The 129668-nt window shown below is 38.1% G+C and overlaps 3 protein-coding genes across 5 annotated transcripts; 1 reads left to right on the top strand and 2 right to left on the bottom strand.

The window, feature by feature from the left end:
* The first annotated feature begins 8360 nt into the window (after positions 1-8360).
* Positions 8361-25775, top strand: ASIC5 (acid sensing ion channel subunit family member 5). The gene is made up of 10 exons (XM_048302884.1): positions 8361-8400; positions 11941-12247; positions 14161-14392; positions 15549-15668; positions 16589-16738; positions 17298-17445; positions 18913-18969; positions 21026-21194; positions 24864-24955; positions 25576-25775. Exons 1-10 carry the CDS (start codon positions 8361-8363, stop codon positions 25773-25775), a joined length of 1515 nt encoding a protein of 504 aa, XP_048158841.1.
* A 15713-nt stretch (positions 25776-41488) lies between these two features.
* On the bottom strand, positions 41489-84020 carry GUCY1B1 (guanylate cyclase 1 soluble subunit beta 1). 2 transcript variants are annotated; one of them, XM_048303685.1, is made up of 14 exons: positions 83929-84020; positions 83607-83680; positions 67944-68044; positions 66808-66926; positions 62162-62359; positions 53305-53535; positions 52677-52793; positions 51710-51843; positions 50709-50906; positions 48814-49051; positions 47853-47993; positions 46551-46705; positions 46108-46234; positions 41489-42810 (listed from the first exon to the last, which is right to left on the bottom strand). In XM_048303685.1, exons 1-14 carry the CDS (start codon positions 83929-83931, stop codon positions 42787-42789), a joined length of 1860 nt encoding a protein of 619 aa, XP_048159642.1. In that variant the 5' UTR covers positions 83932-84020; the 3' UTR covers positions 41489-42786. The 2 variants fall into 2 exon arrangements, with proteins under 2 accessions (XP_048159642.1, XP_048159643.1); XM_048303686.1 differs by lacking the exon at positions 83929-84020 and adding an exon at positions 80864-80937 and having other exon boundaries at positions 83607-83686.
* A 6884-nt stretch (positions 84021-90904) lies between these two features.
* On the bottom strand, positions 90905-126886 carry GUCY1A1 (guanylate cyclase 1 soluble subunit alpha 1). 2 transcript variants are annotated; one of them, XM_048304136.1, is made up of 9 exons: positions 126788-126886; positions 104726-105141; positions 101702-101763; positions 100023-100081; positions 98501-99210; positions 96560-97045; positions 95908-96051; positions 93904-94058; positions 90905-91938 (listed from the first exon to the last, which is right to left on the bottom strand). In XM_048304136.1, the coding sequence occupies exons 2-9, from the start codon at positions 104972-104974 to the stop codon at positions 91737-91739; spliced, it is 2067 nt and encodes a 688-aa protein (XP_048160093.1). In that variant the 5' UTR covers positions 104975-105141; positions 126788-126886; the 3' UTR covers positions 90905-91736. The 2 variants fall into 2 exon arrangements, with proteins under 2 accessions (XP_048160093.1, XP_048160094.1); XM_048304137.1 differs by lacking the exon at positions 126788-126886 and adding an exon at positions 126328-126349.
* Between the last annotated feature and the right edge of the window lie 2782 nt (positions 126887-129668).

Below are 129668 nucleotides of genomic sequence, written 5' to 3'. Positions count from 1 at the left end.
AATACACAATGAAGTAACATGTAACTAGCATCCACTTCTTTTCTGCCTGCCAGCCCTTTCTGAAAAAAAAAAGTTAATGCTCAATTTCACTGCAAACAAAACCACAGGACCTCTGTGACCCTGGATCATTTGCTCTCTGCAAGATTTATTCTGCTTAGTGGTCTCTGTGTGGTGGTCTCAGCTGTTCCAGTCACTTAAGAGTAGTTTGCTCATTAAGAAATGCATATGTAGGATGTGTGGGTGATGGGATGGATACCCTGTTCATCAGCCTGATGTCATTTGTCAGGCTTTAGACATATCAGCTTAAAATTAAGTTTAGCCACAAGAAAAGGAGGACTGCACTGAAGCAAGCCACCAAGCAAGGTCAAAGAGCTCTTCATGATGTAAAACCTGACAGAGGAAAATAATCTTCTCCTCACACACACCTACACGTGCTCAGTGATGCAGACAACTAGAGATGAAAGCAAAGACACCAGGAATTAGATATTGAAAACTGCTTTTCACATATTTGCACTCAAACAGCTTGATTTACAAATGTAGAAATCTTGCACATCCATAGATCTCAAAGGCATGGAAAAGGGAGGTTTATATTGTCATTCCTGTATATATTCACCCAAAACATCCAGACTGAGCCTACATAATGAAATCAAGCTCTCTGTTATCTTTTCTCATGGCAGAAACAAAGAAAGAGTGTGAAACTAGTAAAAATAAGGACAGTTGGAAAATACTGAATATTTAACCTCACAAAATATGTTAATGTGTGTTTCCTTGTTCAGTTTTATTTTCTTCTGTGGAAAACAGAGAATAATAAACTTCCAGTGCAATGATCTCTGACTGGCAACCTTTACATTGCCTACCCAGTAGGCAAAGGACTTTGAAGTTTCAGAGCCCTTTTACACTCTGTGTTTAACAAAACATTAACTCCTTATTTAGGAAGTAATAGTACCATAAGTTCATTCAGGGTTAGCAAACTCACTTGAAATCTAGCTGGGGATACTGTCTTACCAAGACCTAGACAAACTCCTGTCTTGGGGTGACTTTTTGATGTGTATCCCATATCGCTGCCCCATGCCCAGGAATTCATTTTGTGCCTTTCTATGCCTTTAAACTGAGCCCGAGAGAGAGAAGGAAAAACTGAGCAAAACTTTTTCAAAGCAGTTTGCAGCTTGTTCAAGGTCACACAGAGAGAGAGAGGTTTTTTTTTCAGCTGCGGCAGGGGAGTGGGAGAGAGGGGAAGCACCCGGCTTTTTTTTTCTTTCCAGCCAGCTTTCGGAGTTTTTTTTTCCTCAGCTCCTTTTCCTTCAGAGAGTTGAACTTTTGTTTTCCTGGGACTTCGCTTTTTCTTTTCTCTGCTGGACTGCTTCAACATCAGAATACATTGAGAGGACTTTCCACCGAGGCCTTGGCCCTGGAGGTAGGGCCACCACCCCATCCCAGCTCCAAGGAGGGGGAGAGAGATCTATGGAAGGACTCTGAAATTTCCCCAGGTTTCTCTCAGCAGATTGAGAGGTTTCATTATTTAGCATCATTATCCCTTTTCCTGTGTGTTTGTTAAATAAATAGTTTTTATCTCTTTCACTTTCCTTCTAGGAAAATTTCTTTTTCCCCGAACCTGGTGGGGGAGGGGTGGTTATAGCCTGCCTTCTCTCAGAGGATGTATTTCTAAATTTGACCAAACCGGCACAACTCCCGATTCAGCAACAGAAAGCTTCAGTCAGTCAAATAAATTGGTAAGACAAGAGCAATTTAGAAAGTTTCTTCCAGTGTTTCCAACATTTCAAATTCCTTGTTTAAGGACCTCATAGCTGATTGGTCCCAAAGCTGTAAAAGACCAATTCCTGAACAACCGGGTAATATTATGGATAATATTTGCAACCATTCATTTAAGAAAGTTTAATCTCTCACTACCTGAATTCAGATCTCTAACCGTTGCAACTACAACACATTTCAAACTCTCTAAGATCAGTGGAAAAGATGTCTTAATGAGGACTTGAAAACCCCTGAAATAAAACCATAGACAATACAGATCATTCATTCACCTTACTGGCTGCCTTCATCTGATCTCAGTAAGGCTCCAAAGTGTGTAATGAGCTTGGTAGCAAAATAATTTTTTTAAGTGACTTGTATGACCTGATTATGAAACTGTCTGTTGGCAGTGTAGATGATAGCACAGGTTACAAGAGCCCTCAGGTTTGGATCAGCTCAGAGCCTTGAACTTTGACATGGCTGCAGATACCCTTAGAAACAAATGTGCTTCTGCCATGCTGCTCAAATTTGGGGCTCTCAGTAGGGACTTCATTTTTATTTGAGCAGCCTTCATATCCTAACAGAGATTTTATAGCCACTTTGTCATCTCTCTCTACTAGCGTAATCATAAACAAGTCTTGATGAAAAAAGCTCTCCAATGTGAATATATCTGAAAGCAAAACATAACCTTAATTTTAAATGATGGTATTGCTTTTTTTCTCAAAATGTACCTTCATTTCCCTTTTTCATGTTGAACACTCAGAACCACAAAGAAGCAGATCTAACCACACACATAACTTGCTGTTCATGCTGCAAATGACTGAGCAAGGCTGTGAAAACCAAGAGTATATGTGCCCTTGAGCTTTTATTTAGTTATTTATTTACTTTTAACACTTGAAAGTCAGATAAAAGGCCTTCTTTTCATCACAGAGGACTCTAACCTTCAGCAGACAGTGAGAATGTTCTATTTTGTGACTGGGCTGAACACAAGACAAACAGTTACATACAGCAGAAAAAAAAAACCCCACAGCTTCCCAGAACTGCTCTTTGTGGCCTTCGAATGAACTGTCACAGCCTTCGTGACCAAGCATGGGAATTGTTAAGCACCCTTCTTAATCCACCCTTGCCCCACTTCTGCTTACCTCCCCTTCCCCAGGTGGATGTAGGGTGGCTGGCTGGCTGCAATAGAGTTGCAGAGCAGAGACAAACTGAACTTACTTGGACTGAGAGAAGTGTTTCACATGGGCAAAAAAGGAGCCTCTCTCTAGCCTGGCCAAGGGGAGGTTTGATGTAAGGCAGAGGTGGCCTGCAGCATGATTTACGGATACAGCCAGAGCCAAGGGTCTGCATGTTCTCACTGTGGGGCTCTGTCTGAAACATTATGTTCTGATGAGGACAGGTAAGCAAGATTGACCTCCTATGTACTGTCATGAATCCAACCAAAGTGTGAATTGGAAATGACCTGTTCACCCAAGCCAAATCTCAAGTTTTCCTACATGAAATCACTTACGGAGAAGAAAAAATGCACACACAAGTGGTTTGGACAGTGTTACCCATTCTACTAATCAAACTCTCATTCTGATTACAAAATCATCACAGATCAATTTGTTTGTCTAGTGTTTGTTAACTTGAAGAGCTCAGAGAACTTCTGACTACAAATGACGTTTGAAACTTCCCAACACTCTTGTCCAACAATTGCAGACTAGGAGCCACCCCGCACACATGGTTTCTACCTATGTAACAATGCCTGCAGTGAGTCAAAGATCCAAGTAGGTCATGCCATGCTGAAAAGTTTCAGATAGAAAGTAAAGGATGTCTTGGGAAGAGCTATTAGAACAAAAGAAACAAACATGAAAAAACAAAACAAAACACCATCAACAAAAAAACCCCAAAACAAGCAAAAAACCCTTTGAAAAACTAAAAAGGAAGCTTACCATGCAATAATTTCCCCAGCATATTCATCTAACTTTCCAAAGTTGATAGCCCAGGACTTCCCAAGAGGCTTGAGTCCTTACACTTAATAACCTTTTTGTGGATTCTGTGAATCCACAGCCTGCAGCAATGACTTCTATAACTGAAGCATGTATCATGTGAAAGAATATTTCCCTGTACAAGTTTCAAACTTCCTGCCAAATAATCAAGTAATTTTCATTTCTGTTTATTACTAAGTCATGGCTAATGAGAAATGGGTGCATTAGAACTTCGTAGTCCCAGTCACCCTGTTCTGCACTTGTGCAGATTCTACTGTGATCTTTGTAAGATGAAATACTCAAAACAAAAATATATTTTCTATGTATAGATGTTGCATTGTTAATTTCATAAAATTACAGTGATGAAATAATTTGGACAGCCAACACAGAACTGTAATAGTATATAATATATAATAGTATATAAAATATAATAACTGCAATACAGCTGCTACAGTTTTGGTTGACAAGGTGCAACTCAAATTGCAGATGCGAAGCCCCCAGCGTCCTAAGCCAGAACTTCACTGTTTTGGCTACTCTGCCAGCACTGAACAAAAATCACTTCCTCATCCAATTTAATAACAAAACAAGAGATAGACAGGTGAATAAAGACGCATGAAAGGAAGGTGAAGAGCAGAAGATAAACTTGGCACCAAAATGTGTCCTCTGCTGAAATTAGTGTTTCGTGATTTTCAAAACTGGACTTGTTATCTAACTAGCATTTGAAATTAACAGTTGGTTTTAAGAAAACTAAAATTGGGTGACTCCAGGCTAAAACAAACAAGCCTAAAGTTGATGCAATATTAATAATCCAATCAGACATTTGTACCTGGGGGAGGAACAGAGCTCAAGGTCTTGCAAACTACAAACAAAGAGATGAGATAGTGCTGGAAAGATTATTTTTTTTCTTTTTAAATATTGCATTTGTTCAAATTCTTAAACACAAAGAACTGTATCATCACTTCCCAGCATACTTTTAACTTCCATCTGTGTTTCACACATCCCAGCACAACCTTTCCCCTTCTCTCTCTCATTTGTGGCTCAGCAGAATGCAGCAGTATTTCTTTCACATGCTGACAATTTCTGACTGATAGTTATTCCCTGAGTATGGAGAAAATGTTCTTTCACTTCTATTGTCCAAACACCCTCTTTCAATCAATGTAAATGTATCAATGCCAGCCAGAACTATAAACTTAGGAGAAACAACATACCTTGAACACATACCACAGCATTGTCCCAAGGCAAACCTACCCTCTATTAATGCCTTGCAGCCAAACATTGCAGGGTGCAATTCTTTAGTACAGGAAGGCTGTTGTTCTTCCCCTCCTGAACATTCCAGTCCTGGTTACCTGTCAGATCCAGTGAAGCACAAACCTGGAACCATAAGATACTCCTATGCCTCCACGTGGCTCAGTTCATGCTGCTGTTTAGTCCATGGTACAGCTGTCTGGCAAGTGCAAAGGGCTGGTTTAGGACAAATGTTGATAAAAATCTCCTAATCTTGTCCTATTCAGTATTACCTTTAATGGCTGGGGTGATGGAATAGGTTGTACACTTCTTAAACTGACAAATCAGAACAGCCTGGAAGGTCTAATAGCATGCTGGCAGATGGGAGCTAGAATTCAAAATTACCTTGATGCACTGAGATCAATAATATGCAGCTTCTGTGATGCAAAGAGCAGTACTTTTGAACTTCAGCTGTGATAACCAAACTAGCAAATAAGAAATTCTTTAGAGCAAATCTTATACTGGAATTTTTAAACAGAAACTTTATACATGGCATGGAATCCGTCCTTTCCATCCAGCATCAGAAATAATTCATCCATTATATTATGTCCTGGACACCACTCTTCAAGACAGATGAAGACAATGTGGAAAGGGCTCAGAAGAGGATGGCAAGAACAATGAATGTTCGATGTAGAAAATATGGCCCTTAAGAAAGATGGAAAGAATTTCACTGTATAACTAAGAGAAGATTTTGGGGGAAAAGTGAGAAATATCTTCCTTTCAAAAGGAAGAGCAATAAGCAACTTCCAATATACCAGAGCATGGGAAAAGGAGTAACTAGTTTAAATTATGGCAAGGTAACTCAGACATAAGAAAACAATAAGTAAGGAAATATTAGTATCTGTAAGCACGAGAAAACAATGAGAGCTCATAATTTCTCCAGTTATAGCTGATTCCTCCTCAAGGTAGAGAGAGACTCAATCAGTCCTCAAACTCTCCTTGAGCACCTTCTGCTGCAGCCCCTTCTACCCTGCTGTCCCCCATTGCTGAATCCAGTGGCAGTACATGCTTGAAGGAAGGAGTAAGACAGATGCTTGCATATACCATTAGTTACCAGCCTTCCATGGAATGGCAATGACAACACATTATAACAATCCAGATGGTGATCACTCCATTGTTTTTTCCTCTCTTTTCCCTTTTTGCTACTATTTTTGTATGAATTGAGTAAAAGTATTTGTAGTCTGCTATATTAGCAAATGCATTACTTCTGTCTTAAAAGTAGATAATATTTGAGATGTTTCTATTAAAAAAAGAAAGCAAAGCCAAACATCAGTAGCATTAATGTCAAGAAAGCACTTACAGAGTGTCATGCAATGTAACAAGCATTGGAAAGAAACATTTTAACAGATTTTAAAAAATACAAAATTGCCTAATGAAGCTAAATATACACCAAATACATACTTGTGTATGCATGTATTTTATCTCAGCAACACATAAGAATTCTCAGAAGACATTTTGCTGCAACTAGGCTATAAAGAATTAACTTTATCAGAAACATTTCTATCTATTTGCCTCAGGAAATAGCTATGTAGTTACACTGGCTGCAGCACTATTTTTTAATTTAGCACCATAACATAAGAACTGAACAGCACTTAAGACTGACTTCAAATAACAATTTGAGTACAAAATTTGCATTATGTATGAATGCAAAAAGTGGTGACCACCTCTGTCAGCAGTTGGTTTTCCTAATCTTTACGGCATTAAGTATTAGGGAATGGTTTAAATAACCAGATACAAATGCTAGGAGTGAGCGGACAGAGCAAGCTGCCTGTGACCAATTTACAACCTGGAAACTGTTTGTCCAAGCCATTTGGGAAGGATGAACAAACATAAGATGGGTGGTCCTCGCCCCTTAGTGTTTGCTTAAGAATTAATATAAAACAACCATAAAAGAAAGAAATTTTTCAAAATCAGTTTCTTATGTAAAACACAGTGGGACAACAACAGCCTTGTTCATCTAAAGTATTACATAAGCATAACAACTCTTTTTAAGGCAGCAACACAAAAAAAAAAAGTTGAATCATTTGCTGTATAGAGAGCAAGTAACTTACAGTTTGTACTTCCTAATTCTATGCACATAACAGTATAAAAGATTGACATAATTCGTTTTATGAGCTCAAGCAACTTGGTCAAGAGGTGGTGTCTGGGTTCTGTGAATTACAGCGGTTAGCATCAATAGGACTCAATGGATCTGCAGCGCTCAGCAACTGCTCGGCAGAGCATCAGTTGGGGTCAAGTTACAAACAGATCTTGAAAAACTGCTTGAGTCAACACAAGTGCTGTGCAAAGCTTGCCCTGGCAGAGAGCCCCACCAGTGAGGCAACACTGACAAATGGAGCTGGGAATTCCAAGAAGTAGAGTACAGAATCTTGTCAGCCAGGAACAACTAAATGGAGTTCAGTGCTTTACCTTGTTGCATGTAGCATTAAAAGGACAACCAGAAAATGGCAAACAACCAGGCAGTGAGACACCAAGGAGCCAAGCTAATACACCTGATAACCCAAGAACACTGTAGGTGATCACCTGGACAATTACTAACAGAGAGAAACAAAAACACAGCTCAGAAAGAGAATGCGAGGGGGGCTTTTTCCTTATATTTTCCTAAAGCGTTAATCAAGTACATCCCACATTTGAATTTTCTAGTCTTTTTATTCACTTTTATTAGATGTTCAGTTCTTTTCTTGAAATAAATTTCAAGCAAGATAATATCGCACATTAACACAAAAGCAGCCTCTGTCCTTTTGCGTAAGGCCTTGCTGGAATGATTAACCCTGCATGTATATTCATCCTTGCTTACAGGGTGGGTTCTTATGAGTATCAGCTCATTTTTGCTGAAGTCCACAAGAATATGAAATCTGGAGCTGGTCATGAAGACAGCTGTTCAAAGTGTGACTGGACTGCATCTTGTTCCTGATGGGAACCTAGTGAGAGACATTTATTACCCTCCAGACCAAGAAGGAGCTCCTTATCTATTTCAAGAGAAGCTATTCAGTTCTGAACAGCACAGAATTTCTGTGAAGATAACTGGCCTTTCTAAAACAAAAGGAAAAAATACGAAAGAAATTTGCAAGGTGATGCAATGCACAGGTGCACTTGTACTACTATTAGCATAATATGTAATTGAAATTTATATAAATGCATACATCTGATCCTGTAATAAAAATAATCTTCTCTTTTACATTGAGGACCATGTTAATGAAAGGCAAAACATAGCAACCCTGGCAGGTAAATTACCCGGTCCCATGTGTCATCGAGTATCACCTCCCATTTAGTGTTCTATAAAAGCCATTACCCAGCAGTGACCACAGTGGTAAGGCAGCTTTCTATCCATCCCTTCCTTACTGAAATAAGCACGGCCTCATGGAGCAGCTTGGGAGATTCATTCAATCAGATGCCAAAGGTACGTGACTAGGTATATTAGAGTACTTTAGAGCTTTGTTGTCATCCTGTCCAAAAGTAGCAGTAGTGTACCTTTTCAAGATACAAAGAAGAAGGGAGAGCTCAAAAAAGCTTGTAGAAAATAATTTGTATGCTTACTTAAGAAAATAAAAAAGTCTTTAGCTATTGGTCCTCTGTGTATTTAGAATAAAGCTAATACAGTTTTAACTAGGCAATTCCTTCTCTGAATAATACCACACTTGAATGATCTTTAGATTAAGGCAAAGAGGAAATCAGAAATCTATCTAGACTAACTAACCCTAGCAGAGAGGCCATACAACCTTCCCAAAATAACTTCTTTCAGGTAAGAGCTCTGGATGAAGACAAGTGATCTTTTAAAAAGCCATTTTTTAAAGTGTATTAGTGAAAATCCAATCACAATTAAACATCAGGACTACAAAAACAAAAGTGTTGTACCTTATTTCCCCTACGGCTTAGCTTCCAGTTCTTCCCACTCAGTCCTGTTATATCTTTTTCTCCACTAGATCAAGGAGCCTATTCTTATTATCTATCAGTTACTGTGCAAGCAGTTATAGATGGTTACCAGTTGCCTGCTGGCTGAAGTGAAAAAACCCTTTAAATCCAATTTATAACATTAACATTAAAGACACTGTGAATTTATGAAGAGATAATTTCTGAATGTCCCTATTACTATGTGAATTTCTATTTTAATTTCTGTAAGCCCATAACAGTATGCCCATGTATCCCTGGTTATACATGCAGGGAAGTAATTTCTTCTTTAACAACATTTACTGGGAAATTAGGTTTATCTGTCTAACCTTGATGGCTCTCAGGGCTTTTCCAGTAATCAATGTTTCCTGAGGCAAAGCACCTGCAGCCCATCCTGAACATACAAGCTACAGTACTAGTTCTTACATGCAGGTCCTATATTTGGTTCCTAATATGTCATTTGCTCCTGAAGCTGGATTCCTCTAAGTCCTTACTTTTTTACTTATCCATTCTCTACTCTCCGAATCTGCTATAAAAATTTGATTTATTGATATGTTTGACTGGTTTTTTTTTTCAAGTAGCTACATTAAATGTACTTTGTATTGCTACTAAAAGAACATTGTGCTCTAAAGCACTTACTGTCTTATGTGTCTAAGTCCTTACAAGGCCTTACTGTCTATCTAGCAGCAACTTGGATACTCTAACTCTCTTACAGCTAGTTCGGCTATGTTGGTTACACAACCTTAGGCCAGGTATACACAGCCTAAGTGTTGCACAGCATAGGATGTGACAACTCATCCTTAAAGGGAAGGAAGGATTAATCATTTATGATCTCATGCCCATCCATTATTGTGGTGTATTATTTTACTATTTGCTAGCTAAGACCTGGAATAACCATTCTATTACTAATAATACATCACTGGAATGTATCTATTCCTCATAAACAGAGCAAATCACAAATCAATGGCTATTCCCAATTTACATATTTGATACTATTTTCCAATGTACCCCATGTGAGCAATTTCACACCAGAAGTTTACCATTTCACCCCTACTTGGCGTAACTAACAATAGTTTTTCTTAATTTTTTTTTTTTAAATAATAGCATTTTCTAAACAAATCGGGAAGTAGGGTGAGGATTCCTTAAGACACTGACAAAGTGGTGCTAATTCCTCTGGTGAGAAACCAGAATAATTAAAGCAGCAACATGCTGTTGTTAGATAATCTTAAGCATTAAAAGCAAAACTTTTGCAATCAGGTGAAACATCATTTCTACTTCCTACTATTTACTGTACTAGCTATGCACAAGAGCTGAAATAGGTTTAGTTACATGTTTGCATAGATTCAAAGTTGCACTTCTGCTGATTAAGGTAACCAGTGTTTTATGATGGCACTGGAGTTTTATGTAGGGACATGCTATCATTCTTGTACCTAGCACAGTGCATACAGGAGAAATAAACACACATGGCACTATGCTTGGAGAAAAGGATCTGACCTGCCTGTGGTCTCTTGTTGGAGTCTATAGGCAGCAGATGCAGACATGTTAGAAATGTACTTCTCTCTGCTCCTTTTTGGGGAACATGCAAAGAATTCGCCCCACTGCCCATGTGCTGGTGAGAGAGAAAATCAGAAATCCACTCCATTCCAGCATGATGTACAAAACCACACACGGCTGAACAGATTTGCAGTGGGCTCCAATAGTCACTAGAGCTAGGAGAGAAACTTTTGAACAGTTTTGTAGCGGAAAACTGATGATAAAACAGATTCATAGTAAATTATGTAATAGTGATCAAAGTTCTTACACAGACCTTAAAAGAACAACATAAAGTAAATTCTTTCCCTTCAGAAACATTTTGAAACCCGGCACCATCCGGGATTTCATTATCATGGTCCAGAGACTGTGGACCAAAGAAACACCCCTGAGTACTGATTTGGTCCCAATGTGGCTTTGGCAGATGACTCTTACATCCCTTTGTTCCTTTGCCTGACTGTAATAGCCTCAAGTAAGTCAGTCTTTAAAAGGCTATATTGTCTTCCTACTACACTATCAAACCTAATTTTTGGTTAAAAAAAGAAGGGAAGCATTTAATTGATGTTAAACACTGATTTAAATAATATATTTTTAGATATTAATAACTGTCTCACATACTTTCTTTGATTTACTGTTCTTATGGATTTACTTAATGTCAAAATAAAGTAGCGGATAGCGATCCGTAAAAGAAGCACTTTGCAAAGAGAGTGACCCAATTATGACAAGGTACAAAAAAGGTCTCATGAAGCTTCCCTCATTTGGGTATTTTGGGAGAGAAAATGTTTTTAAATCCATGTCCAAAAGATTATTCAGCATAAAGCATAAGAATGTTCCAGGTACTGATAACATTCATTACTGTTATAGCCCTTAAACTTAGATTTAAAAACTGTTTGGCTTGGTTTATTTTAATATCCGTTTATAGAAAACATGAGGCAAATGAAAACTAAACCCATCCCGTTTCAAAGGTATGGAATCAGACAAGTATGAACCTAAGAAAATGAGATTAGATATTCTTTGGAACCTGTAACCTTCCAAGTCTTATTCTGAAATTTTTAATAGTGAAAGAGTGAAATTCCCTTTTATAGCATTCACATAATTCATTTTTAACCTTGTTTGTCAGAGCATGTGTGAAGGACCAGTCCTTTATTGGGTTGTTACTGCAAAAATGAGATGTTTAATTTTTCACATTAGGTTCACAGCAACATATGGGTTTAGATCCCTGAGGTATGTCAAAATCCAGTTTTTCCCCCAGAAGTGGAACTACTCTTTTAAATTAAAGTGCTTAAACATTTGTGGGCTTGAAATACTGCAAGATATAGTTTGTACTCAGGGCAGCACTGAGCTCATCTCTTAGCACACAACTCTTCCATCCTCAGAAACAAGTTCTCCACTTAAAGAGAGAATTTACAATTAAAGGGAAATTTTACATCTGCTTTTCAGCATCAGAATTATGTGGATTCCTTTCTTAAGTGACGGTTAAATGGTGTTTTTTAAAAATGTTTTCCCTTTGTTCCATATTCAGGAATATTGGAAAAGATACGGTTGTGTTTAATAAAGAAACTGCTGCCACATTCGGAAGACAGAAGGAGGTATCATGAGGAGTTTGTCTCATCCACTTCATTTCATGGCGTGCATAACGTTGTCCACACGCAGAGCAAGGCTCGCAGAGTGCTGTGGCTGCTGATAGTTGCAGGCTGCCTTGCCACTGTCATTTGGCAGATCTGCAGTCGCTTCATCTACTACTTCAGCTGGCCAACCACAAGTACAGTGGTGGTTCAGTACGTGGAAAACATCAAGTTCCCCTCTGTGACCTTTTGCAACTTGAACAGGTAAAAATGAGGTCTGTTGTTTGCTCTTGAGCCACAACACATCTTTATCTGAAAGCAGTCGGGTTCCACAGCTTGTTTGGACAAATCACATAAACCAAGGGAAACATGGCTATGAGGGGCATGTCTTCCACACCACCACATGATACTTAAATGAAGATGAGAATATGAGAATAAAGAAAGGGAGGTTGCTTTTATAATCTTCCCCTTCATTCAGATGACAGGATTTTTAAGTTTCACAACAGAAGTTGGAATAGAAAAACTCCTCTGGTGGTAGTGTTCTATGTAGAAGTGTTGCTTTTACAGTGTAACTAAGGGACAGTCATCAGCCACACCCAAGTTAAAAATAAAAGACAAGATTAGCTGATGATTTTAAATGGAAACCTCATGCAAAGGTAAAAATCTTAGGTAAAACAGATACTCTTTTTTCAGAGGTGCTCAACCTTTACAGCTCCAGCTGATGTCTGTGGTTTCTGCAGGAGGAAAGCATTTGGATTGTTTGGAAGTCATGTGTCTAAGCAAGAACTTCACTCCAGATTTCTACATTTGAAGACAGTGGCCAACTGCCAATTCAGTGCAGCCACTTCAAAAATAACGTAGTAAAACCACAGCCTGATTTTTAGAGCAAATACGTAATTCAGGAACAGTTTTAGAAGCACAGAAAGTTTATCCACCTATTTTTTTCCTCAAAAAATAGTAAGTTTTCTTAGTTTCTACCTTTTGCTGGCAGAATTAGCCAGAAGTCCAAGTCATTCTGCCTCCCTATGCCACCTTCCCATTACCTGCATAAAGCCACCCTGTGTTATACCTCACAATATGCACTGCAGATGGAAGTACCTCTGGTTGCAGTGGGCTGGCTGTTACAAATGTGCCTTGCTTCTTGTAACCATAGCAGCAGCACATTGTAAGGAGTCAGCTACTGAGCATGGCTTTTTTCCATCTTTGTAAAAATTTCCTGCTATATCCATCTGCCATTCATGCTGTGCTTATCCTCCCCTCCAGTTTTTAGTAAGTAGGAGTTTTTTGTTAGCATGACAAAGAGGCACAGAACTCCCTCTGTCTTTATTTTTTGACTCAAATTCAGTTGTGAAGAGCTGATCCTATTAATCTTCCTTAAACTGGGGCATTAGAGCTACTACACAAATACATTATATTAATACATTTTTTAAAATAAGATAAAATGTCAATGCTAAAGAACATGGCATAGTTTCATTTGTGCTTATTCTCTTTTCAAAGTTATAATTTCTGTAAAGCCTTACTTTACTTCAATAAAGAACTTCAATGCTGTGCACAAGGAAAGCACCACCAAAGTCTCATCACGTTTTTGAGACTTTTCTAGTGGATTCAAAGAGTAAGGCTCACGCTTGATTTAAGCCACTGTGCCACCAGCTCATGGGAAGGTAGACTGTCTCTACACTGGGGTGTAGTGCCTTAGTAAAGCAGGTACATAGATTATTGCAGATGCACTTAAGAGTTCAATTTTCCAAATTAATTAAGACAGCTTTTTTTGAAAGAGATAGGTCCTCTCAGCTAGTTTCCCACTTATAAATGCAATTGTTCAGCTTGTCATGAGTTCTACAAATCTGCTTGTTGGCTTATGTGAATTGTTAATCTATGCAGGGGATTTGGTTTTTAATTTTGAATACCACATACAACATAAATGTTTCCTGTATGACTGACCAGAATAACCATTGGAAGATGTCCATTTCGTTTCCAGGTATGGAAGATACATTCCTAGAGATAGACACTATATTGTTTATCCATGTTCTAGGAATCAAACTGCAACCTGCTGGGCAAGAATCACTTATAGTTTGCGAGCAGACAAAAAATTGTGTCACAGTTTTGTCAAGAGCAGCCTTGAGATCAGTCCTATAACTGCAGAATTCCAAGCAATTCTTTCTCCTTCTCACTGACAGGTTTCAAGCTCATGCAGTGAGCAACCTGAAAGTAATTTTTTTAGTTTGGAACATTGTATCTGCAATACTCAAAAAATTTGCTATGGAAGATAAATATTCCCAGGAGTTAAATGATTTCCTTCTTGGGAACCAGAACTTCAGCATCAAAGAGTTTACAAGGAAAAATGGGTTTTATCTGAACAGCAGCACATTGCTAGAATGTGATTTTTTTGGAAAGCCATGTTACCCACAGGTAAATATGTTTATTTCATTAAAACAGTAGCATGGAGAGGAAGGGGATATATTCTTACACTCAACATAAGACATCTAGTTCTTCCAGCTACTCCCCCTTTGTTCCCTTATAGTCAGACAATAGAGAACAAAAGTCCTACTCTAAATTACCCCGAGGGCCTCGATTCTCCCACTGACTGCACAGGCAGCCTGCTGGACTCTCTGAGCTCTAAGATGGGATTTCAGTTTAAATTGCTCTCTGCCTAATGCCACTTCTGCACAGACAGCAGCCTTTGAAAGCTGTCATACCTCCAGGCTGTATCTAACAACCTTTCCCATCAGTGGCCTGTAATGAAGGACAGTTTGAACAAAGTTTTTTCATAGCTTTGCTCTTGAGGTCAAGAATATAGATAGCCAGGGTAACTATATGCAGAGTCCACAGGAATTTTAAATATCGCAATGAAAATACCCCATCTTTGGGAATTTTGGACAACAGCCAAAAAATATGATCATCCCATTCTTATGTTGATTCTTCCGTAAAGGAATTTCCAACTTAAACAGAAAATGTGAACCAAAAAGTTAGTTCTATATTCTTTCAGTTTAATCTAACCTTTAGATATGCTGTAGTTTCTAAAATCAGACATTAGAGTCTGAAATTAGGCATCAGAGACTTCTCTTAACTGGAAGACACTAGCGCTAATAACTAAACCTAAAGCAATGAGACGCAGTCATATTAAATTATGAGGCGTTTTCAGGAAAAAATGCAAATATTGTATTTTCATATGTAACATGACAATTAGTTTTGAAACAGTCTTCACTAAGCAGCTAATGGAAAAAATTAAAAAGTTATTTTTGAATATATAATTTCTACATAATGTAACAGGTATAGAAATAACACAGGACCTCATTAAATTATTCTGAGCAGCTCATAAGTATTAATAAAAAATGCAAAATTTCTCCTTTAAACTTTACTTTCTATAGAAAGGACTGAAATACTTTTGAATATTTCCATTAATTACCACTTTTCTGATTGTAATATTGAGCACTTTGTGGGGGGGAAAATAAAACAACCAAAATAATCCAACAACCCTAGTAGTTCCTCTCTTGCATTGTAATTATTAAGGAAACTTCAATGCTCTTTGTTTCATTTCACTCTTCCCTGTTTTCCTTTATTGAAGGATTTTGAACATGTTTTCACCGAATATGGAAACTGCTTTACTTTTAATCACAATGATCTCTCCGCAAAAAGAGTGAGTTTGTCTGGAAGAGGCTTACATTTGCTTTTTGATGTCCAGCAGGTACAGCTATCCTCAGGATTATAACAAAAAATCATGTAGTAACTTATAAATTAGTGGAGGCGTTTTTTTCTTTGGTTTGGGATTTTTGTTTGATTGGGTTTACCCAGACCTTCAGAATTTCATGCACAAAATTCTAAATCAAGACTATTTCCAAGTGAGAGAGTATTTTAAAGGAAGGACCCAAACAGAGATTTAAAAAACCAGAATTATTATTGACTCTGTCCCCAGCTAAGGGGTGGGGGGAAGGTTGTGAGTGAGCATATACATGCACTGTCCACCTACAACTGAAACACGTCATCAGAAGAGTGATTTAATTTTATACAAGCAGTTCATTTAATAAAAGGCCCAGTAGCAAAGGTCACCTGGTGCCACTTTCTAAGTAGCACTAAATTTTAGTTACAGCAGCTGCAGCAGCTCAATGCCAGCCAAGACCTGGTCTTTGAACTGTAAATTATTTCTCACATTGTCTTCGACCAACAAAAAGCAGAAAACAGGGAATATCACCTTGTGAGAACAGGAAAGAAAACTAAAGATAAACAACTTAGACATTTGCTTTTGTTCTCTGGAATTATGAGTCAGTAGTGAAAGGTTCTGAAGAGAATAATGGAAAGTTTGCTAAAATGTGATGGGTAGTTGCAAGTAAAAGGAACAAATATCCAAGTTATGAGTAAATGCTCATTTATGATTTCTTGCTTTTAAAATTGGGGGATGCCAAAAGGAATAAAAAGGTTAAAAGTTTATAGCAACTGGAAGGAAACCCACAGAGGGGAACAAAGGAAATTCAAGTCAGTTTGCTGCTGTACTTTCCTGTAAATTGCCAAAAATATTACTAAATAGCATAGTACCACATTAAAAATATAGCTAAAGCTTCAGATCATAAGCAAAGCCAAAACTACCTTAAACAATTCTTTTTGTATTAGGACAAATTCACTGATGAACCTACTCTTGGTTATACTGATGCTGGAGTAACTTTTATTATCCATTCACCCCAAGAGCTTCCACGCTTTGATGGTTTAGGTTTATTGACACCAGTGGGGATGCATGCACGGGTCGCAATCCACCAGCTGAAGGTAAGGATTTTGTCCATGACCTGGAAGTAGTGTTTTTTACTGTCTCTAATTCTCTTCTGAAGCACTGACAATGAATTAGACATTTTGGAATGCATAATATTTATTATGCCTTAGAGACTCCAAAAAATAACATTTCCTCCAGACACAAACAAAATTACTGCTCTTTTGGGGAGGATATCACTGGTTTGCCTAATTTGTCTCTATCAAGGCAGCCTTTCTTTCCTGTAACTTTACAGCCTCATTGACAGACAACGATAAAAGGACACCACAGCATTTCCCTATCAACATATTCTGCTACCATTAAGGGGGTCTCAGATTCCTAGTGGAATCCAAGCAGAGTGGAGTACCATTTTGCACTAGGCTTTCTGATCAGGCCCTACTTTTGCTGAGAGAGAGATGAATTTTTAATCCCAAGAGCACAAACTGTAATTAAATCACAATGTTACAGCTTATGTCTTCAACAGGCTTTCTTCAGCAATTTAAAATGTGAAAAAGCAATACCTACATTTAAAACAGAGACCAAAAATTGATTATATCTTTTGTTATTATTACCCTACAGTCAATTATCCAAGAATACCCATGGGGAGAGTGCAAGCCTGATATAAAGCTTCAGTACCACAAGATTTATAGTACTAATGGATGTTTGTTGGAATGCAAAGCCCGGTACATACAGGACTGGTGTGGCTGTTTGCCATTCATTCTTCCAGGTATTTCTCAGGAGCATCATCATACCACACACTGATCATCTTCCTGGAAGACCTCACATGCAGATAGAGCACATATATGAGGGATATCTCCAGCTGAGATTAATTAAAATTCCAAGAAAACAAACGAGATATTTGGTCAAGCCTAGACCTAGCATCTGGGTCATTGTCTCTTCTTAGGATACAGTCCAAAATATGGAAAGAAACAGTTATGCCTTAGGCATGCAAGACAGGTCTGCAGTCTTCAACCTACATTCCTAAGGAGCTGGAACTAAACCTTTAAGAAGGCATATATTTTCACATGTACCCCAGACAACTTACTTTGCAAACAGGTATTCAGCAGAAGAGCTTGCTTGAAGACAGAATCTGAGGTCCCCCACATGAGCCAATGAAAGATCCCAGCAGCAGCAAAGGCTCTACAAAAGCCAAAAAGCTCTATGGAGCCTTCTAATCAGCCTCAAATGTGGAGCACCAGGTGCATGCTGTAATAATCCCCTCAAATATCCAAGCTTCTTAATCACTCTAGAAATGTAAAGCAGTAACACCGAGCCCTCACACCTTTTCAGCATTAAATGTAACAAAAGTATTGTCACCTAAAGCAAGAGCTGGAACCCAAATCTCTGGCTTTTGCACCTCTTTTTTCACAACTACTGGGCAAGAAAGCCTGCACTTTCTGACTCATTGTATTTTTTAAATATGTTCAAGCAAGGTAGAATGTTCTTGATAAAGCAGACCCATTAATGTGTAAGCTCTAGCCTGTTTGTTTCAGACCCCCTGGGAAAGGAGGTTGGCAGTCTTCTGCAAACTGCCAGGGAAAGGGGGTTGCCAAGGCAATTAAGTCTGGGTCCTCCATGCCTGGGGTGACAGTTTTATACAAGGACAGTTAGCTGAAGGAGGGCAATGCCTTCTGGAATTAAGTGTTCTAAACTGCTACATAACATTTCCATGTGAGGGAAAAAAAATTTAAAAATGGGATGAAACTGAGGCCATCTGAAATCTGAAAATTTTGCTCTACCTCAGGATACTATCTTACCCCTTAGATCTCCAAACAACTCTTGCATGAAGTTCAAAATTTCTGCAGAAACACATGGGATGTAATCATATATCAAATTTACCTTACTTTGGTTTTTTTTTTTTTATCATTTCCACTAGGAAAAGCAGAAAATCCTGTCTTTAGCAAGCTAACACAAAGAGTGAGCCACAAGCTTAAAGGCAGTTCGGCCTGGTACACATCATGAAGATGCTTGCTCCAACAGCAGCCTCCTGGCTTGGTCTGTTGTGTCTCTTCACTCTGTACCACTTCTGGTGTTTGCAACTGCACTGTGCCCAACTGAATTGATTTCTCAGTTGTGTAATCATTAACGTGGAGTTGTGAGCAGGCTTTGACGACATTACATTTCAGTTTAGTACAAACAGAGCTAAGGGTTAGATGGTTAATTTAGGGTCCTAAACCTTTTTATTTATTTTTAGGAAATGGAACAGAATGTGACTTGCTGAAGTTTTACAAATGTGTTTATCCAGCAGTCTGTAAGTAATAACTTCATATTCATGTTTTCTAAACTGGTTCCAAACAGTAGACAAAAATAAACCAAAATACTGAAAGTAATCTGAAATGGAGTACATCCCAGTTCATTTAATATTCTGAAGACAGAGTCCAGACAGAGCATGAAATATATGTCCAATAAAAAACAAAGAAACAAACCACACAAAAAAATACTCCAAAAAATAAGTGTGTGTGTATATATATATATATATATATATATATATATAAATATATATATACATATAAACTAATAGAAGAATTCATTTTAGCAATCAGAAATGGTTTAAAGTGGAAGAATATTCAACTAATCTGTTTTCAGTTACCAAGCCTCTGGCTAGCATTTTCACATCTTCATGGTATCATCCTTCTAGATCCAATGTTGTATTCTCTGTGCAAAGAAGGGTGAACAGCACAGTAATAACAGGTTTGTTAACTGGTAAAAATATAATTCACTGGACTTTAAGGTTTTATCTTTTTAAAAGTAAAGTTAATTATAAATTTTGAAAGCACTCCAAATGCAATTCTTTTCCATAAATAAATAATCTGCACACAGTGGATATGTGTCACTTACAACAGACTTTCTGGAAAATACTTTAAAAGGTAATCTGAGAAGTAACTTTTCATGAACTTCAGAAAGTTTTCTTTTTAATTGCTTGGTTTCTATTGTGTAATGTGACTCTCTCTGAGTGATTAGTAGACTCAGAAGTTGGTGGTGGGGGACTGTTTTGATTAGGTGTGTGCAACATTCAAGCCAGATCTACTACTGTGAACATTTCCTATTTTTTTTCCTGTGGCTATTTTGAAATGGATTCTACTAAGTTCACATTCTTATCTAACCACAATCTTTGAAAGCCTGTCATCAGGGAAGATGTATATTATTTTACTTAATAGATATTCAGAGACTGAATTTCAAAGAAACCACAGAGCACTAAGCAAAAATGACCCTAAAGTCCTATGAAGGATGGATAGGATTCAGAGCTGGACCCCAGAAGGTCTGTAGGTATATGGTCCCCAGGATCCCATGTTAGGGGCTGACTCTCCTCTGACAGTGTACGAGAGGTAAGTCATCTGATAACAAAATCTCAAGTAAGAGCACATTTATCCAATATCTGCAGGACCTACTAAGAGCATTTATTTTAGGAACTCTAAAGGCTGTCAATCCAGAATTAAATCCACAACCCCAGCACCCCTGAAGAATATTTCAAATCATCAGCTAACAAGCTGAGATATCTCCTCCTCTGTGCTTTGCAAAAGTGACAAGCCCGCAAGCAGAATGAACAGACACATCCTCTGCCACCACACAAACAGGACAAATAGAGCATCACAAGCAGGACATTACAGTACTCATCTCAGAGTGATGGCTTATGATTTAGGAAACATTTATGCCTTACAATTTTTCATCTACATTGTTTTTCTCTAGCTTTCTCAGATTTCTGTAATGATTACTTTCTGTTAGAGCCTTGTTAGGGGAATGGCTCCCCACTTTCACGAGCACCCAGACCTGAAGAATTTTATGGCTTCTCTTTGGTATTCGAAGAGACAAAGCTTTCCCTAAGCCTTCTTAGCTGTCCTGAGCCCAATTACCAAAGGGAAGGCAGGGATTAAGGTAGAGTGAACTTAGTTTACCAAGGTCTTTATATAGTTATCAGATGATAGCAAATTAGAATTGGAATTGCTCTGAAAGATGTTTAAGATAGCACAGAACATGGAAAGTCTTTTGTTGTTCTTTTGCTTAACAGTGGGTGAGAAATAATAAGCACATAAAGCCCCAATGAATGCAGAAAGACTTAGAGGTGCTATATTTCTTTGGAAAAAGTGAGAAAAATATCTCAATCCTTATTATCGTGAACCAGTTTCCCAAAGGACAATTGCAAATACTTCTTTGCTCCTTCAAAACTGACTAAGTATCCACTTTTTTGGGGATAATTAACCCACACATTAAAGACAGTTAAAAGTAGTTTATAAAGTATTTTTTAAAAAGTTTTTAAACTGTGTGCGTTTTTAGAAATATTATATAAATTATTTCTTCTGAAATTTCAGATGATATAGAGATAAAAGGATTATGTACAGTAGGAACACACAATTCCACTTGCCCTGCCCCATGTGAAGAAACAGATTATCCTACCACTGTCACCTATTCAAACTTGGGAGGAGAAAAAGCCATAAAATATTTTTCTACAAAACTGAAGAAAAGCCCAGAATACATCAGGTAATCTTGCTTAACACCTTGTCTAACAAAGAAATTATCAATTCCTTATAATGGTGCTAGCAGAGCGTATGATGAAAAGATGACCTTAAAAAATATTCTTACGTGCAGTATTAATACCATTGTCTGTGAGATAACATAATCTCTTGGACAAAATTGGTTAAGATTTATACAAATGCATATATATATAGATGTATGTATGTATTAGACATATAGGTACATATATGTATATAATACACTTAGATGCATCTAAGACTGTGGATAACAAATATTAGATAATGCAATTAAAAAGTAATATTCTCAATTACCTTCTCTGTCACTGATCTCCTATAACAAAGCTTTTTGATCGCTGCTTCAATTAAGACTAAAGAAAAAGCAGGGTTATCAAACCTATTCACAGTCCATGTGAGCCATCCATTCAAGAGAGAAGAAATCTTCACACTTCCACAAATAAGGGCAATGAGTAACACAAATAGATGCTATATAAAGTTTTTTTCCTTTCAGCTTATTCCCAAAGGAAGCTTGGTAAGCACTGAAGACCTAGGTTTTACTGTATTGGCAATGCCACAAATTTAATAATATTTTCCACTGTTAGTAGAGTTCCCTAAGACCATTTATATTATAAAAGATATTTAGAAAATCTTTGGTACAATATTAATTCTCATGAGGTAGCAGAAGAGTGAAAGGGGATGGTTGTGTGTGATTGAAAGCACTACACAGCAAAGGAAGGTAGTTCTCCACCCAATAGAAGATACCTTCTAGTGTGAAAACATCTCAACACTACTGACTACATCTTCTACCCAAGAAAAGGGGACAGGATTTACGTTATGCATAGAGCTGTGCTGCTCAGTATGCAGACTGCACTGACCTAATCTGCATACTTTTAAATTCAGTGATGCCATATATCCTTATGCTTTAATAGACCATACGTGCCTTACTGTTATGATATAATGAATTGATGCCAAACTTCCTTGCAAACACAAGCATTATATAACAAAAAACTGAATTATTGCCAGATTTTTTTTGCTAGAAAGAAATGATCTAGTTGTCAAAGAAAATTTAATACAGTTTCATACAGTGAATTGCCTCTTTCTCATAGCCAGAGATATCAGCAGTACAAATAAGTATTAAGGCAGGTGCTACCTGAACTCATAGTATATAGAACATCAAAGTATGTTTATAAACAAATGTAGAAAATTTGGTTCTTGAAGTATATGAGTTTCATTGTCTCAGTAACTTCAGTTTTCTCGCTTTTGAAGCCATCAGTCTGCAGTGCTTGCATATGTTTATACATGAACAGGAACTATACAAATCAGAATAGTTGGGTTGGATGGGACCTTTAATGGTCAATTAGTCCAACTCCCCTGCAATGAGCAGGGATGTCTTCAACTACATCAGGTTCCTCAGGGCCCAACCTGACCTTGAACATTTCCAGACATGGGTCATTCACCACCTCTTGGGGCAACTTGTTCCAGTGTTTCACCACTCCTGCTGTAAAAAATGCCTTCCTTGTACCTAGTCTGAATCTACCCTCTCTTAGTTTTCAACCATTACCTCTTGTCCTACGTCTACAGGCCCTATTAAAAAGTCTGTTCCCAATGAACATTATGAAAATTAAACCTGTTGTTATATGCAAACTATATTAATCCCTTGAAGACATTTTATCTTTGTTGATTATTTTACGGTCTGTAAACATCATGCGCAACTCAGTAATTACTCAATTAAGCAAGGGAACATACAGGACATTCCCCTGTTACTGGGCCTTAACCAATAGGAATCCTGCCAACACATTAATGAGTACATATTCCAAACTATAAAACATAGAGATGTATTTATTTCTGATGATGGAAGGAGGAAAAAGTTAAATATTTATTGGATAGTTCTGCCATGACAAGGGCAGGAGCCTTACTAAGAGAAGCTAGGAAAAAAAGATTATTTTTATAAATTACTGCTGAGTTTTAGAATTATCACCCAAAGAAAGAGAAGGGATGATTTTGTATAGAAAGTACTTTATTTTCATGAAAATGGTAAATGACCTCATTGTCACGGTCAAACCAAAAACCTGTAGCTGTTAACACTTCTGAAGAATCATAGAATGCTTTGGATGGAAGGGACATTAAAGGTCATCTAGTTCCCATCCTTGTGGGCAGGGATAGCACCCTCTAGATTGGGTTGCTCAAAGCCCCTTCCAATTTGGCCTTGAACACTGCCAGGGATGGGGCATCCCCAACTTCTCTGGACAGCCTGTTACAGTGCCTCACTACCCTCACAGTGAAGACTTTCTTCCCAATATCTAATCTAAACCTACCCTCTATTCAGTTTAAAGCCATTCCCCCTTGTCCTGTCCCTATATGTCCTTGTAAAAAGTCTCTCTCCATTTTTTTTGTAAGCCCCCGTTAGGTAATGGAAGGCTGCTATAATTTCACTCCAGAGGCTTCTCTTCTCCAGGCTGAACAGCCACAGGTCTCTCAGCCTGCCCTCAAAGGTGAGGTGCTCCAGCCCTCTGACCATGTTCATGGCCTCCTCTGGATTTGCTCCACATCCTTCTTATGATGGGGGCCCCAGAGCTGGATGCAGCACGCCAGGTGGAGTCTCACAAGAGTGGAGTAGAGGGGCAGAATCACCTCCCTTAACCTCCTGGTCACTCTCCCTTCGATGCTGTCCAGGCTAACTCTGAGGGCTGCAGGTGCACAGTGCTCATTCATGTTGAGCTTCTCATCAATGAACATCCAAGTCCCTCCACTTAGGGCTGCTCTCATTCTATTCTCCATCCATCCCATGTTTGTGCTTGTGCTTGCCCTGACCTAGATTCAGTACTTTGCACCTGGCCTTGTTGAACTACACGAGGTTTGCACAGGCTCACCTCTCAAGCCTGTCCAGGTCCTTGTGAATGGCATCCCTTCCCTGCAGCATGTCAGTCACACCACACAGCCTGGTGTCACTGACAAACTTGCTGAAGCTGCACTCAGTGGCACAGTCTATGTCACTAAAAAAGATGTTAAACAGCACTGGTCCAAATACTCTACTTGGACATCGACACATTGACATTAGCTGTGCAATCAGGTTTTGTGTCTGTTTTCTTCCAAAACCATTATTTTTATATTCAGTCTAGGACTTAAGCACAATCTTTCTCTAGGCAATATATAATAAAGAGGAGCTCTACACTCAATCATTACACAGGTCTTGCTCCAACTGAGATTTACCTACTCTTCCACTTTGGCAGCAGGCAAGAATATAATTAGGGAAGTGAGCCTACTAGCAGAGGGTAGAACTGAACATTCAAGTTTAGGACAAGCACTGCTCTGCACAAACATGCCCATTGAAATAAGCACAATTAAATAGTATGTAATCCAGAGTGGTAGACTATACTTTGCTTGACATTTCCACTCAAGTTTCTATCAATGACCCTTAAAAAGTATGAGTCTATCCCACAGTACAGATCTAGAGCTACTTTTTCAACACAGCATGAAGATCTACTCCTGACAAAGTGCTGTTATTATTAGGACTTTGGGTTTTTTCCTTCTCTGATGTAACCGATTTTGATAACACTCATCTAATTTTTCATTAAAAGACACCATCACTCTCCCTGAACTCAGACCATGCTGACAGATGTTGGTAAAAATGAACTGCACTCCCAACTGTCTCAAGTAAACTCTATGTATTTGTCATTAGGCAAAACCTTGTGCGCATTGAGATTAAATATCATGATTTGAGCTACAAAATAACACAGCAGCAGAAAGCCTTGACTGTCTCTGAGTTGCTTTGTAAGTGAATGTTTACTATTTATTTATTATTGATTAATAATTAATCTAAAAATAATAATTTTTTTAAACCCTCTTTTTATAATTGTCTCTCCTCCTAAACCAAAACCTATGTGGGCTTCTGAACAAGAAGCCATAATTTTTATATTATAACAGTAATAATAATGTCTGTCTCATGGTCATTTTTGATACTGTCTCCTGTCATTCCATTAAAGAACCTGGGATACGGACAGCAGCTGAGAGTAAGAATTAAGTCTGGCACTAGTTTATGGCTGTATCACAGGCAGGACTGTAAGAATAGTGATGTTTTGGGGATTTGGAGAGGAGAGGGACACCACGGGGATGAGAAGCAAGGGAACAGTTAAAAAGACATAGAAGTAGTAAATATTTTAAGTATCTCTTTCACAGTAGGATATCTTGTGTTGTACTTGCTTTATTTAGAATTTTCAGAAACACATTACTCTTCTTCAGTAAACATTCTTAAGAATATTAATTCTGTTTTCTTAAAGTGATGGATTATGTGTATTGAATTTATTTAACACTTGAGTCTGGCAGGGTTTTGTTTGCTTGCTAGACTAAACCAGATGCTTTGGATGACATATGTTTATTTTCTTCTATTACAGCTGAAGTAGGTGGCCAGCTTGGATTGTTTTGTGGTGCCAGTATGATTACAATCATAGAACTGCTAGAGTATATTTTTACTAACTTCTGTTGGATGTGCATCTTTCTTCTTTTGAAAGCTCCTGAAATGCCTCAGTGGAACAATCCATCCCAGAACCAACCAACACATAAGGAAAAAAAGAGGGGAATACAAGAATGTTAGTGGATTGTAGAAGTTCAGAACTAATTGGTTTTGCAAATTCCCTTTCCTCTTAAGATACAAAGGAGACAGTAATATTTTACACTGCTCCCTTGTCTGCACTCCTTATTCTCCCTTTTATTCCCTAGAACTATTTAACTGTACTAAATAAATTTAAAGAGTGCATTTCACAGTCTCGCTTTCCTTCTCATGTAAAGAAAAAATGTAATCTTTAACTAAAATTTTACTTTAATAAATTAATCTTTTAAATAGCTTAACAAGTGATGCTGACATACAATATAATTTAGCATTCATGACCCAGTTTTTATCTTCTGTATTTTGAGTGATGAGAAATAATACACATGCCAAATTATCTCACAGAAGTTTCTTGACCACCATAAACATGGAGCATTGCTATTCTTAAAAAGCAAGTTGCTTATTAACAATTCTTCTAGTAGGTTATCACTGTAACATATTCCAGTGAAGAATATGGTAGCTTCATCTAGAACAATTAGGAATGTGCCTAATAGCAATAAAATTTACAGTACTAGCTGTCTCAAACACATCAAAAAAATCTCATCAGCCTGCCAGCTACTCTAGAGAACCATAGGGCATCTGAGTGGATGGCAAGTGGGCAAACATGAGTCAAGCTCAGTGTTTAATGTCATGAAAGACAATAATAAAGACTAAAGGCTTCATCTAAGTCTTACTAAATATGAGTCAGTGTAAGGACTTTGTGGCTTTGGTGCTGATTCAGGCTTCCTGAATGTTTCTTTCTTTAAAAGTGTTCAGAAAAGCTTCTGTGATTTCCTGCATGTTTGGGCCTACAGAGCAGTAGCAGTTTAGTCTTATGTTTTTTTAAGAAGACTCTGGTGATTAAATAATAAGTGTATTTACTAAAGAGCCAAGTCCTTAAGGTCAGATATAAAGTAATGAAAATGCTACCAATTGGCCATCATTGGCAATAGCTTCCCTTCAACATAAGCCCTAGGATACGCAATTCAGGAAATACAGGGAATATTTTTGCTTCGTAGAAAGAGATGCTTTGATTTTTGTCCTCTTAAGCATAACTTAAAGATTTTGTTCTCAATTCTATTTTATTGGTCACTCCACTTCTGCTGGGACTTTTCCCCCTCACATGGCCACATCTGGCTCAGCAGCCCTACAAAAAGGTCATTCTAACCCCACTGTCCAAGGTGTGTATTAGGCAACACAGAGGAAGAATAGAAAGAACAGAGCAAACATACTGCAATATTTCTCTAAAGACTTCTCCCAGCCTCAAACAGTTTGTAACTGTGGAATTCTTAAGCCAAAAGAAATTATAGGTTTGGAAGTAGAAATCAGGTATTATCTGAAAAGCACTGTAAAGTTTAAACATAGTAATCTAGCACACCTTGTATTTCAGAGATCAAAGCATTTTGTAGCTATCAATCACAATTATTTGGTTTGTTTTGTTTGCTTCTACTAATAAGGGCTAAATAAAAGAACATTAGTATTGTAAGGACGAAACAAAACAAAACTGGTATTGTTTCTGTCCAAAGGTTCAAGTGAAATGAAGCACAGAACATGCTAAAAAACTCACCAATCCTCAGAAAGGGAAGGTACTGAAATCTTTGCTTTGTTTAACAAGAATAAAACAACTTTTGCTTACTCCACTGACTTTGGACAAGGACAGATGAAATCACTGCTTGGTTACAGAATCTTTTAACATACATGGCAGAAAGAGCTCTGAAGGAAGCACAAAGGCTTGTTTTGCCCAAGGTCAAGTGACAGACTTGGATGTTTTTTTCCCAGCAATGGCTTGTGATAAGATTATATAAAGCAATTGATTCCCTAGCACAGCTAAATTTAGCAAGTGTGCTGTGCAGCAAAGCAGAAGTAAGGGTGCTTTTGTATTTTGATGTATGACTACTCCTCCATTATGGCAATAGAATTTTTAAAAGTGTTAAGGAAATGTCTGGCTTTACTGGATGGGTGACAATGTCGTATCTGTAAGGACAGCAGAAGCAAGGTATTTTACCTGTTCAAACAGATCTCCTAGCTTAGCATTACTTTGCTGCTTATTTATTCCGTTTTCCTTTTCACAAGTGCACATCCATGCTCCGAGTAAACATATTGGCAAGCTTTTCCCATAGCAATTGGTTCTAAAATGGTAGTCCTAACAATGGAATTAGTTGACATGATCAGGAAAGCCCCCTTGGACTCTTCCCGAGTCCTTGTCTAATATGCAAAAAGAGATGCAACATAGAATTTTGTAAAAATAATTTTAAAAATAAATTTTTAAATGCATTCTGCAGAGGTCATTAAACTTTATTTAATGCTGTAGAGAATCTCATGCAGTTGCATACATTTTCTGAAGAACAGAGGGAGGCACTTTAGTTGTGTGGATAATGACCTGCGTTTGGGAGCTCTGGATTTTATAGAGTATTGTTGTATTCCTTTATGCATTGTATTCATTTTAAACCCCTGGGCAGCTGGTCAGAGTGTTAGAACCCCTGTACAAGGAAGCCAGACTTAATAAACTATCGGAGAACTTGCCATAAGAGACTCGGGTGGGGGAATGTTGGAGATAGCTAAAGACATGAATCACATGTTTTTACAAGTTTCTTTAGCTCATTTCTCTTCTTCTTCTGTCTCACAAGACTCCTATTGCAATGTACATGGCAGACATCTCTAAAGGAGTGCCAGAAAGTAAGGAATTATGCAAAAAGAAACTGTAATTCTTTCCAAAGAGTTCAGGAAACAGGTCTGACATTTGCTTATTTGGCAAAGGAAAATGTAGACAGAATGGCCTGTACAGAAGAAGGATTTGGAGCAGACTTCCATGGAGTAGGTGAATTCACTACATTTCACCAGTAGATGCCCCACTTACCTTAGGCTGCTGTTCACAAGGCTTCTCATGCACAGTTGATTTCTCAGCACCTATTATAGAATTACTATAACTGAAGTCAGGTTGTTTCCCTCTTGTTAATGATGTATCAGCTGGGGAAATATTTCAAAGGAGCTGCTGGCAAACCTGCCATTACTTAGACTGAACTGAGACATCATCTTTGCAGCACAATGTTTAGATTGATTTCTGAGGAAAACAAACAAAAGTATACAGCCATCCCCACTCTGCATCAAAATAAGCTGATCAAAGCATTTCTTAAGGAGCTTATACAAGCCAGCTGATCTAATGTTGCGTAAGAAAGCGTTGGTTAAGGTAAAATAATTACCCTCACCAATTCTTTATGCTGAAACTATGCAGGGGGGTGTGGGGGGAAAAGTATTTCCCTAATCACTCAAGTTTGAAGGTAGTTAGCTGTGCCTACACCCTAGCCCAAATACAAGTGTTTGCACTGTGTGTGAATCTGGTGCTGGCAAAACCTCAAAAAAGAACTCTTCCCCACCTGAGTAGTACCCCATGGCAGCATGAGACAGACAAGTTTTTTACAGATAAACTTTGCCTTCCAGTTGCTCAGTATTTTGGAAATCCAAGCATCATCATGCAATTCTAAAAACTCCCAGACCAACATAAACCATAGTGTTTCACTAATACTGTCTCTCAAGTACAAAGTGTTTCCAGCACTTCATACTTCTGTACACTGGAGTGAATATCCCTTATTAGGTTATAAACATTAGTACATCTTGTCACACTAACTGTATCCAGAGTTAAACACATTTTTGTGTTGGCAGTTGGTGTGCTTAATGAACTCAGGATACAGGAAATATCTCCAAGTTCATACCATATAAATTATATGGCAGGGTTATAAATTATAAATTCTATATGGGGAGGATACTGCTGCAGATCAAGGGTTAGCATCACATCTCATTCATGTTGCTTATGGCCAGCCTGCACTGTTAACCCTCTTGCACTCTAAGTCCCTTTATCCACCAGGAGATGCTCACCTCTGCTGACTCCTCACTACAAGCAGTCACCACGAGAAGGAAAGCTTCTTTAGAACACATAAACTTCCAAATGGCTCTTCCCACTACACACACAACTGATGTCCAGATAGGGAATCCCCAACTACCTCGTGTCTCAGGACAGAAATGCTCAAGGTGGTGGGGTGGGGATTGTCTTGTTTGGTTTGGTTATTTTTTAGCATCTTTTGGGATCAGGACTGCTTTTACAAAACTAGGAAGAGAGGGAGGTTCATACATGTAGCTATTCTTTCCTGAGTGAAATACTAAGACCCTTCTATCTCCAGAAAAGCATGTTATTTTGCAACGGGAAGACTGGTTAAGTGTGTATCTAGTTTTGCCTTGCTGATTGTTGGGGGTTACTTTCAAAGAAATAACCCTGAGCCTTAGAAAATTTAGCAATACTTCCAGTACATTTCGAGGTTTTAATGAAAAGGTTGATAGTCCCCATTATAATTGTTAGCATTTCTGCCTACTTTGCTACGCTTTCAAAGCCACTCTCAACTTAGCCAGTCATTTTGAATTAAAGAGATGAACACTGAATAAACACAGGTTGTGTCCCTTGTGGGTCTCAATCTGAGCACAGCATTGGGTTTCCTTATCTACATCTACCTATTTAAGACTTGGCAAATAGCTGTGCAAGGCAGGATTGGTGATTCCACACTTGGTCATTCCTGATGTATCCCTCCCATACTGTCAATCAGCTGAAGGTAAGAAATAGGAACAGTTACTGTCTTGGTTTGAAAGACAGATGTCTGCTAAGGAAGGCAGGAGCCTTCCTTGGAGTGGAAAATGTAACCCACTTCCCTCCAAATTATTAAAATTTTGAAATTAAGGGGCTTTCAGGCAAAGATATGAGAAATAGAAATAACAGTTCTTTACTAATATATATAACAAGGCAATAATACAGAAACACTGGCTTACTTAACCTGACAGAGTCAGGACATGACCTGACACCCTGCTGGGCAGGGTGTGGTAGCAGTCCAGTTAAGCAGTGGCTGCAGTCCTCTCTGAAGTGATAGATGTGGTTCTGTCAAAGCAGTGATCCTGTAGAAGGGTCTGGTCTTCCTCTGAGGGTCCAGTGGTGGTTATGTAGCTCTTGTCCTCTGGGAATCCAGTAAGTAATGGCTACCTGTGGTGTTCCAAGCCTCAGATTATATCCAGGCAGGAATGCTTGGTTCCTCCCCCTGGGCGGAGCATCTCACAATGGGATGATGTAATTTTATGAGTCATGCAGTGGGGCTGAATGGCCCATTAACAGAAGACATCCCTCTGGAGGGAGTTATCAGGGATGTGTGTGGAAGAGATAAAGAACACTGCCTCACCTGGTTTTAACAGCTGGTGATAGAATACATACTTTTGGTTACATCTTATATTGTAACCTAAGTCAGTTACAACAAGGAATACTTTCATGCACAAGCTGTAAACAACATGGGCTTGGCAGGGCTGCACACATACCACAGAACATGCAAAAACTGTTCATCGAAAATGAAGGTTTGCTTCTGGTGTTTTTAAACTAAACCCATAGGCCTTCCACAACAATGGCTCAATTCTTATGCAGTTTCCAAAGCTGATACTCCCAAAAATTTTAGCCAAGAATTACAATGTAACCCCTTTGCCTGTGGTAAGCATAATTCCAAATTTATGGGAAGTTAGAGTCAGGGTTAGGGTAAGAGTAAGGGTAAGGGTTAGGGTTCAGTTAGGCAGAGTTAGGTTAGGGTTGTGTTAGGGTTAGGGTGCGGTTTTGGGTTGGGTTAGGGTTAAAGTAAATGTTAGGGTAAGGGTTAGGTTTAGGGTTAGGTTTAGAGAAAGGGATAGGGTTAGGGTTAGGTTTGGGGTGATCTTTAGGATTAGGATTAGGGTTCAGATAGAGTTAGGGGTAGGGGTAGGGTTAGGGCTAGGGTTTGGGTTAGGGTTTGGGTAAGGGTTAGGTTTGGGGTAAGGGTTTGGGTTAGGGTTAGGTTTAGGATTTCCATTAGGGGTAGTGTTAGGGTCAGTGTTAGTGTACGGTTTTGAGTTAGGGTTAGGGTTTGGGTTAAAGATATGGATAGGGTTGGGATTAGGCTTAGTGTTAGGGTAAGGGCTTTGGTTTGTTACTGGGTTAGGTTTAGTGTTAGTGCTAGTATTAGTGTTAGGGTTAGGTAAGGGTTAGTTTTAGGATGAGGGCTTGGGCTAGGGTTTCTTCAGGGTTCGGGTTAGGTTTAGTGCTTGGGTTAGGGTTAGTTTTCTGGGTCAGGGGTAGGTTTGGGGTCAGGTTTAGGCTTAGGGTTATGTTTCGGGTTAGGGTTAGGCAGAGGGTGTTTTGTGGTTAGCATCAGGCTTTGGTCTAGGGTTAGGGTTAGGGTTTGAGTAGTTTTTGGATTAGGGTTATGTTAGTTTCCGGGTTTTGGTTAGGTTTAGTGTAGCAATGGGGAATGGAGCTGACAGACTCCCTTGTACGTCCAAGGAAGATTTGTTTACTGTCATAAATCTTCCCCCTTTCTTCCCCTAATTTCCTCCAGACACAGCTGACACCAGTCTGAAACTTTACAGAATTTCTCCTAAGAAGGGCACCCATTGGCTGGCTCAGCTGCGCTGCTGCTGTCCGCCCATCCTATCACCCAATCAGCTTCCTGTTCACACGCTGCCCAAGCATTCCTCCAGCCAATCACAGTCTCACTGCCAGCTGTCACTCAACCGACTCTCTCCTCACTCACAGCTGCCTCTCACCCCCCAACCAACTTCCAACCGAGCAACTGTGCCTCTCCCACAGGGCCTTCTGGTGAGCATGAGGTTTAACAATATTAACAAAGATAATCCCATAGCCTACATCTTCCCCTTCTTTTGTTTAAGCAATGAAAACCTACTAAGAAAAACCAAAACAACTCCTACGACATCACTAACAGTAACAACGATAATAACTTTTCAAAAACTAGCATATGCCTATAACTTAGCAACTATATACACATGGAAGCACGATGGTGCAACAAAAGGTCGCACACACCTTGATGGAACCCACTCTGTGTAGCAACCTGTGGCAACGCAGGTATAACCCCTGCCCCACGTTAGTGAGTCCAGGGGTCCTTTCCATTGGCCAGTTAGTAAGTCCTTCACCATTACTGGAGGTCTTAGACGAGCCTTTGTGTCAGAGGAGTACTGTCTCTCGCACACACTCAACCGACTCTTTCCTCACTCGTAACTGCCTCTCACCCCTCCACCGTCTTCCAACTGACCAGCCTGTAACTGTGCCTTTCCCACAGGACTTTCTGGTGAGCATAAATTTAACAATACTAACAAAGACAATCCCATAGCCTACAGTTTCGGGTTTTGGTTTGGGTTAGGGTTAGGGTGTAGGTTTAGGGTTAGGTGTTAGGGCTAGTGTTCATGTCTAGTGTTCCACACAGAATCGGATTTTAGAGAATCCTTTTGTCATGAAGCATAAGTTGCTTATTGTTCTTTATTTTGCAATATGCCAGTTCAGAGAAGTGTTGTTTGAAGTACCTCACAAAATGCAGACCTTTTAGAACACTAAGGCAGCTTTTTTGCTCCTTATCTCAAAGCACCTGAGGGTTTGGGTTGCTCATTTACATGGTGAGATAAGAAAGTGTGCTTAGGTATGCAATGGCAAGTACCGTTTCTCCCATTCTTACTGCTTGCAGAGAAAGTTTAGATGTCTCAAAACAGATGGCCTTAATAGTAAGCAGAGAACAGCAACAGCACTGTCATGTGATGGATGTGACTATTCCTGAGCCTCCCTTGTGAAGGCAAACATGTTTTGCACCTGGTGTAGGAAGCAGGGTGGAGAAGCAATGGTTTCGAATTATGCGGACAACCCAGCTTCCTGTCACCCAGTTGTTTTGATGGCATCTTTGGGTTTGCTCCAGCAAATACTCACCCACATAAGCTCTGCTGGTGACACTAGCAAGTACTGCATTATGAGGTTTACATCTAAATTTGGAGACAATCTTTTTATTCTTTATTGCTGACACACAACTGAATTCTCAAGGGTTGGCACTGCCAGTTTCTGCAGACTCCATGGGAGGTTTCAGTACAATAAGCCAATAAGAAACTTTCATCAGAAAACTCTGTCTGAAAATCAAGGACATTATTAGCAAGTTAGTAACTGTATTCAATTCCAAAGTTACATCCAAAGGTGAAAAACAGCTCTTTGGGGAAGAGGAAGGGGTAGTTTTCAACTGAAGAAGAGAGTATTTCTTGTGATGGGATGGTTCATATCTCTGAGGAAAATCAGGAGGGCCAAGGATCCAAACAGTTCCTGCGCTAATGGAAACACTAGACTTTTGCCTTCTTTCTTAACCTCTGTGTCTTTCATAATGCCAAACATGAAATAAACCTTCTAAAGGTGTAATCTTCTACCGAGTTTGGACCCAGCAATGGAATTCAGCTCTTCAGCTCTATTAATTAACCCTTACATAAAACACTCATCACATTCTCACAGTGTAAAATCAACAAATACAGTTCTGAATTCAACTGTGTAATTCTCACATTTTTGCCTTAATAAAGAATTGTGGCAGGGCATATCACCCCTCTCCCCACCACAGGTGGCCGGTGTGGATAGGAGAGATAATCCAGGTGGGCAAGGCCCAGCGGGTGTCATCTCCTGGCACCAAAAGGTCTGCCAGCTTAACCAAGAATCAACATCTTGATATGGAGAACAGATGTGGGAAGAGACAAAAGAAAAACATAGGTGACCCAAAGCCCTGCTTTACCCTATGTAAAATACTACAGATTATCACGGAGGCAGAAGTCTCCTACACACACCCTGAGAAGCCTTCTACCCACACGCCCTGAAAGTGTGTGAGGCAGCTCTCCGGAGCCTGGATGCAGGTTCTGTGGTTACTTTCCTGGGAATTGAGGGAAAGGGTTTCAATGTGTGCTCCATCAGGAATTGGATGGTAAGAAACACTGGATTCTAAGTTATATTGTTTCTTCACTAGCTGTAAAATTAATGGTACCTTTAACCCTGTGTGTATAATACTAGTAGTATATAAATAGTCTGTTTTAAGTCTTATGTCTGTTAGTTTTGTGTCTATTAAATAAGTAATTCATTCTATAATAGGCTGAATCAGCCATTATTACAGAACTTGCAGACAAGAGTGGGTTTTGGGGTGCTGGTCATCCCTATAAAGCTACCGCCTGCTGCCAGAGGCCTGGGCAAAAAGCAGAGACTTATTGAAATCCACATCATCCATTCATAACAAGAATATAAACAAACTTCATAACAAGAATAAATCCACAAACTGATCAGCAATTTATTAAGTAATGATGTTAAGACCAGACCTAGGATGGCCTGTAAGGAAAATATGCAACAGCTACTTACCAATGTGAGTGTTATTAACAACAAACTCTATGCAATAGTGCTTAAAGCTAGCAAAATTCTGGAGGGTTACAGCAAGGACAAAGTTTGACTCCTTTTTTTTTCAGTCTGCCTGTCTTGATTTATAAATGCTATGTCCCTCAAAAGCTTTCTACCTTCAAATAATCAGCAGAAAGAGGTTGAGGGTTAATTTTTGAGACTGTTCAGCAATCAGGCTCTCCTGCTGAGAAAGCTACAGGCAGAATGGATTTCTATAACGTATTCTGAATGCATGCATTTGGCTTTGTATTACTAAGAGCAGATTAATTAAATAAAGCATATACAGGACTTGATAATTAAAATGAATGCACAGTTCACATGCATCAATAGATGAGTATTTGCCCTAAGGAGATGAAGGACAGTAGAACAGAAAACAGATGGCAGGCAGCTCTCAGATCCACAACCAAAACAGTTCTTTTTGGCCATGCTTACAGAATTTGTTGTGCTCGAATTCTGTCCCTCTTTTTCTTGTTAAAAGTGAAAAAGCAGCAACATTGTTCAGCACTGTTTCTTTGGGTGCTGATGGAAGAAAATCCTCAGCAGGGACCTGAGCGTCCAGCACCTTGCCCAGGTCCCCTGCATCCACAGAGCCACACTGCCTCTGCTACAGGGCAGGTGCATCTCAAATGCCGCTACTTTTGCCAGTGTCTAGACAATGAGAGGAGCTCAAATGAAGCCTGGTGCTCAGGAAGCAACAAGTCTTTTTTTCTTTGCCCTCCTGATTATCTGTTCCACCTGTCCCTGCAGGGAGGAAGTTGAAAAAGGCGTAGTTGAAAAAGCCATGGCAGTACTTAAAAGTTACTGCCTAACTAAGCCGTGTGCTGGTGAGTGGGGACTATTCCTTTCATAGACTAATTTCCCACTCAGAATCCTGTTCCACCAATCGCTACTAAATTTTTTTGCACCAAGCTGTGCACTGACAGAATTTACCCACTTGCACATCAGCCAGAATAAAGCTGCTTTTTTTGGTTTTTCCACAAGCAGGGAGCTTTCCAGCGTATGTTTTTTGTTTAGGAGCAGGAGATGTTCCAACGTGGCCTAGTGACTGCAGTTAGTAACTCTAATGGATGCTTTCAAGTAGACTGAGAAATTAAAAAAGTTCTGACAAATGCAACTCAAAGTTCAAATCTGCATTATTGACATGCACAGAAGGGAAAGGGAATTGTTACAGAAACAGATGAGAGAAAGAAGCAAAGATTCTTTAACATCAGACCCTCCAGTTCATCCACATCCTCACAATTAACAATGGAAGTACTTTGAAGGCTGCAAAACTGCAGAACAGAATAGAAGCTGATGCAGGGAATTTTGGCATACTCCAGGTATGAGCAACAGCCTGTATATTAGTTTTTCCTTTTTTACAAGTATTCGTAATTCCTGTCTTCAATTCAGAGACACTTTCTGTAACACTTGTCTTAATAGAACTTTTCCTGTATATTTACCAGAGCCGTAGAAGAAATGAACATAAGGTACAGAAAGATAAGTGCAAAATGGGCTACTTTGCATCAGGAATGATACTGTTGGTCAGCAGAAACTCCTAGCAGAAAAGTGAGCACTCTACAACACAAGCCACTTCTGAAGTGCTGACAAGCTCTTTCCAACAATTAATTCCATTAACAGACCAGATAAATTTTCTTGCAGCACTGTTACACTTGCCACAGGCCTCCACATTCATGGGGGCAATAAAATCAGTCACTATGCAAGCAGAAATGACCCAAAACTCCTTGTATGAGTAATTACACATGAATGATGAATTTGAATGTTTAGAAAGACCTGTCAGTGTAGCATCTTTGGCTTGTAATTATTAAATGGCTAAAACAAACTATCTCTTCAAATTGGAATAAATTTTGGTTACTTCTAGGATGCATTCCTCCTAAGAGCCTCCTGTAAATGTAGCTATAGGAATGCTGGGTGCACCTTGGGAAAAGCTGAACTCATTTTCTTGAACTGAAATAACAACCCTGTTGTTACATAATCCTTACCAAAATGTTACCAAAGATCCATGCCATTGTAACCATGTCTTATGTAGATGTTGGAATATTTTATCTTTATTTAAAATGGCAGCTTATGTTACATACTTTTACACGAGAGATGTTACAATACAAACTACTGACACATCCATCAGACACAAAACACCTGATTTGTGTATTCCTGAACTAAAATGTAATGAAATACATGATGGTTTTTGGATAGCATCCATAGCACCAGTATTAGATCAAACGACCACAAATACGGCACTGACATGTGAATTCCAAAGCTGAGTTAGGAGTCAAGAAGGGAAAGGCTTTTCATTTTCTTCAGGGTGCCAGGGGCTGCCAATGGCAAGGTGAGAATTTAGCACTTAGTAAAAACAAAACCAATGAACCAAAGGGATGGGCAGTGTTCCTCAGCAGGTACGCAGCATGGTTTGGAAAATAAGGTTCAAGTGAAAACTGAGGTTGCGTCTCTCATAGATAGAAATGTTATCATTAACCCAGCACTTTTGTCCAGATAGCCTCTCCTTTCAGACTTATAAAATGAGCAATGGAAGGAAGCTATTGCTTTCAAAACTACGTATTTATCTGTATAAACAAAATTGATCTTTCTTTTCTTCCAGTGACCAAAGAAAAGTAGTTATTTTCAGTGTCTTCCATCAGAGGAGAATTGAGTACCTCAAGAAAGCAAGTTCTTCCAACAGCTGCTGACTTTAGATTTTGCAGTCTTATGCCATTCATGCTACTCTATGCAAGAGTGCGCAGCACTCAAATGTGCATGTGTGTGTATGTGTGTGTATATATATATATACACATGTACATGCATTTATAAAGCCTGAAGGGTAGGATGATGTGGGAAAGGCTGTGTGAAAAGGCATGGATCCTTATTTAGAGGGCAAGTTTCTTATCCTCTAGATAATTACAAAATTGCCCACAAACACATCTATAATGTGGCAGAAAGCAAAGCTTTGATTTCTTGTACAGAGCTGAAGCTCTGAATGCTTCACTATGCCCTCTGTGGAAAAAGGATACTTACTCTTCAACATCCTTATACAGGTTTTTTTTGATATTAGGTTATTTCTGAACACTTCGTGTAGGAAAGCTTACATTTCTCAAGTCTGAAAATAACAAGGCGTAACAGGCTGCCTTTTCTTTCCAGGAACCCTATACACAGTGTTTAGGACTTGCAAGAAATAGATGTGCATTTCTTCCCACTTAATACACTGCATATTTCAGTGTGATTTATGAAGGTGGTTTATTTGTCACACACTTCATTAGAGCACTACACCCATACTGACATAGGGGCTGAAGGCAGCAATACTGAACTCAGAGTTTTATTTCTCATCTGAAAACTATGGCCATGTAGTTCCTGTGGGGGTTTTTGTTTGTTTTTATTTTTAAACAAAGGCTCAAGGACTATTGGCTTAATTGGTCTCTAACACCAGCTAGGAACTGTGAACATTTTCAGCCTTTTGTCAGGACTCATCAGATAAGTTCTGTCATTTTAATCACAGGTCAGTTGTTTGAACACTTAGACAGGACAGCACATTTATCAAAGTGTAAAATCAGTTTTGAAAGGCTAGAATGACCCTGAGAACCTGAAATATAAAAAGGCACACAGATTTCCTGCCAGAGGTGTCCAGCACATGAACAGATAGATCCTCAGCACACAAAATTGCTGCCCTTGAAAGCACAGTTGTTCTGTGATGTTGAATCTGTACTAGGAGCATAATCATCTCTGGAAAAAAACAGTAACAATGCTGATCTGAACACTGGATATGGGGAATAGTCTGGAACAAAACCTTTATAACAGAGATCACATCTTCATCCCAGAACAATAATCACAATATTGTTTTCACATTCCACTGTTGTCATTATCTCCAAAACAGTTATATTGGCAAAAAGACCCCTTGATGATGATGAAAGTGAACATTATTACCCTTTTCCTGTTAATAACAAAGAATGAATTGCTGGAGACAGCATGTATTGTTGCAGTTTTTCCAAACTGCCACCCAAAGTCAGACAGAAATCTAAAGAACAGTAGAAAAAACCCCAGTGCCTTTTATGTGCAGCTAGAGATTGGGGAATGGAACTTCTTTTTTGTTTTTTTTACAGTTACATTAGCACAGCTCTGTTTACTGGCTTATTACTTGCTTCCCTCTCATGGTCAGGTAGGCACATGAAATGACACCAGTTTCAGACTCTCCCCCATGAAAGAATCTTGTTATAATGAAAAATAAAATCTTGTTAAAATAAAATAGGACTACAAATCCAGTCAATTCCCTTTACTTGAAGATGGTAAGCCAACACAGTGACTGGCAGAATTAATTTAAAATTGCTATAAGCTCCCATTTGTACCAGTATGCTGACTGTCTGGAGAACATGAATACTAAATTCTCTTCAAGTTCTCATAGTGCTAGAACACGATGACCCAACTTTTTCTCTTCTTTTTTTAATATATGATGGCTCTAGAAATGCACGGAATAACCATTTTACAGTTTGTGACAATACAGTAAAGTGTTGGCCTGTCTGTGGACAAAAAACACATTTTAGGATACAAATGCCTCAGGCCTTCCTCTGGATCCATGGAGACAGGTGCTACTGAGAAGGCCATCAACATTTCAGAGTACAAGAGTGTGTACTGTAGTGCACAACTGCCTGCAGCACACTCATTTAATAGCTTTAGATTTTACTAGAGGTTTGTTCAAAGCAAAGGTTCTGGGGCCTCCAGCATCACCCACTTTTTATTCATATCAGATGCTAGCACATCCCTTCCTATTTCCTTCTTGTACATATGATTGTCTTTCAAAAGTGAGCTTGGAACCAGTCGGATATGATTTGCACCACCTTAAACACTGGAACCAAGTAATAAAAAAACCTCACATGTGTCCCTCCTGGAGGATGTCCTGTACAGAGAATCACAGTTTGGAAAACAACTCTAAGACCATTGAGTCCAGCTGTTAACTTAGCACTGCTGTGTTCACAAACCACACTCCCAAGTGCTGCATCTGTGTGCCCTTTGAACATTTCCAGGGATGGTGATTCTACCACGTCCCTGGGCAGCCTGTTCCAGTGCCTGACCACCCTTTCAGTGAAGACATTTCTGTGATAATCCTGTAAGCAGATATCCAAATGAGCATCTCATCCATTGTTTATCATTTTGTTTAAAAAAAAAAAAAAAATCAAAGATGAAGTTATGTTCCCAGAGGTTGTTCCTACCAAAGACTGAATCAGCAGTTTGGAAGCCGAATGCAGGGCCCACTTTAATACAGCAGTGGAGTCACAGAGTCCCCTGCACAGCCAAAGCACAAACACCACCGAAAATCAATTTGCCTTGCCTGTCTGAATTCAAAGGAATGCATAAGATCCAGGAGACTGAAAATAACTAAGCATTCCATAATTTGCAATTTCATGGCTGATTTCCCCTTTCTTCTCTTTGTTCCATTTTTTTTTACAAAAAATACCAGAATAAAATACATCCATTTATAAAGACCTTTGAAACAGACTTTGGTAATTGCTCTGCCTCATGTTTCAGCTGGAGAGCTTCTATTGGAAAGGCAAATCTCTACAATTAAATATAAGAGGCAGTAGAACACACATAAAAGAACTAAATACCTGCAGAAATGTTTAACTGTTAGCTGAGAGTAATATTTAACCAAACCATAAATTTAGTAGTTGAATGCAGCATTTAAGACCAGTTTTAGTAACAGAAGTGGTTAAGCGCCTAAACTGAACTGAGATAAAAAGCTCCTACATGAACACAATATGAGCTATTATTCTATGCTTTAAGAAACTGGTTACGTTACAAAGTAGCTTAATAGGAGCATTAATATTTTGAAATTATTAAGAAGGTACAATATAAACCCAGAGCATTATTTAAGTTTTCTGGCACACCATCTTCCATTAGCTTGAAGTGTGATACAGAATTTCAGTTTCTTCAGAGGCATTTGCATGAATTACATCAACACACAACCACAGCTGTCACAAATCCCATGTGCTTCAGAGTTTTTGTAACCTTGAACAACTTGATCAATCCAAATTACTCCTGTGTATCTACCTGAGTGAGGGCAACCTCTGATGGTGTGCTGGGATGTGTTGCTGTCCGACAGTGAGATGATGGGGAAGCAAGTATGTGTTCTCCTCTCTTCATTTCCCATTCCTAAAGGAAATTTGGTTGATAAGGTATCCTGCTCCCAAGTGTATGGCTAATCATTTTTGATTGTTAAATATCGTCCAAGAGTTTCAAAGGAAGGTGTATGGATTTTTTGTCACTTCAACTACTATTTCTGAAGCATTAACCTAAATATTTTGAACACTACTTTAATTTGAAGATGTGATCCATTAACCTGAATGTGTGAGACACTTGGTAATTTACAAACATCGGACCGATGACTCAACAATTTACTTAAATTCAAACTGCAAATTATTTAATGGAGAAAATACTTGTTTTGATATCAAACAATGAAATAAAGTTTTATACCAAAAGAAAATCCCAAGATTTCTAGAAGTCAGTGGAAAAAATAATTTATTGCAATTTCTTTTGCACATTAACATGAAACATTTATACATATATATTCTGTGCTAGTAAGATATACTAGATATAGACAATTTTTATACACAAAGTAATTGCACTATCCTATTTTATAATGCAAATATTCAGAAATGATCAGTCATATAAGAACAGATACTATTCACATAAAAATGTACTATATATTAAAGTTATGGAAGGTCTATGCATCTGAAACCTTGTCCACTTTTACTAACTGTATCAGCTGATGAAACACACCATGTCCCTTCAAGCTTTACATCCCTTAATTATGTCATGATGCCTAGAACATTACCAGGTCCTCTCAAGGAATAAAATTAGATCATTTCTGAAATTAGAGAGACCAAACCAAAAGGCAACCATGTCAACCACGTCCCAGCAGCATGCCTTTCAACTCCAGGGGCTACATCAGATGAGAATCAATGCACTACAAGTGGTCTGAAATTGTCCAGTAATCTATTATTAATATGACAATTTAATTTAGTTTATATAAATCAATGAGAAATACATTGCAAGTGAACAGCATTTCAGTAAAAGTACATTGGCACATGCTTCAAATGGCAGTATCAGAAACACAGCCGTCCCCTTTCAATACAGAAGATGTCTACAGAGTGTCCACAAAGGGAAAATGCAGGATGATATCAAATGAGAACCCTTTTTCTAACCAGGAATTTAAAGAGCATCAAGTGTTATTCACAAAACGAATGGGAAGCATGGTAATAGCAGAACTAAATCTGATAACATTTATACAATAATTTTTATAATGCCGCTTTAGGTATTATTATTAAATACAGTTCCTTAGGTTCATTGTTCTGCCTATCAACTGAAATACCTATCTTTCCAGAAATGTCATCAATTCACATAACCACAGTACTTCAGAGATGAAGATGAAGATACGAAGCATCAGATTGAAGTCATTAGTTGTGGTGTGCATACTACATGGTTTCATTCAATATTATCTGGTGGTAGGAATGGTCACATGACTGACATGCAAAAATGCATATCAAAAAAAGGAAAGCTTGAAATACATGCTCATAGCAGAGATATAACAGTACCAAACAATAAGGACAAAAAATTAGCAAGCAAGCCTGGAGAAAAATGGTAAGTATGACTTCAGGAGTAGGGCAAAAGACAATGGTATTGCACATGGCAGTGGGAGATATAATGTGAAATAACATCCATAACACAACCTTACTGCCTGGCACCCTATTTGGAGACAGTATTGCACCCTATTCAGCATCCTCTTCCTCTTCCCTCAGCTCAGGAAGCATCTTGCTTTGTTTCCTTGAGAGCATGCAAGCAGAATTTGAGAAGTAAGGAATTTTCTTTGAAGCAACAAGGTGGGTTAATGCAGTGACAAAATACATTTTACAACTTGCAACCAGTATCAGTAAATAATAATAATAATAATAAAAAAAGCATAGGTAGTGCATGTATTTCTTTCGTATGTATTTTATGTAGGAATGAAACAATTCCTACATGCCCTGGTGAACTACCAACTCTGACAGAGACATTTCAACTTGATCCCACCAGTAACATGGGAACGGGGCAGAAGAGAAAGATACTAGAAAGTGGGGAGGAATGAAAATTGCAGTCATACATTTGAGGCTCTCGGCAAGATTTATTTTTTACAACAAATCTGTTTCTCAAGAGAGAAACTTCACCTGAACCTCTGTTAAAGTAATAAAGATGGTAATAAATAATCTTATAACACGCAAACAAGAAGATGCAAAATGAGTAATTGGTCACAGCTGCTTTGTTCTATGTGCTTCTGATGCAATTCTACATTTTGCTGTACTGGTATCATGGAAGAGATAGAAGTGGCAAAGAAGTGAAGGAGCAGCACTCCAAACCAACACTTATTCTTGTAAATTAGGTCTTTCTCAGAAATAACTGCTGTTCATGGGGACTGATATTAGAGATGTCAACCCAGGAATCAAGTTTGAGGCATGCTGAGCTGCTTCAACCCTACCATTTCCTACAGGCCTAGTAGAGCAAAAGCATATTTTAAGCCTTGGTTTCACATCTCTTATGGCATCTGTAAATATTTTGTCCTTTTTCCTCACCATGTATTTATTACCGGTCTTCAGAGTAAAAGATTACTCTGATAGATTTGCAAATGCTGAGCTAATAACCCTCTAACGGATATAATGAAAAGAAAAATACATCAGTGATGTGCATTGATCCTAGACTAAAGGTAATGGAGGTAGAAAACTTCACAGTAAAAGCATAATCATTAGAAGTATCTTTAGGATGATTTAAGAAATATTTTCACATTTACTTCTATATGGCACTTCTTGCAATATTCTGGAGTGACCTCTCAGAAGTTTACAATTAGTTTCTGAATATATGGTAACATGCCATATTTATTGTTATGTACAGTCCCCCTGAAATAAATGGCACTGCACACAATAATATATTAGCATTCTGAAAAACTTCTGGAAAGAAAATCAAGACTACACCCGTGACTAAAGCAAAGTGATTACTTTAAAGTGATCAAATATAAAAAGTTGGTTATCTGATTTCTGATTTTGGATTAAAACTATTATGCACAGCCTATAAAGTGCCAGAAAAAAACCCCATGAAGAGTACCTTCACACAAGAAATTGCAAACAGTTCAGAAAATCTTAAAAGAGTAAAACTTTGTGCATTTTTTGTGTATGGACAGATAAAATTGTGCAGGGAGTGAAAAAGAATCGAAAGATTAGAGGATTGTATTATTTCACTTTTCAAAATCACCTCTGACAAAATGATTATCAGTTCATATCGTCACATCAATGCATTTTTCTAATCTATGCTCCAAAACTTAGTACACTTTAGAAGAGACACCTGTCATGGGAGAAGTCGTTCTGCCTCTAAGAATTACATCTATATCTGAATTTCAGAATTAACAAAAACTAACAAAATTAGAAAGACCTTTTGAGTGTGCTCAAACTGTGAGTCTTAAGTGCTCCTGAAAATCAGGCTCACAGTGTTTCTTGGTCAGGTTTATTCCTGCCCCCATGTCTCCCTCTACAAAGCTCAATTACTGGATAATTGTATTACCAAGTGCCTCTCAGGACTGCTGTGAGGATTAACAAAACCAACTGTTGTACAAGATCTCTGAAAGGCAACTGCAATATTTAAAGTCTTAAACTACACAAACCTTATATTCATATTAAACATGTGTTAGGCTGAAACAAGGAAAATACCCACCTGACTCAGTACCTCTCTGAAATTTAGATTTAAAATTATAACGTGCCTTGCTACAAATGATAGGACATTTATAATGCAGAAAAAAAGGTGAAAGGTGTTTAATTAAAATATATTTTAAATACAACAATAGATTTGAAATAATGGTAGCCATGTGAAATTATAGTTATCTTACTGCAGAATAAGAATAGAAAAGTATTCTCAAAAGTGGCACCCAGAATATAATTTTAAGTAATATATATTAAAATACAGGATTAAAATGCAGGGTTAATACTGGGAGTTACCATTAAAAAGTCAGTGTTCATATACTTGGGTACCAGTAGTAATAAATCTGGATTAAATCTCCTAAAAAGCCTAAAGAGTTTAACAGCCTAAATTACTTTTTCAGAAGTACATGAGTATTCGGACACATAATTAATTTCCTCTGACTTACAAGAATTATTTCAGCCAAGGTAATTGATGACTTTCATTATTTTAGTCAAGTGTGTTTTTAAGATTAAATACATTAGCTGAAAACTCGTTCTTTTTGTATTGCTTCAGGGCAAAATTCAAGCTATGTAAATCACTTTTATCTTTTTTTCTTCCTGTTGACAATGGATGGAACGTATGCGCCCGCTCAGCTATGGCAAAGCAGTTGGCATACTGTAACCTCATTGTCTAAGTTTGTAGCACACTTTGAGTCTAGATCTCACTGGCTTTTACTGAAATTCTGGATAATACATGCCCAGAATTCTGAAACTGAGGCACAAGCTTAAAGAGCCCTCAGTGCTTGAAGAGCTTTACCCTACCTCATTTTGACGATTTTGGCTCATATGTCATTTACAAGAAGTAGTTTTCACCCTGTGTATTTCTGAAGTGGGACCTCTGCCATGCAACAGTCTGAACAAGCAGATGCCATCTGGGGTTAAGAGACCACCATACACATTAGGTGTAAATTTGCTTGCAAGTAGTTGCTTGACTGTTGCCTAAATATTTGAAGGCACATTTTTTCACCCACTGCAAGAAAGCACATGGCAAATTTTGAAGTGCTGATAACCAGACATGTCAGCTAAACAGAAACTGACATTATACTGCAAAATCTAGTACAGTGCAGAAATCTGTAAGAGGGAGATATAAATATTTAAACACTTGGCATTCCCTCAAGGACTTTTTGAAATCAAAAGTATTCTTTCAGGAACCGCACAAACTGCAAAGACAAATAATCAAGGACTTTCAAGTACTGTCAAGATAGTAAATGTGTTAATGAAAGAGCGTTGCACAAAACTCTTCATTTTTTTTCTACGGAACATTTAGTTTTGAAAATGTAAATGGATCTCAGTGGTTTAGATTAAATTTTTAATGTTTACACCTTGTTTGAAAAGAACAAAATTACACTCTAGTTACTCATACCTCTGTCTCTGTACTCTTTCTGGACAAAAACCAAACCTGCATTGGCTCTTTTTTGCCCTTCATAGAAACTGGACCCCTGTACTCCAGGTGGAACTGAGGATCTGAATTTTCTGGTGTCATGAGACACCTGAAATTGAAAGAGAAAACATGTAAATGAATGCACTTTACATGTACACCACACACTATGTAAAATATTAAACTTGCTACAGGTATGTGAGCAAACTATCAAAAGATTCAAATCTATCTCTATATCATTATTATGTTTGCATGCCAGTAATTGTGTATCATAATGCAGTTTGCCAAACAGTTTCATGAGAAGTCACATACTTAAATAATGTTTGCAAGAGGACTGTCACTTTCAACTCCAAAAAAACTTTTATGGTATGCTGACAAAGTGAATTATTTTAAGATGTCAACACCAATAAAAATAATACATCACTCACCTGTAAGTATATTCAGAGACATTGATCTTTCCCTTTTCTCCAGTAGTTTCTGTCCTGCTTGTTAGATTCACAGTATTTCCAAAGAGACAGTACCGTGGCATCCTTTGACCTATGACACCTGTGACTACCTCACCAGTATGGATTCCTATTGTTATCTTTAGAGAGAAAAAATTAAGTTTGAATATTCAAAATTGAGGTAAGTAATCTGATGCTTCTGACTAAATACAGGGTATATGTCATTTTTATCTATTAGAGTTTATTTTTCCAATGTGCTACTCCTGCTTCTTCAAAACCTTTCATTCTGTGGGTTTTGTCACTTCTTTGTTTTTTAACTTAAGTACAGTGTCGTGCCTCTGACTTCCACATGAATAATCAAACTCTGTAATTTTCCAGCATGCATCCTGCTGTTATTATATACTGTGAAAATAAAGAAAAAAGGTGGGCAGAGAGGCATACTCTGAAGGTCTGTGTTTAGTGAGCGCTCAGAAGGTGCAGAAATGGATGGCATAGGTCAAGAAAAAAAGATGTTTCTCAAAGGAAAAATCATGGTATTTTGTATTCAGAAGCTCAAGAGATAGGACAGGGAGAAGCTTGTTCTTGTAGCATGGTACAGTTATTGTAAAGCCCCAAATCACTTCTCACTGCTTTCCTCCATGATAAGTGAACTACACAGCTCTAAGCTAGGTGATAGAATGGTAACATTCATGTAAATAGAAATATGCATTGCAATCAATCATTTTCTGCTCACAACCTTCTGATGAGGACAGCCAATGCTGCTTGCCCAATTCTGTTATCAGTGCCACAACATCTCTGTAAAGTCCCACAATGTGTGAACTTCCACTAATACACACTAGTGTCAGCAGTCATTGCTGTAACTGTCTATGGAACTGTACTGCTCTTTTTAATGCAATAATTTCTCATTCTGACAGGAGAATCTGAGGTGTAATCAAAAATATCAGGGAGGGAATATTATTCTTTTGTTCATTGAGTTGAAGAAGACTCAACAGATTTTTCTTGATGCACAATAGGAATTCATTGATTATATTGAAACGATCAGAAAACTGACATAAATGATGTGGACCTAAATTAGTCCTTTACCTTTTAAAGCACAATAGGCATTTTAAGGTCTGGGAACTGCACATGTCACAGCTACATGTGACTTCTCACATTATTTGTACAAATCAGTCTCAAAATCTAACAATAACAAAGCTTGCACAGACTGGGACTAGAGCATTACCGTATTTCAAAGCATTATCATCCTATCAAAGAACGGGTTTTCCGTTCAAGCCCACATTTACTAACCTGTACAGGCTCACCATCTACTTGAACTTGGCCTGCTATTTCCATCATATCCAAAGCCAGGTGGCAGATAGATCGTGCATGATGCATGCAAGGCTCTGGTAGACCACTCACTGTCATATACTTGTCCCCAACTGTTTCCACCTATAAAGACAGATTTTTTTCAATTATTATTATGCCTTTTGGAGTACTAGAATTGATGTAGTGCTTCCTTCAAGACTGCTTGTCCTTTCAAATAGTTCCCTTTCATTCAAATCACCCTAATTACTGTCATCTGTGCTTGTTATTGAAGAGAATTTATTGTAAACCCACCACGTAACAACTTACATTGACACTGTGATTGTGTAAACCTGAGTCTCTCTTCTGGTGTCTTCTCAACGAAACTGAGCTCTATGTTTGTTCTGACTCACACCCTTGATTCACACAGTACAGGCCATAAAATTCAGTTCTAGTAAAAGCCAGGAATGAACTTCATAGATATAAACACACAAGCAAACACATGGACATATGTATGGGTTACATATGTATCTCTCTCTGTACCTTCCTGCTACCAGCCACATTTGCAACTACACCTCACTCCTAATGAAGGAATGAAATTCACATTGAGTAACTGAGTAATAAATTATGATTTACAACTAGAAGACCCAGGAACAGGACTGAAAAACTTAAAGCACAAGGTCAGAAGAACCACAAATGTCTTGTGTAAGTTCACATATGCTAAATGTGGAAGTACATTTGTATGTGCACCTAATGGGTAACTGCAGAAATCGTAATGAGAACTTAGCACTTTATGTTCCCTCACACATTTAGAGATAACCAACATACTCTTCTGTAGATATCTAATATCAGACTGAGAACATATGGGTTTTTTTAAAATGCCTAAAATCCAAGAAAAGACTGGAAAATTTACGATAGTAAATTATCGAAAAGTAACAGATTAGATACTTTAAAAATCTATGCTTACCTTATAAACAAATGGATTCCTTCGTGAATCAGTCAGAATATCAAATCTTGTGTAAAGATCATTTAAAAGGTTGACAATTTTCATGGCTCCCTCTCCAGAGGCGTGTTTACTACAAAAGGCATTGAATCCCACAATGCCACTGAACAGAATGGTGACATTGTCATAGCGCTTGGCTGGAACAGGACGCTTGTGTCTCAGCTCATTTGCCACTGATGGCGGTAGAACAGAGTACAGTAATCTACACAGGTAAGGAAAGAAAGGCACAAACAAAACAGAGAGAATGTGAAGAAAGGTGTTTTCAGCACCACTCTTCATATATTAACTTCCTACCCCCCCACAGGGCTTATAATATACTTCCATCATCAATAAGCAACAGAAAAGATGTTTACTGAAGAATATGTTATTTGGAAAACAGGAACTGATCTACATCAGCATGCCATTTCAAACACACATTAATGCATCTAAATTATCAACAAAATGAGACATATATTACTAATTCTTCTGACATGATCTGTTAATAGTGTCTTGGATCACTCAGCTTATTTAGTATGTTTTTGCTCACAGAACCATAAAAACTGCTAAAAAGACCATGAAGAGGATCAAAGAGTTGTTCCACCTCTGATCAATTCATGCATTCTAAATGCTTACTCTCTGTTGAGCATGCTGCTTTTAGGGTTAGAGTGTCTTTAATTACTAGTCTATATGACATATTAACACTTGTTCATATTATAAGTTACACAAAATCCAATCACACACAGAAATTCACCCTATTCTCATGTGTATTCCTTCAACTTTCTAACTGCTATCTTAAGGTCCATTTCCCTCCTGACACACCTAAGTGGACAAGCTGAAGATCTCTGACTGTTTCACAAATCTTGAACATCATTTTGTACACAGCCTCCTGCACAAACCCTCATTAGTTGCCTTTTTGGCAAGTTCACTACTGCATGAGTTATAATTAGTGAATACTTTTGGCACATCATACAGTAACTGACACTGTCTGTTCCAGCAGCTGCCATGAAGGCTAGAATTCCTGAAGATAAAATGACTTTTTAAAGCAAGCCAAAAGGCATGAAGAGGAAAAGATACTTCTTATGCTTTGTTTTCTCTGGTTCTCCTGTCCATCCCTTTTTCCATGCTCCATTACAGAAAAAATGTATCTGTCAATAGAATTAATACAGAGATGGGACTATGTTTTATAAATGAACCCCACACTACTTTTCACACAAGCTTTTGTTTAATTTGCCAGTCATTGTTGAGCTGAGATGCCAAAGAGTAATGACCCTTGAATTTGACTTTATAGTTATCTGCAGAATTGGATTTGGGGCCCAGTGCACACTTACTGTTATGTGTTAGTTTTAGGTACTTATATCTAGATAAACCCAAATTCATTTCTACAAGTAACTATAATCAAATTCATAGCATTAGGCCATTGCAAAATTTCAGCTTTACACGAACTATTTTCAAGATTTATAAATTATGTTTTTCTGTTCTGTTAACCTGTCCCAGAAAGACAAATTTGGTTTACTGAACTCTGTCAAACAACAGCACTTGGGCATTCATCAAATTCACCTCTGCTACAGTGACTGCATATAAGTTTCCAAAATTTTAAGTAATTCACAAATAAAAAAGAATTGTCAGCTCACTTTTTATAACTTTTCTTATCAGGGAGGGAGCCATCAAAACATCTAGGCATATAATGGCCTAGACTGTGGGTGACATTTGACAACCTAAATAAAGAAATACCCTATTAAATGTTCTTTCTTGACTCCAAAATTACCAGTCCTGATTATCTCTGATATTCCCTACAAGATTCTGTTATTTTTTAAAGAGGGTAGCTATAAATAATATATTGCTTTGAGTGTTTCAGTTCAAAATCAAGATTTGGTTCTTACGTGTCTGTCTTTTTCTTTTCATCTTCCAGTGCACGCAGTGTGTGCTGCAGTCTGTCAGTGAGGATCTCGAGCTCCTGAGTCAGTTTATATTCCTCTCTGAACTGCTCTCCCAAAAGAACCAGATCACGGGTAGCATCGTGCAGTGGAATATCACTCAGATATAAACCTCTCCTGGTTAAATCATCCAAGTTCATCACACTGCAAAGCAGAAAAGTATATAATAATATGGATAAAATTAAACTTGCCAGAGGAGCATTTAAAATTCAAACAGCAGAGTCTGCTGAATAACAGTAGAAAGCTGAAGCTTCTGAACTTGTGATGAGCTGAACAACATATCCCTTCTACGAAACACCTTATTTGTGATCATTCATGTTAACCCATGGCTCTTGATTTTTGCATTTAAATACAGAATTCTTATTATGAGTTCCATGAGCATATCAAATGTATGTACTACAGCACACAAATTAAAGTGAGATTATGTAAAGGTAGGCTCTCTGCCTTCTGTCATCATCCCCTCTCTCCCCTTTACACAGGAGGTTAATGCATCGTAACTGCATAATCCGATGTGTTAGTTTAACATGCTCTTAGCTAAAGGATCTTTCCATTCAATCCCCCATTCCAACCACTTATCACTGATCTATTATAATAAAACTACTGCAAATATACATGAACCCACATAGAAAACCAAATCATTGTAACATTTCTTAGCACTCTCTGAGTAAAAAACAAAGGACGAAACTTGAAAAAAAAAAAAAGGAATATGAGGAATAACAATTTGTACAAACTGGGCCAGAGCAACCCAATATTTATATTGAGTATTTAATAATCAGTCAAGTTCCAATGTTTAAATGCTCCTACCTCTTTTAGTATAAACACATCGAAACCAATTAAATCAATATTCAAACCAATTAGTCTCTGTCGTACTACTCTCATAAGCGTTCTTAAAATTAGTAATTGTAAAATGGAAACCAGTATTATAGAACTCTCTAGGTTTGAAGTACCTTGGCGAACAAAGAAAGAGAATGCTGTCTGCTTCAGGCAAGTAGATCATTTGACCTTTCAGCCGTAAGCAGCTGATTTCTGTGCCAGTCAGTTCATCTTCACACTCCAACTTTTCCACATCCAACAGCCCCTCCTGGTGATGAAAAGTCACAACTGTGTAAGGGCAATGGTGTGTTATGCACCAGGCCTAGTATATAAGTGCATTCACTACGAAGGCAGTGAGAATATCTGGAATAGACTTACAGCCTACATTAAACCCTGATTAATTTCTTATTTGAACACCACGCACTACCTGTATTTTAATACTGCTATTCGCTACCTTAAAGACACAACGCATGGTATCTTTCTTTACATTCATGTTCATAATTCCTTGTTTTCTTCCACATAATTTCTTAATAGTTTTGACGATAGTATTGCCTATTCTGTGAAGTTCTATCTGTGCCTGTGACCATCTCTAAGAAATCATCCTGGTTTCTCTCAGGTACAGTTTTCTTTAAATAACCAGGCTCCTTAATGTAGTAGGTGTTACTCTACATGCTGCATCTGTTCCTATCACCCGCCTCATCTCCTGCTCTCTTTAGAGAAAAGGGTACAGATCTGTGTATGAACGTACGGGCCCAAGCAAGAACACATTTCATATTTGTCTGCCACACTGTTATGAAGCAAAAGTCAATGTAATTACCTTTCTACATTTACTTTGATACAATGCCATATACTAGACTAGCCCCTTGCAGAGAAAGCATCAGACATGAAGTACATTTACTTCGCCATTCCTATAAAACATTCTGCTCAACAACTACACACAAATTCATACCTGTGACTCTCTCTTGGCTCAAGACTCAAAAGGGGCTGAGCATATTACTGTGCAGAGAATTTTCTCTGAAGAATTCTGAGCTTTCTGCACTTATCTCTCCAAAACACACTTCCTTTACTTAAAGAAAAGCTGGGAAAATATTCTCTAGTTACCTTAGTTCTCAGTACAAAGACTGTATTAATATGGGAGAGGATCCCATGGAAGCTAATATCAATATGAGGCCGGACCAAGGAGAAAACTGACAACAGACTGCAATTTCCTGGCTGTAGCTAGAATATTAAAAAACAGCAAAAAGAAAAGAAAAATATTGTTATGCTTTATAATAAAAATATACAATATTTAAAATATATTATATAGTATATATATTATATATAAAATTATATATATAATTATATATAATTATAAATAATTATAAACATATATATTATTTATATATATTTTATATAATATAGAGCAATTATATTCCATTTTCTTAGCTGACAACACTGAATGGAAGAGAATATATACTTTATGCATTTCCCCATTAAATCACAAAGATTTTAAATTATTCTCTTACTGCCTATGGACATGACCATAAGGAACAAAGCTGTTACAGAATTAGGCTATTTTCAAGTCCTTTTTCAAACAAGAGAAGCACAATTTAGTAAATATTATACACTTACATGGGAATGCTGTTTAGACAGAGAATCCTAAATCTATTTTATTCATCTTTATAATTACCCTGTGAAGCACCTATCACTATGAATTTCTACGGCTATCCATGCGTAAGAATCATCTAACCTGTGGAAGGACTCTGTATATAGCATTGCCACATTGTGTGACCACCAGATCTCTGTCAAATATGATGTGGAAAGGAAATGCCTTGCAGAAAGTATAGGGACTGATGCGAGACTCTTGGGTACCATTTTCTTCAAATCTGTCAAGGTCCTCATAGTAGTCCTCTTCTTTAGACTCTTTCTCTTCAATTAAAAATTGAATGTGGTCACACTCCTCATTTCTCTGTTGAATAACCTAGAGAAATGAAGAAAAAATGAAAAATTGAAAACTCTGCTACTCATTAGTAAGTGAAATGCTACTATGAAGACAGGAATGTATTTAGAGGAGAAAGGTAAGCTCAAGAATTGTATTCGCATCTTTAAAAATACTGTATTGTAATAAGAATTTCTGATTTTGTAGTCTTTGTAATTCCAGGTGAATAATTATGCCTTTGCTTAGCCACAGTTGCTCTCTGCAAGAGCAACATATTGAAGATCACCCAAATACAATTTATTAAGTCCGAGTGAAATGCAAACCCTGAAATGAGGAGTCAAGGCTCAGGTTATGCTTGCTTTTTTACTGGTACTAGCCAGAAAAAGAGGGTGGCCACTTGCCCTGAAATGAACCTGAGGTGAGTCTTGAATCACACAGAACACTCGAATACTTACTTTGATCACAACTGTTTGTAAGATCTATAACACAACAGCAAAGAGCACTGACTGTTTAGTGATGACTAAATAGTGCTAAGAGGGTGGGCATGACAACGACAGCAAGAAGAAAAGTGGATAGAGCAGATGTTAGAATACACAGTCCTTACACATTCCAGCAGATTGCAAGATCAGAGCCAACAGACGAAACTAAAAGCAACTACAATCTTCTCTGGGCTGTATTCCCTGTTAAAGGAAATGACAGCAAAACTAGAATAATCCACATCAGTGGAATATCAAAAAGGTGTCTTTAACACAGCATTTCACACTTCAGTAATTTTACTCGAAGTTAGTAAAAAGTATGAAATTAATAGGGATTATTTTGTTTGCAGTGAGAGTCACGTATGGCAATATAATTTAAGCTAATAACTAGTAGAATAACATCATTTACCCTGAGAAACCAAATTCACCTCTTCTCAAATTTAATTAGACTTAATGATTGGAAAAAAACAATTCTGTTTACACAGTACTGTTTAGCAGCGACTTTCTGGAACATGTTCTGATTCTACTTTTATGTAGAGTCTGATCCTAAAGTCACTGAAGCAAAAAAAAAAGATTTCTTAAAATCTTTCAAGCATCCTGATTTTGCCCTTTATACATAGTCTTAACCACAGAGATTAACAGCTACAATTTGAAAACAGAACACATATGCACAAACACTGTGATCGATCCCTCAGATGTTAAGTTTATTAAGTATTTGTTCTCCAAAAATAGTAGTTGCTAAAAATGCTGGGTTGTAGAGTGCTGATACCTTTATTTGTTCCTATACAAATGGAGGAGTATAAAACAACAAAACAATATTTTATTGATAAATTATGTTTAATTTAAGGTGGCAGTGTTTTTTAATTTACAAATTGACCACTTATTTGAAGGAAAGAGATGCTTTTCTGGAGGACAGTTTAGAGCAAGAGCCCGATTTAGGTGCTCCATAGCTGTGTGCTGCATTACTCTTCTCTTTCTGTTGCTTATGTAAGTAACTTAGAGAAAGATCAGCTTACTAAATTTACCAGCTAATGTAGGTACCCAATGCCGGATGTACAAATAGATTCAAATGTGGAGGATGATCAAATCTAACTGCCTCAAGAAACTGTACTGGTAATCCATATCCCAGTGTGTGACAAAGAGAAGTGGAAAATTATGAGCTAATAAGGGGTAAGCCTCAGAAAAAATATATGGTGATCATCTGAGGAAAACACATTAAGTGGGTTTGTCTAGGAGAATGGACTCCTAGTTCTCTGAATTCAGGGTTTAAAGGTTTTCCATGTCTTTCACTTCCTTTAAATCATTATCCCTGAAATTGTGAGAGACTGTGGTCAATATTGAAGATTAACAGAATGCAGTTAAGAGTCTTAGTTCTTACTTTCTATCACCCCTACAGGTTTTATTTTAATAGTACTGTTATTGTGGCCAGAGATAGCTGAGATTACGCACAGAAACCTTTATCAAATCGTGAAGATTTATCTCTAGAACTGATCTATGCTTCCTGATCATTTCCAGTCTCGGATCTTACTTCAAAGTGTTGCTCTTGCCACAAATGGAAAAAAAACCCTGCATACTTTGGATGAAAATTTCATTCAGCAAAGCTGATTTTAAAGTATCTAATCATTTCGAAGGAAATGTTCATATTAACAGCACATCACCTTCCAGAGATATTATCTCCTTATAGCCATCTCACTCACTGCACACTAGTATTCTGTTACCAACCTGTACTTACAGATTTTTTCTGCAATCGTGCAGCACCTAACAGGTTGTTTCTAATAACCTCCCATTTTATTTCATTTACTAGAAATGAATGATGCATCAGTAAACAAAACTCGGGTTTAGATTAAAGAAATCACCTATAAAAATAGAACTGCTACATCCTTCAAGATGTCTCACTAGTTTGAGCCGTGACCCTCTGCAGATCCTACAAGCTCACACAGTTACAAAGTCAGCCTTCACACAGGCTGTGCTGTTTTCCTAACCTTTATAGATTAGAACTATAAAGTAACGTGCCAGTAACAGTGCAAAGCTACAAACTTCCCAAGCATCTTCAAGTTCATTTGAAATACTATTTTTGACATCTAGAAATGCTTGCTGTATTAGTGCAACATGTTAGTGCAGCAAATGAACACCTGGCCAAACACATGGACACGTGCCAGATCTACAAGACAGACACAGCGTCAGCTGCACACTCCGGATAAACATGATATGCTGTGGACATGGCTGGTTTATGGAATTTTATTCTCATCATTCATGCACAGACACTTATTAACAGAGACTTTAAGCATACTCCTCTCCAGGCTAAGAAATCTAATGATGCATCCCTAATTAACTTCCCAATGGATATGCAATTTCATGATGTCTTTTCTGCTCACACAACTTATGAACCATCTAATCTTCCTATCTCATTACTTCATCCACCTTGTCAGCAAATTTAAAATAAGCCCTTTTGACCATTAACATAAAATGTTAAATTCTGTTCCTTCACACCTGTACCTATAGATCCAACCTAATTGGCCAGATATTTGTCTGGAATAAGGACCTGCCCTAGATACTCTGCTCAGCTTAACTAGAATAGAACTTATCTACTGTTTGAGTCTGCAAGCAAAGTTTGCAAGCCACACAATTTCAGTATCATTTAAATATTGTTGAAGAAGCATCTGATAAATGCTTGACAAATGAAAGTTCAGTGACAAAGCAACAAAGCCAGCAATCAAGTCTAATTCTTCCTCCTGCTGCAGTCTTAGCTGGTGAAGTGACATCAGTTCACAACATCTAAGAGCTCAATCACCATAGTAACCGCAGTTAAAACTGAAGAGAGAAATCACTCTCCTGGTTTCAAAGAGAATATGTAACATCTAACTGCTAACCTGCCTGTGCTTTCCAGAAGATCTACCTTTAGAGTTTGTCCTTGCTAATCACGTGAAAACTCACACCAGTATTTCACAGAATGACAATTCAGAGGTAAGTTATTTTTAAATGAGTGTTGTTTAATGTATTTGGTGAGTTTCACACAAGATATTAAATCAAGCAGTATCGCTGTGATACAGAACACATAATGAGCACATGCTATCTGTTAAGCTGTCACTGATGTGTCTACAAGACAAGACTCAATTCTGTAGATCTGAGCATATCCCCAGGACACGCTCATATCTCAGCATGGCAGGACAGAATGTCCTTGGACAGGGATCTTTTTTGATGAGATTGTGAAGATTAATACAAAAACAGGGGGGGTTTTGCCTTTAAAGGTCAATACAGAATGAAATTCTTGATCTCTTCTGATCAAAACTGACTATGCAATGCTGCTTAACAAAGTTCACTGCAGCTGTTTCAGAATGATCCCAAGACAAAGGAGTTCACTAGAAATGGCACCATTTTTAGTTTTGCATAACCAAAGTTAGAACTGTGGGGATATCTTCACTTGGCAGCTGGTTTCAGTGCTGACTGTCTCACTTCACCAAACCACTGTGCCTGGAGATAGTGAAGTTTCCAGCTACCCTTGTGCCAAAATTAGAGGCTGATCATGCTCCATGATTGACTTATCTTCACGCACAGCTAGCATTTTAATGTGTGGACCAGTACTGCTTGTCCTCCATGACAAGTACCCAAGTAATTTTTAGATCAGCTCTCCTGTGGGTCACGTCTTCACTTTGTCTTTTACATTCCCATTAGTAAGTCTGAAATTACCATCTTGTCAAGGACTTCCCCTGGTCTTTTCTCATTTTACACTGTACACCATCTTCTCTATGTAAAAGATTTTGACAGCCTGCTCTCAGATAATAACAGAACTGCAAAAGTCTGCTCTCCCAACAGATTCTTGGGCTTTGTTGGATTATGTACAACATTCTTTGTTGACCCCTATCATTAGTAGCCTTGAGGGAATCCCTGTTCTGACTTCACCTTCACAGGTCACCCTCATTTATAATATACAAACAACCTCTGACAAGTGAAGCAAGAAAAGGCATAGCCAGTAGGCTGCTAACAGATCTCATGACTAAGTTTGTCACCAACATTGTGATGATGTTTTAGTTCTCATAATGAGACTGGCAGAACATGAATATTCTTAGTGTGTCCACAAAGCAACAATTTTTGAGACAATACCTGCTGCAAAAATTATAGTCTTAGTTCTATTTGGCTCTGTTTGGATTACCATATCAGAGAAGATAGGGCAAATTGGATTTGACCTAATTAATCAATTAATGTCAACTTGGGCTTTCCTGAACTATTCAACTGGAATTTTGAATCCAATTTCAAAACAAATTGCTTTCCTTTCAGTGCTAACAACGTCCAACAGAAACAAACTGCCAGGTTTTTTCCCTCCCTTGCCTTCCACACACACTCTAGCTGTTAAAAGAGAATGCACATTTCCTGACAGACACCCTTCTACAAAAAGGAAGCCCTTCTGTATTTCAGAAGATATATATATATATATAGATATCTATATATATATGCAATATATATATGCATGCATATATATAAAATTGCTCTGTGTGAAACTAAAGAAAGGGAATAAAATGAAAACTTTTTCTTCTATTTAGCTATTTCTCCACCCAAAGAGACAATTTGGGACAAAAAAAGAACAGTATTTTTCCTAATATTTAGTTTCCTCTTGTGATCATTAGTTGGTTTTCTCTGCAGGTTGAGGAAGGCGATCCTTCCCCTCTCCTCAGCACTGGAAAGGCCACACCTGGAGTGCAGTGTCCAGTTGTGGGCTCCTCAGTACAAGAGAGATACAGAGCTACGAGACAGAGTCCACTCCCTCTAGGGAGGTCTGCTAAGATGATCAAGGCACTGGAGCATCTCCTAGAAGAGGAAAAGGCTGAGAGAGTCGACCCTGTTCAGCCTGGAGAAGATATGGCTCAGGAGGATCTCATCCATGCACACAAATATCTGAAGGGAAGATGCAGAGAGGATGAAGCCAGGCTCTCTTCAGTGGTGTCCAGTGCCAGGACAAGATGCAATGGGCACAAACTGAAAGGCAGTGTTGCCTCAACATAAGGAAACAGTTTTCTACCATGAGATGGAGCACTGGCACCTGTTGTCCAAAGAATTTGCAGAGTCTCCGTCCCTACAGATAGCTGAAAGATGTCTGAACATGGCATGGAACAACTGGCTCTAGGTGGCCAGGCATGAGCAGGTGAGGTTGAACAAAATTACCTCCAGTGGTCCCTTCCAATCTCAGCCATTCTGAAACCCATGAAACAAAATCTAACCACTTAATGGAACAAAACCAGTATTATCAAAAACAATTAAGATCTGCTACCACCTTTACAGAGACTTGTAATATATTAGACAAATTCAAATGAAGTTTCATGAAAATACAGACTTAGAAGCATGTATTCTCTGAAGCAGATTTATGTAAGCCTTTGCTCAAAATAGATGGAGAAGAAAAGTTGGATAATGAAGTACTAAACATCAAATTGCAGATATCAACTTCATACTAATATAAAGAGAACTGCAGAACCTACTGAGTCAGTCCTCTGTTGGATTGTTATGTAAATGCTTTGGATAAAGAAATTTGAAAGGACAACTCAAGAATCTCTTTTTGCAAGTCAGAAGATGACTCCTGTAATAACACTGGAAACTTTGGGCTAGGCACTGAGGTTTTTACTGGATCCAAAAAAACCCCATTCTTCCTTAAGAAAATGCTAACTGAAGTCCAAACCAAAATTTTTACAGTAGAGGCACTGATTGGTCCACTTAAACTGAAGGAATTAAAAGCAATTCCATCATTTTTCTGTGCTGTGCTATTTCAAACAATACACTGCAAACATACTAAGACAAAAAAGCATTAATTTACTAAATTATGAGGCAAGGAATGGAGATGAAAGAAGTTGGTCTATTTTTTCTCCTATTCTCAATACTTTGAACAGTAAAACTATCTAGTTATTACAACAGCAGACTTGACTTTAAAACCTTCACTCCGTATCATTCATGATTCATAGCTGACCTGTGGAGTAATGGAGGAATACTTTCATTGTCTGTGTGGATAAGCTGCAAGTTTCAGCACTCTCACCTTAGAGAATCAATTCTCTGCTTATCTACCACTGAAGTTTCTGAGTACCTGTGGAGTACAGCAGTATGTAATGTCTTAGAGATGTCAAGACATAGGCTTTATTAACCAGGAGAGACACAAAAAAGTTCAGGGTTAAGGGAACCTGACTTTCTAACAGGGAAAAGGTTAAAATTGGGGTAACAGACAAAGTAAGACAATATATGCTTTCTTCAGTTCAGAGGTAATACTATTTTTTAGGCACCTATGTACTTTTTTACCTCAGACAGTCTGGAAGAACAGTGTAGATTTAAATTAGACTTTGCGTCCATTTACAGTCGGTTTGACTAATACTATTAAATATCTATTTACTTACAATACAACAGTAAAATTTCCAGAAAATCCTAAAAAAGTCAAATTAAAATAAGAAGTAAATACATAATAAATACCTAAATCTCTTTGGAACATTTATTATTTGTGAGAAGTTCTAGATGGATATTAATACAATTTTCTCAGCAAAGTAACCTTCAGATTGAGAGCACAGTTTATCAAAAGTTTGTGCTGCCAGCTGGTTTGGACAACCCAAATTTCTCCTCTGCCCCATGGATCACTTTTGCCTCTGTGCGGCCCTCTGAGAGACAGAACACTGAACCATGGAAAGGAACACATGAAGGTGAAAAAAAAATCCATAAAAAACCCCCGTTGTTTTGCACCCAGTTCATTTCCTCAGTACAGTTTATTTTATAACTTGACACCAGCTGGAGAGACACAGCCGAAGAAGCTGCTGTAGGACAAGCTTGAGCACTGAGAGAACAGGGACTGCTTAAGCTGCCTGTGCTACCAAAAGAAATGCTTGCTTGTCAAGCAACAGCTTCAGCCCTTTCGCAGCCAACTTTCCAACATGGTCCTTCTTGTCTGTCTCAACACTTCAAATAAACAGGGATCTAAAAAGAGCATTGTTTTGATTCTGTTGTATCCTTCTGTATCTGATTACTAACACCTGCTGCAAAAGTTTGAACTGTGGTTTCCTATAAAACAGAATGTAAACAAGGACACAAGTATATCACCGCACTATACACAACTAGACATCTACTATAAACCTGAGCTAGCTTAATAGGAAACCTAAAAGGTAAACACTCCAATATAGCAGTACAAATATCTTTGTCACTGGATTTCTTGCAGATCTCTTATCCAAGCAAAGTCATGTTTTTGTGATAAAATTGTGAAAGGATTTCCTGAGCAAGAATACAAAGAAACTGGGCTAAAAATGTAGTATGACTAGGAAATATTTTAAAAACCCCAAGGAATGTTTGCTGTACCTGCTTAGATTCTTTTCTACTTGATGGAAAGAATTTTATGTCACTGCAGTATTTCTAAGATAAAAACACCTTCATTTTTTGTTTCCCCCTCCATATGTATCTACACCTTTGACCAAACTCTGATTTTATACTACTACATATGCAAGGCCTGATCAATTAAATCTTTCTGTTGCTCTGTATGGGCAAAGCAGAAGCCTCTTTCCCATTTCACAAGTGACTTAGCAGAAATGACATTACATAAACTCTGTGACTGAGGAACATTTTCTCACTTCTGGGGCTGTAGGTGCATATCCAGTCACAATTCCATGCAATGATAGCATGAAGCCCACAAACATGTCTTGTTTCTGGGAAGGACCTGGCATACTGGCTGGGAGGAAAACACTGCTTGCCAGGCAGGTCTCATCAATGCACATCAGCCTCACAGTCTGCACACTGATGAAGAATCTAGGACACAAAGATGAAATGTCCATATTCTCACAGAATGCAGCTGACGGTAAGAAATATATGCCAAATATAAAATAACGCATATATAAAATATGCCAAATATAAAATAAAGGGGGGAAAAAGCACCCCAAACAAGCCAGCATCTAATTTCTTTACATGTCCTCTTTACAAACTTTCTCTGAATAAGGGGATATTGTTCTGCACTGTTCCCAGTTGGGTCTGCCTGCAAATTAGTGCTGGCCTTCTCAGTACATGGCTAATGTGTCCTTCAAGCAACACAAATGATGATGGCTGTTCCTAAGAGTCAGTACTGATGCCACTTTTTCACAGAAGACAGCAACAGTGAAAATTACTGTTTGCCATCACTTCACTTTTGATTTTCTTGATTTTTTCCTACTGACATAATTTTTCAATGTGTGTATCACTTCAGACATTACCTTCATATCTATTTCTGTACCGTGGATCTGTTGAGCTACTGTTTTGATGATTCCAATGACAATATCCTGAAGACCTTCTCTTTCTGAGTAGTAATGCAGAATGAGTCCCTTTCCCTTCTCCGCGTCGGTGCATCTGAAGGAAGGTGCTCGCATACCCGGGTAAATAGTAGCGAGGTGGTCATGCAAAGCATCCAGGTTCTGGAAGAAGATTTTAAAAACATGATTATAAGGCATTCACTTATTATTTCTGAAGAAAGTAAGTACATATTTTGTCTAATCTGAACAGTCCCTTTCTCCTACTGCTCATACTTCCACGCTTTTGCCTTTTCCTCTGTAGAACTGTCATCACAGCAGGCTTTTCAGGTAGCCTGAAATGTTCTTTCTATCTACCATGGTAATTTCTGAACAATGAATGGCATAAAAATTAGGACCATTATAAATTACTCCAGATAGTAAGAAGTCATGCTTGTTTATGCTATATTTTGAAACATTCAGATGATTAAAGACCTTCTGTGTGTTTCTCAGTCTGCTACCTCATCCAGTTTCATTCCTTCCAATTCTAGTCTCTGTATCTCCTCTTCAAATATTAATTCAGGAGTCAAATACAAATAAGCATGTCTGAATAAACATAAATCTTTCTCCTTATTATCAGTGAAAAAGCCTAGTTCTGACACCATAATAACGAAGTTTACAGGGCCTGACAAAGTTTCAAATTCTAAAGTTAAGTTTTAAATGCTTGAAAGACCAACCTCAAATACATATTTTCTTTGACAATAATTGAAAAACTCCACAGAATAAACAGAAATATTACAGCTGCTGTAATAATGTATCAGAAAAAGTTGTTCAGGAAAGGGAAGAGATTTTTTTTTTCCCCTGCCACTGTCCTGGACATCTCAGGTATTTAACTTTAAATCTTAACCAGACAAACTGTGATCTGGAAAGCTGAATTATAGACTAATAGGCATACCTAATAAGGACATTAAAGAGAAGAGTGAGATCAAAATCACACTTAAAACACAACACTAGATTCAACTTTGATCACGAAGCAATCATCAAGGCTCCAAGTTGCTATTTACTGTACATTTAACATAGAGCAACCTAGTTTGCAGGATAGTGTTGCAACCCACAATTTTTTATTTATGTTGTAAAATTCATACAACTCCTTCACATCTTAACTCCAGAACATTACTGCATATTTAAAATGCTGTTCTCTCACTGCCCTGCAAATAACTGCTACCACAAGGCTTTGCATATTGTTTGTTTTCTGCCAACATCGGAAGTGAGGTGAAAATATTTTCAGTGCGCTGTCTGGGAAATTCTCCACCTTTCATGAGCATCTGTCGATCACCAAATTTGTGGAAGCATACTGAACTTGATTTCATGTGAGCTGCGAAGTGCTTGAACAGCTGCCTCTTCTCCTGGAGACCTCCAGAGAAAATGACACTCTTAGCAATGAATTCCGTGGGATGTACTTAGCCTGGAATTTCCTCCTTCAGTTTTTTAGCTTGTTTCAAATTCATGTTTTTGTTGCTATATCAACATCTCCAAATTAGAACTTGAAGAGGCAACAATCTGGGAGTCAATTCATTCCAGCTGCTAGTGGGCATTGACAAGAAAACAAAATGTTTGAAGACAAATTCTGTAAGAACCTTGCAGGGTTCAACCCAGTGAAATTGGAAGAGACTGCTTTGAAAAAGAGTGTGGATGAGAACAGAGCAAGAGAGATGACTGGCTCTGAAAGACTGAGCTGCCATCTCCTTAACTGGATGCAGGACTGCAGTTTCAGTACATATGCCTCAGAAACAGCCGGGATACATTGACCTTTTAGAAAAAAACTCTTAGGGAGATACATGGGAACAGATGATAATCTTCCAGTTACACAGTCACCAGCTGAAGAATTTCGAATGGGGAATGGCCAATGTCAAGGACAGAATTTTTGTAAGATGGTTGTCTAAGTATTAACATTTAAGTCTGGCACAAGTGTGACTAACAACTGGCAGTAGCCCCATTCTGCAAAACCACTTTGCCACCCTTCTCTACTGCTGACTTTGCCAGAGCAATGTCACAGGTGAAGTCCATGGGATATGTCCTTCAGTTTTTACTCTCTAATCTTCCAGAGTGGGTGACTTACAGCTCACTGTGTTCAAAACCTCACTCCAACACATAGTCAAGGAGTAGACATGTTTTTCCAGATCAAGGAGCTGAAATCACTCCCAGATCTAGACACTGTCATTGTTACTCCTACTCCTAATTTTTTGCTGGTTTTGATCCATTCTAAATTGATATTGCAGCTTCTGAAAGAACAAATTTCTTTTTTATAGTATGTTCACCTGCTGTGAGGCAGAGGTGCACTCAGGTGCAGATTATAATAGGCTAAGGTTGCCTTAATAATAAGCCATGAATTCTTGGCTCCTAGACTGCTCAGATGTATGCCAGAGCTTGTGCTGGAAACAAAGAACAAATTCTAGAGCTTTGAGGAACAGGGATCAGCTCCATGGTGAAACACAAGGGAATCTCCAGGCAAGAACAAGCAGTCATACTAAATGAGGCTGACCTGGTCTGTCTAAAAGTGACAGTTGTGGCTGGCACCTGAAATACAAAGACACGCTGTTCAGTGCTGTGTGGTACACAGCACCTGGAAACTTATCTAAAAGAGGAGTTCATCCCCTGAATTTTATTACACTGTAATCATGAAAACCTGAACAGTCATGTAAATAATTCCTCAAATGAGAGAACTAACCACTACTCCAGTCTTTGATTTTCATTCAGTAAAAAGCTACTGAACTGAACCTAAAAGCATGCTTTGGGTTTCCTAGGAAGTCCTCTTTTCACACTGCTTCTCTTTGGCACAGTGTCTTTCAACATGACTTGCAAATCTTCCATGCTTGTGTTTTTCACAGAAAGTATAAATATTTGATTTTGTTGCCCTTTTTATTTTCCACTGTCATGAAGCTTGAAGTACCTGTGTTTCAACTATGAATAAACTAAATTTTCTTGAGATGTCAAAGGGAACAGAACATAAATGAGATTTATTTTCACATATTTTAAAAAGTTGCAGTTCTCAATTATTTTGTATAGATCCTGGACTCAGTATACATTTCAAGAAGCACCTTTTGGAACTCTATTATGTATTTTAAGAATCTGAGAAAAGTTTGGGACATTAAATGCAATCTGCACCTATTTTTTAAATGGTATATAAAGTAGTTTCCTGACCTAACATTTGTTGGAAGATGCAAAAGTAATAAATCACAGCTAATGTTAATTTTCCATTGTAATAAAAGCTAAAAAGTACACTTCTGGCACAGCTACTAATACATTAGCCCTGTTAATATTTAGAGAAGCATATAATATCCAATGTAATCTGTTAACACTGAAATTCAAACAAAGCTTAAAATGCTGTCATTAGAAGAATATAAATGTAAGCTGTTTCCACTTTTATAGATGTTTGGTGTGCATAACAAACGTGTCCAGTCCTTTCACCAGCACATGTGGTAAGAAATGACAAGAGAAGTGTATTATATGGAAAAGGGCAGGAGGGAAAGGAAATAGTATCTGTATTTCTGGCCCATATATGAGTAACCAAAGTGATGACACAATGGGCCAGCTACATCTTTTTTTTTCCTCCTCTCCTGTCCTTGCTCAACATTAACCACAACTTCAGTACATGAGTTATCTTCAGAAATTACTTTTATCTGAAGGCTTGCTTTGAGAGCAGCCTGTGAATGAAGCTATAAAATACAAAGGATGTCACATCCCATAGACAGACTGTGGTTTGCTGATCACTCAGATATGCACATGTTGGAACATCCACATACCCTGTCTGCCCAGCAACTACAGTCCACGGGATTTGTACAAGAAGTCTGGGTTGACTGCATCTAGGATGCTCAGGAATGATGCAGGTTTTGGGGCAGTGAGACACACAAGCAAATATTCAAGTAATCCAGCAAACTATGATTCTTTTTCCCTTAATGCTGGAGAGATTATAAGGGCACAGATGACAAGAGGCTGCTATATTTTCAGAGAAAATCAATAGTTTTGACAGTCAGCTTTTGGGCAATCTCCAGTTCAACACTTTTAACCTCATTACAGTACAGAGTCTCTCCAAGAGTGATATAGATCACAAACCTTAAATACAAAGTGCTTACTGCAGCAAACAATCTTCAGGTGACAAAAAAGGGAAGGCCATTTTTCTACACTTAGAAATAACACTTTAGCAAAGACCCTACATTTCTTCCATGCTATTATAAAATAATCTTCATTTTGTTTTCATGATGTTCTGCAGTTAGGAAAGCACATGAATTGACTTAAAAACTGCTTCTTTATCCCACCCTCAGTACATGGATGAAGGATAACATCTTAAGAGATAAGCTGTTATGAGCCCTAGCTCTGTATGTAACATACTATTAGAAATATCCAGTGTCTATAATTGTCAGAAATAACAGAATAAATACCCTAAAAATCTGAAGATCACATTTTCTGTTACTATAAACAAGGTAAGTCTTTTCACTTAACACACACCATCCCCCCAATTTGTTGCATATGAATACTCTTGCTCAAAATTTCTCTTTGGAACTTCAAATTACATTTCTGTTGACTGGGCCATGATTCTGTCTGGTATCTGAAACAATTGGGCACAAAATTCTTACCTGCAAAAACTCTCTGACATTTGAGCCCAAGACACGTAGAATTGTATCATAACCAGATTCTTGACAAAACACAAAAAACATCTTCCCAAACATTTGAAGAATTTCCCCAGCATTTAGATCTAGTTAAAACAGGAAAATATGAGTCAGTCCCAACACTGTATTTCATGCACTTGCTTATTTCATTACTCTTATATTCACAAACAAGACAGTATCTAAACACTACCCAGATCCAGTAGGTCAAGAACAAAGTAAGATTCAGGATTCATATGGCAAATACTGAGTTATCCAATACAGGAATTTCACTAGGATTTACCAATTACCATTATTACTTCACCACATTGTACATTTCACACACATATAGCATTTAGATTCTGATACAGAAAAATGAATCACTTCTTGAAAATAAAGAAACTTGGTTGTTAGTAGTGCTTGCCTCAGCAGAGTTAATTCTAATTTACAATAGCATGAAACCACATCAGCTGCTCCAATTCAACATTACTACAGTCATCAGTCTTATAGATTCTTGGCTAATTACTGATGCAGAACAATTTCATACCGCACTTGGGTCTGCAGATAAAATAATGCTGATGGGCATATTTCTACCTTTTAAATTCCAGACCAGAGCTTCAATGATTGAAAATGAATGCAACCCAAATCAATGGCTGATATGCAATTAAATGAAATGTGTCCATGCCACATACATTTCTGTAACTCAGCATTGTTCTTTAGAGATCAAGGATTCATTCATTCATTAATTCATTCACTGCTCTTGCAGCAGTGGTTGAAACTTGGGTGTATTGGAAGGCAGCTGCAGTAGGATTTTACTTCAGGACTGCTTTGTAACACTGCCCATGCTCTGTGGATGAGGAATATTTCTCCAGTTTAAGATGGAATACTTTAGAAGTAATAGAAATAATTTCAAGGAATAAAAGGAATAAAATTTTCTTAAGAGAAATAAAAGAAATACAATTCTTTATTCTAAGATTTAAAAAAAAAAAATCCTCTCTTTGACCAATACTCCATTTTCACTTCCTCTGTGCTAAATCCTGTTCTTCTCTGCTACACAGATTTGGGGGGCAGGAGGGGTATTACCTTTTTTGTGATGAATAGGCAAAGAAGATATCTGTACTACTTACTAAGGACCTTGCTTGCAGCTGCAACAAGGTCATAGGTTTTGGAATCATCGTAGATTATTCTGACCAGAAACTGTCCCTCTTCATCCAGCTGTGCCTCCTTCCTAAAAAGAAAACAGAATAAAATCTTTTTGCTTGAGGGAAAAGCACCATATGGATAAAAGTCTTTTAAATAAAATAAGTTTGTAGAGTTATTTAAGACAAAAAATTAGAAATAAATTTGTTCCATACCTCAGTCATTAGTGTACAATGCAAATATTTCAGACCATGAGTGTTCTATAAATAATAATTAGATATAAGAAAATAAACATGATTTTTCAGTATAGAGCCTCAAAAAGAAGTTGCTGTACTAATAAAGACACAATCTGCATTTTAAAATAACAGAATATCCAATACTACAGCCCATGATGGGCTCTTTAAACACTTTTTAAGCTTTTTCATTCCATCACATTTCAATTACACTTTATTTACAAAAGGCGTGGGATGTTTCTAACAACCATTTGCACATATGTCCGAAGCGGAATTTAAAATACAGATGCAGGTACCAAATCAAGTATCTTTTTTCAGAATTCTGCACATGCCCAGCAGATAGGAAGAAAAAGGATGCTGGGATATTGCAAGGCCTTGTTCTCACATTGCACATCAATCCTCATGTGTAAAGTGTCACTACTTAGCTAAAGCACAATAAAAATACACATTTCTTCACTAAAGAAAACAACGCTCAGCCCCGGGTTTAAGACAAGACTCATACATAAGTCCTGTCCACATTTACTACTGCTACTAAGTAAAAAACCAAAACAAAATAACTACTTTGTTTTTCAGCGTCACCTAGTATTCTCTAGATCATGAACATCAGGTCAGCAGCTTGTCCAAAAGGCAGCACAACTCTGTAGGCTGTATTTTTTTCTGAGGAAAAGAAGATGATCCCCCAGACAATGAATGAACTGTTGTGCCTTCCAAACTTTGCATTTGGCACAAGTGAGTTACTAGGGAGGGCCCACAAGTGCCTTCCTCCCTATTTCACCCCATCTGCATGGCACAGGAGCCAGGCCACTCGTGCTGCAGGAGTGGCCAAGTCCCAGCTCTAGGGAAAAGGACAGGGAGCACCCTCATGGGCAGGCAGACCCCAGGACACTGAAGAGCCAGCTGCCCATGTGGTTGGTCCTGCTGTGCACAGAGCATGCCAATGGCCATGGCCCTGTCTCTGCCCAGCTTCAAGTAAAGTAATATTCTGTATTTGTTCTTATTTCCCTTGCAAATTTTCCTTCAACAGAAGAGGAGATGTGCAGAGGGGCCTGATGTGTTCTCTGATGAAGTCGTGCCCTGTTTGTTGAAGTCCTCATGTGAAAATGAGCACAGCCTCCTTTCTCAGTATGTTTTTTAAAATAGGTGGTCACCTCCTGTGGTGCCACCTACAATGACTCTCTATAGACACAGCATACTTCACAGAAATAGTGACAGAAGAGGAGACATTTGTAAGTACTCATGCTCTAATTGATGTACCTAGAATATATTTTGGCTCAGCAAAACTCATATGATCATGGCATCATTAGTATATTTGCAGGTGGAGGGTCATAGCTACCTCATTAAAAAGAAATTATACCCTTTCATCTAAATGTATCTCTGTCCTGCAGTTCATTTCAGGAAGTCAAGAGAAAGGCAAAGAGACAGGAAAGCCTTGAAGTGAATTACCGAATCACGTCACACCAAAAAAAAAAAAAAAAAACAAACAGTACACAATGTTGCTCTACAGAAAAAACCCCCTTAGAATTAGAAAAACTATAAAAAAGGCAGATTATGAGGTAGGTTTGAAAAAAAATCTAAGCATAAGGGATGCAAATCAAGACATTCATCAACTTGGTAGTATAATTATTTTTCTAATGTACAAATGAAAGAGGAGAATGAGTAATTAGTTATTTACTAGTACCATGGTAATGAGGAGCTTTTACCAGAGTTTGACAGAAGTGCTCTTTGAGATAAGGCTCAAGCCTACAGAGCCAATATTTCTAACTTCTGAATTTCCCTTGGTCACCAGAGGAATAACAAAAACCTACAAAAAGTAAAATTCTAAATCTACTATGTAAAATCCTGCAGTCCCTTTTACATCAAATTCTTTCTCTCCATTATCATAACATAACCAACCATAAATTAAAACCAAATTCTTTGACTGTAACTCAGGTTTTGATTTTCTAAAGCGGTGTCATTTATTTAAAAAATTAATTAATACAAAATAATAATGTCTGCAGAACAATTCAAGCATTTACAGATATAGTGGAATTATCCATCCATAGAAACAGAAATATTTCCTCCGGTACTCAAAGGGGAGAGGTCTGAGAATTAAGTACTCTTGTTGATCTTAAAACTGCTAGATGGCAAATGGTACTGCTGAGAAGGACTGATTCCAATCTCATATGGCAGTATTCTACTGACCTAAGTGAAAAGACTCATCATTTAACCCTCCAGTTTGTAATCACCAGTCTTTGATAACCTGTTCACTTAATGGATATCTGGAAGCCATTATTTTCTTTTTACTCTTCATCTTCCTTTAATCTTGCTCCTCACATTCTTCCCACTGTCCAAAAATTACACAACATTGTTTCTATATTTCAAAAATATATTATTTATTAGTAACTGAAGTAACTGTTACTTGAAATAACCATTTTTATACTCATTCTAAGAACAATGAACTGAAAACAAGCTAAGCAATTTTCCTACAGGAATATGACAAGGCTATAGGGGACATGAGACTAAATATCCCTCATAATTCTACATAAAAGGAACGTTGTTCTCTAGCCAATGACCTAAAAAATATTGTAATAACCTTAATTAAGCAGGGTCTTAAGCAGGAGGAGAGCTGGAGTTGCCAGTGGGAAATGATGTCTTGAAACATAAGACATCAGTCAGGGACAAGAAGGTAAAGTTTACATTTCCTAAGAACAGAATTGAAATGAATATGAGAAAAGAAAACCATCTTGATTCTTTGATTCTCATAACATGGTATGAAACTACAAGTCAGCTACAGTTTGGAGGGATGTTTGCAAAGGGTGAACAAACTTTCCCACATCTCGGATACATGCTGTGCTTTCTTTTAGTCTCTCTGATCTGAGCCAAACCACAAAGGATAGCACACACATCTGGAAAACCAATGAACATCCTCAAAAATACTGCATACTTGCACAGTCCAGTAGACACAGTTTTTCTGTGTGAGAATATTCTCTATGAAAAATTGTCCCAGTTTGATGATGTTGGTATCTCTTTCAAAACTTCTTACATTTCTTTCTAACTACATTGACTGGAACTTTTCCTGTTTACTTCTCTGTGCCAAGCCATGATTCTTCTTTCCAATTTTATTTGTCTTTAGTTTATGTTGTCAAAGATTTTCTTCAGTATCTGCAATTTCTCTGAGCCACCACCTTTTAAAATCACCACTGGTTAGTTCAGTGCCTATTCCATTTAATTATTTTAACTATTTATTTTCGAGTTTACTCTAGATCCTTTGGATCACTCAGAAGCCATCTGAGCAGCACTACTCATGTACTTCCCATTAAAAAATAATTTTAAGGTAAGCAAAATTTTCTAGAAAACTTGTCAAAGTAACTAGTTACTCCTGCAGGGGAGTAAATATACTTCTCAGTCAAAATCATGCAGGCAAAAACTTATTTGCTTATTCTACAAATATGGCAAATACTATCACAATGTCTAATCCAAGCCTGTGTGAAAATATAAACTGCTTTTTTAAGATCCATGCTTGAAAATTATTAAATTTCAGAACATTCTTCTTCCTTTCCAAGTCAATTCCTTCCCCATACCTCCAAGATCTGTTGTGCTGGTACATCCTAGCAATTTAGATAGGTGCTGAGCTGAAATAAAATTCAGTTAGGTATCTGTTTTTCTGTATTATTTTTCTGCTAGATGAATTTCCCTGTCTGCTCCATCACCTGTTCACAGAAGCTGGTGTGCATACAGACAACACACAGCCAGAGTGATTGTGGACAGGCTTCTGAAGCCCTTCTGCCTCCCTCAGTAGTCTGACAGCAGTGAGAGCTTCCAAATGCTTTCTCTCTGAAGTACTAGTCTTAAGACTACATGCGACGGGAAAATGCAGCAGTGAGTTCATCCAAGATGGCCAATGCAAAGGGAAAGCACTCCTATATTTACAGAGGCACTGGTCCTTGATCAAGTCTACAGAACAGCAGGTCCTCTAATCAATGTGTCTGAGACAGCATCACAGCTATCAGCACCAAAGAGGCCGACCATGGCTGACCAGAGGCTGCTGACCCCAGCAGCCCAGGAAATGGAGCAGTGTCATTCAGGTGAATGGGCAATACCTAAAATTTCCTCATGGCTGCAGTCTTCCCTCCTAATTAAGTGACCCTACCTGATTTCTCAAAGCTGCCTGCACTAAGGAAATGGTTCTACAACAAGGCTCATATGAAGAAATATATGATAGTGTTGTGAAAACTGTTATAATACTAAGAGTGAGGCTGCTTTGTCAGCTCTGCAGAGCTGCTGTGGTTGGCTGTCCATCATGAGCAATTCCCTTACATTTGTATTTGGCTGACCACATTTCAGAGAAAACTTCATAATCCATAGCTTTACAAAAAACTGTGGCATTTCCCTTGAAATGTTTTGCTGCAATCTTTAGTTACAGTTTTTTACCAGATAAAATTATGGGAGGAAATTAGCACAGTTCTAATGTTTTCTGCAGACTGTGGTGTTTGATCACAAAGACATTAACAGCAATAACATATTGGTGGCTTTCTTAAGAACTTGAGTGGAAATGAGCCAAAAGCAACAAGCTCTGGCAAATTCCCAAGCCCTGCTTAATTCTTTAATGAAACAACAGTATTACAGTAGCAAACTTTTAACTTTTATATGCCTGTTCTTTCAAAATAACTTCCAAGTCAAATAGAACAGAATTCACAATTAATGCCTCATTTACATTCATAGAGACAAAGTAAGTGTGGGTTTTGCTCCCCTGTAAATTTATGTTCAAAATGTTAACACACCCTGGGATTTTAATGCTCTTGCCCAAACCAACTCCTGTCACCTGAGATGTGATATTTCATGGTTCAAAACTTACATCCTATGACATGCCTGTCCTAACTCCTACAGTCTGGCAGCCCTTCTTATTTACTCTAGACTAATTTTGAATGACTACACAGAGCTATTTCAATTGTGGGAAACAAAGATTCCAGCCCAAACTTTTCTAAAATGCTTTTGTTTTCCTCCAGAATGTTTCTATTATCCAGGTTAATGTGAGGCAGTTTACTTGGACAAGAGAAGAACCTTAGCCATTGCACCATGGAAAATAACAGCTATACAGAGGATATTTTTCACATACAGATTTGGCCTTGAAATCAGTGGAAAAATTCCTATTGAATAGATCAAAGCAGGATCAAGTCCTAAAACAGCCTTTCCTCCATCAGTCTGCTAACACCCCCCAAACTGCTGTTGACTCAGGAGCACAGAACAGCATTACAGGTGATAGTGTACAATGGTCCCTTTGAAAATCTTCTCCATTGTGCAACTAGTTCAGTATTTGTAAACACAGTACTAATGTTCAAAGGTAATGTTAATAATTCACAGAAATGGCTGAAATGCTATGTGTGGGCAAACATTCTGAGAAAAAACTGTTCTTAAAATCAGAACAGATCCTGCACTTCAGATTTTTAACCCAAAGATTGCACACATTTTTGTTTCTCATAGAGGTTTGAGGTAGTAAAGATTTCTTTTGCCATCTTTGGAGATTTTACAGCAACACAGCTGGACAAGATGTCACATCAGGCTGGTGTTACTTATATAGCCCATTCTGCACAAAGTGAGTTTCAATATAGTTTTGCAATCAGATTGTCGTATTTAAAGTGAATTTGCATAAATCATAATCAAGAAGATTGCTGCTGACAAAACCTTCTTATTCCTGTGAAGTATCACTTGCTATTCTGCCTCTGTCAGTCAAAAAGCTGAAATCTTAAAAAATTCTTACAGAAAAAGAACCCTCCCCATTTGCATGCAGCAAATATTGAGAAAAAATGTGGCAGAAGACCCCATGGAACAATTACTTTGCATCCTGAAGATGCACAGGCTTCTCTGTGATACATTATTACTTAGAAGCTGTTAGTATCACTTTAAGAGATCATCCAGTGTCCCAAATGCACAACTGGATCTCTTCCTATCAAAACTCAGTCCGAAGTGTGCGCACTGGGTGTGTCACCTCAAACACACCAAAACAGTCACTAGTTCCAAACCCACCTCCAGGACTTCTTCCATGATACGTATTGTTTCTGTTGGGACTTTTGCCACCATTGTGCTTCAGTTCTCTTGGTGTAACAAGGATGGAAAAAGTGCTTGTTAAATTGAAGAGATCGGTCAAAACAATCTTAATGACAAAATAACACTACTGCACTTAGAAACACAGCATGGTTCTGATCTCACTGATAGGAGCAAGTCAAGTTTAATTCCGTTCCAAGAGTAGCACTCTTAAACAGGATTACACGGGTCAGAACTAGAGATGGTATCTGTGAAACCAGAATCGTTGTCTTTGTACCTCATTTAAATTAAAATAGCAAACTCACTGCTCATTATATTACTTCACAGACAGTTGGTCTTTTCAAAATGCTTCTCATCGTTTTTTCATGTACTTCACAAAGATGCTTTACTAAAAATTATTACAAATATTGTGCCAGTCTTCTGAAAAGGAAAAAAAAACAAAATAGACTTGTGCATGTTGTGGATGGTCCAAAGATATTTTAAAACACCCAGCTAGGAAGAACATAAATTATATTAAGTTACAAGATTAAATAAAAACGGGAATCTGTCCAGGAAAATTATGTTCTGGGTAAAGTAAATAGGTGTATTTATAGACTTCACAGTTCTGAGCTATTTCCCAGTTTTACAGGCTGGATATGGGAGTGTTTAATGTAGGTTTTCAAAACAAGATAATACTAGAAGATACAGTTAACAAAAGTACAAGTTCCTCGCTGCTACTACAAATACTAAAAATATTATTAAAAATATAAAGCCAGTATTATTTTGCTTCCTTTTACGTAAGTGGTCTAAAATGAATGGTATTTACAAAATACTCTTTCATGCATTTCATTAATAAGAGTGAATGATGTGTTTATAGCACCTGTTATCCTGGCACATCCAAAAGCACTTAATTCTGGGAAAACTGCAAAGTACCTGAGAGATACTGCAAGAACACTCACACAAAGTTTCATAACATGGCACTATTTCCTTTTAGCCAACTAATTCCCAGAGGAATTAAAGAATTTGGCATCCACTCAGTTTAACTCCTAACCTTCAAGCAGGTCCCTCCGCTGTGAGGAACTGAAAGAGCAGGCAGTATAGTGTCCTGACCCTAGGAAGCTTGTAAATATTAACCTCCATACCCATGAAGAATCATCTATTCAGCAACACTTAAAAAAAATTATAATGATATAATTATACTGATTAGAATTTTGGGATAGTATGAAATAAGGACTTAAAAACAAACTACAAAAAATGTTACTTTCTGGGTAAAAACTCACTAATGTTAAAACGTATTTGGATTAAAAAGAAATAATCTATTGTCATTTCACCACTAATGTCTTTCCAAAGTGTCTTTCTCACATCTACTTACAGGCAATCTGTATTTTTTTCAAAATTGTTATGAGACTGGTTGAACGGAACACTGCCTTCAGCACTGGGTAAACCCACAAGGTGCTAAAAGAGGGTGCAAAACCTCCATTTTCTTGCTTTTTCCCAGATCACTGCAATTTTTTACAACTGAGAACTACATGATCCAAAATAAGAATGGATTCACAATCTAAACTCTAGTGAATAGTCTATTTTTTTCACCAGTGTTCATTGTGACAAGACAGTTAAAATAATTAACAAAGTCTGCAACACTTTTGAGCATGAAAGAATCAGTAAATTCAGGTAAACTGTCAAGCAAGCATTCCTTACAGTAATTAGTTGTGGGCTGGGAAAGGGAAATACCAAGCAAGCTCCCAGCAGTTCAACAAAGAAGGAAAGAAGAGTCACAGGGGACTGACAGCCACCACTACAGCATACAGGTATATGTGTCTATGCGGCAAACTCCAAAACCCACTTGTTCACCACTCAGACTTCTACAGTTCCTGGGAGGAGAAGTACAGAAGAAAGGAAGAGGAAAGCCAGAATTCTGATGGGAGAAATCCCAAAGGCATTAATAGGATGAAACAAAATTGAAGTCCAAGACACATCCAAACCTACACTTTGAAATTTACAAGGAGGTTGGCACCAGGGTTCTCCTGCAAATCAGCCCCCTTGACAAGAAATACCAAAGATAACTGGAAGTCTCTTCACTTGCTTCCACTACAGATGAGTACTAACAGAAGCGCCACACGTCACATTTTGTACAGATATTTGATTCTTATTTCCTGTTTAGTTTGCATTTTTATTGCCCAGGGCACATGGCGATTATGTGGACATAATATGCACATGCACATGCATATATAAGTGCACATCAATATTTATATGCATATGTGCCTACATATACAAATAGAGTTTCTCCAAAAACTCTACATTCCAAGCTCATGATTATCCAACTCCTCTCCTACCAGAAGTGACACTGTTATCACTGCAGACAGATTGTTACAGACTATGGTACTGTTTTACATGCTTTTTAAAGGGCTGCCCTATTCATAGAAACTACAGTCAGCTGAAAACTTGAAAAGCACTTTCCAGAACAGTTACAAAGAAATAAAACATGTCTCATAAAGAGCCATAAGCGTCTGGCAAACTTTTTTTTTGTAGTTTAGTGAAAGCAGGAAAGATGAACTCAGGTCCACTCACAGCAACATTAGAGCAGTTTGCCCCAAGCAACATTTCCCTCTCTGTTCCCGAGCCTGTATGACACAACATACCAGCCACACCCATGAGCCCACAGAACCTGTTCCTTTTCCTCCAGGCTTCCAGTTCTTTCAGTACTGAGGCTAGGTCCTACTCCACTAATGTGCAACTATTTCATATTTTATTTTATCCCATTCCTCAATATATAGCAGTTTGCAAATCCAGTTCTGAAGAGAGAATTATTCCTTTCTAATAAGTCTTCCTGTGGAATTGATCTCTACACTAATTGCATGCAGAAGCATTAATTAGCTCTCCAACAATCTCATGAGGCCAATTAGACCATTTCCATTTAAAACAGGCAGGAACACCACAGATCAAAAAGGTTTCATTCATTTAGGGTGCCCAGTATGCAACAGGTGGTTCTGGTTTTTTAGGGTACTCAGCACTTCTTACGCTCAAAACACAATTTTCATGGACTTTACAGACTACCAGCATCAGACCTACAAGTTATCTAAATTCCCACACATCTTAAGAATTTGCTACTGCAACTTAAAACAATGTTTCACTAGAGCTTTTGTACATATTTTCCTAGGTTTCTGCAAAGGCAAACTACACTGTAGTATGAGCTATTACTACATCTAAACATTGTGCTAAACAGTAGGCCAAAATCTTGATTCTCACAGAATCTGTAAACAAATGTAAGTTGTGTTTTGATACACTAATAAAAAGAAAAAAACACCTCTGACAAAGTGACATTCTGAACTCAGCATACAGACACAGTCAGCCAAGCTAGAGCCTTCATTCTCTGCAGCTAACAAAGCTTTTTATTATTTGCTTTGTTTAAGTAGCATAAAAATAGACAACTTTTGCTATGTGAGAAATTCCCAGGAAACAGTGCAATCCAAGTTCATCTCCTGTAAAAAATTATAAAACATATTCTGAAAGGCATTTCATATTTATTTTATATTATTTACTATTATAGAATATCACTACAAATATAACTAATCAGAATAGCACATCCTGTCAATGAGTTCCTAATTATCTAAATGCTAGTGAAAGTCAGTGGAATACAATTTTTAAATACATAAATGAATAAAAGCATCTACCTTTCCTGACTTAAGTGGACAACCTACAATACTACTAATAAACCTAACTGCTAGGAATGCCTTTGAAAATTTACCCAAAAACATGTATTCTTAAACCACCTACATTTCACTGCAAAAGCTACACCGTCACTAAAGTCTGACCTATGTTAACCTTCACCAATAGGATGCAGAAGTTTCTGTCTGTTTAATTTTCTACAGGCAAATGATAGTCCTGCAGTTTATCTCACTCCTCCAAATGGTACAGTCTTCTACAACTTCAGCTGAACCCAGTTTGAAACTGAGCAGAGAAACTTTCCACTTCCCTTTTCCACACTGCACCAGGATAACTTCTCAATCCTCAGTGTTTCACCATTTTAACCATAACAGGAGACTTACAGAAAAAAAAAACTTTTAAGAGCCTTTAGCCTTGGTAGGTGATAATCTGTGAAGCTTGGGGAACAAAAGTTTCCTTCCTCCTAGGACAAGCTATCGACTTTTGCTCTTCCTTTGTGTGCACTTCCAGATCACTGAGTCCATGTAAAGTTTGTGCCACCCAGAAGGCTCCCCAGACCTGGAGTCTTGGCATTTAAGAGTGTGAACAGCACATGCCATCCTAACCCTCCAAAGAAGGACAAAACAGGGCACATGCAGGAAGCTGCCTTAATTCTATATTAAGCATGGAGGACCAGGGATATAAGGCTATCACTTGATTTAGATGTGCCACACTGAGGTACAGACAGCAAACGATACATGGCTGTTGGGGAAAAAACACGTTTTTCTACTATGCAAGTTTGAACACTTCTCTAGAATCAAATAAAAAGTGTTTTCACCTCAGGGTAGTTACTTTTAGCAAACACTGAGTTTCAACTTCCATCCTAGTTTTTCCAGGCTACATGTTTTTGTGGGGACTTCTACCATAAAAACAGAAGGAAGATGAAGACTGCAGCTGATTGGTTGGACCATTTCATTTCCCAAATCCACATATTTTTGTGGGATACCTGTTTGGGAAAAATACTAATTTACTCTACAGGCTTGAGATGAAACATTTTAATGCATTTCTTAATTAGATATTTGACTTCTCATTCATTTTCTTGGCAGTATGTTTGAAAGTGTCACAGTTTGAGCATCTAACCTGGCCTCAATCCAGATTTAGAAGCCCGTGGGAAAATCCTGTATTCATTTAATCAAACACAGAGGAATAGTGTTGGGAAACACAGGAAAAAAGACTCTGTACATATTCCCTGCTGACATTGCTCTAGCTCCCACATATTGACCTGGAACTGTTTCAAGAAGACATCCCTGTCAATGCTTGTTACACAATTAAACCCTTAGAGCTGCTGAATGGAGTGATCAGAATTTCACATATATTTATTGGCTGTTCACCTCAGCCATATGTGATACCTGTTGCAGAAGAGCTCATATTTTATCATGTTAGAGGCCTCTTTTAAAAAGGTACTATCATACACCATAAAAATATGCCCACTATAGAAACATACTAGGGAAGACAATTTCTTAAGTCGTGGAAGTTTTCATTTTGACAATATGAGTAATCTCTGTATTGTTTTGGACAGGTACATGGACAGTAATTCCAGGTGCATTAATGATCGTGTTCACACGCTACCGTACCACCCAGAAGTACAAATTTGACCTTAAACAGACATGAGCACAGAACTGCATGTATGTGGGAATAACCAGGCCTGACAATTTTCAGTTTATGTTGGCTGCAGAGGACTTGAAGATATCTAATGCCAAAGGAATCTTGAGAACCACCCTTGAGAACCAGCCATTGCAATTGTGGCCACACAATCTAAACCAGCCCTCTGGATGTAACAAGTGAAAAATAAAGGATTCAGAAGAGGTTCTCTTTCAGGTATGGAAGGAACAAATGAAAAGTGTTTTCTCAGCAAAACTGTGCTTAACAGCTCTACATCAACTGTTTATTGACTAGTAACTCTTTGCAGAGCCAGTGAAGTACTGATCACAGCAGCCTGTCTCCATTGCACTGCAGGTCTTAAGTCTCCCCTTCCAAGGACTGAAATAGTGAACGACAACGAGCAGTGTATGTGCAGCTTACAACGGCCAGTAAGCAAAAGAAATGACTATGCTGAATCATCTCAATTTCCACCAAGAAAAATCTGCTACTGCGGAATTCAGCAACTACAGAAGGACTTTCCTCTCACTCCCTCTTGTTCATCCAGCTTTGCTAAATCCCTCTAATGATTATAGGGCTTCATCATGAAAACCCTGTTCATTAGTTCAAATTCTCAGTTCTGCGAGTGGCAGTCAGAGAAAAACCAAGAAGCAAATTTTTGAGACTTTGCTGTTGAGAAAATGAGTAAAGGCTCTATAAATCAAGATAAACTTTCACCACTTACATGGTGCTGAATTTTGAATTCAACCTATTTGGGATCCAGAATGCTGGTTCAGAAATAGGAGGCTGTGAACCATTTTGTCAAGCATTTTAATTCTAGCTCTTTAGGAAAGCCAAGCCCTGTATCAAAGGATATACTGTAATTTTTCCATGAACTCAGTGCCTCATTATATGATGTGTAAAAGAAGTCTGGTGTTTAGTTATGCTTTCTTTTTAAAGTGGATGAAAATAACATGGAGTCTACCCTTCCCAAGAATTCCACTCTGGGCCAATAAAACACTGTATCTATTTCTGATAGATCATGGTTTCACAAGAATGCTGAAAAATGAACAAAATAGCAGACACAGAGAGTTGAAATTATCATTCTGACTCAGTTAACGGTAAGTGATGGCAATGAAAACACCACTCTCATAAGAGCATCTAATTCAACCATTTGGGTACCCAAATTCTCTATATAAGAACTTCATTCAACATCACTTTTGACTGCACAAGCTACAGAAGAGTTTCCATGTTTCAGATGGAGAACACCCTCTAAATTCAGTACTTACCATTTTTAAATGCACTTTTTTTGACAAATGACCTGATTTCATTATTTCAACTTATTTGGTTCTATGTTTTCTTTTCCCTTCTATCAATATTAAGTACAAATTCACCTGCTGGCATTTGAGAATCACTCAGCAATCATAACCCACCACTCTGCAGTGCAGATTCACATCTTCTGCGGTGCCTTCAGAGAGAACAAAATAGCAGTATGTGATCAGCTCAACATTAAAAAAACACCAAAACCAAAAAAGTTTAGATAAGAAATTTTGTAGTGAACTACCCAGAGGCCTCTCTACTTCACAAAAATGTCGTTTCATTGCAAATTCAACCTCACTAACAGTGCAAAGTTCCTCCTGGTTTTTTGAAACAGCCAAAGACTGTTGACTTCAGTAATTACTTCTCCAGTCATCAGTGATTCAGCCGATTCAACTCAGCACGCCACAACACTGGTTTGTACTTTCCTGCTGTTTCCTAAATGCATAACAATTCTAACAAAACCTTTGCAAGAAGTTTGTATTTGCTTATAAAAGATAAAACATCCAACCTCTTCCCCAACATCACTTGGCTACCAGTTGACACTACCATTCCCTCAGTCAGCACCACTATAATCTGTTCCAGTGAGGGTTGATTTACTGGTTTCTAAACTCTAGGATACACTGCTGAGAAATCCTGCTGAGTAAATACCCCATTGCGTACACTTTTCACATAAGCAGCTACGGCAGCTGCTGCATACACGCTGGCTCCTTCTTGGAGATCACATCCCAATCCTCTGCTGGGTAGTGTCATGCCAGTTTCCTTCCAGAGAGCCATCTTCTTGTGAGCTAATAGCAGAGCCTACCTGCTGGGCTGCTACAAGACAGAAATGTTTCTCATCTGAAAAGCAGAAACAGGACGTACCAGCTTCCTGAATTTTCACTGCTGAAAAGCACTTAGAAAAGTATTTCATATATTTCTATCCAATTTCTCCAAAACTTTATATGAGTAATATTCCTCACAGGCTTTAGTTATCTTCAGTATTCTATTCAGTGTTTGTAAAATCTAAAGAGATGGGATGCCTCAGTAATTATGGCTGGTCAGACACTAGAAGATGAAACTGTATCTTCTCTGATGGATTGATCTTAAACACAAATACATATTCAGTGGGTAATTTGGACAAAAGGCCATGACACTCAACAGCATCTTGATAAGGGATGCCATGTCAAGAAAGAATGAACATCATCTTTTATACAAATTTTTATTTATTTATTTTAATTTTCACGGAAAACAATGCACGTGTCACTATTTTATTGCCTTTTAATTTACATATGTCATTAAAATAAATCAAACCATAGGAATTCAAAATAGACCACTGTGTTTAGAATATTCAGTATGTAAGTAAAATAAATGCCTCACTTATAGCACAAAACTTTGTGGCATACACTGAAGGTTCATCTATGTTATGCAAAGAATGGGATTTGCCAACAGTAATTTACAGAGTACCAGTCAGGGATCAATGGAACAAAGAATGCCTGCTGAATCACAGCTGTGGACTCACCTTTGGTGATTTTAAAGACTCAGCTAGACTAGCTCAGCCCTGATCTAGTGCCAGTAACAATCCAGGCTGGAACAGAAACTGGACTAGATGACCTCCAGAGACCCCTTCCAGAGGATATTTCTATGATTCTCTGATTTCATGGTACTGTGCAAGGTTACCAGATTCTTAACGAATGATTTTATGAAAAAAATGTGTCATGGTAACAAAAATCTCATAGTCAAAACTGCCCTTTAACTCCAAAAATTGTATAATGACAACAGCAATATATTATAAAATCAACATTAACACTGACATATTAAAATTGGCCCAAAATAAATGCAACAGGAGATATAGAAGGCATCCAGTTGAAAGAGGATCACTTCCCCCAAGTTGGATAATCGACTTCTGCCTTATCAGGAAATCATATTAAACCCTTTCTTCTGACAACATGTTGCCTAAAGCCTGATGAAGCAAGTCTACAACTCTGTAAGCTTTTACGTCCTTTTAAAAATTTTTGTTGTAGTTTTGCCCAGCTATTAATACTACTATTTTTAAGGCAAATAGAATTTTGTTTGCACGCTCATTTCAAACTTTTAGTGCAATCTCACAACTGATCAAAGGTTTAAAGTGAAGGCAGTCCGCTCGTTAGAAAAATGCTATACTGCCAGAAGAGCAAGGGTTGGGCACAAGAAATCAGATTCAAGAAATGAAGCCAAAAACCATTCTTTTACTTACATTCTTGTACATATTTCTCTGTGACGTTTTTGATTTCAAGCTGAGGACATTACCAAAATCTGACAGTAGTTTTAGACAGTGTTTATTAAATAAACACTGTCTCTCAATTCCTTCAGGGATGCAAAGGGATGCAACTGTTGCACGGTTCACCTGGTGGCTTGATGCAAGGATGGGCATCCGTGTTTTCGGGGCGTTTTGCCTGCACATTACTCCGGCCACATACCCTGTATAACCGAGGGACCGCGGGGATCAATGCCATCCCCGCTGCGGCTCCTGGACACCGGGAAAGATGGAACAAGGCGGGTCTTGGAGGCGTTAAGGGAGGCCGCGAGCGGGACGAGGCGCGGCAGGAGGCGCGCTGTTCTTGTCACGGCTGGGAGCCGCGTCCTGCGTGCCTCTGCCGGCCCGCAGACCTGCGGGTACCGCTGCCGGTGCCGCCGCCAGCCACTGCGGGCCCGCAGACCCGCCCGGCACCCGGCGGGCGGCAAACGGGGCGCCGCTACCCGCCCGGCCCCGCGCGGCCCCGCGGACACGCGCGCCCACAGACACACAGACACGCACAGACACACGGACGGACGCACACAAACACACACACAGACACTTACTTGATGTCCTCCCAGACGGCGGGGCCGTAGTTGCGGATGACGAGCAGCTCCAGGGCGTGATTGACGAAGCCGTACTGCGGGGCAGAGCGAGGCGACGGCACGGTCAGGCAGCGGGCGGCAGGGAGCCCCTTCCCCCCGGCCGCAGCATCGCACCCCACCCTTCCCATCACCCCGGCGGGAAGCGACCCCACCGAAACATCACCCCATCTCCCCCCGAAACGCAGGGCTGGGGCCCGGCTTCCCGCTTCCCAAGTGGATTCAGCCTCCTCCGTCCCACCAGGGGCCCGGTGCCGGGCACGGCGGCCGCCCCGGCGGAGCTCACCATGGTGCCACCGCCGCCGCCGCCGCCGCCAGCAGAGGATGGGCCCAGCCGCCTCACCACCTCCCCCGGCCGCCGCCGCCCCGAGTGGCACCCGCCGGCAGCCAATGGCGAGGGCGCTCGCTGCCCGGGGGGCCAATGGCGGGCGCGGCCGCCGCGCTCTCCTCCAATCAGAGGCGGGGGCAGGACTGCGAGGGGCCGAGGGCCGCGCGGGGGCGGGCGGGGGCTGCGGGCCGGCGCCGGCCGGGGCTGAGGGGCGGCCGCTGCCCGTGCCCGGCGCGGAGCCGGGCATCGAGCCCGGTGTGGGGCCCGTTCCTGCACGTACCCATCCTGCAAGCAGTGCTTGGGTGTAGGGCAACGCGTGCTCGCCCTGGTGCCACTTCCCTCTGCATTCGCAAGAATGCTTCAGTTGGTTCTTGTACTGATGCAACCACTTAACTTTTAGGAAGACAAATGTCCCCAAAAAAGGGAAGAATCTGAGCGACGAAGTTGATCGCAGGCATTTCTGCTCCTGTGCGTTCATTTCTCAAAGGCCAGTGGAGTTAAAAGCATAATAATGGGTGCTTTCATTAATGGGGGTTTTCGTGTGTTTTTGAGTCCCTGTCAGGTGTCAGTGAGAATAAACACTGCGATGTATCAGTAACCTACTGAATATGGACTCTTAGAGGGTTCTCTAAGTAGGGCATGACCCTTACAGCAGGACGTTTTGAGCAGAGGCAATATGCCAAGGCCAGTTTGGAAATAACACACTCTATCATATGTTATCATATACAAGGAATAAAAAACTACAATACAGCACTTGAAAAACCCATATAGTTTAAAGCCCTTTGTACAATCGAAAGACCTGGCCCCAGCATATGAAGTAAAAACTCTAAGGAGAGTAGCGATTTTTTTTTACTTGTTTAAGAAGAAACAAAATATATTAGAGAGATTATTCGTTTATCTAGGAGGATAAGGGTACTTAGTGGACTACTAGTGTAGTAGCTTTTGGGCAGAAATCTTGTTACATTAAGCCATAAACACTAATCAATCCAGATGGATTCTAAATGTAAGTAAAATTACAGAATTCAGATCTTAGTAAGATAGTGCAAAATAAGTATAAAATTTGAACTGTTCACATAGTTCTTGAAAAAAAAAAAAATGAAGCATTGATGTTGGAAATTCCATGTAAATAAGTTAAAAAATGGCAGCCTGTAAAATCTTTTGAAATTTCAACTACTGCCTGGTGAACTTTTGAATCTGTGTTAAGATCTTTCAAAAATTCTAGTAGCTGAGGACACAAGTGGATAGGCATTAGAAATTTGTCAAAGTCATCTCAGTAGGCATTCCAAAAACAGCAGAGGGAAACCCTGCTTTCAGGTAGTGTAGGCAGAATAATCAATTCTATTTAGCACAGTCCAAATCTACTGGGAAAACAGATTTTAGATTTTGTAAAAGGATGACTGAGAACAAAAGCTTCAATATAACCAGTTAGAATCAGACAAGTAAGATGTTAATTTTGAAGAGAGGAAAGAAAATAGTTAAAGAAATTAACCAAACTACTCCAAACTACTGAATATATATGTGTAGAAAACCAAACAAAAACTGAAGAGATGCAAATCTCTAAAAATCTCTTCAATTTTCAGGAAACTGGCAATAGAAATAATGTAATAAATCATACTGTTGGAACCAGACCAAAGGTTATACTTTCCCACAGCTAAATAGGGGTTGTCACCAATTATCTAAGATTTGAACATGTCAGGTCACTATCTACTTTTCCTGTTTGGTAGGAAGTAAAGTTTGGGAAAATGGGAAAATGCATCCTACTATACAAATGTTGTAATTACATCTCTGTGTGCCTACTGCTGGTAGTGAATCTACACTACAAGAAGACCTAAGACAACATCTGGGACTTTTGCCCTCTGGTGTTGCTGCAGTCTTCTCCTTCACGCACTTATAAAACTGTTTTGAGGATACAAATATCAAGGAACTCCTGGCAGCACATCCCAGGCAGGAAACAAGTTGACTATATTAAGAATAGGTGTAAAAAATTATTCCCATTCTTCACAGGTTTCAAGGGAATCCACTTGCTCTGTCTGTATATGGGGTAAGCCCTCATGCTCATCAAGTATTCGAGAGATTACATGAAGTTATTTTTGGTTATGGTTTTCAGAAGGTAGATTATCCTGGTGATTTTGTATATCTGAATGACACTTTTTCAAAAGTGCTGATATCTACAAGGGTCAAAATTGCCTTAGACAGATATGAAATTGCCTTTCTTCTGATTTGGTTCAGGCTTGGTAGGTTGTGTTTGCAGGGTGTTCTTGTGATTAACCCATTATAATACAAATGGATGTTCTAGCCAAGGTGAGATTTGTAAAATGTGAAGTGAGAGCATCATGGGCAGAGTAAAAGCAGGCACTGATTGATTTAGTTTTCTAAAATAGGGGTCTCCTTTTAAAAGTTTGGAAGATGCTGAATTAAAGAATTCAGCATCAGTGAATTAAAAATCAGCATCAGTTGAATTAAAGAATTCAACCCAGTGATTTCCTGAGAAGGACAAACCTCCGTTCCAGATACCTGCTCAATCAAGATTCAAGGCCCAGCCATGTCAGTATCAGGACTGCTAGGGCACATGCATTATGCACATCACACAAACATTTGGATTGTATCTGATGCACTTCCATAAAGCCTGCAGCTTATTTCACCACAGCACAAAATCATATTCCCATTTGGGGACCCTCATGCACTAGGTATATGCTGTACACGGTTAAGTGGTGTTTTATTTTAACATTCTTCCTGATTTGAGATGCTGACTTCATCTGGCAATTTTTGGTGAGATTCACGAAAGCAAGAAGTAGCATAGGATCCTTTTATGTTGTGTGAAAGAGCAGTTGCTGAGACAGTAGGTTTGGGAAAACTGCTAGCTGGCCAAGAACATCTACATTCAGCTTAATATGGTTTGTGTTAATACACAAGCACTATAAAACAAAGGAAGTATTTTAATAAGTTGCATTTTTTACTTTGGAGCCTGCTTTTACAGTTCGTTACTGAAATCCTGAATAAAAAAGCTGCCTTATATGGTATTTCTGGATTTCACTTACTGACATTGGACTGAATTGCAGGTATTTTCTCGTTATGGTCTGAGACGTGACATTTGGAATTTTCATAATAATACTTCTCAGATGCAGAAACACCCTCTTAAGTTCATTTCAGCAAGATTCATTATTTCTATTATTTCTACTATACCACTCTACACTGTTCTACTATACCATTATATGAATTTTTCAGTACTGGTATTGACAAGCTATGATGAAACACCCCTCAATATGTCCATGGTGTTCTGTAATGCAGTAGCACGTGTACATCTGCAATCAGTGGAAATCAGTTCATTTTCACATGCTTGTAGTCCAAAGCTCCTGGGAATGCCTTTGTCCTTGATATTTCTTTGGCAGGTTTTGTTTGGGCTGAAAAATCTGAAGAGCGGAAATGTATCTATGTCTGAATCCACCCCTTTTCACACCCTTGGGAGGCTACTGCATGTATTCTTTTGATTATTTCCCACTACGTGCTGCTATGTGTGCAAGAAATGCATTTGCTGTAGTGGCACAAAAATTTGTCATTTCATGCTCAAAAAATGAGAAGCAAGTTTAGCACAGATCTTCAAAGGCCATCTTCTAATGGGGTTGCAAAGCCATGTGCTCATTTCCATTTTTATTAGGAAACCACTGGCTTGACTTTGCTTTCAGCATCAAAAATCTGCTGAAGCAGATGAGACACACAACTTTATAAGGTTGTTTACTTCGTTTCAGATTCTTTCACAGTTTATTATTTCTTTGACTGGCTTTCCAGCTTCATGTTCCACCCTAACTGCGTATTTAACATTCAGATCCTACTGCTTGTGCTCAGGAGAGTATGTATCTTTAAACTGTTGCATCTCAACGTAGCAAAGGTTCCAGAATCATTGATTATCTTTCCTCTTTTATTTGTGTTTCAGTATCAGAGCAATGCTCAGTAACATAAGACAGTGACTTTTACTCTCCCTCCATGCTCTGCAAAAAAGGACTGCTAATGAACACATGCAAATGAGATTGGAAAACTTAAAAAAAAACCCAAAAAACAAACAAAACCAACAAACCTTAATCTGATTATTTTCTTCCTATGCAGTTGTGAGCAGTCACACCATCAGAGGTGGTTTTAGAAGTCTCAAAAGACTGTTGTGGCACACACCTTGCAGACTTTAGAAGCAGAAAAGCAAGTCCTAGCTCTCATTTCAGAGAGTGAAATTTGGTTCCTGCCAAGCTCACTTATAAACTGGAGTAGAGCTTTGAAAGCAACTCAATACCTTGTACACTCTATGGCAAACAGCCACAAAAGTCATTGCTGTTGCAGGAAGCAAATCTCCCACTGCTTTTGCAGAACAATGAGCAGGCATTAAAAAAATGGTAGCAGCTAGAGTGCTGTGCTAGGCTGTAGGATGGGTGGGGTTTGCAAAAGCGTCCTCTTGCCAGGATTCAAGAGCAATTCCCTTAATTCTGGTGGCTTTAAGTTGGAAATACTGATTTTGCCCGCTGTACTATTAATTGCAGCTGTTTCTGAAAAGATTGCAAAAGAAAATGATGGGAGAAATAAACTGGGTTCGGGGGAGGTCTGAATTCTGCCTTCACAAGATTTCCCAGGAAGAAGTAGCTCTGTCCCAAGGGTTCAATTATATGTGCGCTTCACTGTTCTGTCAGATTCTGTGACTCCCTTTGCTCTGCTTTTGCACAGTAGTTCAGAGAGAAAGAAAGCATTAGCTCCACACTAATTACACTTCCTCTGACACCAGCAATGTAAATTTTTTCCAACATCTCCCTGAAATTATATCAGGTCATGCCTGAATGAAATAAAATTAGTTGAATTCTTTTGGTATAGCTTTCACTTTAGCTATGTCACTGTTAAGATTCAAAGGACCCAGTTTTTATTTCAAGGGCCACTTACACTTCTTTGGCAAAGAAACTGCAGCGTGATAAAAATGTATCTTCCATCACAAAGCGTAAGTGTGAACAGAAATCAGCCATGCAGAATCATCATGAACTATTAAAATAAAATTTCACATGTAACAAAACTGTTTCTGGACATAGTACTAAGGAATTTTTATATAAGTAGCATTGCATAGTCTCTGAAAATTCCCACATTATACTACAGAAGGCATCAACTTAAAAACAACTCTATTATTTTCTTCCAAAGTGTCCCAGTATTGCATCAGTGAAATTGCCTTCCTTCTGTTTATCTCCACAATTCCTTTTTTTCAATTTAAGTAAAAAGATTAGTTAAAAAGTGAAAAGACTATTTTAGATCTAAGTAAAAAGATCAATTAAAATAACTGTCCCTTATTAAATACATGTTTATTCAGCAAAAAAAAATTTAAACAGATGAACAGCTTCAGTGAGACCTAAATACTTAAATTACGCTTAAAGCTAAGTGGAATTATGGGGGCTTTTGTCAAACAGGTCTGAACACAAGTACATTTTAAAGCACTTTCTTCAATCATTGTCTTAAATATGTGACTAAATCTTATTTACTTCACTGAGACTCAAGCATGTTGCTTTCTGTGTACACTTAATCACCTTATCAGAATTCTTCCCTGAAGGTTGACACCACTAAGGAAGGTATCAAGAACTGCCAGGATGAACAGCCTATGTAATGACAGATTCATACAGAATTTGGCTTTGAGCATGGCCATCATCCAGTCCAGCAACAGTTGTCTTCTAGGGACAAAAGGAAATTCCCTCCTAAGCATGTCCTCCATTCAGTAGATTCGAGAAAGAAATGCTTTTTATTGACAAGCCTATTTAACAGGGATGGAGAGATTCATGCTGACCTCAATCATTACTGGTTTAATAACATAAGCCTACTGAATGGTCAGTTTTCAAATACTGCCACATTGTTATATCAAGGAGCACCCACATGGCACTGCTAGTAACATCTGGGTATTTATCTCAACAGAATAGAATTTTCTAACCAATATTGGAAACATCAGTCTCCAAGATTCACATAGTTCTTGTTTCCTTGAAACACTGCAGTCTAAAGTGTTCCAAATACATGTGCTTGTATGTGTGTACATATATATGGTGTGTGGAAGACGTGTTTATATATAATACACTTTCTGGTTCCATTTTTGTGCCACAGAACTATTTCTAAGCATCCTCAATGGATATAGAGACCTCACGAAGGATTCAATGTTTCAAGTTTTGTTCAAATGCTCCTTACAGGAAATCTGAACTGAAAAATGGTTTTAAAATGTTCTTAATTCTATATTCTTATAGGGACTTTTCTCAAGACTCTGATGGTACATATATGAGTTTATACCAAATACTAGTAGGACAAAATGGTATATTGAGCTTCAGAACATACCAGTCAAGATCAGAAAATGAAAGAAATAGCACCTTAGTCTAATGTAATTGTTCCCTGTAAATATTAAGATTAAAAATCTGATTTAGTGGCAAGTGGTTTGAAGAGACTTTAATGGCTTGATATGCCAGACCCCAAGAGCTGAAGAGGTTAGAATAATAACTAATAATACTTGATACTACTGGGAGTAGTAGTATGTGTGTAAGCTGTGCAGTTCTCCAGCCTGCAGCTGGGATCAAACTAGAGCACAGAGGAATTTCTGGGCAGATGGATCTGCTAGTCAGCGAGGCAGAATCCTGAACTCAGAACTCTTAGCTAACTATTCTGCCAGCTCCAGAGGCAAAGCCTTTAGAATTCTCCACTCATATTCCATTATCCACAACAGAAAAGCTTGTTCTGTAGTAGTATTAATCTTTGTAAATGTGTTCATATGTGAATCTTTGTAGATGTGTTTGAAAGCATTTCTGTTCACCTGAAGATTCCCCTGGCAACTTTAGAGTGAGCATGCGATGGGCATTTCCATAACACATCACACCCACGTTTCATCCTCAAATAAGGATCAGAGCTTTAAGCTGGTGTGCTTCCATTTCATACAGTCTGACTGGAATTTCATTTCTAAGCAAACATTCCAAAGCATATTTTATTACAGTTCTGTTAAAACATTTCAAATTTAAATGACAACAAAAAGAAAACATTTATTGCTGTAATACATAATAACAAGTGGATATTATTATTTTTAAGTATTTTAAAAACCCTTAGAACTAAAATAGTTTGATGATTACAGAGATATTAGTATGTGATTATACAGTGTTTTAATCTATATTCATTTTATACACAACGTTCATGAAACAGTAAGCAGCAACTCTGCTATGCATGTGTATCAGCTACAATCAGCAGCCTGATCCAGAAAATGCTGAGCACCCTCATATTTTGACCAGTCAATGTGAGAAGATGGTCAGCAGCTTCTAGGACGGGGCCCAAATGATGCACTGGAAGGAGTATGTGATGGCAATGACAATATTTTAATGGACATTTTCTTATGGAATCTCTAAGAAAATTTTTATAGTCATTGATAAGCACCAGCTCACAACACTGCATCACTTGCACATTACATTTCCTGACAAACTGCATATACAATACCTCTAGAATTCTCAGTATAGAGAGAACTGTAGCACTTACAAATTACCACAGGGAAAATACAGTTTATAGTAGCATTTCCAACAGTGACATTGCAACATTACTTTAGCGACTATGTTCCTTATGCAAAGGAAAAATAAAAAGTAGTCAGTGACATACTTCCTGAAATTTTAATACTGGCTTTCAGGTGTTAACAATCTAAAGTGCTTTCATGTTTCATACAGTTTTAAAAATTTTCAATTTATACAAAAAAAAATTCCAAATATTTATAAATTTATTCTATACATTTGTGAATGAACAATTTAGTCTATTCCTGTTTCCTCACCGAAAAAATTTGCATTGCCATCTCCCAAATCTCGCTTTTGAAACCAAGTCTGTGAGTTTGTTCCTTGAATATAAGCATCCAGAAAATAGCAAATTCCAGGGATATCACTGGGAAAATTTGGTGGAAGCTCCTCTCTTGAGCGTGGTGTGAACACAAAACCTGGGTATTCCTTTAACAACCTAAAACAAAAATGAATCACCTTGATTAAAAATGAATCAGTCACTAATAAGTGCAGATATTCAATAATTCTTCATGAATGCCAGGGAGACTCCAATTCAATTTTTATAGTTATTTACTGAAAATATAAAAAATAATGTTTACTTGGTAACCTTGATAACCTATAAACTTATGCATCAGTGCAAATAGCAGTATCGCCTCTTTTTTTGTCTTGTCAATGTTTTGCAAGTAGGTGCTATGTTTGTTGTAAATATTTTCAAAAATTATTTAGTGCTGAAAGCTAGCTCATATCTGCACATCAAATGCACCATAATTAATGCTTCAAAGAATGGAATACTGTCAACCTTATTAATTAAACTATTCAGACCCTCTTACCAATTCTAATATTACTTCCTTTTTCACAGATTGAAACAGAGAGTGCTAATTTGTAGGGATAAATATTGATAACTTGTATCTAAGCTTTCAAACAATTACTGCAATATACAGGAGTTGTGCAAGGTACCATAATGTTATCAGTGTGTCTTTAGAATTGGTGAATGAATAAAAACTTAAAAAACACCAAAAAGGAGGTTAACACCTCATTCACTCAGAAAAAAAAAGCAACTCCACAACAACAACAGTTGATCTGTTAATCAAATTGCCTATTTTCTAGGGGTATCATTCAAAATGATTTTCCATATGAATGGAATGGAAAAACAGTCAGTGTTGGCCAGCACTGCTTATGTTGACATACATAAGCACTGGCAATGCTAATGCTCTCTTTGTGTTTTCAGAGTGCATGATCAAAAGGGTTACTTTCTGTGTGCTCTAATACCTGTGCTACTTTTTCTAAATCACCTATCCAAGATCATCTAAAGCTTGGCACCCTGTATGTCACATAACACATGCTGCAGGGGATGTCAGGATCCTGTGCCAAATGCTCTGCCTGATGTTGAATGCAGAACCTTGCCACAAGGCATTATAAGATACTACAAGCTGAGTAGGAACAACAGACTACAGTCCAGGCTACAGTGAAGGTGGCAGAGCTTCCTTAAAAGATAAAAAAAATTTATAATTTTGCTTATTTTACCCAGCCAGCCATATCACTTCCTTCTAGTAGATTCACTCTTTACAGTACATTCTTATAGAATTTTTGGAAGAAACAATAATGTCTGTCAGCTGAGTGACATAAAATTCAGACATGGACCTGGAGTTCAGATGTCGACTGTTGTTACCATCACATTCAAACAGTTTCCTATTGTCTTGCCTGGCATCTACAAGACACGATTACTTGGCCATTACTTGCAACATGATTTGCAAGGTGATTTTGAAGTACAATTAAACAGACAATATAAAGAGAGTGTTAGGTTTGAAGGACAAAGGAAAGATGCTGTATTTCCCATGGAAGGGCCTGCTAGCTGTCTGCATAATCACGGACTACATGTTACTAAAAATACCTGATCTGAGTTCCATACTAACAGATCTAAACTGAACTGAAAGACCTGTATAAACTAAACACTGGTGTTTCTGATTCATTGCAATCTATTCAGTCATCCTTCCTAACCAAAGGAGAATGAAGATGTGTAGGGTGATGTTTAACCATTCTCCAGTGAGGTTGTTGTTTTCAAGGGCACCTACAGCCAGTTTGGCATGCAGTTCACCGTGAAAGCTTGAAGAAGAGCAAGCTATATGAGAGAAGAAGGAAGAAAAAGCAAGATATATACAGCTGTGGTGTAAGAGGCAAAGTTGGCCCAGATGGTCAATGTCTGAAAAACAAGAACCAGTTGTTCTGTTTCACCTTTTTTCTTGCTGCTGCTGGTTGAAGTCTGACTATTAATAACTGTGGCGCATTCATGAGGAGTCAGATAAAAAGAAAAAATGGAAAATATGTAGCAGTACTTCAAGGAAAAACAAAAAACAACGGGAAGATAATAGACTACTACAGTAACTACTGCAGGTGGACATTTTACATACATTGAGCACTGTACCTGTAAGTTGTTGGGCTGACATTTATTTTTCTAGGTATACTGCAAGACTCAAACTTATTGGCAAGGGTTACATTATTTCCAAAAAGGCAATAACGAGGCATTTTAACCCCAACAACTCCAGCAAAGACGGATCCAGAATGAAGGCCAATACGCATCTTTAAACAAAAGAAAGAAAACAGCATTAATAGGTAAAATAGAATTATTAAAGTCAATCTTATAAATTATTCTTCAATTTTAAAAAAAAAAGAAAGCAAGCAAGCTACTAAAATAAACGGAGCTAGCAGAGCCTCCTTAAAATATCTGTACTCTGGTCATTACTGCTCATGGAGAGGGAACTAGCTGAAGTTTATCTTGCATTGCATTTTTAGTAAGTAATCCTACCATATCAAAATATGACTGTGAACTGCTGTGAACTTAGCTCATACTCAGATTTTTGACTCTTACTTAGCTGATGCTGCTTTCTGTGGTTCTTTCTGGTGGTTTTTTTTTTTGAGGTGTGCTCTTTCTCTCATGTGTATTACACAAGTGTAGAGATGTTTTCATCAGAATAGCATTCTGACACAATAATAGAATGATGTCAGAAAGCTTGTACGTCTACTGTGCGTGCTACTCTTTACACATCCAGAGAGTATCATACCATTATGAAGAAGTTACAATTTCTAACTTTGAGTGTAAAAGCAGAAAAATCTGCAACAAGACCAAAATTCACCAACACAGTAAAGATGGCTGAAATATATTCATGGAAATATAAGTCTTATTCAAAGTATGCCATTTGTGGTCACACCTTTTTTTTCTTTGACAATTGATATGTAAAATGGCAGTAGAATGTGCGACAAATTTATTGCTTTGATTAGCAATAATAATAATAGCCAATGATTTCATGAAGCATTTAATTAAAAGAGATGCATGCTTTCATTAAAAATAGTTTCCTTCTAAGAAGCCTCTGTTAGGTACACAAACTTTTTTCTCCTTATTTTAAAATTAATTTTAAAAATGAGGTAGTAGCATTTGCATGTAAATGATAAACTTGTTATAATATTGTCAGGATGTTTCCAGATTTTTTAAGTGTAACTTAATTTGATACTGCAAAATACAAAAAGAAAAACATTTATTTATAATACAATACTGCTGTTCTCTGTGATAAATGTGGAGCATATAATCCTCTTAATAACCATTTTCTTTGTCTTGGAATACAGATATTCCTTTATCTAAAATTAAAAAAAAAAAGCATTAAGCTTTCTGGAGGAACAAATGAACAGATAAATGTTAAAAATGAGCAAATGAAAGACATAATGAATTGAGACACCTCTATTAAAAATACCAGTACGCCATTCCAGGCCATTTGAACTTAGCTGAGAGTCCACATCATTTTTCATGCATACAGGCCTTTCTTTTTCCTTTTCAGTGAGAGATAATCCTACATGAAAATTTCAGTACATGTGTAAATTCCCATTGAAAGGAAGCCATAAGTATAATTCCACTGAATTTAACAGTTGCTTTGACAGCATTAACACCATTATCTTATGGTGGTTCAGTATCTGACTGTAAAACAAGAACAGCAATGGAATCCTTTAAAGATGCGTCAATTACTACAATCAGAACGTCTTTGGGCATTCATATTCATAGCTTCTGCGTCAAAAGACTTGGAAGATTTGGAAAGAGGATTAGTCATTTCCTTAGAAAAGAGAATATTCCATGACACCGACAGATTTATTGCTACTGAGACAAAAACTGCAGCGTGTCAGATTGCACCTATTGACTTCACTGTATTTGTCTTTTGGGTTGATTTTCAGATCTCTATTTCATCTTTACCGCTCCGCAAAACTCTCATCCACAGAACTAAAAAGGTCAGCTTCTCCAGCCACCGTCACTTGATTCCCCAAATTAATGGGGAGTCTGAGTTAACGCAATGATGTGAAATTTCTTTGAGACAAAATCCCAGAAAGCAATTAAACAAACAAAAATGCTCACTTTAACCAAATAAAATACAATAAAATATATGACCTTGATAGGCTCTCCATGGGGAGACACCACCTCGTCTGACAGTTCCATCATCTTAAGGGCCATCAGTGCTATCTGAACAGCATGTGTTTCACTTTCTTTGTGTAAGCCTCCAGCAACACAGTAGGCATCTCCAATAGTCTCAACCTAAAACAGGCATATATATTTCTTACTGTTAAACTGTTTGAAAAATATAAAAGAACAGCCAATATATCTTCAGTACTAGTTGTAGCTACATACAATTCTCGACCAAGTCTTATTTTTCCTGCAAAATTATTTAAGAACTGGACAAATCTTGCAGTATCATGCAAAAGGAAAAACTGCACAATTTATATTTATTGCTGGCCATAATTCTAAAATACTTTTCCTTTTTCACTTACTGTCAGGCACCCATAGCTACATTAAATGCCTATTTACTCCAGAGTCACAGCACTGTCATTGAACTTAATTTTTAAAATTAACTTTTAAGTTTTGACAGGTGTCTCTCTTGGCTGAATGAAAAATTGTTCATGCTGATTTTTGTTTTTTGATTTTTCTTTCATTTAAAAAAGGTTTATGGCAAAATAATTTTTTGACCTCTATTATCTGCTGTCTCATTTAGTCTTAATTTCCTTCCCTGCCCCAGAATCCCATAGAAAAGCAATGAATTGTGTACCTTGTAGACATCTAGTTCTCCACATTGGTAATCAAAGCGAGTATAAAGCTCATTAAGCATGGTGATAACCTGCATAGGTGAGCATTGGGAACAGATGGCAGTGAACCCAACAATGTCAGAAAAAAGCATTGTGACATTATTAAATTTCTTGGCTTGTACAACTTGTCCCTGCCACAGCTGCTGAGCAACCTCTCCAGGAAAAATTGAAAACAGAAGATCTACAGTCTTCTTCTTCTCTTCTTCAAGTGCTTGATGAGCCTGCTCAAGGGTTGCTTTTAGCTTTCCTAACCTCTTCTTCAGTCCATCCTGGGCTCTAGCCTGCTCTCCTATCAGAACAACATCTCTTAAAGCATTGTGAATGGGAATATCAGAGAGGTACAATCCACGTCCTGTAAAATCTTCTAGTCTATCCACACAGGGAGATCCCAAGAATAGAATGGCACTGGATTCAAAAATATAGATCATTTGGCCTTTAAGGTCCATTACCTGAAACAGTTAGAGAAACAAGAATTCATGCAAAACATGCATGGTAATGATTTAAAAGCAAGAAGTTTTAGAGAAAATACATTTTGCTAAAATGTAAGAAAATCAAGACTGGTTCATAGTCCTTACATTTTCATTTAGTTGCTTAGAGAAAGCATGGGGTGCTGAATCACAGAGCCACCAAATAAGTTAATTTTTATTCAGCCCTCTGGTACAAAAGGACCCCCAACTTAAGGATGAACACCTAGCTGTGTTTGAGTATCAGTTTATCTTAGGGAGAAAAGAAAACCAAAAAGAATAATTCTGTGCATTTTCAGCAATTGATAAAATGTGTGACTACAGTGGCCTATGATTTTCTACTAATAACTAGTTCATGCATCACTTTCTCCACAAGATAAAGTGGGAAAATCTGCTTAAGTTTTATCACAGGGTGTTCAGTACTCACTGCAATTTAAAATTAAAGGCATAAATGTCAGAAATATCCAATTTTAATGGTCTAACAAGGAAAATATTTTGTGTGAAGTGTTTTTATATCCCTTCTGTAGTCAGTTGTGTAATGTGTAAGGTGCTGCAGAGCTTAGCTTAACATGGCTTTGAAAGACCACTCTTTTAATAAAATCTGTTCCCTACTAACAGACGTTTGCATATGCAAGTATACGTAAAATCAAAGCCAAGTCTACTACCCCTTACAATCATTCTAGCGCAGAAATGGATCTGCAATGAAGTAGCTACAGTTTTTAATAGTAGCTACATTAGTAACTGGGTAAAAGAGACCATTCTTCATTTAAGTTTTTGGAGAGTTGAGTCTGAACTGGTAACTCATCCTAGAGTGCCTCAGGTGTATATAAGCTGGAATTCAGCTGGGACCAGGAACGAATAAAAACAGTCACTGAATACTCAATGTTTTTTACTGTCCCAGGTCATTTGTCACACACCCAGCTTCAGCAAAGATAGTTGTAATCCCATCAGCTGAAACTAAGTGGAACCTTTGGTGATTGTATCTCATGAAAACATCACAGTATCAAAGATACCAACATAGCAAAGGCTGAATGATCACAGAAAACATCAATTTCTTTCCCCCAAATCCTATAGCTGTTTCCAAATTACTCAGGGGTGTTTTGTTAAAGCTTTACCTGCCACTGTCCCTGTGCTGGAGATGCCCTTATTCTCAGCAGCATGGCATATCACTGGCTTTATCTCAGTATTTCAAATTATTAAAATAAAATCAAATTTTCAGTCAGATTTTACTTGTGTAAAAGTCCTAAAGCAAAATTTTGACTGAACATAGGCTTCAGAATCTGAATTACATTTGAGTACCCTAATTAAATCATTATTATACAGTTGTATCAGATGTTCAGAGGTAGAAAATGCAAAATGCACCATGTTTTGTGGCTATTTTAACTCCATCTGAAGAAAACAAATTCCTCATAGAAGTAATGGTGATATAAAGTCTCTTACCATGGACGGTTTCATATCAGTATTATCCCATCTTCTAACTCGTACAGTAAACTGCATATTTAGCATTGTCATTATTGCACTAAAAGTGCAGCTTACTTTGGGGGTAAGAATTTCGAAATACTCTTCAAAATTGGGCTTAGCTTGAAATTCTCTCCTGGTCAAAAGTCTTCTTATCCCATTTCCAATTTGAAGAACTGACATATCCTTGTCAAACATAAAATGAAATGGGAAAGTCTTACAGAACATAGAGGCAGGAATCACAAGTGAAGACTGTGGTTTACATGGAGATAAGGACGGTTTTGCACTTTTGACTTGTATAGAATACAGCAAATAAGGCTGATTAGCAAACTCAGTGCAGTCGTTATGGAAACAAGGAGGCATGAGCATCACTTCCACCTCAGTTTCATACAAAATATGAGCTGCTGCTTTAATGATACCAGGTAGAATAAGACTTGTGATTTTCTTAGGAAAGAAATAATAAACATTTAAGAAGTCCTGATCTTTCTCCAGGCATAATATGGAGGCATCTTCAAGTCTGTCCTTTTTTCCTGCTTCTTGGCTGTGGCCACTCTGCTTCAGCAGAGTAGTGAAACTATTCAAGAAGTCCTTAAGGGTCCCTCCAATAACCCCTAATATGTGTTCATCCTCTTCATAGCATATTTTGAATAGCTCTTCACCAAGAGATTCCCGTAGAGATTCCACGGGAACACCTGCATGGAACCACATTTTAGTCAGAACTGCACTCATGATCCAGAATCACAGGCCATTTTTACATCCACATTTTTTTCATCCTAGGCCAAAGCAAACTATCAATATCCTTCCCTGATCCAGCATTGACACCCAAGGGCACTCTCATTTAGGAATCCTGGAATCAAGGCCTGGAAATGGGGGGACAATTTGTTGTAGTTTAGAAAGATCCACAATTCGGTGTTCTTTGTAGAGATGTAGACAAAACAAATGCAAGTTTTGGCACAAGATTTAACTCAACTCCCTTAGACTGATATAAAGGAGTAAAATAAGAATTTTAAAAATTACCATAAGAATAAAATAGGATCTGTAGATATAAGTACTATGCCTGATCCAGTACATTGAATGATGCTAGGAATATTCTGGAGCACTGGGGCCAATTGGCACCGAATGGCTTACAACTTCCCTAGTAAATTTGTTTTAACTGGATAGCTTCATGCAAACCAACTGTTGGGAATGTTCCAATTCCCCAGCTGTTACTGGGAATCCTTTGAAAAAGTATTGTCTCTCACAGCCCAACTATGTGCTTGGACCAGTTTAACAGTTTAAGAGTACAGAAGACCATATTTCAGTTGCAGGAAAGGCTAATTTACTATAACAGATGTTACATATTACAAATTACAGAGTTCTCTTCTGACACACAAAAGTCCTTCAGAATATGAAGTAACATATTAGTAACAAGACTAATTTATATAAAATATATTACTTTTTTTTATATATAGCATATATAATCTATTTATTTATTTATATATATTATTAAACAAGCTTACATTACCTGCTGCATTAGCGTGATCACTGATTATTTTTTCAAAATCTTCTCTATCAGCAGTTTTTCTGCAAAGATTATAAAAATATAAATAAAACCCCTAAGTAATTACGATAAAAGTGGTAAAAATAGTAAGTACAGAAGTTACCTACCTTGTCTTTAAAGTGTATAGACCCAGTTCTGCTGATCAAATAGGAAGTTTTTAATTAATTCAAAAGGGGGTCTTGGTAGGATCTTAGACTATCCTCTGCATTTCTGGTAAATTAAAGCTTTGGTGGTCTGAGCTCAAATTATGGATTTAGGCCAAATGCTATTGCATATATATTGCATGTAACAGTCCTGTTTTTTGTTTGGTTTGTGTTTTTTTCTTGAAGCCAAAACCGTATTTCCTAACATATTGTATAATATAATTGGGATTTATATTCAAGCATTTTTTGGAATTACATTGCATTTAATTTAAAAGAGGTGCGAACATATTTCTGCTTTGAGAGGAAATACCAATAACGACTATTAACTTCAAAATTACTTTTTCATTGGTAGTAACACAGATATTTAACACAAACCTGCAGCCCTGAGTTCTCTGAGGACAATAAATGTCAACCTGAATGTTTGACTCACAGTTATGAGAATGACATATAGCTTAGATTATTAGATTTATTGCTTCATATAAGCAATAAACTCCTAATACATGCTATCTGAATTTCATCACTTGGAATACCATAGGTATATTTATATGCAAAACCAATACAGACATTTAGATTTGTTTTACATTTGTATTATTGCCTCATTCAGAATATCACAGTAATTTTTTCTTTTCAAGTAATACTCCAGGGAAGGAACACATAATTAAAGAATGGGAAAACACTCATAGCAATAAGCCAGTCAGCAACTGCAAAGCACATCTGACCCGCTATCTTTGGTTCAGTCAATGCATGTAAAGTGCTTTAAAAATATCAAGTATAATTTAAAAGATACACTGCAATTATCTATTCTTACCATGGTGAGCAACAGTGTAGTTTCCAACTTGATTATTTTTCTTCACTTCAGAAAGCAGATTTAAATGGATGGGCTTATTTTTTCAGATGTATTCAATAAAGTGAATCCTCAGTGTATCATGAGATGCTAAGAAATTCTCACTCCCCACAAGGCTCAAATGATTAATATTGGAATAGTACTAAGAAGTGCTGAAAATTGAGCTGAGTTCCTCAGAAACAGAAACCAGAAGCCAAGTAAGCTCGGGAAAACATCCATGTCAGTATCTATAGTGTATGAGTGTTCACTCATACAGTGTATCAGAAACCAAATTCTTTTGTTTAATACTGATCGTATTTAAAACTCTTTTTCTGGGATCTTAGAAACAGTGGGCTAGATCCATATACAACCATATCTATCGTTCCATCTATGCCAAGCAGTCTCTGAGTTCCTCCAAAGTTCTTGCCTGTTTCCCTGTACAATTTGCCCATTAAGACAACTTTGTGAGTGATATAAATATTTGTGAATATTTTAAAATAAGCGAAATCATTACTAGCTTACATTACATGAAATGTTACACACTAATTCGACAAGATAACTGAAAACAAATTCCAGAAGTCTTGATTCCCGGTCACCACCCCATTCCTAGTCCTTATGAACTATCTGAAAAACATTTTTGCAGTCAAGTTAGTTACAAACCCATTACACTTACATACCTGGTTTCTTTTATTCTGTGTTTTGCTAGTGTTCTCTGCAGTGCAAGATTTAGCCTTTCAAACTGGGGAAAAAAATATGTATGTCATATGTATCTATGTCACTGGTGAAAATTTAATCATGAGAAAACATTTTTATACAAAGAATTACTTTTCCATCCTTGGGACTAATGACTTTTTTCAAGACACTATTGTTGTTAGAAACAGTATGTCACTTCTGTGGTTACAGGGTTTACTTTATGTTCATCTCTTCAGCTTCAGTCCTTCTATAATTAAGCCCCTCAGCTCATGTGCACCAGCAGTTGTGTATTTTAAATACAGTGATATTCTTTACTTCCAAGTTTTCAGACGGCAATAAAGACAGTGCTGCTAAGAAATAAGTATAACTAACACACCTTTCTATTATTACACATCTTCCCCCCAGAAAACACGCAGTACTATGAATACAAAATGCAGAAAAAAAATCTTTTCAGTTTAAGATAGATACTCCCAACAGAAAAAGCCGCTTATATTCTGCATTATGCCCAAAGCAAAACAGTTAAAAGTAAATCTTACAGCAAATAGCTTTTCTTGGAATATGAATAGTTGGACTTTTTCAGGGCAATTTCCCCATTTTCAGGGCAATTTTCTATAGTGTCAAGACAGAAATTGAAAAAGGTGACAGTTTCAAATGCAGCTATAAAAGATCAGTGTAACATTCTATGCCTCAGATTACCTGCTTTTATGTTTTCAAGACTATAGCATTTCAAGACAATGTTAGAACCATTCTTCTAAAGAAAAAGAATAATTTTGGCTGTGTATGCCACAACCCCAAATATCCTCCAGATGAAAATCTAGTCACTGTAGATATCCTTTGTAAAAGGATTATCTAATAAACGACATTTTAGAGCATAATGAGTATTTGCCTTAAATTACTTCAATCCCATGATTCCATATCCCTTCTGCAGCTCCTAACTAGAACAGATGGAACATTTTCTAAATATGCATATTTCAAATTTTTAGGGCCAGTAAAGCTGTCATATGTATGTAGTCTCTGATATTCAAAACCCAAACTTCCCACACAGACAGGGTCATAGAATAGTACTATACTGGCATGATAGAATTTGGCCATGAGGCTTCCTGTGGCCTGGCTTTTCTTTGGTTCTCGTTCCCTGAAGAAACAAGCAGCTTTTACTGCATCTTTCACTTTTTGTATTTTCAGGAGGAAAGTTTGCACAACTAAAGAAAAAATCATGTGAAAGCAAGGCAGTATATTCTGGAAATGTTTTCCATGCAAAAATCTAAAGTGAATTAGATATGTATAGGTATATATCTATCTAAGTATATACAATATACCATACCATGTATATGAATGCAACATAAATTACATCTGTGTAGAAACTGATACAGCAAGTGGAATGCCACTCAATTCATTACTTATATATGAGCAATGTTCTCTATATTTCTGTAAAGAAAGAAGAAAATAAAACAACAACAGGCACTACATTATATCTCAAATTTAATCAAAAAGTTGTGTGGATGCACTGTCCTGGATTTCCATGCATAGCTCGCTGTTTCCATGAGAAGTTCATGAATCAATAGGGGTCATGATGCAGCCCTGTTTTGGAGCTTCCAGTAGGAAGGAAGATGATGTTACTCAATGGTGTTTAAGTAAGGTACTGTAAAGTATATAAGCAATGAAAAATGTTTCTAAACAAGCAAAACCCTTTTATGGAAAACTAGGATTAGGAAGATGCTTATGGCTTTACCCCAAACGATCATGAGAACATGGACAAAGTTCTAATAAATATGAGTAGAGTAATTGTAAATAGCAGCAACAATAACTTTGAACTTAAATGGTTCCTAGGGTAGATGGTCATAATATCATCATGTTGCCAAGCTTTTGTCCCAACTGATGAACTAGCCTATCATGATTACGTAATAGGTAACTGCATACATTTATACCACTCTTTAAAGCGAAAAAAAAATACCCGTTACTAAAAATCCCACCAACAACTATATACTAGAAAAGGAATACAGCAATCATGACACCCTGGAAAGGGTGCTTTGCCAGTTCAATTTTGGCTTTAAAGTCTTACTCTTTATAAATTCAAAGATCAGTTTAAAGGGATGAATTCCATCTGTGTAAGTGCAGCAGATGTAAAAAGGGGTTTTCCAAAACTTAGTTACCTAGATGTTTAGTAAATGGGTAATAGATGAAGAGCTGCATAACCATTATCTGCAAATAGATTTAACAAAACTCCAGCCCTTTAAGTAAGGTACACTGAATATCCAAGTACTGGAATTGTAATTAAATAACTATACAGAACTGACCATTTGCTATTGGTATTCCCAACATTTGTCAGTCAGTTCCTTCAAACTTTCCACTGAATTTGAGACAAGGCCAAGAGTTGAATGTTATGGAGCTACATTTTTCATGTTCTTTTTACAGAGATAAACCATGGTATTCATCTCCACTCAAGCAAGCCTGCACTGGACCTGTTCTCAAGTTGAGCAGAGACATAAGAATATCTTTGTGGTAAACACGAACAGTAATGTTTTTAAAAATAGTATGACAGGAGGTTAGCATCATAGCAGATGGAAACAGCTATTTTAATTTTTTTGCGATAATGACTAATGCACTTAGCAGTTTGGATTCAGTTAAGTGAACTGATGAGATGACCACATAATTTACATAATTAGGTAACAAGGCAGAATTTCTATTACTATATCTCTGTGTAAAAAAATGCTACAGAAATAGCTGGATTAAAAAATTTAAAATTAAAAAGACCAGTGAAAGGTTACAAATACAAGGCAAAAATAGGGGAAATACAGTGGAAGGAATGGTGTGTACAAAGTAGATTGTGGCAAAATTATATCCAGAAGGAATGGAAGTAGATTTAAACTATGGAGAACTATGTAAGAACAAAAACTCTGAAGTCAAAACAACTTTCTAAAGGCTTACATCTAAAGGCAGGCATAAAATGCTTTTTTAACATTTACAATTAAATGCTATTAAAGTCTTATTATTACGAAGTATCTATTTACCTCAGGAAAGATTAGTTTGCAGATGCTTTCAGTTAGTGTGTGCAGGTACACTCTACTTCTGCTTGTTTTCCGTTGTGGAAGGTTCCCTTGACCATCTTTTTCATGGACTTCTTTGCAGATGGGCAAAGCTGCTCTAGAGCTGTTTTCTGTGCAGTCCTTGTCATGTTCCTCAGTAATGTGACCTTGAGTCAGTAAGGAGAAAGGACATTCTCCTGTGATCTTCAAGTCTTTCAGTTTTGTACAGAACATACTGTACGAAGTCTCTCTCTTGAGATTAGGAGTACTTGGCTTTGTGTTTAATAGTTCTCTTCTGTTTACTAACAAGAGCAGAAGATGCCAGAATAATAGGTTGATACGGCAACCACTGTGGAAGGTTATTGGTAGCTATAAATCACCACAGGAAAAAACTTGTGCCCCTACAAAACAAGAAAAAAAGAAAAAATTACAAACATTTATTTTCTCTTTTAAATTACCATGATGTGCCAGTTTTATCTTAAGTACACTAAAATAATGGCTTTTTGAGGACTTTGCTCAGGAAAGCACTTAAACTCACGTGCCATTTTGAGCATGTAATATCTACTGACTTCAGTGCTTCAGGTAACTCAAGTTGCATGCACAGTTAAGTTTTGTATGAGTTGGTATTAAAGTGATTAAGGCAGAGGACTTGTCTTATCTGACACATATTTAGTCACATTGATGGATGAGGTTTCTGAAAGAGTGGAATTCCAATGAGGAAAACTTTTAAATTCTTTATAAGTAGCTATTAAAAACTACCTCATATGGCACAATGAAACAGATTAGTTATAAGAATTCTTAGGTCTAAATTTACTTGATGTCCAAGATGTTCTTTATGTAATAGAGAAACATATGACTAAAGTTAGTGTGTGCACTTCTTAAACAACAAACCATCCAAGACCAAAGGTTAGATTCTCTTGTAAAAACAATTGACTGGTGACAACTCACATCTTGGGAATTTGACTACACAACTGCAGTTGCTTGGAAACACCAAGGGATTTTTATGCTTTTGAAGGTGCTATTTTCCAAACAACACATTAAAAAAACCAGCTGCACTTTTAATTTTAATAATGGTTCCATTTGTTACAGGGCCAAAGCCCAGCTAGAACTTAATCTGGCTACTGCTGTAAAACACAAAAAATGTTTTTACCAATTCATCAGCAACAAAAGGAGGGCCAAGGAGAATCTCCATCCTTTACTGGATGCAGGAGGAAACATAGTGACAAAGGATGAGGAAAAGGCTGAGGTACTTGGTGCCTTCTTTACCTCAGTCTTTAATAGCAAGAACAGTTGCCCTCAGGGTACTAAGGCCCTGTGTTGGAAGACAGAGACAGAGAGCAGAATGATGCCCCTATAAACCAGGAGAAAATGGTCCGTGACCTGCTACGCAACTTAAGGCACACAAGTCCATGGGACCAGATGGGGTCCACCCAAGGGTATGAAGGGAACTGGCAGAAGAGCTCACTAAATCATCTTCCATTGTTTACCAGCAGTCCTGACCAATTGGGGAGGTCCCAGTTCACAGGAGGTTAGTTAAGTTAATGTCCATCCATGACAAGTCAGAAGGAGGATACACCTTGACAGCCTGACTTCAGTCAGGCTCAGTCAGCCAGGGCAGGTCATGGAGCAGATCATCTTGAGTGCTATGACACAACACATGCAGGACAACCAGGGGATCAGGCGCAGCCAGCACGGGTTTAGGAAAGGCAGGTCCTGCCTGACAAGTCTGGTCTCCTTCTATGACGAGGTGACGTGCTTAGAGGATGAAGGAAAAGGACGACGTCTACCTAGACCCAAATAAAGCCTCTGACACCACTTCCCACAACATTCTGGAGAAACTGGCTGCTCATGGCTTGCACGAGCATACCCTTTGCCGGGCAAAGATCTGGCTGGATGGCCAGGCCCACAGAGTGTTGGTGAATGGAGTTCCATTCAGCTGGTAGCCAGTCACTAGCAGGGTTCCCAGGGCTCAGTACTGGGGCCAGCCCTGTTTAATATCTTTATCAATGACCTCGACAACCAATGACCATCAAGTGCACCCTCAGTCAGTTTGCAGGCAGCACAAAACTGCTGCAGATCTGCTGCAGAGGGATCTGGACAGGATGGATCTATGCACTGAGGCAAATGACAGGAGGTTCAACAAGACCAAGTGATGCTTCCTGCCCCTGGGTCACAACAGCCCCATGCAGTGCTACAGGCTGGAGAGAGTGACTGGAAAATTGCCTGGCAGAAAAGGACCAGGTACTGGGGGTGCTGGTCAACAGCCAGCTGAACATGAGCCAGCGTGTTCCCAGGTGGCCAAGAAGGCCAATGGCATTCTGGCCTGTATCAGCAATGGTGTGGCCAGCAGGACCAGGGCAGTGATTTTCCCCCTGTACTGGGCACTGGTGAGGCTGCACCCTGAATCCTGTTTTCAGTTCTGGGTCCCCTACAAGAAGGACATTGAGGTGCTTGATCATGTCCAGAGAAGGCTCTGGGGTGCAAGTTTTATGAGGAGCAGCTGGGGAAGCTGGGTGTGTTCATCCTGAACAAAAGGAGACTCAGCAAAGACCTTACTGCTTCTACAACTGTCTGAAAGGAGGCTGTAGCAAGGTGAGGGTCACTCTATTCTCTCAGGTAAGAAGTGACAAGATGAGCAGAAACAGCCTCCAGTTTTAGCAAGGGAGGTTTAGACTGATATTAAGAAAGATTTCTTCACAGAAAGGGTGCTCAAAAATTGGAACAGGCTGCCCAGGGAAGCAGTAGAATCATCATCCTTGGAGGTATTTAAAAGATGTGCAGACGTGGCACTTAGGGACATGGTTTAGTGAAGATGATTTACCTGAAATCTGAAAAAGGCTCATTTCTTTCATTTTCTATTGACCGTATCTCATTGAATCAGATCCTCTCATCCTCATATAATACTCTTTAAAAATAATCCTCGAGAGCTTTTGGTGACTCTGGAAGCAGTATTACATTTTTCTCTCTGGAGATACAACAATTATTTCTTTCAAAGGCAATACGGCTTTAATAAGCCTGTGCACTACACCATTTGTTTCTGCCCCTGAGACACCCCAAGGGCATTTGGGGTCACATGGCAACTGTATCAGGGTTAAAAATAACTAATTCTCTGATACAGGTTATCAGCTGCTGCTTTTGAAACAGCTGGAATGAATGGCACAGCAGAGGAGTGCTGCAGACACAGCACAAATGCCACGGATAAAAGGAGAAATAGGCAGGCGCTACTTTGATTGGACCTGCTGCTGCAAAAAATATTTGGCAGAAAAGCCCCTTTTAAAGTATGCTGTAATACTGATGGTGTCAGGCCAGGTTCGAGGGGACATCTATCAAAATTACCGTCTTATTTTAAGAATCAATAAACACAATGCTAAGAACAAGAGGCTGAAGAATGTTTACATAACATTTTATATTTCTGATTTCAGTTTTTACTCAGAAACTCATTTGTTTCTGCTGCATGGACATCAGTATGAATATGCTTCATTTTTTATTGCTGAATAACACTCTGTAGCAAATAAGGCAGTGAAAAGTTTAAAGCAAGAACTATACTCCAAATACATAAATATACATAGTACTTTATACTGTAAGCATTGTTTTATATATATATATATGTATAGATATTTTTATTCAGAAGCCATTACATACCAAATATTACTATACTAAGAAAGAAAAGCAGAAAAGAACTGTATTTTCTGTAGTTGGACTGATCTGTGTACTGAAGTAAACATACATATATATATGCACCATTGTCAAAGCTAAACTAAATTATGGCTCTGATGGATCTTACATATATACTCACATGCTCTGCTGGATTTGGGCCTTAAATTTCAAGATAAATTTTGAATTTATAAAATAACTACTAAAACTTCTTAAGTCAAGTATATCAGCACTTTGAAAGGAAAAAACTCTGAAATATATTTTGGTGAAAAAATGTAGAATTAAACATTTAAAACATCTCCCAGGGAATGCAACACTGCAATAGTATATGCTGCTATTTAAACACTCTTTAAAAAAGTTTCTCAGTGAAGAACGTAAGAGTGAATTAATGGCTGAATTAGATAACAACAAATATTTACTGCATTTGTACTAACCTAAGAACAAAGAAAGTGAATCACCCTCAGCAATTACCAATGGTTTTCATGGGTTTTCTGTTTCTTTGGTTATTTTTCTCCTGCTGATGAAACTATTTCTCTATTTTTAGAAAACAATAATCTGGAACTATTTGGGGTTCACTTCTATGCCAGTATATTGTATTTTAATTAAATTACATTTATTGGGATAGGAAAAATATCCAGGCATGTAGAATCAGTTCTGTAAAGGAAGTGATGGCATCATTTTACACCTGTAAAGTCTGTAGAAGCTGCCAAGTGGGAAGAAGATGGTCATGGGAAAAGACTTTTTTGGGGCAAAATGGGCACTGATGTGAAGATCCCCGAGTTGACAAAGCTGCTGGACATGCAGCTACTGTGTCTGCAGCTTCTTTTTGTGATGCCATCCTTTGCGCTGCAGGACACCTACATTCAGCCTCTTCCTGCCCTGCTGGGGACTGGAATCTTTGCCCTTGATCTGAACATGACCCTGGGCTCCTGCCAGTTGCTATTTATGAACACATTATCATTGATTTTCAAGAACATGGGTATTCCTGATGTTTCTAGCAATAATGCTGTTGTACAAAACCAGTATCAGATCTTTAAAGTCAAAATAATGAAGACACAGTTCCTAAAGAAAGTTTTCTGAAGAACCATTTTCTAAGAATCCTGAAGTTCTTGTTTTCTCAGAGACAAACCGTATGGTTCTTTGATAACAAAGATCGCAATTCAAAACCATTATCAATTTGACAGGTATAACAATTTTCAAGCAGTGGTCAGTTCAAAACTCTTCCTGACCTCTGCAAGGATAAAACCCCCCAAATCACATCTGCAAATTAACAAAGTGGATAACCTAATTCCATGACACTTCAGAGGATTCAAATATTGAAAAAAAAAAAACCCTCTCTGCACAGACTAGGTCTTCCTTTATTAAAACATCAAGTTTGCATCTGGTATCCTAAGTGCATCTTGCACTTAATTTAAGTAATATTCAGAAAAAAAGTCTGTTGTGTTATACAAAAATCTGTCTCACTCAGATGGTAATTAGACAGTGGTGTTAAAGGTCTGACAGGAGAAAGATAATGAATCCCCAGTGTAGAAATTATAAAGAATTTCAGCAGTATAATGGACCTTCAAATGGTACGACAAAGATGATACCACACATCACAGGTTAAGTTAAACACCTGCAGACATGTTTCAGGAATGAGGAACACCAGCTCTCCCATTGTTCACTGTATCTTTAGACATTTTCTGATCATAAATAAAAGAAAAGAAACATGAAAAAAGTTTTCTGGTTTTAATTTCTCTCCAAACATTGTTTGAGAGAGCTCATCCCAGGGGAGAAGCAGTGTTTAATGCGGATTCTCCACCTCTGACACATTAATTGATGTCATAGTTACCTTGGGAAACAAATTGAAAATTAAAATTAAAAATCTGCTGTGAGATCTAACTACAAGCAGCCAATTTATTTAGTGTCTGACTGAATACAACATGGCACTGTGCCACTCAGAAAAATGAAGATGACTTTACACACTATAGTCATAGCTGCAGAATAACTTAACAGTGCTCAAAATGCTTTGTACAAACATTTCATTCTAAGTTTACATCTACACTTGTCTCACAGTCAAAATGCATTCCTGTATGTTTATTTGTACTGGCTGCTTCTGCATATTTCCTTTATTACAACATTTCTTGACACTGTCTTGCAATACAGATCAATGAATCAATCATACAGTATAACCCCTAATATTAACACATCCATTTATAATAATTAAGCAATACCACTTGTCAACAGTAGCTAAAGGTAGTTTACAATCTTAATTTATGGACATGGCACAAAAATTAAAACCAGCATTAAATACTTTTCTCTTACAACAAGCAGAGTCCTTTGCTCACAGTAAGACAGAATATGGTATGATGATATGCCATTTTTTAAATTTTAAATTATACATATCCCTTTGTTAGATGAACTGCTGCATGTTGAGCAAGAATTGAAAAAAAAAAAAATTAGGGTTTTTTCAGCAGTCAAAAGATACGGCTGACTGAATCTAACTTTCTCTAGTACAAGAGTGCAGCACTTGCAGGAGTGGTGTGGAAGCCTTTGCCTCCACAGAAGCAGCTGTTAACTTCTGCCTTCATGTAAGAAAGAGGCTTGCTATTCCCACTCAGCTCTAATCTCTGTGGGATTCAGAAATCCCTGCCTTTTGCTCCTTGCCAGTCAGTGCCTCTGCAGAGAGCAAGGCAGGAGCTGCTCCTTTTAGGCACGGGCAAAACACAACCAGCTTCTAGTGAGACAGGTTAGGACCAAACACCCACCCTATCAGTAGCAGCTCATTTCTGTTTCAGCTGCTCTGCCTATCAGCTGAAAAACACAGCTAAAATAACTAAATCTTGTAATTTTTTCTAAATAATATGCAGTACAATATCTGTATCTTATTTTTTTCTACTTCAAGTGCTGTGGGTAGCAACAAAATCAAAGCCCTGGTGATTGGTCTGTTTCCAAGGATCTTAAGGAGGTTTCTAAAATACTAAGAATAAACACCTCAAGTCCACATCAATATATAAGCTCATCTTTTAAGAAGTCAAAGTAAGTATTTATTAGTCTTATTAAATCCTGTACAAGTAAGTTAATCTTTCATTAGTTGCTTCATTGTTAAACATGTCCAGGGTACACAACCCTCAAAGCATTAATTTGTTTGGGTATTGCATAGGAAAGGAGTTGAGGTCTAGAAACCCCCTAATGTACATGACCATTCAATCCTAAATCATTACCACCCTTGTGTCAGTGTAGACACTGGCTTTACTTACTCTACAAAGTAGTTCCTTTCTATCCTGAAAGATTCTAGGTTTTTTCACAGTACATATTTTTGCTACCTGAGCAAAGGCAATAACTGATGAAAGGTTGTTATCCTCTCTATAGATCCGGATAAGACATGATATTGAACAGTGGACTTCACAAGAAATTAGTAGATTCAGCAATCTCAAATTCCACTCCAGCTCCCAAAAGGAATATGCTTTGCCAGGCATTAACTTTCCTGCTTGTTCACCCAAAATTTCCACCCTTCTTTCTTTCACGTCAATCCTGGTTCTGATCTGTCTACCTCAGAGCCCTTTAAGAGTAGTCTTTTACCATTTTTTCTCCAAAGCACAGATTGCCATTGTGTGCTGTGCAAGCCCAGTTCCAGTGTTCTCATTACCAGACAGAGCTCTGTTTAGGGCTATTTCTAATACAAGTAGAGTCAATATTTTTCTGTAAGTCACAGCATACTTTTGACAATAAGGAAATACCACAGCACACCACAGATCTTATTGAATTAGTGGAATTGCAGTGATTACAAAAGTAAAAGATAGTAAAGCAGCTATGATAAAATAATACAAATCATACCAATCCATCATTGTTTTAACAGTCCAAACATTTTAGTAAATCCAAATTCAGTATTGTAACTCATCCCAGTGACTGTCCCATATGACTATATGACTGCTTACAGCAAGCTAAAAATCTAGACCTTGCTTTATAAGAAATCTTTCTCCCCACATAATGTGGAATTTCCTCACCTTTCTACCTTTCTCTTCTGTATAAAGTATTTTAAGAAGCAGAGACACAATCAAGTGTTTGCTCTGTGCTCGAAGTTGAATAGGTTGTGATCTGCAACATGAGACAGCTACCAAGCCAGGAGATGAAGAAAATAATTACCTTTGTTTTGTGAGAAAAAAATTATCTACTTCTCTATCTTGTCATCTATCTTGAAAATAAGTTTCACAGAATACATGTCAACTTCAAAACTACTAATATGTCTTATTTTAAGGTCATGAGACAGACATTTCTGCTGCTTTAAAATATTTGCATTTGTGTAATAACATCAAACGCTAGATATTAATATTGAAACTAATGTTCTTGATGACACGGCAAACCCCTCATTTTAAAGTATCACTATATTTCTTATATTGGTTTTGTGACTGACTCATTTCCCTGTAATGGTCTGAAGCAAGTCCCTGGATCCAAATATACCCCTGGGAGAAGCCCAGACTCCAGATGTGAAAGTTATATCGCAGCCACATCTCTGGTTTCAGTTAAAAGCAAAGAGGGGACCTTAATTACTACACCCATGTTTTGGCATGTAGCTAAAGGAAGGATCGATTCCCAAATGTTGCTGATAAAATGCATATTTGCCATTTTAAGTATCACATTAAGTACTTTTGTAGGGTAAATATTTTCCTATGCTAGGACCAAATAACATGCTGAGAAGACAGCGTGGGAAAAATATTCTCTTCCTGTGAGTCAAAACCTCTCTGTGAAAACACTCCCCAGCAAGCCCAGCAGGCAGGCTCACAGCACCTGATCCTCTGCTCCCTCCGTCACACGCTCAGGATGAAGTGCAGCCCTCGGCTGTGGCACATCCATGCCCCCTCATCCCTGGCCCACAGCAGGGCTGGACCCCCAGCTAAGCAACTTCCAATGGAGATAGCGCCCCGAGAGCCACGGCCTCCTCACACTGCAGGAGCCCTGCAGCTGCACTGCTCATAGCCATTCTTCCTGAGGCACAGATAAGGATACCTCAACAAACACTAGATACCTGTATGCAACCATGATGCACTATTCAATTTTCTGGCTTGGGTTTTGGGGTTTTTTTGAGAAATACTGATACTGAACTGACATAACTGATGAGACCTCGAGTGATCCGGCTGCCCAAATGAGGAAACAGTTGAAGGGCTCCTGCAATGAGGGCAAGCAATCCAATGCATCTGGAAATTATTCTCACACTTTGAAGGAATATATTTTTAAATATAGCACAATCTGCACTTGCAGTCCTTGAAAGTACAATACTTTCATAAAACTTGTAAGAGAAAAGCTAAGAAAAATAAGTTTATGTCTTCTTTTCAAGAATTAAAACTCGTCCTGAGGACATGCAGTGGTTGTGACAGTCAGCAGGAGTTAAATGTAAAGATCAAAGTGTTGCCCATAGCCAATGGAATTTAATTAGAATCCACAAAAGGAGGAGCACTGAGGGTCTAGAACATGAAGTCATTGTTAAATGTTGTACTTACTGATTCCTTCCAAATACCTACTCACAGCTCAATCTCTCAAACTTAGCAATGCATAGCACTTCACTCATTTAACTGGACCTTTAACTTTAAATGTCTGCAAAATCTGATTTTTGTTTATTTCATAGATCAAAAGTGCTATTTAGGAGCAAATAAAGTAAAAAAAAAGTGGTAATTATTTAATGATGAAAGTGAAATCTAGTAACCTTTTATCCCATACCATTAGTGAAATCTTTAGCTAGTATTCATGACTTAGCCAGGATTGCTGCATCTTTTTATCAATAAATTAAATAATAAACTGTTTAAAAACTCTAAATTTCTAATGCATGAAGAAACTTCTCATTTGAGCACCATGGTCTGGATTAACTGTGAAGCATCTTTCAGAGATGATAAAAAATTTCCCTTATTTCTTGAAAGACAATTATCTTGCTGAGATTTGTACCTACACATACTGATCTTGCAGAAGTTCATGTAACTGTTTCTACAACTGACACATAGGTTTGCATAAATATTATTTTCCTAAATATACTAGAGCATTGTAGGGCAACATAAAACATTGATTGTAGTGTCTAATGACAGTGCATATGGTTAAATATTCCCTTTGTGTTCACAGCTTTAAATTATAATGAACAGCAAGTTTTATAAATAAAAGTACTAAAAGTATTATAAATAAAATTACTAAAAGTTTCCATGAACTCCACAGATCTTAGAGAACTGTCTGAAAACTAGGTCTGTAGAAAGAAAAGTGTTTCATTAGCAGATTTCACTTGCAGAGTTTTCTGACTGGGTATTTGCCACCTGTCACTTCTGTTTACAATGTCTATAAAATCATTTTAGCACTGAAAATCACTGACAACTACCTTTCATATTTATTCATAGCTAAGGACTCCTGCCAACTCCCATCGAAGTCAACAGCAGATTTCTGGATATAGCAGGAATAGGATTAAACCTAAAAGGTCTGTGACTGCTGTCCCTGAAATACTAATTTGCATTTTTTCTTATTTTTGAACAAACATATGACCTTGGCTTTTTAAATTGAATGTTTTCTGATTTTTGAACCAAAATACAACCTTGTCTTTTTAATGTTGGGTTTTTGCAGCTAAGTGTGCAGATGCGATAATCACAGAACTGAGGTCATTTGAGATTACAGAAAGGTTAAAAACTATGCATGGGAAGGTAAAAACAGGAACTTCTAATTAGCAAAAATGGTTTGTCCTGCAGCATTGAGGTCATGTCCTTGTACCTTTTCTGAAAAAACATATTGATTGAAGATGTGTAATCAACCCATTCGAATAGATGGATGAAGCAGTGTTTTCACAGCCATCATACAGATACTGATTTTGCTTTAGGTATATCCCATGGCAGAAAAAAGCAGCTCTGAAGAAGCAGAGAAGTCAGCTACTTTCCCAGTTGTTCTCTTCCATGGTATTTGCAGGGCAGGATCAGAAGGCACCTTTCTTTTTGGTTAAATGCCTACAGATGGTTTCTGCTACAAAACATGTTTAAAAATAATTGGAAATGCTGATTTAGCCCATGTGCACTGTAAATTAGCACCTTCCTTTTTTATTTCACTGATTGGCCTGTCATTTTGCACACAATGGTACAGGCAGATATAGTTATTCATAGCCCACCTCTTTCAAAATCTGCTCTTCTAAAAAAGCTTTGAGTACACAAAAGCAGTGCATCTTACCTTTGAAAATATTACCAGTATCCTACGAGACTGAATGCTTTAGGAATACATTACAATACCACTTTGAGTATATTGTTTAGTTGTTTTCTAATACTCTTCTGCAAAATACAGCAGATATGCATTTAAAGCACAGAAAGCTAGGTAAATATGTGAATTTATATTGTCTTTAAAAACACAGGCTTCTTTTTACACTAAAATAATGAAGCTACATAAAGATGAGAGCTTTTGTCAAATATTGAGCCTGCACATGTGGTATTAGGAGAAATTAATCTTGTTAATCACAACAAATAAGCACTTAATGACTAACATTAGCCTGCTGTTAATGTATACCACCTCTGTAACAAAACTAAAGATTAAATAAATCCAGAAGCAGATTTTGAACATTCAACAGGAAGCCAATCTGTGATGCTTGTTATTGTCTCCAGTGCAATTGCTGAAGTTATCACACTTACTGATCTTTCAAATCCTTCCGTTCCATTTATTCAACTCTTCTTTTAAGCATGTGAAAGAAATCAAATTGCACAGAGTGTTTTTCAGATTACTTCTGCACAGGAAAAGTCAGCACATGCAAATGAGAGCAGCAGGGAGAAGGAATGCAAAATTAACTCAGAGATAATGGCCATGTTCACCACAGATTAAGAGATACAGAGGAATGGAAATCCAAGAAAAGGTTAACAAAGAACAGTGCAGAAACTTTGATCATATGTATCAACTGCCAGCCTCTAATTTGAGGTACAAATTCAGGGTTTAATTATTGAGGCAAATTAAATGTATTTTAACCGCAAGGATTCTTCTGCTGCTTTTTTGTGAATTTTTGTGCAAGGTCCTCGGATATTGTGCACTGCATGAACCACAGGTTAATCCTCCTGGAGTTATTCTAGGCAGGGTATCTAGAATTACCCACATTTCTTCATTTCACAACCTATATAACTGCATTGGCTGCAACAATGTTAACATCACAATATTCTTACCAAAGTCTGAAAGATCAAAGCTTGTCTTCATTTCTCAGATTGCAGATTTTCTTTTGTTTTTTTTCTTATTTATTTTGCAGTATGTGCTGTTCTTTATGAACAGAGATAAAATGAAGGGAGATACAGACAGAATAAAGGATCAAGGAGGAAAAACCAGAAGAAAACCTATAGTAGAACATGAGGAACAAAAAATCCATAAGAAATAAGGAAAACACGGGCAATAGAGCAAAACTATTTGTAATGGAACGGACAGTTCTCTTACTGATAAAGTGCTTTCTCTCTACTACAAATCCACTGAAATTTGGTAGGTTCTCAGGCAAATAATTTTTCTGTAATCTGTCAGTATAGCCTATAGAACATGTTGACATGCTAATTTCATGGAGCTTTCCAGCAGTATTTTAGATTTTAGGAGAATTTTTTTGGTTGTTGTTTTTGTGCTTCAACCAACTCTGCTGGTTATATATTACACTCTGTTGCACAATTAAAGAAGGATATATGTTTATTACCTTGATTTGGCTGTCAAGATTCAATTTCTAGTGTCACTGCTTTGCCGCACAAGCATCTATTGGGAGGCTGGAAATGACATACCTTGTTTTGCAGCATTGTTTAATGAGGCTGCTCTGTGTTAATAAAGAAGTAATAACTTCCTAAACTTGGACATTTCCTATGTTATTTTCTAGTATTTTGTTTTGAATGGCATTGGTTTGTAACACAAAGGCCAGACGTCCATTGTTATCGATTTAAGGCTTTGTTTCCTAATTTTACATTTTCTTTTTTAAAGATGTTTCACTTGTGTTTTATAATATGTCTACAATGAACCTCTTCTCTCTCCATCAGGCCTTCTGAAACACCAGTTAGTGCTGCACACGTATCTGAGATCCCAGGATGGAAGCACTACTTACCTGGCTGCCTTGAAGGCCCTGACCTGCATTCCAGTGAGGCGGCATGGAAGTGCACTGGTGTCAGCAATCACCAATACCCATAAGACAGACCTTCCTCCCACTGTGTCACCACAGAAGGTAAGGAATTGTATGGGCACCCAGTTCTTAATTCAAGGTGTGGCAATTTATGCTTCACTGCTGGGCTTCAGTCCTCAGGCAAAATGAGCACAGAACACAGCTTGAGAGTCTTGGTCTGGAGGAGCTCCCAAACAGGAGCAACAGCCAAATTGTAGCAACAGAGTCATCTCAGATTTACTTTGTTGAGAATCCAAACTAAAATCAAATGTTATTGATAAAAATCTTTGTCTCAACACTTCAGCTACCCAGAGACCTAAGGCTCACTTTAAGTGTAGTGGCTGTCCCACACCAAAGGTCCTTTAAGTACAATTTCCCACCAAATGTTAAAGAATAACCACTCTGTATGTGCTGCTTTCTAAATCTGTAAAATGGAAATCCACCACTGAACACCTGTTTTCTCTCATTATATTAAGAAACTACATTCATTTCAAAAAATGGAGCCATGTAACACAATGTGTCCAGCTTGTTGTGTTGCATACTGCTGCTGTGAATAGTAGATCCAAGCCAGCAAGGAAAACACTTCAGCTGTTTCAGAGGTGAAAGAGCAGAGCATCTGGACAGTGAATTGTGGCAGAAAACCTAAAAATGAACCAAAATAAAATTCCAGCCAAAGTAAGTGCATATGTACTCAGAGGAGTACTTCAAATAGGTTTTGAATGTTATTTGAATACAATCGTGAAGATTGATTGCTCCTTTGACTGGAAAGTTAAAAGTATTGTGCACTGGGCCCTTGAAAAAAAATTAATTATGTAACAAATAATAGATTCCACCTCTGTATTTGTTTACGTGCACAGAAAGAGGATGCTACACAGCAAGATCCCCCTTTTCCGAGGGAATAAAGGCTGAGCAGCCATGGGAACAGCTGGGGCAGAGGGAGGAAATGAGATGCACGAGTTCCTAGAAGATGTAAAGCAGAGACCTAAGTTTAAGGATAAAGAGAGGTAGTATCTCCTTCACAAAGAATTTCCTGCCAAGATGAAGACAGTATTTTTTAAGCATTTTGGCATTCTAGAGCATTCTGAAGCACCATGAATCTTGCCGAGTGTGCACTCTCAACAGGTAAAAACAAAACAGGGAGGAAAGAAAGTCTGCTGCACTGTGTATAATCTTCCTTTACATGGGGCCAGAAATATTTGACATTTCTGCTTACAGTTTAGGTGATGTGGAAAATACAAAACATTTATTTAAAATACTTGGACCTGACAAGCTTTAACGAGACACAAGCACTAACTTTACAAGTATCTTGTGGCAATGGAGAAATTACGTTCTCCCAGTATCACAAGTATCTTTGCAGCACACTCATGTTGTAAACCTTTGCTCTGGGGTTTCAGCTCTGTTTATAACAGGCATCTAAATCCCACAATGCCCATACTATGTTAAACTGATATTAGGATTGCATTCCTAGGTAATGCAGCTTCTTTGCTAAAAGACACCAGAGTGCCAAACCTAAGTTTAAAGATCTGAATGCAGTTATTAATGTTTTACTAAAGATTATGAGTGTTTTCCATTACTGTAGTGTAACAGGAAAGAAAACACTGAGTATTTGTTACATAAACCCATACAACTGCCTTTTTTGGCATATTTATTCCAGCATTAAAGAGATCAGCCATTTACCATATAGTAGGTTACAACAATGGCAATAAAATCTAACTACTATTTTTTTTAAACGTATTAACCCCATTAGATGCTTTTCTGCCACTACCACTCTCTCATTTCAGTTTATCTTGTTTTTCCCTGTACCAACTAACTGCTAACAAAATTCTGCCCACACCATGGGCATGGATAGATGTTCTGTTTTAGTTTTTGCTATGTATCCTATCGTGTATCCTATCAGTAGTCCTTGCTCTTCACCACTTCAAAGCCTATTTGAAAAGATATTTTTTCCTTTTAATTCGCCTCTATCATTTGAACTCATTTTTGCTTAGAACTTACTGTTACTTGGAACTAATAATTTTAAAGATGAAAATAATTTTCAAAGAGAAACTCAAAGGAAGGTATCATGAAACCACATTTCATATATTAAGCAACCATTAAGGCCAGTTTTTACTGGCATTTCTGAGTGCCAGTCTCTAATCTGCTATGAGAATAGTCAGTCTCATGATACCCACCTCTATCTCATGCATGGTATAGCTGCACACTTCAAAGTGTGACTAGCCATGCCTCTGTTGCTTCTAAAATTTACTACTGTTATGGTCAATGACTTTTTCCACATATAGTTGGCTATTGTGCTGCATCTCCCACAGATCTGGAGAATATGACATACAGGGAAAGTGTGAACCTGATCAAAGCTGATACTAACTTCCAGATCAGCTGCAGATTTTCAGTGTCACATTACAAATGTGGTCTCTGCTTCATGAGCACATCAAAAGGTTTTGCAAACTGTGTATAACTTGAGACTGAAGACTGGTCTCCTCTGTGTTGTTTCATTGCCACCGCACAACCCAATGTTTTTGTCTGCAAAGGGAAATATTTCATTACCTTCTAACATTCATGAAGGTGTCACTATTTAGTCATCAAGACCACAATGGGTTGAAAATTCTTACAGAACTTTTGCTTACATTTAAAGACTGGTATTTAACCTTCTGTGAGTTCATCCTTGGACAGGTTGCTTAGCAGAGAAATAGTGCCACTAATACCCTGCATTCTGCTCTCTCTTTTGCTGTTGGTAGGCCTATTACTTGCTTATTTTAAGCCAGAAGGCTCCAATTAAGAGCAGGGCCATACAGAAATATACAGCACAAGATGAAGTCTGACCTGAAGGGTTTGCCCCCTGAATGGGTAAGACAGAAAAAATGGGATATGAAAGGACCATAACTATGCCTCCTTTCTAAGTGGGGAAATAAGCCATGCTGGAGATCACAAAAGAAGCTGAGCTCAGAAGTCAATCCAGATGTCTTAGCACAAGTTAAGAGATTGCACAAGTTTCTTGGGCAGTTTAGTAGATGAGTGACTTAGAGAAGTCGAGTCTGACCTTATAAAAATTGGCAGCAAGATAGTAAAAAGAACAATGGGATGAAAACACTTTACACAAGTAAAATTCTAACAGATTTTGCAGATAGAACTCATAAAAGGATGCAGGTGCTATATATACAAGCAGAACAAGGAAGGTACCCTCACACTAAATCTTCACAGCTAACACACAGCAGGTTTAATGTCACTGTTACTTCTGAAGGCTTCGTAATTCCTTAAAGAAAATGTATTTCCCCTTGTCTGGTTTTTAATATCATGCAACTTGTTTGGGAACCTTTAACTGTACCAAAATAAGCATTTAATTCAAACTATAATTGATTGTAATTATTTCTGTCAAGATTTCCTGACGTTTTTGAGAAAAAAAATCAGGTCCCCATTGACCAAAAGCCTTGCTAAGTTACTTAAGCCATAAGACTCTCTCCCTTCATACCATTCTTCCCATGGGGAAATTCTAAAATCCTACCTCTAAATATGCCTTGTGAGTTCGTTCTATGGACTAATGGTTCTATTTTCACTAAAATTTCAACAATTTCAGTCCACCAAAGATTTTTCTTATCATGAAGGCAAACGGTTTTCCACTTTCAGCTTGCCAGTGCAAAGAGGCAAGAGACAACTGTGAAGACAATTTTGGCAAAAACAAAAAAAACCTGAAATTTAAAGTTAGATTGATACATGCTTTCTCCAAAGACATGGAAATTTTGCCATTTTTAGCAGTTCTATTTAAAACAGGAACTGCAATGAGTATTTTAGGCTCCTGGATGCCTGCAGTCAGGGCTAGGGAAAAACACAGCTATTCATGTAAGCAGATGTCCCTCCCTATAAACCAGAAGGCATCACCTTGAGTATATTGTCTTGTGTTTTCAAATCATAGAAATAATTATGAGCAAATGTAAAATCCCAATTTTTCCAAGTTACAAACTAGAAATATTGCTGAGGTGTTCCTCTGTTGTATTCAGGCTTTTACTAATGCTCTTTTGTGTGTGAGGAGTTTCTGTATTTGCCAAGGAGGGTAATCAGCTTTCCCTGAACAATTTTTGTCAGTCTCCATCTCTATCAAGTGCCAAATGGAATGCAAGGTTAAAATGAAATTAAACACATGTTTACCATGGTCAGTATTAGAAAGGCAGTCATCTCTATACAACACACTTCTGTCTAATACACTATTGAGAAACTTGTTTCTGTGCTATTATTCATTAAAAGTGTCGAGTTGAGCAGCAACTACTGTACATGGCATCACAGAAGCCTTAGTTTTACTGCACTCCCTAGAATCAGTGACATTCTAGAACTACACCAGGAGGATTCCCACAAAATACATTTTCCCCAAAAGCGTGACACATTTTTGTTCTGAGTAACTCAGAACTGGGCTGAGGAAGAGATTCACTTCATAAATATATGTTTCTTTCAATTTCCATTGTGGAGGGGAAAATAAACAAAGAATTCTTTAGCACATTGCCTTCTAACAAGAAATTTTTACATTATTCACAGGGAAGCAATTGGATGACTCGCACAGGATACTCCCTGCAGTTCTCTAATACAAATAGCTGTCTAAGTGCTAGATTCCACAATGCTTGATAACATCTTTGGAAGTGGTTCCACTCTTCTCCACGATGATACACGTCCTGTTTCTAGATTACGACCACACAATTAAAGCTCTCTTCCTGAGCCACTGCATGGCTGACCTATTTTCTATACAGACTTAGCTGAAACAATCAATGGGCATAGCCATGCATGAAGTGCAAGGCATAGCCAAACCATCCCAAGGGATGGTTCTGGACAGCTCTGTGTCCCATAGCCCCATGCAGGGATGCAAGTCCCCAGGCATTTTTCCTCTTGCCTTAGGGCAGAGGAAAAGTGGCCTTGTCACTCAAGTATCGACAGCACAGCATTGCGTTCACAGGCAGATACATATGCACAGGAAGTACAGACAGGGGCTCTCACGAAAGAAATACCCTCTCAGAAATACCACATAAGGTCACAGCTTGGTTATCATCTGGGCTTAGTGTGCTCCCTGTAAGGAATTACCCTCCTGGGGTTGACTTGCAGGAAGGGGCTGGTTTGAATGCTTCTACTAGCAGGGCACCGTTCTCTTGGAGCAGCTACTTCGAGTGTGAATAGTGAATATGCAAGAAGAAAATCAATTCACAAATTGACATTAAGTAATACAAAGGAACTAATTTAAAGAGTCAGAGCAGTAAAATCAAGAAGAATGTGTACCACAATACTGCCAAGTTCAAGAAGCTGGGAGGGTGCTTAAAAGTAGCAGTGAAGGTTTGAACCATGGAAAGGGGTATTTGAATCAAATGAGAATGTCAGTTAAAATACAACTAAATCTCAATTAAATCTGAAAGCAGTAATATTCTTAGCAAGGGCACCTATTCCAGTTAACAAAACTATCATGTAATAGGAAATATGAATGAAAAACAAGTGGAAGTGAATATCACAAAATACTGTGCTCTGATAGGGTGGGATTCTCTCAAAGACTGAAGGCCTGTGTAGGCCCTAAAGCTCACAGAGGTGCTTGGGGTCTGAATCAAGGAACAGGACTTGGTGAGGTCTCTCTGTGGTGAAGTAAAATTAATCCCTAGAGATGATATTTTCTCTGACTTAGGTCATGAAGCAGCAGAACAACTGAGAACAGTGAAACGTGCACTCCTACAAAAAGGGAGAAGATGTCAGTTTGCTCTAGACACCACATGTACAAAAACATGTGTGGTGAGCCACTTCCTAGCACTGACCTGCCATCACCCGAGTAGGACAACCAAAAAAATGGAAGAACAGCATATTACCAAATGAGCTGCAGTCAATACCTACGGTACAAGTAAAAGTCTTAATTACAGATATTAACACGTTTTTTTTTCCAATTGTCTCAAAGCAGGTGAATCTATAAACAAAAACCTTACAGAAAATCTGCTGTTTCTAGCAAAGTTTGCTGCCTTTATTAGAAAAAATTAATTTGTTGTTTACACCATAGCTAGAAGCCTTAGTCAATTTAACCACATGCTTAAAACCTATTGTAATTTTAAAATCAAATAGATACTAACATTCTGCCCTGAACAGTGTTGCTTTCTTGAACAAAAACCTATGCCCTGAACTGACTTAAAAATGTATTATGTTTAATGATAAACTTGAATCTCTACTTGTCATACAACTATTCATGCAAAACATGCTGAATATACATCATACATACATCATACAGCCATATCTCAAAAGGTGAAGACAAGCTAGAAAGAATATTCAAAATAATGTCAAATATAAGATTTGGCCTAATTTAATATCAAATGCTAAAAATCTTAATTGAAATGGTAAACATCTACATAAATGCAGTAAATTTTAAAAGACATGTAGACAATAAAGGTCTTTAAAAAGTAAATAGAAAAGTACAAAATGTGCAAGGAATTGCAGCAAAAAAACTCTAATGGCAGCTCTCCAATGGCTCAAACTTCATTTGCTAATAAAATGTGCAAGCTGAAACGCAATGATTACAACATTATAACAAAATACTTCAAATTATGTCCTGTAGTTTCCAAAAACTCTTTTAAAATAATATTTCTTTTTACCTATACTAAACTTTTCTTAAATGAATAAGGTTTTATAAAGAAAAATTAAAACCTGTTGCTAGTCTACAAAGTAGCTACAAAATACAGCCAGTACCTCCTAACACATATTTCCTTGTCGATAATTTAGGACATTGCATATGCTTGCTTAGACTCCTGAGGGGCTTGATTTTTAGTTTTTGAGGGTTTTTTAAAGTACAATAAAATTTACAGTAGTTTTTGTTGAACAAGTCTTTCCAATTAAAAGGAAAATAGCTGTGTTTGCCATAAACTCGCTCTTGGCTTCTTGGATTGCTTATTTTGAGTCTCGGTTGGTTTTTTTAGAATTTTAAACAGATGGCATTCATACTCAAAATAACAGTGATATTTTATCTTTTAGGGCATGACATAACCAGGTTTTGACTGCTACTGATATTTGGCATATTAGATTTTATTATCAACTCTTACTTATGTTTTCATTTCACTATGGGATCTGTTTTGAAACAGACTGTCACAGAAGGCTAAGGACAGATTTTTTAAAGAAAGCATTAATCGCAATAAGACAAATATACACAACCTTAGCACTTACTTTTATGGACACTAACTTTGACTTCTCATTTTCAGTGTTTCATCAAAAACTTGATTAATTTAAGTGAGTACTCAGCAAGTGAGCCAATGGGAGAGAGGAGGTGAGACTTTGGTCAGACATTTTATTGACATCAAATAAGGGTAAAAAAACCACTGTAGAACTAAATTCCTTACCTTCTCCTCCAATGTTTGCCTCCTGATCTTTCATTGTCATGACTCATAATAGCTGCAAGTAACATATTTCCACAGGAAAAGAAGTACAACCAGGAAATCTCAATATGTGCTTTCCTTCTTTCTCCTTCCATACTTTTCCTGCCTACTTTGGATGAACATGATTTCAGCAAATGGGTTTTTTTTTTGAGAATGGGGAGCACAAATTTTTTATATCAATGCTACAGTACTCCTCATGCTTCCTTACAATCACCTGGTTCATTTAAGGTTCTTGCTACTGGCAAAGTGAGGAGAACAGTCATCAGAACGTATGGCCATATATAGCACCCCAAAGCAACACAATCCAAGCAAGAAACGTCTCTACAATTCTCCTCCCTACAAAGAGAACATTTGTAACACATTTAAACACATTCTCTGGATGCTTGAATTGCTTATCTTCTCTGATTAATTATGTAAAATAGTCTGTTACAGGAATCTCTTCCCAGTACACGCTGTCACCACCTTTTGTTCCTGACCCTAGAAAAGTAATAGAACCATTTATATGATTTAAAGTGTATGTTTCCTTATGACTACGTTTTGTAGTTTGGAAACAAATCACCTTAATTCTAACAACAAGAAAAGGGAGTGGCTCCATTGGGAGTTTTGTCTTACAAAAAATTCTAAGATTAGACCACTTCCAAGTAAGTAAAACACTTTGTTCTATTTATACAAATATAATTAAACTCTTACACTTGCTATGAAAAATTTCTCTGTTACATTTTTCTGTAGCTCTGTATTCTCAGACTACATACTGGAAAATCTAAGTGAATAAAAATTTCTGTTTTCCTACTAGTATTCCAAATAGTAAATGTCTGACCATTTGTCTTTAGACCAACCTACATGCAGCACAGTGTAACCTGTAGTCCAGTGGAAGTGAAAAGCCCAAATACAGCATTACAGACATACTGCATCCTTGCTTATGACTTTTTCCTGTTAAATCATCCTTTGAACTTAGAAAGCCTTCTTACTACATCCAGAGAATAAGTAACCAGCTCTGAAAATAGAGCCATTTTAGAAGCAGCATTAGATCAAGCTTGAGACAGGACATAAGATGTATATAAAACATATAAAAGCACTCCTTTATATATGAGAGAAGAGCTTTTCAAGCATCTCATGATTATAGATAGGGATGATTTTATAAAGAGAATACTAAATGTAGGCTAGTAATGGTCACTGAGCTTTAGCCACAGAAACAACTCTATTCACTCAAAAAAGGGGATTACAAGCCTAAAGTCTTGATAAAATGGAAAGAAGAGGGGAGCTAAGAAAATTGACTGAAAAACTGCTAATCATCATGAATGCAACACAGGTTGGGGGTTCATTTATTCTTCCTAGGAAGAAGAAATAATTGGAATAGCAGATGCAGAGATGAAGTTATTGTTAGAGCATCAAGTATGTGATGAAATGTATCAGGTTTGTGTCTAATTCATGAGGTGGAATAATACAAATTGCTTTGAAAACCGAGTAAGAAACCTTACCTAAGCATAACGCAGTAGCAGCAGCCTGAACGGGTTGAATTAGCTTGACGGGTACCAGCGGTTTGTGAATTCTTAGAAAGCCTCACAATGCACAAAGGCCGCCGGAGTAGCCCTCGTGGCTGGAGCCCTGAGCGGGCTCCCCGAGCGCTTCCAGCCCCGAACCGAGCCTGTTTCGCTCACGCCCATATCTGGCTCGGGGCACGGCGCGAACGGGGCTCGGGGCGCTGAGGGGAGAGGGCTTCCCGCGCCCCCCCGCCCGCTCCCGGGGCTCAGCACCGATCACCGCCCGGCCGGAGAGAGCCCCGGCCCCGGTCCCGGCCCCGGCCGCGCCCCGAGCGCCCCGCGGCCACGGCCGGGCGCCCCGTCCCAGCGCTGTCCAGGGTCCCCGCCGCCCCTCGCCGCGCCCCGGGCGCCGCTCGCTCGCTCCCTCCCTCCCTCCCTGCCTGCCTCCGTCACTCACCATGGCGCGGGGTGCCCGCGGCCGCAGCCCCGCCGAGGGGCTCTGGGCAGGCGCCGCTGCCGCTCCCCGGCGCCGCCAAGGTGTATTTGGGGAGCGGGCGCGGCGCGGCGGCGGCGGGGCCCGGCGGGAGGGGCCTTCCCGCGGGCCCAATCAGGGCGGCGGCGGGGCGGGGGCGGTGGCCGGGGGCGGTGCGATGGCCCCGCCGGGCCGGCCCGGGCCGGGTAGAGCCGCGCACGCCCCGCCGAGCGCGGCCGGCGCGGAGCGGCCCCTGCGCGGGAACTGGCGGAGGCGCGGGGCGCCGGGGGCTGCCGGCGGGACACGGGCTCCCCGATAGCCCCGGGCCCGCCAGTGCCCTCTCGCCTTGCGGCACCGCACGCTTTAGATGTGGAGAAATGTCAGTCTGCGCAGTCGGGAGCTTCTGTCTGCGGCTTCCGCGCGAGTAGGAACCTGTGTCATCGGGGGCAAGGCGCTGTAGTTACTGACGTCCTTTGCATAGAAGTATCCTTCGACATACCCTTCTGTTTGGAAACGTGTGCTGCCATATTTGTTTTATTCGCATTTTCTCTACCACGGCTTTGATTTACTTGTTGCTAGTGTTATTCCGCACAATATGTGATATATACCTTTTTAACTGTAGCCTTGGAGTGCTACTATTTAACCTAATAGTTAAGCAATGAACGAAGAGGAGCGCCGTTCCAGATAAGCACAGAAAAAACCAAAGCATTTACACAACATCATCATATCAGGTGGCCAACTTCAATTTAGAACACAAATTCATAAAACTCTCCTTGTAGAGTTGGCTTGGTCTGAAATTACGTTCCTAATTCTTGCATGACGCCAGAATGATAAGTCCACAAATTTTAAATCATTACCAAAGCATTTTCATGGTATTTTCACTGGATGGAACCAATGGATAGTTTAGAAGCCCTGGATAATAAATAGTTTTGTTGGGCTTGGGCAATTAACAGTGACTGAGTTCACAACAGGAACAGTTGCCTTATCGAGTCACATGGAAGCAAACAGAAGATTTCACCAGGAAAAATAGCTGTTGTAAGCTGAATGATGAGTTTGGAGGAGCACCATACCTACACAGCAGGAGAAAAAGGGGTGTTGTTTCTTGTGGCTCACTCGATGTTGTACCTTAACAAGCTTGTGTGGAAGCGAGTGTCAAAATCAACCAAAACAAAAGTAGCACATCTCCAACTGGGTTTGAACAGACCAGCTTTACACAAGAGAGGGTACCAAACTCAAGGTTTTGTTGCCTCCCTGACTGTCAGAACTGAAAGATGGTTTAATAAATATATCTGCTTCACACCATGCTTCCCTGCCTGCCGTGTTAAAAGAAGAGAAATCCGTCAGCTAAAGCGATTAATTCCTCCAACCACCAGTTAGACAACTGAAAATAATCTGCCAAAGCCCAATTTGTTGCCGTTTCTGAAGTTATTGACAAGCAATATGAAATTTAATTGATAAATAGCATAGGACATTGTGTACCTCATAAAATTACTGTATTAATAGATAATGCATTGATGCAGTGTCTTGCCTTCAAAAACAAAAATTAGTCTCAAGGCAAGGCATGGCCCTGCTAATGTTTGCCCTCATTTGCAAACTAGCCTAACTCTTGCTTTTCAGTCTCACTTTTCTTGCCTCAGGGAACCAGACATTTCTGTAAAAAAAAAAAGTAGAAACAGCTTCTGAGCAACTGATATAAGTGAATTCCATTATCAGGTTTCTGTACCAAAAGGAGTAAGAGCTTCTGTTTCACAGAGAATTCCTATTCCAGGATGTGCCGTGCAGATTTAGATATGATGATCACTGCAGTGTAAACCTGCTGTGACCAGTGTGACGAATGCTGGACAAGAATGGTGAATTTGGACATTTGGTGAGGAACTGAATCATCAGCACCCAAAGGTCTCCCATAGTTCTAGGAAAGCCACTCTTCATCCCTGTCACAACAATTGTTTTGTGTGTACTAGTAATGGCTTGCAAACTTGCGCCAAATAAAAACAAAGGACATGCTTATGAATAGGATCTTTGCAGTGAATATTTGAAAGGAGAAAATAATATTTCAAGTTACATTAATTGAAATGTTAATACAAGGCAATATTCATTTTACTTTATCCATTGAAAAGTTAGTTCTCCAAACAAAATTAGAACAGATGAATTCCTTCCATAAGATTCATAAGATCCTACAAATACCAAAAAAGATATCACGTTTTATTTAAGAAACACTTATGTCACACTTAAAAATGGCTACATTTTCTTAATTTTCTTCTATGAAATAAAGTTCTTTTTTTTGACCAGTAAGATGGAAAGATTGTATTATATGTAATGGTACTAAGATATATGTATAATCAAATATAAGGGCATGATAATTCAGAGCATAATTAACACTCCTAAACTGCCATTTACTGGCATCTGCTGTATTTAATTCAAGTTCTCAAATCAGATGTCTTCAAAGAAGCACCTCTGAAATGTATCATCTCCCCCATGGCAACTGAAATTTCTGAAAATACAGAAATACTGTGGTGCTGAGCAGCTGATGGCTCAGCCTGGATGGCTTCAGGCACCAGCACTGTGGAACTGGGGATGCTGGCGGATAACAGAATGGCAGAAAGAATGAGGTTGGAAGTTACCTCTGGACTTGAGCTAGTCCAACCCTGCTGTTCAAAGCAAGGTCAACTAGAACACATTGTTCAGTGTGGTGTCCAGCCAGATTTCTAGGGTCTTCAAGGGTGAAGACTCCACAACATCTTTAAACATCACATTGCAGTGTTTGACAACCTTCACAGCAAAAAAACCATTATTTTCCTGTACTTAAATGGAATTTCCTGTGTTTCAGTTTGTAAAATACACATCCTCCTGTCTTCACAGGATGCCA

The sequence above is a fragment of the Corvus hawaiiensis genome, chromosome 5 (genome assembly GCF_020740725.1).
Source record: "Corvus hawaiiensis isolate bCorHaw1 chromosome 5, bCorHaw1.pri.cur, whole genome shotgun sequence".
In the NCBI taxonomy this organism is placed as follows: domain Eukaryota; kingdom Metazoa; phylum Chordata; class Aves; order Passeriformes; family Corvidae; genus Corvus; species Corvus hawaiiensis.
Note: the sequence above shows the minus strand (reverse complement) of the source record. Positions and strands in the feature narration are given on the sequence as shown.

Excerpts from the sequence above, each read along its gene's own strand:
- ASIC5 (XM_048302884.1), top strand. The coding sequence starts at position 8,361 with ATGGAGCAGCTTGGGAGATTCATTCAATCAGATGCCAAAG. Across the intron at positions 8,401-11,940 it reads CATTCAATCAGATGCCAAAG|GAATATTGGAAAAGATACGG; the intron begins GTACGTGACTAG and ends TTCCATATTCAG. Across the intron at positions 16,739-17,297 it reads TCGCAATCCACCAGCTGAAG|TCAATTATCCAAGAATACCC; the intron begins GTAAGGATTTTG and ends ATTACCCTACAG.
- GUCY1B1 (XM_048303685.1), bottom strand. Across the intron at positions 49,052-50,708 it reads GAAAAGAAAAAGACAGACAC|ATTACTGTACTCTGTTCTAC; the intron begins GTAAGAACCAAA and ends TTACCTGTGTAG. Across the intron at positions 47,994-48,813 it reads GGAATCCATTTGTTTATAAG|GTGGAAACAGTTGGGGACAA; the intron begins GTAAGCATAGAT and ends CTGTCTTTATAG.
- GUCY1A1 (XM_048304136.1), bottom strand. The coding sequence starts at position 104,974 with ATGTTCTGTACAAAACTGAAAGACTTGAAGATCACAGGAGAATGTCCT. Across the intron at positions 99,211-100,022 it reads TGATCACGCTAATGCAGCAG|GTGTTCCCGTGGAATCTCTA; the intron begins GTAATGTAAGCT and ends GGTTCCATGCAG. Across the intron at positions 96,052-96,559 it reads GAGAACTAGATGTCTACAAG|GTTGAGACTATTGGAGATGC; the intron begins GTACACAATTCA and ends TGCCTGTTTTAG.